Source organism: Balaenoptera musculus, chromosome 5 (genome assembly GCF_009873245.2).
Source record: "Balaenoptera musculus isolate JJ_BM4_2016_0621 chromosome 5, mBalMus1.pri.v3, whole genome shotgun sequence".
In the NCBI taxonomy this organism is placed as follows: domain Eukaryota; kingdom Metazoa; phylum Chordata; class Mammalia; order Artiodactyla; family Balaenopteridae; genus Balaenoptera; species Balaenoptera musculus.
In genome coordinates this window covers 41,793,187-41,931,301 of record NC_045789.1, presented here as the reverse complement: position 1 = coordinate 41,931,301, position 138,115 = coordinate 41,793,187, and the positions used below count along the sequence as shown (strand labels likewise).

Here is a 138,115-nt window from a genome sequence, read left to right as displayed (position 1 = left end):
TTGTATTGCTACACATTGGCCTCACCTGCTGGATTATAAACTCCGTGAAAGCAGAGACGGGGTTTGTCTTGTCTACTGCATTCATCGAAGCTCACAGCACCGTGCTTGGCACTTAGTCTGCATCCAATCAGTGTTGAGTAAGCAAATGACACCAAAACCCTTAGATTTTTCTGCTTAGATTGTACCACCAATAAAGTAATAAATAAAAATGGATTGTTTTGAAATTTATGTCTAATTTTCATAGATCTGTCTATTCTTAAGCAATTTAAAAGATTTTCCCCCGTGCTGCGTGGCTTGTGGGATCTTAGGTCCCCCAAAGTCCCTGACTAGAGATCGAACCCGGGTCCCGGCAGTGAAAGTGCTGGGTCCTAACCACTGGACCTCCAGAGAATTCCCATTAAAAGTTAAATGTATAGTTAATTGAGGAAGGTTACAGTTTGGAGATTTTGTGTGTATGTATCCACTACTTAGCAACTGTGCAATCTGAATCAGGTTTCTATCCTACAATTATACATAAGAAAAAAATTCATATATAATCACCAAGCTACCAGGGGATCATATGGCCACAGACATGAAGGTGGAAAAGCAGATGCCTGGGCTCCTTTTCTGCCTTTGTGCATGCAACCTACCCCACTCCACCCATGCCCCTGTTGTCATGGGGCAAATCACACCAATTTCTTTGGAATATTTGGGCTATTTTGAAAACTGATCATTGCAAGTTTTCTAAATAGTAAATCCTTGTGACATGGTGAGATGTGGGTCAGTGCGGTCCACATGTGAGTTACTAATATGGAAACCGGGAAAACATAAATGAGGAAGTGAAGAAAAGCGACTTGCATAAATGATGGCTGAGGTCAGATGAGTTCCCAGCTCCTGGATCTAAGCTGGTTTGATCCACTGTGCCAGATAAGAATATACAGGCACATAGAAGGGAGGCTATGTGGTAATATTAAAAGAACTTGTCATTTCAGAGACACTTTATAATTAGATACCTTATATTTTTATGACAAGTCCAGCTTACACACATCCTAGCTAGAGCCCTTTTACATGCATCTTAGGCCTGCAGCTTGGAAAGGTGTGGAAGGTTGGGCCAGTTTTTCAACTTCCCAGAGCCTCAGCTTCCTCATTTGGAAACTGGGTGTAATAATACATATTTCACAGTGCTTCTTTTAAGACTCAATTAACCTAATATATGTAACACATCTAGCTCCATATGCAGTATGAAGTACATGTTCAACAGATGATTTATTATTATTACTCATTTAATCTTCACGATAATCTTATAGAGTTGGACCCAGCTTTCTGATTCTAAGTCCAGAGGTTTTCCACTATTATCTCCCAGATTTAGTGACTCACAAATTATGTGACGATAATGATTTAGAAATAAAAACCTTTAAATGAACTAGGACCAGTGCATGCGAATCATTTAATAATTATGACGTAACATCATTTCCATGTGGCCTTGGATTGACTTTCAGTAGTGGCATTGGGTTAAAAGCCAAAAGGGACTCACAGAAAGTTTACCAGGTCAACGACTACAAACACTTGTAAGACAACAGCTGACTGCAGGGCGTCTTCAGAAAATAATAATCTTTTCACTTGTCTGTCTAGAAAATTAAGATTTTCCTAATGTAGAAATCCCTTAGTGATGGCAATCTCTCAGGCATTTGTGGCTCCCTCCAGACTGTGTAAATAGTACACAGATAATATGTTGTTTTCAGTTATTGGGTTAAGACTTACTAAAGTTTTACTTTTAATTTTTCGATGATCAAGGGGAAACTAAAAGCAAATATATGCTAGAGACTGGAAAGAAGGAAGTTAACATGTACTGAGTGTGTGTTATTCTTCAAGGTGCTTTCACATATTTGTTTATTCATCTAATCATTCAAAAATGTATTGGGTGCCTATCATATGTCAAGCACTGGGTTGGGCAGCAGGAAGTAGCAAGCAGGAGGGGTCCCTGCACTCTGCAGCTCTCAGTCTCCCTGGGGAGGCAGATGGTATTAAAACATAAAAATCACACAGAAGTGAAATTGCAAGTGTGACAGATGTTTCAAAGATGATCATGGTGCTTTACATGCGTATGTTGGAAGATTTGAATTTGTGTGGGTGGGAGAGTTCCAATGGAGATAAAACAAGTCGAGAGCTGAAAGATTAGTAAACAACTTGGCAAAGTTGGGGGTTGGGAAGCATTCAGGGCCAAGGGGATGGCATGTGCAAGGGTGAGGGAGCCAGGAAGGAAGAGGCTAAGAGAAGTCTAGGGGAGCTGGACAGAGAGAGCGAGGGGACTGGCATTGCAGGGTCTTGCAATATCCTTGCAGCGATGGGGTTGAAGCACTGGAAGGGCTTCAAGCTTTCAGCAGGCAGAGAGGGGATGTGATATGATCAGATTTATATTTCATTTTATTTTTTTATTTAAAAAAATTTTTTGGCCACGTTGAGTCTTCGTTGCTGCGTGTGGGCTTTCTCTAGTTGTGGCGAGTGGGGGCTACTCTTCATTGCGGTGCGCGGGCTTCTCATTGCGGTGGCTTGTCTTGTTGCGGAGCACGGGCTCTAGGCGCACGGGTTTCAGTAGCTGTGGCACGTGGGTTCAGTAGTTGTGGCTCGCTGGCTCCAGAGCGCAGGCTCAGTAGTTGTGGCGCTCGGGCTTAGTTGCTCGGTAGCATGTGGGATCTTCCCGGGCCAGGGCTTGAACCCGTGTCCCCTGCATTGGCAGGTGGATTCCCAACCACTGCACCACCAGGGAAGTCCCAGATTTATATTTTAAAAAGCAAACTATAGATGTTCTGTTTCCTCTCTTGTGTGGATGTCTGTTCATAGAACATGGATGTGCATTTCTCTATAGCTCTAGACTGGGTTCCCAGTTTTTTTCTATTAAGTTTATGTCTATGTATACCTTATAAATATGTATTTCACTCTGTGTCTGTAGGAAAGTAGGTACTTGGGGCCCGGAAGTGAGCCTGGGGGTGTCAGAGAAAGCAGGAAGTGTCCCTAGAATAAGGACTTATAAGTCCCAGTGTTCACACACAGTAACCAGCTAGGTTACTGTGGTGTAGGCTGAAGGATTATTCAAAGATCCCCAGAGGAAAGCTGACAGCCCAATTTTGGTCACCTGTCACTGGGATGGTGAAGGCCCTGGAAGACCCTGTTAATTATACTTATGCCAAAAAAAAGCACAATAAAGTGAGTTAAGTGGACATTATTTATTATTATCTCCGGGTTCTATAAAGAGCATAAACAATACAAACATGGGCAAAGAAGGAAATTTCCAGCAAATGCATTGGAAATAAGTAAGTGGTTGGGGAGATAGGGAGGAGGTGTCCTACCCCAATACTATATGTACAATAGACTCTCTACTATGTTCTTGACTTGGGTCCAGGCATCAGGTAGTTTGGGGCCCTCTCAAGAAATAAGTGCTATGAAGCGGGTTGAAAGTATTTCCTGCTTTGTTGACTCCAGATAAACAGTTAATAAGGAAGGTGGCCTGTGTAGGAAACTGTTCTTGAGATGGAACTGATTTCGTGCTGGTGACTTAGGCATTGTAATGATTACTGTTTGCATCCAGATTGTGGCCAAAGTGAATGTTGGAATGCTCAATGAGCTGGGCGGGCAATGGCTTCTACAACTTTCATTGAATAGTTGGTTCGGGCATGATTGTGCAATTATTTGAATACTGCATTAGATTTTGCCATTATTTCATAAAAAGAATAGAAAATGGAAAATACTATTGCTGAGAAGCATGCATCTTAGTAATTTACTTCATTTGCAACCAGGTGGGAAATCGTTAGGTGTGCTGATAGAGACAAATCTTTTTTTTTTTTTGCATTTTTTTAAATTGAAGTATAGTTGATTTATAATGTTGTGTTAATTACTGATGTACAGCAAAGTGATTCAGTAATGCATATATATTTATATATTTTCTTTTTTTAATATATTCTTTTCCATTATGGTTTATCAAAGGATATTGGATATAGTTCTCTGTGCTATACAGCAGGACCTTGTTGTTTTTCCATTCTGTATATAAAAGCTTACATCTGCTCACCCCACCCTCCTACTCCATCCCTCCCCCAACCCCCTCCCCTTTGGCAACTACCAGTCTGTTCCCTATGTCCGCAATTCTCTTTCTGTTTCACATATAGGTTCATTTCTGTCATATTTTAGATTCCACATATGAGTGATATTATATGGTATTTGTCTTTCTCTTTCTGACTTACTTCACTTAGCATGGTAATCTCTAGTTTCATCCATGTTGCTACAAATGGTATTATTTTGTTCTTTTTTATGGCTGAGTAGTATTCCATTGTGTATATGTACCACATCTTCTTTATCCATGCATCTGTTGATGGACATTTGAGTTGTTTCTATGTCTTGGCTATTGTGAATAGTGCTGCTATGAACATAGGGGTGCATGTATCTTTTTGAATTATAGTTTTGTCTGGGTATATGCCCAGGAGTGGGATTGCTGGATCATATGGTAACTCTATTTCTAGTTTTCTGAGGAATCCCCACACTGTCCTCCACAGGGGCTGTACCTAGAGACAGATTTTTATCCTCAATCTGAAGCTCTTCAGACATACTCAGGCCAAATGTGCATTCAGTTCTGAAGGAAAAATTTATATTAAAGACTCTATTCAAAAATGCTAGAAATAACCTGATTCCAATCCCAACTCAAACAAATAAACTTTGTTTTAAAACATGTATGAAGCCATTAGGGAAACACAGACTGGATATTTAATGATACGAGACAAGTTATTGTTAATTTTTTTTAAGGTGGGATAATGGCATTGTGGCTGTTTTTCAAGAATCTTTATGCTTTAGAGATATACACTGAAGGTGTTTATGGGTACAGCGATATGATGTTTGGGATTTGCTTCGAAATAAACTCAGCAGGAGGAGGGAAGTGGGTTTGGGTATGGATGAAACAAGATTGATGGGACTTCCCTGGTGGTTCAGTGGGTAAGACTCTGCACTCCCAATACAGGGGGCCCGGAGTCAGGGATCTAGATCCCGCATGCATGCCACAACTAAGAGTTCGCATGTTGCAACTATGAACCTGCGTGCCACAACTAAGACCCAGCACAGGCAAAATAAATAAATAAATAAATATTTAAAAAAATAAGATAAAGTCAAGGACAAAGAATAAAATAAAAAAGATTGACTGTGAGTGAACAATTATTGCCGCCGGGTGATGGGTATGTGATTTTATTTTCTAAATATGGAAGTAACAGTATTTCCCAAACCACATATCCTTCTGTAATTTGACCTATCCAACCTCCCATAGAAAGGTGGGGAAATATGTTTCTTCCCTTTGAAAATCAGGCAGGCTTATAATGACTTTGATCAATATGGCATAAGAGGAATGACACAAGGTGACTTCTAAGGCTAGGTCATAAAAGCCACATGGCTCCCACCTGATTCCCTTGGTACACTTGCTCTCCAGACACTCCCTCTCAGGATGCTCCATCTGGGAACCCAGTTGCCATATTATGAGGAGACAAGTCAAATGGAGAGGCCATGTACAGATGCTCCAGTCGACAACCTCACCTAAGTTCAGCCTTGAAGTCACCCCAGCACCGGGACGGATCTGTGAGTGAAGAAACCTCCAGATGATTCCAGCCCTGGTGATTCAAATCACACCAACCATTCTGTTCTTTTCACTTGAGGCCCCAGACATTGTGAAGCAGAAATAAGCCATCTCTGCTGTGTGCTGTCCAAATTCCTGACCTTTAGAATCCATGAACATGGTAAAATGGTTCTTGATTTATACCGTAAAAGTTGGGGTTATGCAGCAACAGAGAAATGAAACAGAGGGGCATTTTGCTCTTTAGCTTTTGTATATATTTGAAATTGTCCATAATAAAAAGTTTTGAAAAGGTTTGTATGGACATTAAAAAAAGATTGCTAGAAATACACCATCAGGTTGTCTAAAAGGTGAGATGCGGGACTTCCCTGGTGGTGCAGTGGTTAAGAATCTGCCTGCCAATGCAGGGGACACGGGTTCGAGCCCTGGTCCGGGAAGATCCTACATGCCGTGGAGCAACTAAGCCTGTGCGCCACAACTACTGAGCCTGCGCTCTAGAGCCCGCGAGCCACAACTACTGAAGCCCATGCGCCTAGAGCCCGTGCTCCCCAACAAAAGAAGCCACCGCAATGAGAAGCCCGTGCACCACAACGAAAAGTAGCCCCCGCTCGCCACAACTAGAGAAAGCCCGCGTGCAGCAACGAAGACCCAATGCATCCAAAAATAAATAAATAAATAAATAAATTTATTAAAAAATAAATAAATAAAATAAAAGGTGAGATGCAATGAAGGATTTTACAATGGTTTTAGCTCTCTGGGGACAGAATCCCCCTTATAGTACGGTAAACTTTCAGACTCCTTGATCATACACGTGCAGCCTGTGAGAAAGTCAGAGACTGTCTAGATGAGATTTCTTGTATTAAATTGAAGAGGAGAGCGTGTGGGGAGATAGTGGGAAGGGTAGACTCCTGTATACAGAGTGAAGGGTCAAATTAGAGTAAATTGCAGGCTCTAGGTAGATTTCTTTTTTTTTTTAAAGATTTTTTTTTTTTTGATGTGGACCATTTTTAAAGTCTTTATTGAATTTGTTACAATATTGCTTCTGTTTTTATGTTTTGGCTTTTTGGCCGCGAGGCATGTGGGATCTTAGTTCCTCCACCAGGGATCAAACCCGCACCCTCTGCCCTGGAAGGTGAAGTCAACCACTAGACCGCCTGGGAAATCCCAAGCTTCTAGGTAGATTTCTAAATTTTATGTGTAGAGAAGCTGTCTAAGCCCTTATTTCTTCTTCATGAATATTGAGATTGTGAAGTAAAATTCATATTTTATGGCAAGACAAGAAAAATTTAAATATAAAAAATTTTCTCTGCCCTTTGCCCTCTTCTCTCCCCGCACTGTGCACTGTGTATCTGCATCATGCAGTGAGCAAGCCTCTCCCGAAGGCAGAAATACCTGCTCAACCATAAAAAGGCAACATTCTCCCAGCGCCAATAAGACAACACCTTAAAAGACGACATTCCTTCTTGATCTTGTAAGGGGCCACGATGACGCTTAGATCTGGATTGTGTGAACTGTCAATAATACGTCATTTGATGTACAGCCCTTGCTCTCAAAAAACGGATATAACTCTGCCTTGACTTCTAATGGGCGGAACAGTTCTCGGAGCTTTCTGAGATGTTCTTCCTGAGTTATAATCCTCAAATTTGGCTCAAATAAAATGTTCCATTTCTTTCTTAGATCGACTGCTTAATTTTTCATCGACAGGATTATGGACAATCTTTTCTTTTCCTTCATAGTTGACTAAATTCCCAGGAGTCCTGCACAATAGGCTGATCAGCTAAGTTAAAGACCTTTGCACCTCCCTTTCCTTCTCTTTGTTACCTGTGCTTTTCGAGGGAGAATGTGTTGTCTTTTTCCAAAATGGATATAGCCTAATTTTATTTCTATTTATAAAGTGAATTCATGTTCTTTAAAAAATTAGTATGTTTAGAAGCAACCCAAATGTCTATTAGTGAATAAATATGTAAACAAATGTGATATATACATACAATAAAATGTTATTGTCTTAAAAAGGAAGGAAATCCTGTCACATGCTATAACATAGATGAACCTAAGTGATATTATGCTATGTAAAATAAGCCAATCACACACAAAAAAACCAAATATTCTATAATTCCACTTATATGAGGTTCCTAAATTAGTCAGATTCATAGGAACAGGAAGTAGAATGGTGGTTGCCAGTGGCTGGGGGCTAGGGGGAACGGGGAGTTTCTGTTTAATGGGTATAGAGTTTCAGATTTGCAAGCTGTAAAATATCTAGAGATCTGGTTCACAGCAATGTGAATATACTTAGCACTACTGGACTGTACACTTGAAGAGGCTGAAATGCTGAATTGTATGTTATGTGTTTTTTACCACAATGAAATGTTTCAAATTAGTATATAAAGAAAAGGAATAAAGAAAATAAATATCTTCATAATCTTATAACCTAGAAATAATTGGCATTAATAGACATGTATCCTTCCATACATTTTCCCTATGGATATACACACACACACACACACATTTTTTTAAATTAAATATGGGATCACACCATACCCATTTAACAATAAAGAAGATAACTTTTCATTCAATAGATATGTTTCCATGCTCCATTTCAGTGGTTGCAGAGTTTTCTGCCATACTAGATGTGTGGCAGAATAAAACTTTGGCAGTGGTACTCAAAGTTTTTGCTCGTAGGAACCCTTTACACAATTATAAGTTATTGGGGCCTCCCTGCCACGTCTGCCACCCTCTCCCTCCTATGTGGGCTTAGCTGTATCTCCCGTAGAACAATGAAGGGCTACCAAGTTTGCTAAGACTCCCAGGCACATTCTTTGGACTTCTGTGATAGTCTTCAAAATGTTTTGCCACCGACTTTTACAAGAAGCTGTTTTTTTAAAAGCCCTTCCCTTTGTGGATTGCTTTGTCTGAAGATAACTCAGGGTGACCACGGCTAAGCACTTTAGTCTCAGAAGGCAGCTATCCAAGAGTGTTTTTGTGCGTGTCTATCTGTTTAGACTTAGGAAACTAGCCACAAATGTTGGTCTCAATTAACAAATTCTCTTTGGACAAAATTGAAAATCTGACCCAGGTTATTCAGTATCTAGTGCCCAAAATGCAGCATCCGGGAGCAGAGTTTCACACTTGGAACTCTGGTCTGAAGTACCAGGTGGAGGCCTCTGCATGCAGCATCCTATGAGCAAGTGAAACTAGATGAAGCGCAAAGGAAAACAAACAAACAAACAAAAGATCTAAGGGAACCAGAGGCTGGAGATGTGGAGTAATTGTCCCAGCTCTCAAGGTGATAGAGTGAGAACCAGAACAGAAGTGTTTCTATTCCCTGCCTCATGCTCTTCTGGGTACTGTCAGAGCCTAAGAGCTGGACTTAGAAGAGACAGCAGTTCAAATCCTGGTAACACCACTTCCAAGCTGGGAGACTGGTCTTGGTGCTCTGGCCTGGTGGCAGGACTGAGCCTCTGAGGTGGGAGAGCCGAGTTCAGCACATTGGTCCACCAGAGACCTCCCAGCCCCTCATGATATCAATCGGCAAGAGCTCTCCCAGAGACCTCCAACTCAATGCTAAGACCCAGCTCACTCAACGACCAGCAAGCTCCAGTGCTGGACTCCCCATGCCAAGCAACTAGCAAGACAGGAACACAAACCCACCCACTACCAGAGAGACTGCCTAAAATCATAATAAGTTCACAGACACCCCAAAACACACCACCAGATGCGGTCCTGCCCACCAGAAAGACAAGATCCAGCCTCATCCACCAGAACACAGGCACCAGTCCCCTCCACCAGGAAGCCTACACAACCCACTGAACCAACCTTACGCACTGGGGGCAGACACCAAAAAAAATGGGAACTATGAATCTGCAGCCTGTGAAAAGGAGACCCCAAACACAGTAAGTTAAGCAAAATAAGAAGACAGAGAAATACATAGCAGATGATGGAGCAAGGTAAAAACACACCAGACCAAACAAATGAAGAGGAAATACGCAGTCTACCTGAAAAAGCATTCAGAGTAATGATAGTAAAGATGATCCAAAATCTTGGAAATAGAATGGAGAAAATGCAAGAAACGTTTAACAAGGACGTTTAAGAACTAAAGAGCAAACAAACAGTGATGAACAACACAATAAATGAAATTAAAAATTCTCTAGAAGGAATCAATAGCAGAATAACTGATGCAGAAGAATGGATAAGTGACCTGGAAGATAAAATTGTGGAAATAACTACCGCAGAGCAGAATAAAGAAAAAAGAATGAAAAGAATTGAGGACAGTCTCAGAGACCTCTGGGACAACATTAAACGCACCAACATTTGAATTATAGGGGTCCCACAAGAAGAGAAAAAGAAAGGAACTGAGAAAATATTTGAAGAGATTATAGTTGAAAAATTCCCTAATATGGAAAAGGAAATAGTCAATCAAGTCCAGGAAGTGCAGAGAGTCCCATACAGGATAAATCCAAGGAGAAACACACCAAGACACATATTAATCAAACTATCAAAAATTAAATTCAAAGAAAAAATATTAAAAGCAGCAAGGGAAAAGCAACAAATAACATACAAGGGAATCGGCATAAGGTTAACAGCTGATCTTTCAGCAGAAACATTGCAAGCCAGAAGGGAGTGGCAGGATATATTTAAAGTGATGAAAGGGAAAAACCTAAAACCAAGATTACTCTACCCAGCAAGCATCTCATTCAGATTCAACGGAGAAATTAAAACTTTTACCGACAAGCAAATCTAAGAGAATTCAGCACCACCAAACCAGTTTTACAACAAATGCTAAAGGAAATTCTCTAGGCAGGAAACACAAGAGAAGGAAAAGGCCTACAATAACAAACCCAAAACAATTAAGAAAATGGTAATGGGAACATACATATCGATAATTACCTTAAATGTAAATGGATTAAATGCTCCAACCAAAAGACATAGACTAGCTGAATAGATAAAAAAACACGACCCATATGTATGCTGTCTACAAGAAACCCACTTCAGACCTAGGGACACATACAGATTGAAAGTAGGGGGATGAAAAAAGATATTCCATGCAAATGGAAATCAAAAGAAAGCTGGAGTAGCAATTCTCATATCAGACAAAATAGACTTTAAAATAAAGACTATTACAAGAAACAAAGAAGGACACTACATAATGGTCAAGGGATCAATCCAAGAAGAAGATATAACAATTATAAATATATATGCACCCAACACAGGAGCACGTCAATACATAAGGCAAATGCTAACAGCCATAAAAGGGGAAATTGACAGTAACACAATCATAGTAGGGGACTTTAACACCCCACTTTCACCAATGGACGGATCATCTAAAATGAAGATAAATAAGGAAACACAAGCTTTAAATGATACATTAAATAAGATGGACTTAATTGATATTTATAGGACATTCCATCCAAAAACAACAGAATACACTTTCTTCTCAAGTGCTCATGGAACATTCTCCAGAATAGAACATATCTTGGGTCACAAATCAAGCCTTGGTAAATTTAAGAAAATTGAAATCACATCAACTATATTTTCTGACCACAACGTTATGAGACTAGATATCAATTACAGGAAAAAAACTGTAAAAAATACAAACACATGGAGGCTAAACAATACGCTACTTAATAACCAAGAGATCACTGCAGAAATCAAAGAGGAAACCAAAAAATACCTAGAAACAAATGACAATGAAAACACGACCACCCAAAATCTATGGGATGCAGAAAAAGCAGTTCTAAGAGGGAAATTTATAGCCATACAATGCTACCTCAAGGAACAAGAAACATCTGAAGTAAACAACCTAACTTTACACCTAAAGCAATCAGAGAAAGAAGAACAAAGAAACCCCCCAAAGTTAGCAGAAGGAAAGAAATCATAAAGATTAGATGAGAAATAAATGAAAAAGAGATGAAGGAAACCATAGCAAAGATCAATAAAACTAAAAGCTGGTTCTTTGAAAAGATAAACAAAACTGATAAACCATTAACCAGACTCATCAAGAAAAAGAGGGAGAGGACTCAGATCAATAGAATTAGAAATGAAAAAGGAGAAGTAACAACTGACACTGCAGAAATACAAAGGATCATGAGAGATTACTACAAGCAACTGTATGCCAATAAAATGGACAACCTGGAAGAAATGGACACATTCTTAGAAAAGCACAACCTTCAGAGACTGAACCAGGAAGAAATAGAAAATATAAACAGACCAATCACAAGCACTGAAATTGAAACTGTGTTTAAAAATCTTCCAACAAACAAAAGCCCTGGACCAGATGGCTTCACAGGCGAATTCTATCAAACATTTAGAGAGGAGCGAACACCTATCCTTCTCAAACTCTTCCAAAATATAGCAGATGGAGAACACTCCCAAACTCGATCTATGAGGCCACCATCACCCTGATACCAAAACCAGACAAAGATGTCACAAAGAAAGAAAACTACAGGCCAATATCACTGATGAACATAGATGCAAAAATCCTCAACAAAATACTAGCAAACAGAAGCCAACAGCACATTAAAAGGATCGTACACCATGATCAAGTGGGGTTTATCCCAGGAATGCAAGGATTCTTCAATATATGCAAATCAATCAATGTGAAACACCATATTAACAAATTGAAGGAGAAAAACCATATCATCATCTCAATAGATGCAGAAAAAGCTTTTGACAAAATTCAACACCAATTTATGATAAAAACCCTCCAGAAAGTAGGCATAGAGGGAACCTACCTCAACATAATAAAGGCCATATATGACAAACCCACAGCCAACATCGTTCTCAGTGGTGAAAAACTGAAACCATTTCCTCTAAGATCAGGAACAAGACAAGGTTGCCCTCTGTCACCACTATTATTCAACATAGTTTTGGAAGTTTTAGCCACAGCAATCAGAGAAGAAAAATAGATAAAAGGAATCCAAATAGGAAAAGAAGTAAAACTGACACTGTTTGCAGATGACATGATACTATACATAGAGAATCCTAAAGATGCTACCAGAAAACTACTAGAGCTAATCAATGAATTTGGTAAAGTAGCAGGATACAAAATTAATGCACAGAAATCTCTTGCATTCCTATACACTAATGATGAAAAATCTGAAAGACAAATTAAGGAAACACTCCCATTTACCATTGCAACAAAAAGAATAAAATACTTAGAAATAAACCTACCTAAGGAGACAAAAGACCTGTATGCAGAAAAGTGTAAGACACTGATGAAAGAAATTAAAGATGATACAAACAGATGGAGAGATATACTATGTTCTTGGATTGGAAGAATAAACATTGTGAAAAGGACTATACTACCCAAAGCAATCTACAGATTCAATGCAATCCCTATTAAACTACCAATGGTATTTTTCACAGAACTAGAACAAAAAATGTCACAATTTGTATGGAAACACAAAAGACCCCAAATAGCCAAAGCATCTTGAGAAAGAAAAACGGAGCTGAGGAATCAGGCTCCCTGACTTCAGACTATTCTACAAAGCTACAGTAATCAAGGCAGTATGGTATGGGCACAAAAACAGAAATATAGATCAATAGAACAGGATAGAAAGCCCAGGGATAACCCCACGCACATATGATCACCTTATTTTTGACAAAGGAGGCAAGAATGTATAATGGAGAAAAGACAGCCTCTTCAATAAGTGGTGCTGAGAAAACTGGACAGCTACATGTAAAAGAATGAATTTAGAACACTCCTTAACACCATACACAAAAATAAACTCAAAATGGATTAAAGACCTAAATGTAAGGCCAGACATTATAAAACTCTTAGAGAAAAACAAAGGCAGAACACTCTATGACATAAATCACAGCAAGATCCTTTTTGACCCACCTCCTAGAGAAATGGAAATAAAAACAAAAATAAACAAATGGGACCTAATTAAACTTAAAAGCTTTTGCACAGGAAAGGAAACCATAAACAAGACCAAAAGACAACCCTCAGAATGGGAGAAAATATTTGCAAATGAAGCAACTGACAAAGGATTAATCTCCAAAGTATACAAGCAGCTCATGCAGCTCAATATCAAAAAAACAAACAACGCAATCCAAAAATGGGCAGAAGACCTAAATAGACATTTCTCCAAAGAAGATATACAGATTGTCAGCAAACACATGACAAGATGCTCAACATCACTAATCATTAGAGAAATGCAAATCAAAACTACAATGAGGTATCACCTCACACTTGTCAGGATGGCCACCATCAAAAAAATCTATAGACAATAAGTGCTGGAGAGGATGTGGAGAAAAGGGAACTCTCTTGCACTGTTGGTGGGAATGTAAATTGATACAGCCACTATGGAGAACAGTATGGAGGTTCCTTAGAAAACTAAAAATATAGCTACTATACGACCCAGCAATCCCACTACTGGGCATATACCCTGAGAAAACCATAATTCAAAAAGAGTCATGTACCACAATGTTCATTGCAGCACTATTTACAATAGCCAGGACATGGAAGCAACCTAAGTGACCACTGACAGATGAATGGATAAAGAAGATGGGGCACATATATACAATGGAATATTACTCAGCCATAGAAAGAAACAAAATTGAATTATTTGTAGTGAGGTGGATGGACCTGGAGTCTGTCATACAGAGTGAAGTAAGTCAGAAAGAGAAAAACAAATACCGTATGCTAACACATATATATGGACTCTAAAAGAAAAAGAAAAAGAAAAAAATGGTTCTGAAGAACCTAGGGGCAGGACAGGAATAAAGACACAGACGTAGAGAATGGACTTGAGGACACAGGGAGGCGGAAGGGTAAGCTGGGAAGAAGTGAGAGAGTGGCATGGACATATATACACGACCAAATGTAAAATAGATAGCTAGTGGGAAGCAGCCGCATAGCACAGAGAGATCAGCTCGGTGCTTTGTGACCACCTAGAGGGGTGGGATAGGGAGGGTAGGAGGGAGACACAAGAGGGAGGGGATATGGGGATATATGTATACATATAGCTGATTCACTTTGTTATACAGCAGAAACTAACACAAGAGTGTAAAGCAATTATACTTCAATAAAGATATTAAAAAAAATTATTAGGATCCCAAATATTTTTTTTGTAGTTATATCTGTGATATATGATGTACTAGATATTAAAACTGAGAAAGTTAAAATATCTATTCATTTAAAAATACTGTAATAAACACATTTTAAATTAATATAAATAACATTATTGTGAAAAATAACTATATTTTCTAAAATGACAATTAGTGAGAAAGGTGGCATTGTTTTACATTTCTGCAAATCCCTTTCATGTCTGGCTTAATAGAAGATGCTGGATTCTCATGTCAACTTCTGCAGTCAATCTGTTAGCATATCACATATGTAGCTTCTGGAAAACTGCACTGTTCTCTCATGAGAGAATGAAAATGAAAAGAGCAAATAACATTTTAGTATTATTATGAAAAGTGCTTTGATCTCACAGACCCCCTGCATGGGTGTCTGAGACCCTTTATGGACTGTGGACTACATTTTAAGAACAGTCTTTTTATACAATAGATATTACCATATGTCCTATTCAAAAATTTTTTGAAAATTTCAGCTTTATTTAAGTACCATTGGCAAAATTTTAAGACACTTAAAGTGTACATGTGGACTGCCCTGGTGGCACAGTGTTAAAGAATCCACCTGCCAATGCAGCGGACACGGGTTTAAGCCCTGGTCCGGGAAGATCCCACATGCCGCGGAGCAACTAAGCCCATGCGCCACAACTACTGATCCTGTGCTCTAGAGCTCGCAAGCCACAACTACTGAGTCCCTGCGTGCCACAACTATTGAAGCCTGCATGCCTAGAGCCTGTGCTCTGCAACAAAGAGAAGCCTCCGCTATGAGAAGCCCGCGCACTGCAATGAAGAGTAACCCCCGGCTCACCGCAACTAGAGAAAGCCCGCGCACAACAACAAAGACCCAACAAAGCCAAAACAATAAATAAATAAATAAATAAATACATGTATAAATAAATCATATTAAAAAAAAAATAAAGTGTACATCATGGGAATTCCCTGGTGGTCCAGTGGTTAGGATCCCGCGCTTTCACTGCCGAGGGTGCGGGTTCAATCCCTGGTTGGGGAACTAAAATCCCACAAGCTGCGCAGCATGGCCAAAAGTAAATAAAGTGTACATCATAGTGATTTGATATATGTATGCACTGTGAAAGGATTTCCCACTCTAGTTAATTAATACATCTATCACCTCGGGTATTTATTTTGTGTGTGTGTGAGAGAAAACATTTTATTTCCACTCTCTAAGCAAATTTCAAGTATACACTACAGTGTTATCAACTATAGTCACCACGTTTTACATTAGATCCTCAGACTTTACTCATCTTATAGTTTAAAGTTTGTACCCTTTTACCACCCTCTATATGTTTTGTTTTGTTTTTTCTTTCTAGTCTTCCCTTTAGAACAAGTAGCCAGCCAGGCTCATTGCCCCATGGTAGGGATGTGACAAGGTAAAAAAAAAAAAAAAGAAAGAGAAAAAGCTTTCATTTCTAAAAGCCTATGCCTAAATCCTCTAAGGAGATTATATGATGTGCATGAGAGGTAACGTGTCACCGTAGTGCAGCTGCCCAACCTTGTACTTGTTTTGACATACACAGGAAACTACAGCATTTGTAGGGCACTCTAGGGAAAGCTAGTGCTTTGGAGGAAATCTATATACACTTGGCAAAAAATCATTCCATTTTGTATATTATATAATTATGATAAGAAAAATAAAATACAGAGCATATGCTTCTTAAATATTTGATTTGTACACAACTTCCAAATACTGTTTCTTCCATTTTCTTAACAAAAGACTTGAGCTTGATTCCATGAACAAAACTTTTTAACATCCAATGTTGTGCTTGAAATGGCTGGCCACCATCTTGATCAAAAGCTTTAAATGATGATCTCTTCAAATTCTTCAGAAAAACTTTACTCACACAGTATATAATAAACAAAAAAAAATTTTTTTACTAGTTATAATTCTATTACAAGAATCTTACAGCAATTCCTTTTCTTTCACGACAAAGATAATGTTGAAATTTCCTGTGATAAAGTGAATAGATTTTTAGATATAATTTAACTTTTCATAGTAAGTATTTAAAAATACTGATGAAGCTGTAATTGGCAGAAAGGGCTTGCTGATGACCAAGAGGCAGATGGGCCAGTAGACGTTCCAGCTGACACTAGAGTAGATGGATGCCTGGAACCTCAGTCCCACCCGTCACCTGCCTGCTCCCTCCAAATACCACACCTTGGCACTGTGCAAGCATCCCCAAACTCAGAATAATCCTACAGAAGAGGGAAAATTCTTTTTTAAATTTTTCTTTTCCATTATGGTTTATTACAAGATTTTGAATATAGTTCCCTCTGCTAGACAGTAGGACCTTGTTGTTTATCCATTCTATATATAATAGTCTGCATCTGCTGACCCCAGACTCCCTCCCCATCGCCCCACCCCACCCTGCCAGTCTGTTTCCCGTGTCTGTGAGTCTGTTTCTGTTTTGTAGATATGTTCATTCATGTCATATTTTAGATTCCATGGATAAGTGATATCATATGGTATTTGTCTTTCTCTTTCTGACTTGCTTTGCTTAGTATGATGATCTCTAGGTCCATCCATGTAGCTGCAAATGGCATTATTTCATTCTTTTTATGGCTGAGTAATATTCTGCTGTACCATATCTTTTTTTAAAAATGCCATTTATTCTATGAGTATTATTTTTTTGTTTTGTTTTTTGGCCACGTGGCATGTGGGATCTTAGTTCCCTACCAGGGATCAAACCCACACCCCCTGCATTGGAAGCACGAGTCTTAACCACTGGACCACTAGGGATGTCCCACCACATCTTTATCCATTCATCTGTCAATGGACATTTAGGTTGCTTCCACATCTCGGCTGTTGTAAATAGTGCTGCTATGAACATAGGGGTGCATGTATCTTTTTGAATTATAGCCTTGTTTGGATATGTGCGCAGGAGTGGGATTGCTGGATCATATGGTAACTCTATTTTTAGTTTTTCGAGGAACCTCCATACTGTTCTCCATAGCCGCTGCACCAATTTACATTCCCACCAACAGTGTAGGAGGATTCCCTTTTCTCCACGCCTGAAGAAGGAAAATTCTTAATTGACTGAGATTGTGTCTACCCCTCCTATAGAATGGGCTCAAAATAAAAATTAAGTTGTCATAGAAAATGTGTTTAAAGTTTGTTTTTTTTTTAAGGTGGAACTCTATTCTCTCGTGTTCTTTTTTTTTCTTTTTTAATCTTTATTGGGGTATAATTGCTTTACAATGTTGTGTTATTTTCTGATGTACAACAAAGTGAATCAGCTATATGTATACATATATCCCCATATCCCCTCCCTCTTGAGCCTCCCTCCCACCCTCCCTATCCCACCCCTCTAGGTCATCACAAAGCATTGAGCTGATCTCCCTGTGCTATGCAGCAGCTTCCCGCTAGCTATCTATTTTACATTTGGTAGTGTATATATGTCAGTACTATGTTTAAAGTTTTATACTTCAGGCACACCTCAATTTGTGCTCTGAGATTCATTTCTGTCACAGTAATTATTTAGGGTATTTCCAAGCGTTTTGTTATGATAAACAACACTTTGGGAAACTTCTTTCCACATACATTTTTTTCAGCTAAGATATGATTATTTCCTTAGATTAAGTTGCTGAAACAGACTTGCTGGGTCTAAGGTTTGTGGTATCTATCTATCACCCATCATCTATTTATACTCTGTTTTTTTTATCTTTAAAAAATGTCCTTGATATATGTTGGTAAAATAACCTTAAAAGTTGAATAAATTGATCATTCGGGTTTTTTTCCATCATTTTGTTATAAAAGCTGCAAATATACAGAAAAGTTGAAAGAATCATACAGTGAACACTCATAGCCACCACCTAAATTCTACAATTAACATTTTGCTATGTTTGTTCTATCATGTGCCTATCCATCTAACCATCCCTCTATCCCATCCATCAATCCATCTTATTTTTTTCACTGAGGTACAATTCTCATATTATAAATTCACCCTTTTAAAGTGTACAATTCAGTGGTTTTTAATATATTCACAATGTTGTGCAACCATCATCACTGTCTAATTCCAGAATATTTTCATCACCCTTAAAAGAAATCTTATACCCATGAAGCAGTCACTCTATGTTGCTATCTACTTCCTGTCTCTATGGATTTGCCTATTCTGGACATTTCATACAAAAGGAATCATACAACCTGTGGCCTTTTGAGACTGGCTCCTTTCACTTAGCACAGTGTTTTCAAGGTTCTTCCATGTTGTTGCATGACTCAGTATGTTGTTCTTTTTTTTTTTTAATTTAATTTAATTTTTTTAATTTATCTATTTATTTGGCTGCGCTGGGTCTTAGTTGCAGCATGCGGGATCTTTTTTTTTTTTTTTAACTTTTTTTCGGTTTATTTATTTATTTATTTAATTTATTTATTTATGGCTGTGTTGGGTCTTCGTTTCTGTGCGAGGGCTTTCCCTAGTTGCGGCAAGCGGGGGCCACTCTTCATCGCGGTGCGCGGCCTCTCACTATCGCTGCCTCTCTTGTTGCGGAGCACAGGCTCCAGACGCGCAGGCTCAGTAGTTGTGGTGCACGGGCCTAGTTGCTCCGCGGCATGTGGGATCTTCCCAGACCAGGGCTCGAACGCGTGTCCCCTGCATTGGCAGGCAGACTCTCAACCACTGTGCCACCGGGGAAGCCCCAGTATGTTGTTCTTTTTATGGCTGAATGATATTCCATTGTATGGATATATACCACCTGTATTTATCCGTTTATTGGTTGACAGACATTTATGTTTTTTCCATTTTTGGCTATTACGTATAATGCTCCTGTGAACATTCATGTACAAGTTTTTGTGTGGACATTTGTTTTCAATTCTCTTGAGTATTTACCTTAGGAGTGGAATTGCTGAGTCATATGATAACTCTGTGTTTAATATTTTGAAGAATGTTTTTCCATGGTGACTGTACCATATTACATTCCCAACAGCAATACATGAGGGTTCTAATTTTTCCACATACTTGCAAATACTTGTTATTGACTGCCTTTTTTTTTTATTATACTTATCCTAGGAGGTGTGAAGTGATATTTTACTGTGGTTTTCATTTGCATTTCCCTATTGAAAAATGCTGCTGAACATCTTTTCATGTTCTTATTAGGCACTTGTATATTTTCTTTGAAGAAAAGTCTACATAAATTCTTTGTCCATCATCTTATTTTTTTGATATTGCAATGTAAGCTGCAGATAGTATACTTTAAAGACTTCAACATGCATATTATTACCTATAGTTCAATATTTGTTTATGGCTCTTTCATTTTTAGGAAAAATTTACATACAGTATGTTAAAAACAACAGTCCCCAAATGGAGTCATTTAGGCTAAACCCCATGTCACTAAACCGAGATAGATATAGTTTCAACATCTCCCAGAAATGGAATCTTCAACCAGTCAATCAGGAATCACTTGATCAGCACTAGTTAGGTAATCGGCCTGTTAGACCCCTGCCATCCCCTAAAGAAAAGTGATCTTGCAGTAACCAACCTGCTTTTATGCATAGTATAACTTCCTTGCTCCCGCTCCCTTCTGCCTATAAAAGTCTTTCATTTTGTACAGCTCCTCAGAGCTCCTTTCTGTCTGCTAGATTGGATGCTGCCTGATTCATGAATCATTGAATAAAGCCAATAAGATCTTTAAAATTTACTCAGTTGAATTTTGTTTTTTAACAAGTGAAATGCACTAATTCTAAGTGTAACATTTGATGAGTTTTGACAATGCGTGAACCCAAATCTCTATCACTCCAGAAAGTTCCTTCAAACTCTTCCCCTGTAAATCCCTTCTCCCATCCCCAAAGGCAATCACTGTTCTGACTATATTCATCAAATATTGGTTTAGCCTGCTCTAGAACTAAAAAAAAAACCAACAAATCACTAGAATCATACATTACATACTCTTGTGTAATACTCCTTTCACTCAGCATAATGTTTTTTAAATTAATTCAGGTTGTTGTATGTATCAGAATTTATTCATTTTTTTTTCTAAGCAGTTTCTATTGTATGAATATACCACAGCTTGTTTATCCATTTTTCTATTGATGGGCATTTTAGGTTGTTGCCAATTTTGGGCTATTATGAGTAAGGCTGCTTAGGACATTCTTATCTTAGTATTTTTGTGGACATATATTTGCATTTCTCTAGGGTAAATAGCCAGGAGTGGAATTGTTGGGTCATAGGGTCATTATGAAACTGCCAAAACTTTTTTCCCAAGTGACTGTACCATTTCACACTCCGTTAAACAATGTTTGGGAGTCCTGGTTGTTCCATGCCCTCACCAACATTTAGTGCTGTCACTTTAAAAAACTGTACCCATTATATGCCCATACAGGGCGTATAATCCTATCTCATTGTGGTTTCTATTTTCATTTCTCTGATGACTAATGATGTTATTTATGTGCTTATTTGCCATTTGAACAGCTTCCTTTATGAAATGATTGCCCAAAAGTTTGTTAACTGTATAGCATTTTAATATATGTAAGGGTTGTATGCCCTTCAAGGTAGTAAAATTTTAAAAAGAACACAGAATTCTGAGAATTCAGACACATGTATCTGAAGAGCCAAGGAAATGCAAAATGCATTTGGCATGAGGGGCCCATCTAGGTGGGATGTCAGAGTTCTGTAGATTGATTTAAGAATAAGGTCCTGATAGAACTCACACCCAGGGAAGTGGGCTAAGTGACTAGAGTGCCATTATGACTTCATAGACTCTGGGCACTTTTGCCTTTATGGAAAAAAGATATTAAAATTTGTATTTTACCACTGCATTGGAATAAAGATTAATATAATCCACACTTGATTTGGTATTATATATTCATTATTGTTATGCTAATATTTTTCTTCTGATTTTAAAAGAAATTAAAATTAGAATATATTTGTGGGCACCAAAAATATTGTAGGTCCTAGACACTGTGCCACTCAGCTTAATGGAAAAGTCAGCCCTGTTGTTCATCACCCCTTCCTTAAATTATGGCATAAAACACCATAGTGATTAGAGATGGGAACTCAGTCTACGCTGGGATTGTAAGAAAAGCTGGTCAGGTTGCAACTTCTGGTTGTTCTGCAACCTCTCAAGCATCTGAGAAGATAATTCCCTAAGAGTGTAGAATGACATCATCTTTTCCTTGGTGGGTAAGCATCTCTCAAGCTCAGAAAGCATTAAGTATAGGAGTTTAGGAAAATCACACTTATACATGAATATCTTTGGGTTAAAGAAATTGTACATATTTGACATTTAAATGTTTAAGGGAATTTGGCCTCTTTTCTTAATATTTTAGCTTTGTAACTCCCAGTTAAATGTATAACTGAGCAACTGATTTAGCTCCTGATTTTAAGTTGAGGTGTTATATAAATTTAATTTATTAGATTTTAACTCACCTAAGAACATAGGAAGGTTTTGTTTGTTTAAACAGTACGTGAAAGGTAAATCAAATATGTTAAAAGTATAAATATAGTTGGAAATATTTAAGGGAATCTACTCACTTTAAAAATCCATCTTTAAGGTGAGTGTTAAAATTGTCTAGAAATATAAAGAGAATTATATGTTTTAAAAAACTGTGACTTCTTGTGTGGTGAATTGGGAGATTGGGATTGACATATATACACTAATATGTATAAAATGGATAACTAATAAGAACCTGCTGTATAAAAAAATAAATAAAATTCTAAAATTCAAAAAAATACTATGACTTCTTAAAAGCTTAGGAAATAATCAGGTTTTACATAAATGAGATACTAATTTTTAAAATGAAAATATCTTTCTGTGCACAGAAACTACTCATGAGGACATTAAAAAAAAAACGTGTTGACAATATATATTGCCGCAGTGGAGGAAACTTGCTTTAGATGAGTGGTGAGGAGAACGGGTTGTATAAAGAGGGGATGCCAGGAACACAGTGAGAATAAGAGCCTGCTTCTCTTATCCAGATCTCAGACTTGTCATTCTGGGGGCTTAGCCCTAAGCTCAAACATGTATCTATGAAGGCATATGTGCTAGATAATGACACCCCAATATCAAAGCCTCGTATCAATCAATTTGTTATGGTCACCCTCCCACAAAACACACTTTAAATCTTTCCATCAGTACCCGAGCTCTCAAATATGACTTCCACCTTGGCCCAGACTCTCTGCTTTTGCGTTATTTATCTAGCTATTTATTCCACCCAGATTCTTCTTTGTACTCCCTGGGTGCAAATTAGAGCTTTTGGAAGCAGCCTCAAAATTTTCAGTCACTAGGGTCCTATTTACCCTCACTTCTCAGCATAATAATTCCTCAAATGGTGCCCTGGTGGCCTGAATAAATGGAGGCCCCTTCCAAATGGCCTAATTTGCATCCTGAGCATGATTTAGCCACCCAGCAACATCTAGGATTCTGTTTCTATTTATCTCATTAGTTAACTTTCTAGTTACTTTGATAACTATTCTCAGAGTAGCCATATCATACTGCTTGGATAAGAGAAATATTAAAGCCACAGAGCTAATGTGGGTTATTTTAAGTTGCCGTATGTGCATACACATTCATATGCAAAGAGTATCATTTTTTAAATGTGGAGCATGATATTTCTATATGCAGGCAGTTTAAGAGTTACATCAATTCCACATTAAAGCTACAAAGTCCTTGTTCCCTGGGACATTGTCATGTACATACGACAGTGTGTTTACCTACTCTCCATCCTCCAAGAGCTGCTCCTCCCACCCATCCACAGCGTTGATTCTGTGCAGTAAATTTGTCCTGTGTGATGGCCACTCTTACCCACCACAGTTGATTGACCAAGGATGGGAATGCAAACTAAACGTGGTCATTCTGGGGAATTAAGTGTCTGCTGGTCTGCAGACGAGAGGTCCTATGAACGAGGTTCTGAAGCTATGGCTGTGGGGCAACCATCCTGCACCACACATCTGTAGAGACCAAGGACTCTGTCTGCAGAGTGAGAGAGAGCGAGAGAGCGAGAGAGAGGCAGAAGTGCTGAGCAAAGCAAAGGTAGATACGCGCTAGGCAGCATGGGAGAGACATAGAGCAGCTGTCTGATAGCTTTCTAGCTCCTGGTTACGTCCCTTATGAACCTGAGGGCACATCCCGTCCTTGGAGTCTGTAAAGTGACCCTGCATTTTATAATAAATCACCCCCCATTCACCCTACATTACTCTGCTTGGGTTTCTCTTACTTGTAACTCAAAGAACTTTGACTAAGAAATAAAGGCCACTTACTGGGACTATCCTGGTGGCACAGTGGTTGAGTCTGCCTGCCAACGCAGGCGACACAGGTTCGATCCCACATGCCGCGGAGCAACTAAGCCCGTGCGCCACAGCTACTGAGCCTGTGCTCTAGAGCCTGTGCTCCGCAATGAGAAGCCACCGCAAAGAGAAGCCCGCGCACCACAGCGAAGAGTAGCCCCCACTCGCCGCAACCAAGACCCAACGCAGCCAAAAATAAATAAATTAATTAATTAAAAGAAAAGAAAGAAAAGTCACTTACTAAATAGTAGTCACAGAATCTGAATATCATTTTAAAATTAACTTATTTGGTTAATGCAATCTTAAATGAAAGAGGTGTCACGGTTTCAACAGTTTAATTAGGTTCTACTGTGTTAGGATTTCCATTCTCAGCTTAAAGCAAATAAAGTGCACAGTAAGTTCAACCTAAAATACCAACCTAAAACATGCATGGAAATAAGCACATCGTCATTTTCCCTTGATTTTCTCAGAAACTTTTACTTTTCAGAGGAGATGTGTGAATTCTGTAATACACCCTGTTCAACAGCTCAGTTCAGATCTTTAACAGACATTTGATGAGCATATAATAGATTGTGCCAATATTGGGGATACAAGATGAATAAGAATGGTCTTTTGCTTCTAGAGGAGTGTCCAACACAGAGGGAATGTCAATAAATATAAGTTCCCCTCCTTCCCCTTCTCTGCTGTCGGCTCCATGGGGAGGTGGGGCGTGGATCAGCTCCAGCCAGCCTTGGAGTCTGACCTAGCAGAAAAGCACTGAGCAGGACACTGGGTTTCAGGCTGGGCTTTACCAAAACCAACACAGCTCTGTGACACCTTCTCCTAAGCCAGTTTTCCTGTTCATTTTCACAACTGTAAATGGGCAAAGGGAGACTGAGAAAGGGGCCCACGTGGGTAGATCACTCAAGATTCAGTTGTGGAAAACAGACGCTGCTCCATGTATACTATGCAGAAAGGGATTTCTAAAAAGGTAATTAAGCACTTACAAAATTGCTGCAGGGGCTATAAGAGAGGACTCCAGGATGGGCTTCTGCGATGAGTCTCAAAAGCATGCTGCAGAATTGGCCCACCAGGGAATCAGAGGCTGAAGCAGGACCCATTGACTTCAAGGACACACTTCCACTGCCTTGATCCATGACCACCTGCCTCAGGACACCTAGGAAGCTAATGATGGACACCAGACCCAGGCTGTAGAAAACCCCAGGGCAGTACTTGGCAGAGAAAGTCAGCTACATAGCAGGAAGGTGGCCTGCACTGCACTTCCACCTTCAAAATAACCACCACAGGGCTTCCCTGGTGGTGCAGTGGTTGAGAGTCTGCCTGCCAATGCAGGGGACACGGGTTCGAGCCCTGGTCTGGGAAGATCCCACATGCCACAGAGCAACTAAGGCTGTGAGCCACAACTACTGAGCCTGCGCGTCTGGAGCCTGTGCTCTGCAACAAGAGAGGCCGCGACAGTGAGAGGCCTGCTCACCGCGATGAAGAGTGGCCCCCACTTGCCGCAACTAGAGAAAGCCCTCGCACAGAAACGAAGACCCAACACAGCCAAAGATAAATAAATAAATAAAATTTAAAAAAAAAATAACCACCACAACAAAGATGATAATAGAGCTAACATTTATTGATACTATGTGCCAGACTAAGCAGTTTATAGGATTTAATTCACTAGTTCTCATAACAAACCTAGAGGTAGATGCTATTATTTCTATTTTACAGACAAGGAAGCTGAGGCAGAGAGAGTAAGCATCTCCAGGTCACGCAGGTAGTAGTAGCAGTAGAGGTGGGCATGCATTTTATGGTATAACCTCTTTCATGTCTAGGACCCTAGTTGCAAAGAAGTCTAGGAAGCAAAGTGTGGTTTTTGTTTCCCCACCTCTGGAGCTTTCATGATCACACTGTAAGGGAGTCAGGCTATGCTGCGTGGATGTCCACGACATCCATCCCGGTGAGGCAGCTGCAGACCCAGGGCTGAACATGGTAAAAATGCTGCAGCAACAGTAATTCAGTGCAAATAGATTCAATGCACCTAATCTCTTTGTCATCTGTTACCCTAAGATTAGCTCACCACAAAACCCTATCAAAGCAATACACACAGTTTCTAGATTGTATCTGACATGCATTCCTGTTTGAATAAGGCTTAAATTAGTGTGTTGCTTGTGTTTATTTCATTGATACAAAATTACAGCCTAAATTTTGGTGTTTCAGATTTACTCATTTTTTTGGCAAAATATGAAGTGTTTTTCTTTAAAAACCAGCAGACCAACTCCGAATAATGATTACAAGCTCATTGGGTGTCAACAATTCCCCTTTATTTTTCAGAACCAAAGTCAAAAGTCATCTCTTTTGTGAGGATTTCCATTCTGGTTTTGCATACTTTTATTAATTGTATTATTTTCTGTAAAATATCTGTACATGTATGCATTAGTTTGCTAGGGCTGTTGTAAAAAAGTACAACAGACTGGGTGGCTTAAACAACAGAAATTTATTTTCTCACTATTCTGGAGGCTAGAAGCCCAAGATCAAGGTGTTGACAGTGATGGTTTCTATTGAGGCCTCTCTCCTTGGCTTGTAGACGGCTGGCTGTCTTCTTCCTGTGTCTTCAGGTGGTCTTCCCTCTGTATGTCTGTGTCCTAATCTCCTCTTCTTATAAAGACACCATTCATGTTGGATTAAGGTCCATCCTAATGGCCTCATTTTACCTTAATTACCTCTTTAAAGACTCTCTCCAAATACAGTCATATTCTGAGAGGGAGTTAGGGTTTCAACATTTGAGTTTAGCGGGACACAATTCAGTCCATAACAAATCCTTTGCCAACTAAACTATTCTGCTCTCAGCATTTTTCATACCAAATACATTTTTTTCCAAATCTAATTTTATTTTTCCATGTAAGGGATAAGAAATTTTATGTAGTCAAATATGCCCATTTTCCTCCAATTCTTCAATTACAGTTTCTTATTTTTTTGTTCTGTTTATTTATATAACTTTTTTTTTTTTTTTTAATTTTTTTTTTTTTTTTTTTTTAATGCTATTCTTGTCTGCTTACATTCTTTTTATTTATGTATGTATGTATGGCTGTGTTGGGTCTTCGTTTCTGTGCGAGGGCTTTCTCCAGTTGTGGCGAGTGGGGGCCACTCTTCATCACGGTGCGCGGGCCTCTCACCATCGCGGCCTCTCGTTGCCGAGCACAGGCTCCAGACGCGCAGGCTCAGTAATTGTGGCTCACGGGCCGAGTTGCTCCGCGGCATGTGGGATCTTCCCAGACCAGGGCTCGAACCCGCGTCCCCTGCATTGGCAGGCAGACTCTCAACCACTGCGTCACCAGGGAAGCCCTATTTATATAACTTTAAAGTATCTTGAGCTTATTCAAGTGAGAACTTAGTTGTTATTCCTCTAAATTTTTAACTAATTATCCCACCATCACCTTCTGAATATGCCTTCCTTTACTCATATGAGTAATAATAACTAAATAAATAATAATAACAAATGAATGGTAAAATAAATAATAAATAAAGTTGTATTTTTATGTAACTCTGTTGTTTTGCACCCAAGACCTGTATATAGGTTCAGACCTTCACCAGAACAAATGGCAGAATATTTCTTTGTGTTTTCAGTCGGCACATCCCTCGGTCTATCTGGAGGCAGCTGAGGATGGTCACTTGCAAATGGCCCTACTTCCCCCCTTGCTCTGGTCTCCTCTGCTGCCCCCCGGGGTCCAGACTCCACCTCGCTTCACTTCTAGCTGCTGGGGTTGGTGGAACCATTTGCTCTTGGCATCTGAGACAGGTAGGATCGATTTTTTTCTCTTTGTCCTGGAGGGTGATGGATCCTTACAACCTTCAGAGATCTGATGGGTACGGATGCCTGAAATAGCCGTTCTGTTGAGTCCAACAGGGAGTTGATCAGAGAAATGCAGTGTGATTTCTGGGCAGGGCTGAGCCCATTTGAGGTTGGTGATCATGAATTTATAGTGGAAATCAGCAACTCCACCGTGTGCCTCTCTTCAGTGGGGACTGGAGAGCTTTGAATTCTTTTGTGTGGGGATTGAAAATGAGCGGAGTGGAGAGGTTGAAATCGGAGGAGAGATGGAGACAGTGGACAAGACAGAAAATACTTCACCCTCTTTGAGGAGGGAGGAGAGGAAAGGGATTGTGCGTGTACATGCGTGTACGTGTGTGTGTGTGTGTGTGTGTTGGGCAGGGGGCATGTGCAGAAACTGAGGGAGTCCCTGCCTGACATGTCATGGTGCCCTCCTTCTGACAGGGGCAGCGGAAATGGGAGGATACCTCTCTCCCATCCCTTTGCAACCAGGGACAGGTCATATGTTCCAGGCTCCCTCCATCTGATGCTGACCTGGGACTTTGAATCTGGAACAAGCAGCTGTTCTTTGCAACTGCAGTGATGTTCTGCTGAGATGGCAGCAGTGCCTGGTGTCACAGTGTCTCTCCCAACTGGCGCGGCTAAAAGATGCTTTTATATACTTCCTTTTTTGATCCCCAGAGCTGCGTTGGTTCCAGCTAATTTTCCAAGTCTGGTCCTCAGGCCTCAAGCCAATATCGTAATCCCCCATTATCCTTCTGTTATAATAGTCAGTGTCAGTTTCTGTCACCTGCAACCAAGAGCCCTGACTGTTGCTTGGGGATGGGCTTTGGAACTAAGCACAAGTTTTCATCTCAGCCCTGGTACTAGCTTTGCAGCCTCGAGCAAGACACTTAAGCATTCTAAGCCCCAATTTCTCTCATTTTGTAAAATAAGAATACGTATCTTACAGAGTTGTTGTTAGATCCAATGAAACAATAAGTGTAAAATAGCCTCAAAAATACCTACATTTTGGTAAGACCTTGATGAAGAACAGTTGTTTTTTCACAAAGTGCTTTTATGTATGTAATCTCACATGACCTTCATACAAGGCAGGGTAGAAATCCCCATTTCACAGATTTGGAAACTGAGTTTCAGAGGGGCAAGGTGACACCCTCGAGCTCACACAAGGAGTGAGTGAATCTGAGGTTTGAGTCTAGGTTTTCTGATTCGTGGCCCAGCTGTCTAAGAGCCCTGGCTGCAGGCTTGTAGATGGATAGGAGAGTTTCATTGGGTGTTCACAGAAACCTTTGGGCAAAGGTAATTTGGGGGCAGGAATTTGGAACTTAGGACTAGCAAGAGGCATTGTAATCCTACAATTATAGTGAACGGGGGAGAGTGAGGTCTATCCGGTGTGCACCAGCTCAGAGGGTAAAGAGGCACAAACAGAAGGTATGGAGTAGCGTGCAGAGAAAAGAATCGGCGTCTTTACAAAGCCTGAGAATAAATAAATAAGACCATGGGACTGCTTGACAGAATCAGGCATTTCAAAGAGGTCAAACAGAATGAGGACGGAGAACAGGCCATTGAACGCAGCTACAGAGACGTCACTGGTGTCCAAAGACTCCTCAATGTTCCCTAGTTTACTTATCAGACTTATCTATATCATCAGATCAAAAAACGTTTTTTAAATTGAAGTATAGGTGATTTACAATGTTTCCAGTGTACAGCAAAGTGATTCAGTTATCCATGTATATTTACATATTCTTTTTAAATGGACATTTTAAAGCATTTGTTTCATTCACAAAAGTAGACAGAAATAAATAGAATAACATCAGCGACATCTTTCATTAAATATACTGTATTATGGTTTTCACTAATTACCATTAAACTTCTAAATAGTAATGTTCCCAGAAATGGAAGAATATAATAATAATAATTTCTGGGCTTCCCTGGTGGCACAGTGGTTGAGAATCTGCCTGCTAATGCAGGGGACACGGGTTCGAGCCCTGGTCTGGGAAGATCCCACATGCCGCAGAGCAACTAGGACCCTGAGCCACAACTACTGAGCCTGCGCGTCTGGAGCCTGTGCTCTGCAACAAGAGAGGCCGCGACAGTGAGAGACCCATGCACCGCGATGAAGAGTGGCCCCCGCTTGCCGCAACTAGAGAAAGCCCTCGCAAAGAAATGAAGACCCAACATAGCCCAAAATAAAAATTAAAAAAAAAAAAGCCATCTCAGAGCTGTGACTATTTAAAAAAAATAAATAAATAAATAATAATAATAATAATTTCTAAAATCACTCCATTTGCTGATTTTCAGTACATTTTTCTATTGATCCCTGGAAAAAAAATGAATAGCTTTTCTGATACATGTAAGGGCACAATGAAAACATTTTAAAAAGCCAGCTACACAGGTAATGTAAATCTATCTCCTAATATCTAGAAATAGGAAGTATATAATACCAGTGAGCAGTTTGGATTTTTTTTTGCAAGGTTCAGGAATACAAATGAGCACCGAGCCTGACAGGTTCACTCAGCTCTAAAGTCATAAGTTAAAGACTGAGCACAGTATTTGCAATTGACTTTGGAGGTCAATCCACACAGACAAGCAAGAGGATGTTAAAAAAAACCTTCTCTGGTGCTTCGCATTGTCTCCTCTATATCTTCTGGGGATAATAATGACACTGGTTTCTCTTTATCACTATGAAAAAGACATTATTTGGAGAATATAGTGTTGTTCTATATTCTTTTGCTAGTTTTTGAAAATCTATTTTCAAATATATTTTAATATAAAATATAAATATATTTTTACAAGAATGTATTACTCCCATGTTTGCGTCATCAAAATTTATGATCTTTGGGCTTTGTTTAAGGCCAAAAGAGACACTGGCTACTTTGACAGCCTTAAAACAGACTCGAGGAAAGCTATCAACATCGCGGCCTTTGAGACCAAACACAGCAACCTAACTTCATCGTTTTCCTCAATACAGTTCAAGCAGCCATCACTGTTAGGCCTGGTAGAATTTGGCTGTTTGGCTTCAATCCTACTTTCCCCAGCACCTCCAAAGGGCCTGGCTTTCAGGGCTGTGCCAGATGGTTTTCTTGTACTGTTTACCGTGCCACTTCTGCTCCCATGGGGGCCTCAGAGCTTCCTGGCAGTGGCAAGACTGCGACACTGGCCCATCCTGCCAGCACTGCAGGCCTGAGCAAAAAGGCGAGGTAACGCAGGCTCTTTTGTGAATTTGAGGGTAAATATTATACACACTCGGAAAGAACAGAGAGGACTTCCCTGGTGGCACAGTGGTTAAGAATCCGCCTGCCAATGCAGGGGACACGGGTTCGAGCCCTGGTCCGGGAAGATCCCACATGCCGCAGAGCAGCAAAGCCCGTGCGCCACAACTACTGAGCCTGCGCTCTAGAGCCCGCGCACCACAAGGAAGAGAAGACCCCGCTCGCCGCAACTAGAGAAAGCCCGCACGCAGCAACAAAGACGCAGTGCAGCCAAAAATAAATAAATAAATAAATTTTGAAAGAATAGGGATGGAGAAAAAGAAGAAAAGCCAAGGAAGGTTTAGTGTCTAAATGTGATTTTATTGTGTGTGTGAGTTATCAATTTACTGCCCATCAGCTCGAACGCTACAGTTATCTGCGCTGTGATAATGGGCTAGACCCTTGCATCACCTCTCGTTTGCAGAGTGCGCATTGTTAGGCTTTGTCAAGAGAAGGCACTTGGGAGGACACGCACGAGGGAGGGGCTGCTCCTGGTTCTGGTTCCTCCATTTTATTTCCCCCAGTTACACACATTTGCTCACTCAGACAGAAGCTGCCCGGACTGCAAAAGGCTCCCTGCGGTGGAGATGGCTGCGGGACCCAGATCCGCTTTGCCGTCAGGTGCGCCCGTCCCCCCCCGGTTGCTGGCAGCGGAGGCTGGTAACACCCCACACTTGCTGCCTTCGCCAGAGCGTTGCCCTCGGCCACATAGGGCTGCCTCAGCCCGCCCAGGAGGCCCTGCTATCCTCTCACCTGCCCCTGAGCTGTCCAGTGACTGGCTGATGAAGGAGGGTACAAACGGCCTCGAAACGACTAATTCTGTGTTGCAACCTGTGCTCCCGAGCTGCTCTGTGGGATTAGACGGAGCTAGGCTCCAGTGGAGACCGCATGCTTGCCTCGCTTTGTGCCCCTCTCCTGCCCGGCTCCCCTCACTCCGCTTCTCCTGAGAGCGCTCCCCCCATAAAGCAGTTGAACGTGAACTCGCAACTGAGGTTCTGCTTCTGGAGAACCCAACAAAAGACCCACCTCCAGAGGGAGGTCAGCCCGATACCATTCACAGCCTGCGAGAGCTGAACAGGATGGAGGCTCCCTGAGGGCAGGATCATTCCAAAGAGGAAACTGAGAGAAGACAGACGTGGGATCCCAGCTCTGCTCCTTATGACAAACTCAGCGGGGGGAAGAGTGAGCAAGGGGTGGAGAAGGCAGGAGCATTCAGGAATGTTAGGATTTCAGTGCTCCCTCCTTCCACGGGAAGAGGAGACCAGGTGTGAGGAAGAAGCATCAATACCAACGTCATCAAACTATTATTTGTTATTATTATTATTTTTGGCCTCGCCAGGCGGTTTGCGGGATTTTAATTCCCTGACCAGGGATTGAACCCCAGCGTGGCATCGAAAGCGCCGCGCCCTAACTGCTGGACCGCCAGGAAATTCCCAGACTATTATTTTTTAAATGCTACACTGTTGTATTGTTTCCTAGGGCTGCTGTAACTAAGTACCCCAGACTGCATGGCTTAAACCAACAGAAATTTATTCTCTCACAATTCTGGAGGCTAGAAGTCGGAACTCAAGGTGTAGCAGGGCAGTCCTTGGATTTCAGACGCGTCACTCCAATCTCTGCCTCCGTCACAGCGTTCTCCCCCTGTGTCTTCACATAGTCTTCTTATGAGGACATCAGTGATACTGGACTTAGGGCCCAGCCTTCTCCACTATGACCTCGTCTTAACTAGTTACTTCTGCAATAACCTATTTCCAGATGAGGTCACATTCTGAGGTACTGTGGTTAGGACTTAGCATATCTTTTTGGAGGACACAACTCAACCCATAACAACTGTATAGGTCAAATAAGATGCACATGAGGGCCAGATTCAGCCAGAAGGCTGTCAGCCAGCTGACAGGTACAGGTGTTCCTCCTCCGTGTTACTACAGCACCTGCCTGTGTGTGCAGGGTACCCATCTCTAGCACAGCACCTGGTACATTGTACAATAATCTTCACTCTGCTTTGATTTCCTCTTACACTGCAATGCCTTGAAGGCAGGAAGAATTTATTATTTGCATCCTCAGCGCCAGTATGAAACCTGCCACATAGGATTCACTCACCAAATATTTGTTGAATAGAAGAAGAATGGTTCTAAGACCCTCAAATATTACAGTTTGGCTCAGATCATTGGGCCCATTACTTAACTTCTCTTAGCCTCTAGTTTGCTATTTTGTAAAATGGGATTAATCAAATCCAACCCCGTAGAACTTCTGTGAGTGAAGAACCCAGCCCAGTGCCATGATTCAGAAAGTGTTGGCATACATCCTTTTGCTGCTTTTCCATTTCTGAAGGTGTGGGGACCCACTCAGAATGCTCAGAGTTGTTCTAAAGATCATTTTAGGCTGAAGACATTTGAGATTCAACAGATGCAGAAAGGAGCCTTCACCAAGCTTCCCTTTATCTGACTAAAAGTAGAAACTTCTGAGAAATGAGGCTGCCCTAAAATCTCTCTTTGGCTGCATAAACAAACATTAGCACAAACTTTCTTATCTCCCATTTGATTTTTCTCCTAAAAATCCATTTGTCTGTCCTAAAGAAATATATTTGTTCTTCCCATAGAAGCTGTTAGATATACAAGCCTCTAACTTTAACCACTTAACTAGCCAGCTGCTTCTTTTATTGGCTTCTGTGTGTATACCAATAAACCTTTTTTCTCCTGTTAATCTTTTGTCAGTTTAATTCACAAGCCCCAGGCACTAAACTTAAGAGGGTAGTGAAAAAAAACTTTTTCCTTCCCTATAAAGGCTTTGGAAAAGAGCTGTTTTTTCATTTGTGGCTGTGTGGCTTGACTATGTATAAATGCAAACATCCCAGCATATTATCTTAACAAGGATGGATGATTCTGCCAAAAAAGATGTGCTCATTATTACTCTCATCAGCTTCTAGCAACTGGTGGATCATGTCTGTTTTCTTTTTTAACATCTTTATGGGAGTATAATTGCTCTTTACAATGGTGTGTTAGTTTCTACTTTATAACAAAGTTAATCAGCTATACATATACGTATACCCCCATATCTCCTCCCTCTTGCGTCTCCCTCCCAGCCTCCCTATCCCACCCCTCTAGGTGGTCACAAAGCACTGAGCTGATCTCCCTGTGCTATGCGGCTGCTTCCCACTAGCTATCTATTTTACATTTGGTAGTGTATATATGTCCATGCCACTCTCTCACTTCGTCCCAGCTTACTCTTCCCCCTCCCCATGTCCTCAAGTCCATTCTCTACGTCTGCATCTTTATTCCTGTCCTGCCCCTAGGTTTTTCAGAACCATTTTTTTTTTCTTTTTCTTTTTCTTTTAGATTCCATATATATGTGTTAGCATACGGTATTTGTTTTTCCCTTTCTGACTTACTTCACTCTGTATGACACACTCTAGGTCCATCCACCTCACTACAAATACCTCCATTTCATTTCTTTTTATGGCTGAGTAATATTCCATTGTATATATGTGCCACATCTTCTTTATCCATTCATCTGTCGATGGACACTTAGGTTGCTTCCATCTCCTGGCTATTGTAGAGAGCTGCAATGAACATTGTGTACATGACTCTTTTTGAATTATGGTTTTCTCAGGGTATGAGCCCAGTAGTGGGATCGCTGGGTCGTATGGTAGTTCTATTTTTAGTTTTTTAAGGAAACTCCATACTGTTCTCCATAATGGCTGTATCAATTTACATTCCCACCAACAGTGCAAGAGGGTTCCCTTTTCTCCACACCCTCTCCAGCATTTATTGTTTGTAGATTTTTTGATGATGGGCTGGATCATGTCTGAACCACAGATGTCCACAGTGACACCTCTCTCCCTTACACAGGACTAATCGGCAGCACATTCATTAACAGTGTTAAAATGTAGATGCTTGCAAGGGAAAAAGAAAAGAATACATACCAGCATGAGTTATTTCTGGATGAGACCATTTTAAAATTTCCTTTTTTGGGCTTTATTTTCTAAATTTTCAGCAATGAATATTAGTATTATAATTTAAAAAAGCTATTTTCTCCACTATAAATATTATTTAAAAAACAAAAGTAAGTGATCGGGACTTCCCTGGTGGGCCAGTGGTTAAGACTCCATGATTCCACTGTAGGGGGCACGGGTTCGATCCCTGGTCAGGGAACTAAGATCCCACATGCTTTGTGATGCGGCCAAAAAAAAAAAAAAAAATAATAATAGTAAAATTTTAAAAATAAATAAATAAATAAAAACAAAAATGATGATTAAACATGTAAGATAGGCAATGTCCTCTAGATCACTCTTGTTTGCTGGTTTTTTGTTGTTGTTTTGTTTTGTTTTTGTTTTACCTTCTATCCAGATTTGACATTGTTTTTTAAGCATTTACTGCATATTCAGCACTTCTCACTCTTTGGATGGTTACATTAGTAGTAGAAGGTAAAGTCATTTCCTCTGGGATTTTGCAGTCTATGCAGAGGTTCAACATTTGCCTCCCAAATCTGGAACTAGAGTTCATTTTACTTTATTTTTGTTTTTTTTTTTTGCAAAAAAATACGCCAGCTAATCACTACTTCTTTCTAGAGCTCAGCTATGGGAATTATTTTTATTAAGTATAGCTCCTATTAATAAAGGAAAGGAGAAAATTTAAAAAGAAATGAATAGAATGATTTCTTGGAAAGGAATATGAAACAGTAAAACTTCCTTTTGAAACAAAGGTGATTGTAAGACCACATATAAGTTATTTGAAAACAATACTAACACTATAATTCGGTTAAGGACAGCTTATAAGAACATTTAAACAACAGAGAACTTAATCTTGAATTGAATCAAGATGAAAAGAAAATCACAATGAATTGGTGTGAAATATCCTTATTAGAAAACCACGGAGAAATGTGTACATCCACATGTCTGAGTTTTAAAGAGTTTGCCCTTTAATCTCACTAATCAATTGGCATCTGTTGGGGAAATATAATTAAAAACAAAATCTCTTCACAGCCCAGAAAATCCCTCTACAAAGAAAGAAAGAAAACAATTGTTATTATTGAATAAGCATCAACCGGAATGCGATTCACATGTCAGGCCATCTGCTAAGAGATGGTAGAGACAGAAAGCCACCTCACACTCAGAGCAGAGAGGGTGCAGCCCATGGCGTTAGGTTGGTTTTGCAATTTGCAGTCGGGGACAGCTGACGTTAGGCCCACCTCCTCCTGGGAAAGTGGGAGATGGGGTGATGTCTTCCTTGATGCAACTTTCTTAGGTATGGCTCCCAGGTTCTTGGGAAATACTCCCGAGTTGTGAGACCAAGAAGAGGCTTATCTAGCCATTAAAAAGATTTACATACAGAGCAAGAAATTTTTAAAGAAAAGGGAAAAGTAGGGGGGTCTTTCCAGCAAGAATTAAGCCTCTTATTTGCCCTCACACATACTATGGGGTAATTTACCAACTCAATTTGCGTCCAATAACGAGCAAAAATAAATAAATAAATAATTCAGTAATTCAGGTCTATAGTTTTTCCTTTTTTGGCAAAACAGCAGAAATATACTCTTTTCTGATTGCCCAGACCAGGGTTTTTAAAGTGTGGCACTATTAACATTTGGGGGGCCAGATAATTTTTTGTGGTAGGAACTGTCCTGTGCACTCTAGAATGTTTAGCAGCACCTGTGGCCTCTACCCACCAGATGCCAGTAGGACATCCCCTCCCCCCAACCTATGACAACTAAAAATGTCTCCAGACAGTGGCAAATGTCCCAGGTGGCGTGGGGATGAGAACCATCCTCCATTGGAAAGTCCTGGCCTAGACAAATTATCAAGACACACAGCCCAATTGTTGAGCCCAGACTGGGCTGGGATGCCAATAAGCCTTCTACTGTCACTCCATGGGCCACACCTGTCTGATGCATGTTGCCGTAATGGTTGCTGTGGGCTGACCACTGCAATTCTTAGAGGAACTTGGAGTCAGTCCTCTTAGTGGAAGACATCTCTGACCAGCCCAGAGTCAGCCTCTTTTTTTTTTTTTTTTAAAGTAACAACACCTTAATTATCTTTCTCAGTTAGTCCAGGGAGGGGGGTTATGACCCAAACCATTGTAGCTTTAGGGGTTGTCTTGTATCCAAGGCCTAGTCAATTGCTCATCTTTTTAGCCACCATGAAAAAGTGTGAAAGAGGAATTCTTTTTCTTAGCTGTGAGGGTGAGCCTGACTGAGAATGGAAGCAATTCAGGGGGAAGCAGAATTAAGATAAAAGGAGACAGTATCCTGGGGAGAAAATTTGAGTTCTGGATCTAGCCATGCCTGAAGCCATCTTCTGAATTGTTTGTTCATATGAGCCATCAAAACTCTGGTTGGGGATTCAGCAAGCAAGTGGCACACAGCACTCACAGACTCTCCATGCTTTGCTCTTTTCCCAAATGAATCAGGGAGGTGGAGGTGGAAGAGCTTGGGGTCTTAACATCCTCTTCTAATCTACCTCAGAAGTGTGCTTCTACCTCTGCTCTGAAGTTCCTCTCCTAATCACTTTTGTTATAGTTATTTATACGGATGGCTTCTCTCTGCTACTAAGCTACATGTTTCCTAAGGACCAGATCCTATCAGATTCACCTTTACATCCTCTGCAGCACACAGCTGCCCCTCAATAGAAAGTACAGATGGTGGAAAGCAACTTGAGCAGGTACCAAACTCTGTGATCGACATGTATCTTAAATTGATGCCCTTCTGGTTTCCACAGTAAGATTAGAGGGAAATTTTCAGCAGTGTTCAGATTCCGGAAGCTGGGCCTGTTTATTCCCCCTAAGCCCTCTGGACTCCATCTTTCCTTTCTCTGTCTGTCTTCCTTCCTCATAGTTATGGACAGACACAATGGCCAAATAGCTCAGTTGTCACTTTCTTTGCCAGCCAGTGCATGTTTCTTTGCATTGGAGAGACCTCCACGATGCCCCCAGCGGCCACATGCATGAAAACTATCAATATAATTTTATGTTGGTTTATCAGCAACACCAAATTGACGTGCTTAAATAAAATACCCAAATAACACTTGGAAGCCTCTTAACTCACAATATGGATGTGACAAGTGGCCCCAGAAAAAAGGAGTAGAGCTCATTCTTTTCCAAACAATTTGAGTTACCTACAGAACTGTTACCAACCAGGGTTCTTGGCCTTTCCCAGTCAATAGAAGTTGATAAGAGGCCGGACAAGACATTCAGGCGAGGTTTTAGTGGGGCCCCTGCTGCAGCAGGGGGGAGCAAGAACAAACAACAGGTTCCCTTGCTTGCTCGCTCCCTGGGGGAGGGGTGAGGCAAGCTAGTTCCTTATATGGGGTGAGGGCAGGGGTGTGTCCAGGGGTCAGGCCAGAGGGGTGGCTTAGGTGTTTCGCCCACCCCTTAGGTGGTGTTGTGTGCAGGGGCATGCGCAGTACCTTGCTTTCACTCCCAACACCCTGTTTTTGCTCCAGGCTCTTCAAAAGCGGCAGTTGTGTTTCTTGGTCTCTTTGCATCATTTGGGTCCAGAATTTGGCACGCACGCAGTTACTTTTAGTCCCATACAGTTTCTTTGTATTTTGTTGCTCAAGGAGAGGTGTGTCCAGGTGCAAGCACTGCAGCACTGCAGCAAAGGGTCCCAGGTCCCAGCCTGTCTCAGAACAATTTCCCTACAGTTCCAGCCAGAGACCAGTCAGGGCACCTGTTTCCAGGAGGAGAATTCAAGCTTCTCATTCAACAGAGATCACTGAAGTTCACTGTGGAGGAGCAGAAGTCTGGGATGGGATGCCTTGATCTTAGCCTGCTTGGCGGCCTGCCTCAGCTATAGGAACCCAGTCGACCACTGTGTATGAATGAAACCACTAGCCATTATGAATCAGGAACGTGCCAAGTGTGCATTTGGAATAAATAATGGGAAAGACGCTTTCTCTCTGCTGGATTGACAAGAAAGAGGTTTCGGCAGCATCTGCTAGAACCTGCTCATTTCGCAGGAAAAGATAACAAAGAGGTCACCTCACAAGTCGGCCTCCACCGGAAGTACGCGCTGCCCTTGGTAAGAGAAGGGCAGACACAGCCACAGCTGAGCTTCTTGCTCTGCATGTGGGACCATTTGGTGAGGCAGGACATCACGCTCACCTTTCTCTATGTGTGGATTCATGTCCTCCTTTTGTGCTTCTCTCAAGAACTTTCAGCTTCTCCTGCGAGAACACAGGTTCCTCCAGTGACCGTCTTGGCAAAGGCGAGTCTTTCTGGCAGCAGGGTCATTAACGATAGTAGGTGCCGGCGTAAATCTAGGAAGCCAGGGCACAGGGGAAGGCGGTGACCCAATTACTGACAGCTGTTAGAGCCTCGTTTCTCTGCATTTTAGTTTCCCCAGCAGAGTGGCACAGACACCACCATCATTAACATTTAATTTTGATTTAGTACGTCTGCACGGGCTGGAACAACTAAAGTGCAGCCTGTTGCCTGTAAAAGTTCAAGCCCCCTTGAGGTCATTCTGGACCGCACCTGCTCAAACCCAAGTGGTGGGTAGACAAAGCTTTTCAAGGTCGCTCCAGTTTCTGAAGGCTTCCTCCTGCTGCAGGAGTCCTGAAAGGTGAACTTAAGAGCTATGTGAAGAGCTGGAATAACTCGTGCAAACCCCCTTCCTACTCCCCTGTGATCACGCTGAGAAAAAGAACCAGGAACTAATATTAAAGACCAAGGTCTAGGTTTCATAACGTAGATTGAAGGAAACCAAATATCACTCTTAGTGATGGCATGTTTTAAAGTGAGCTAAGTGGTGCATGTGGAACAAACCTTGGAAAGTGACAAAGATTCTCTTCTTGACCAGACTTTAAATGGGCTCATCTGAGCCCTCTTTTTGACCAGGCCTCAACTCTGGCCTAGAAAAACTGCAGACTCCCAGCACAAATGATTCCGTTCCCCCCCCCTCCCTGCCCAGTCCCAAGCCCCCACTAAAAGATTTGAACAAACACTAACATAGCTCCTAACAGCTCAAGGCTGCACCCCTAGGATGACCCTACTCCCCCCTTAAACTGTCTGCCTGAGAAAACTGCCAGGAGGATTACTGTTTGTTCCAGCCCAAACCTGGTAATAGACAGATAGGCCCCTGCACGGCCCCCATTCCCGTTTAGAAGGCTCTGGGGGGCTTGCTCTGACTTACACCACTACCTCCTGTCATAGAGATACTAGAAGCTTGCTTCTCCTCTGGATAAGCACCAATCAATAAACCCAGTCTCTGCTGGAGGGCCCACTCTTTCCCCTCCTGCTCCCCCGTTCTCCCTTGAAAACACCCATCACCTCTGCACTTAGTGCTGAATAAATTCCATCCTTACCACTTGAGCTAGTGTCCAGCTTACATTTGACAAAGCTCAGATCTACATTTTCTATCTGTCCTCGGCAGCAAGGACTAGACAGACAGAACACAGTACTAACAAGGCCAAGGTTATGAACTTGATCTCCATATGGCTCTGTCCATATTGTGGTCACATGTTTCCACCTCTGTCAGGTGTTTCACCAGGGCCTTTCATTGATCACAAGGTGAACCAGATGAGCACGTAGAGATGGCTCAGCACACATCATTTGCTGCTGCTTTTCTGGTTCCTCATTACTGCTTTAAGAGTGCAAATATACAGATGGTGCTTGCAGCCTTCATTCTGTATAGCTCGGCCAGAAGAGAACCTTCCTGTTGTCGCTCATGTTCTCCCCTCTCCCACCCGCCCTTCTCCCTCTGTCTCAGACATTCCCATCACCTCCCACTTCTGTCTCTAGTGCCTATAAGCATTTATCTTTTGTACACTGTGCTTCATGATGTAACCATCCGTGGCTCATGGTTCATGCATTTATGCTTTACTGCTCCTAAAAGCAACAAAAACCATATATTCCCTCTTGTTTTCCACCAGCATCTAGCATCAGGCTAAGCACATCAAAACTATTCACTAAAATGCATGTAAATATTTTCATTGAGCTTTCAGATGACTTTGACAAATTTCAGCAAAATGATGTTGAATTCCTTCATCATTTCTAGGATGGGCAGTAGACTCTCAAAGTGCTTACACATTTATAAAGAAGTAAACTAGTGTTATTGTACTTCACATAGAGTGAGTAGTCTTGTCTGTAGATTTTTTCCAATTTTATGTGTGATCATACAGTAATACTATATTTTACTACAAAGGAGGATCATTTAGCATGCAGCATTATAATAGCTAGTTCTTCATACTTACATTGCTGTTAGCCTACATTTTCCTAGTTTTATACATATCTCTTTATCATGATAACATACTTTTATGCCCCGTTGAAGACAGAAAACAAGGTCTGGGGAAATATCATAGACTAGATGGCTCATAAAACTCCTCAGAAGTTAGGAATTCAAACCTCCAATCTCTGTGGTAATTGGATCTTTTTTGTTGTCATTTTGTTTTAGTCAACTAGGGATAGGACTTTTTTACTTAAGTTGTTGAAGGGATAAATAAAAAGAAATCTTTTTACTGGAGAAAATGCAATTAATAAAAATGGTTGGGGTACTTCCCTGGTGGTGTAGTAGTTAAGAATCCACCTGGCAATGCAGGGGACACAGGTTCGAGCCCTGGTCCGGGAGGATCCCACATGCTGCGGAGCAACTAAGCCCGTGCGCCACAACTACTGAGCCTGTGCTCTAGAGCCCACGAGCCACAACTACTGAGCCTGAGCTCTAGAGCCTTCGTGCCACAACTACTGAAGCCCGCACACCTAGAGCCCGTGCTCTGCAACAAGAGAAGCCACCACGATGAGAAGCCCGTGCACCGCAATAAAGAGTAGCCCCTGCTCGCCGCAACTAGAGAAAGCCTGCACACAGCACCGAAGACCCAACGCAGCCAAAAATAAATAACAAATACATTTATTAAAAAAAAATGTAGGCATTCACCACAGTTAATTTCTATAGTTTTCAGGAACACAAAATAATCCTGTCAATGGACCTAACACATTTAACTGAGACTGCTCATACGCTAAGATCCAGAAGGGGTCCTGCAGAATGGTAGCTCCCCAATTGTGTTCCAGGCTATTTTCAGATGTGTTCGTTTCCTACTGCTGCTGTAACAAAGCACCACACATGTAGTGGTTAAAAACAACACAAATTTATGTTACAGTTCTGGAGATCAGAAGTCTCAAAGGGTCTCAACGGGCTAACAGCTGGTGTCAGCAGAGCTGTGTTCCTTTCTGGAGACTCTAGGAGAGACTCTGTTCCCTTGCCTTTCTCAGCTTCTAGAGGCTGCCTGCATGCCTTGGCTTGTGGCCCCTTCCATCAGTGTATTAACTTGTGCTGCCAGGTTCACATGTTTTAGTGCAGCCCTTAGACTAAAGCTTCTACTGCCCTCTCCGTGCATATGGATCATTTTGGGGAGGTTTAATCATCTAATACATTTGGTTCAGCTGGAGCAAAATCACTCATTTCCTCTAGAGTGGTAGTTTTAATTCTAATAGCAAAATTTTTATACATTACAAACATCCTGAAAGAGATGTATGTAATTCTCCTGAAAGAGAATTATCACATCTTTAAGTTTTACTCCAAGTGACGACATATCACTTGGGTAACCACTTACTGAAGAAAAGGATCAAAAGACTATTTCAAAAATGAAAAATGAAGCATGCTAATTCATCACATCAAATTTGTATTTTTAATCGCTTCACAGGATTTTAGGCAGGAGGAGGGGCTATTATACAGATATATGCTGTCTGCCATCTTGATCAACTCCTTTCCAAACACACATAGGGTAGCTTGTAATGCAAATAAACACAATCAAAGAAAGAATCATCAGCGTGACCTAGGTGTGACCTAGGCTCTGTCTCTTATTAATGGAGTGATCCTGGGCAAGCCACACTTTCTTCATTTGTAACATAGGGTAAAAAACAACATGTACCTCAGATGGCTGTAAGGAAAACAGTATGGAATTAAAAAGCTGTAGTGATTCTTGTGTGGGAAGGTTCTTACAAATGGAAGCAGAAAGCCAAGGAGAGTCTTACGTTAGTCCTTCCTGAAAGGACTGAAAAAATATCAGTTTTGATATTTGTTGAGAGGATAGCTGGGTTTGAAACGCTTAAACTTGACCAAAAATTTGATGTACCCAATAGAAAAAAAAAAAAAATTCTTTTTTTTTTTTTTTTGGTGGTGGTTATTTAAGCTTATAATGCAAATCCAAAGAAGCTAGGACATTATCAAGATCTTGGTGAAGTTAAACATTCTAGAAATGGGCAAGCTTGCTCATAGCTTGAAAAAAATACAAAAAGGAAAATTTTTTTCCTTTTTTTCCTTCTTCCTGAACTTGCTGAAATTTTAATGTCTTGAAGCTTGATTAACAAAGGAACTGTGGGTACACTCCTTGATGCTTCAGTGCAGTCAGATGATACCATCAAAAAGTCCACATTCAAATCTTTTCATTTACCTAGAATTTAACTTGGTTTAGGAACATAGGCAGAGATTCAGCTTCATATTTTCCTAAAACATGAGGTAGCCAGTTTGAATTCCATTCACTGAGTTATCCATCTTTTCCATTGTGACTCAAGTGTCACCTGTATTAGCTACTGATTTCTCTGCCTTCCACCCCACCCCTCCAGCTTCTGAAAAAACTAACACAAAACAAAAACTCTACACCCTGGCCACAGAGGTGGGCAAAGGACCAATTAGACCAATGAGAATCCCTCCCAGCAACTTCTCTACCTGGAATGGCAGCAGAGAGGTCATTTTGCTTTGATCTTGAAGCCGTTGAGTCAGTCAGTCTAGAGTTGCCCGACAAAGCAGAGGTGGCAAGTCCTGAGGTGCTGAGTCTCCAGCTCCAGTTGCTCCAAGGCCAGTTCTATTGCTGCTATGGTTTGAGAATGTGGCTGCTAAATTTTCTTTTTTGTTTAAGCTAGATATACCTGGGTTTCTATCAATCAAAACTGAAAAACCATGTTTATTATATATTAAGTTCTTAAATGTCTTTGAATCTATTTTTACTCTCCACTCTGTTCCCACTAATCTACTTTTCTCTTCTTCTCTAGAGCTGAACTGTTTCAATTTCTTTACATTTTAATATCTTTCAGGGCTAATCTCCCATCATTGCCCTTGGTTACAGCCTTTCAGTTGGACTGACCTAGAGAGACACTGATTGGGGGAGGCGGAGATGGTCCCAGACTGCAGGTACAGGTTTTCTAGTTTCCGTAAAGGTACCCCTCCAACTTGCCATCTCGAATCTTAAATTAATAAATTGGGATTATTAATCAGTCTCTTATAAATTGGTTAGCAAGAATCAGGGCTCACTTAGAGACTTGCTCACTTGAGCAAACTAACAATACTGGGGTTTCTAGATTTTAAAACACCGAAGGCTTGACTATGGACCTCTGGGGCACACCTCAGTAGCTGCACCCAAGCAGCCAATACGTGGGCCAGCTGCTCTTTTACAGTCTTTTTAGCTGCAATAAATGGAACATGTGCAGTACAGCCCAGGATTCTACCAGGACATTAGGATGCCATACTGTGCCTCATATGGAGGGGTGAGGTGTGACAATGTGATGTAATGCTAGGGACAAAATCAAGCAAGGTGAAAGGGACACTCAGGAAGGACAAAATGGGAAAAATTCTACCAAGACAATACTGTATATTGGTTAAGTGCAGAGACTTTAGACTGGGATTGGCTGGGTCTGAATCCCTGCTCTGCCACTAGCAGTACTGACCTTGGGCAAGTTACTCTAATTTTATCAGCACCACTTTTCCAACAGCATTTGCTCACTTTGTGTCTTTGTGTCACATTTTGGTAATTCTAACAATATTTCAAACTTTTTCATTATTATTATATTTGTTATGATGATCTGTGATCAGTGATCTTTGATGTTACTACTGCAAAAAGATTACAACTCACTAAAGGCTCAGATGACGGTTAGCATTTTTTAGCAATAAAGTATTTTTTATTAAGGTATATATATTGTTTTATTTTAGACATAATGCTATTGCAGACCTAACAGACTACAGTATAGTGTAAACATAACTTTATATGCATGGGAAAACCAAAAAATTCATGTGACTTGCTTTACTGCAATAATTGCTTTTTTGTGGTGGTCTGGAACCGAACCCACAATATTTCTGAGGTGTGCTCATATTATAATGGTCTACAATGTTAAGGAACAAGAACTTAGACTGTGGATCTATTTGCAAAGTTTCCAATGGATGTCTCTCAGACAGGTGAGGAAAATTTTAACTAAACCAGTTCAGTACTTATAAATATTGTTATTACTTTTTTTCTAGTTTAACCAGTCATCTACATTTGAACTATTAATCTGAAAAGGGAGGGGGGAGAGGCAATATATAAGTCGTGTTTAAAGATAATCTTTAAATTATCAATGAGTAGAATTCTTTTTTCACAGAGGTTCTTACTTTGTACAATAAACTGGGGTAGGTGCTGTGTGGATACAAACATGGTAACAAAGGTCTTGGCCCTCCAGGAGATTTCAAACTAGTCACATTAAAAAAGACATGGGCGGGGCTCCCCTGGTGGCGCAGTGGTTGAGAATCTGCCTGTCAATGCAGGGGACACGGGTTCGAGCCCTGGTCTGGGAAGATCCCAAGTGCCGCGGAGCAACTGGGCCCGTGAGCCACAACTACTGAGCCTGCGTGTCTGGAGCCTGTGCTCCGCAACAAGAGAGGCCGCGATAGTGAGAGGCCCGCGCACCGTGATGAAGAGTGGCCCCTGCTCGCTGCAACTGGAGAAAGCCCTCACACAGAAACGAAGACCTAACACAGCCATAAATAAATAAATAAATAAATTAATTAAAAAAAAAAAAGACATGGGCATAAATGAGGGACTCACAATACTTATAGGAGGGTAAGAACCCATGTATAGGGTGGGGAGGAGGTTGAACTTGGACAGTTTCTTAGAGGAGATAGTATTCGAGCATTCTTAGTTGAAACTTGAAGTATTTAGTACATTTTAAAGATAATTTCCCATGTATGGGGAATAGCATAAGGCAGTTAGGAAAGAGAGGGTTTGGAAATCCCAGGGAAAATTCTGGGATTTCAAATAGTCCAGTTTGATGAAAGAAATGGGTAAGAGGATAATGAAAGATCGGCTAAAAGGGTAGGCTGGGGATATGTTGAGAAAGTTGGATTTCATTTTGTGGTAGACACCAGATTTTTGAGCAGAGAAATAATGCACAATTATGTATGCAATTATGGGTGACAGGAATATTCAAACATCATCCACAGTTCTTAATATATAATTAAAATATATTTTTTTCACTCATAAATTACAGGGAATCTTTAATAAAACATATGTACAATAAATAATTATACTTAAAAATGTTCATCTGACAGTTTCATGCCTTTTCAACAGAAGAGGCCACAATACCAGGGAAATCAGAAGGCAGTCTCAATAACTCTTCTACTTCTTCTTGCAAAGCCTCTGCTTTCTCATGCAACAGCAACTACAATAAAAAATCAAGACATGAGGCATAAACACCAATTTCTAGAGAACTGCTAACATTTTACCACCATCTGTTCGACACCTGAATCCTTACATACCAGCAAACTAGACATTAAAACTAATAATGAGATCGAAAAAATGGCCACTTAAGAACAAGTGTTTACAATTAATGAAGCTGAGACATTTAGTTAAAGCCATTTTAGCTGATCACTGCATTTGGTATACCAAAAATAAGGGAGCTTTAATACTCTCAAAGATTTGTTTTATTGAAGACTCAGCCACTTAAAAATTAACTTTTAATCTATAAAATTTAAGACAATTTTGCAAAAATTTAATTACTTCTTGAAAATGTTATCCTTTATATATGGATTTTAACTATTCCTCAAAATTTAGTATGCTAGCTTTTAAAAGCTTATCAGTGTTTCAAAGAAAAGTTTTATTCAAGCTTCTAAAATTAACATGGTTAATTTCAAAAGAAGCATAATGAGCAAAGAAAGTATTTCTAAACCCAGCACATAGTAGATGTCAATGAATATTTGCTGAATAACGATTTCTCCCCTTTCTTTAAAAAAGCCAGAAATAAAATATTCGTATTTGTTGCATCTGGGTTTTGAGTATATTGGTGTGAAATATTTGCACTATTTCTCTTATAACATTTTTATAATAAAAAGGTCAGCAAAATCACACAGAGGAAAAAAACCACTCTCTACCAATTTGATATAAAGCATAACATTATTTAGCACTATATAAAGGAGTCTAAAATGTAATTAGGATGTATATGTGTAACTGACACTGTGCTGTACAGCAGAAATGAACACATTGTAAATCAACTACACTCCAATAAAAATTAATTTAAAAAAAGAAATTTCAAATATAAAAAAAAATAAAGCAATGAAGTAAAGAAAAAAAAATGTAATTAGGTAAGCTTTCCAGTAACTGAGGTAATGGTGACCATGCAAAATGAATCTACCAACACATCCTGTAAGCACTCTACAGATCACCAAGAACAATAAGTAAACCATACAAAACTCACATGTCAACATTACTAGAATACAGAGACCACCACCAACATCAAATGACTTGAAGTGTTCTGTTCACCCCTTAGAGGCCAACTAGAAACCTCTGTTACTAATTCTTTTTTTTTTTTAAATTTATTTTATTTTTATTTTTGGCTGTGTTGGGTCTTCATTGCTGACTAATTCTTTATATTAAGCTTTCCTGTTCAAATTACTGTGTGGTTTCTGTTCCTCATGATTAGACCCTGACAGATACAACCAGAAAGTAAGAAAGTACACCAATAATGATGGGGACAGGCCAAAAAGACACAGGAGCCAGTTTGCAGGGGCTCTTCCTGGCCAACTCTGAGACCATTTGACTACCAAAATAAGTATGAACCCATCGTTCACTCTGATATAAATAAATGAATTAAAAGATAAATGAGGAAGGAATAGCTTTTCCTCATAGTAAAATGCCAATAAAAAATATAGAGGGAATAATAGAGTTAGAAAATCACCACTTGACAAACATCACAGAAATAACTGAGGCAAAAATTATCAATGAATGCTGAAAAAAGCGTGTGAAAGTTTAATGAAGAATAGGATATCTACATAGTCTCAAAGTATCCACTCCAAAAATACTAATAAAAAGGGAAAAATAATAACTTTACAGTGGAAAAGCTTGCCAGCTGACACTTCCTTAACCAAATGATCAAAGTCATTATCAGTAATGTGATAAAGTGACATCCTGTGGCTCCTGATGTACTAAGGCCACACAGCTTTTTTGTGGCATTCCTGCAAAAACCTGTTTAACCTCAATATAATCCTAACTGGTTTCCTTACTTCCATTCTTGCTCCCCTATTTTCAACCTCTAACCCACTCTTCTACTCAAAATCCTGCAAGGAATATCCATTTTACTCTTTCAAGCTTACTGGAAAAGCAGAAGGGATGGTGGGAAGGAGAGCGTGTACCTCAGTCCATAAGATGGAAGCCATATATTAAGAGTGGCTGAGTAATGGGACAGGGCAAGTATGGGTCCTTGGACACACAACTGATTCCTCATATCAGCTGTGAACTGTTTGTGTTTGAACTAATAAACCTTTAACATTTAAAGTCACTTATTTTGGCCATCGTTACCACAGCTCCCTTTGTATCCTTAATAACATATAGTGTAACTCTATAGTCCTGCTCTACTACTTACTGACTAGCTGTGTTTCCTTGGGTAAATCAATTTCTTTAAATCTTACTTATTTATTTTATTTATTTATTTATTTATTTATTTTTGGTTGCGCTGGGTCTTCGTTGCTGTGCGCGGGCTTTCTCTAGTTGCTGCGAGCGGGGGCTACTCTTCGTTGTGGTGCGCAGGCTTCTCATTGCAGTGGCTTCTCTTGTTGCCAAGCACGGGCACTAGGTGCACGGGCTTCAGTAGTTGTGGCTCGCGGGCTCAGCAGCTGTGGCTCGTGGGCTCTAGAGTGCAGGCTCAGTAGTTGTGGCACACTGGCTTAGATGCTCCGCGGCATGTGGGATCTTCCCGAACCAGGGCTCGAACCTGTGTCCCCTGCATTGGCAGGCAGATTCTCAACCACTGTGCCACCAGGGAAGCCCCAATCTCATTTATTTATTTATTCAAATATTTGTTAAATATCTACTATAGGCTGAATACCGTGCTAGGTGCTACAGAAATGGAAATAATTATAACTTCATCCTTATCAACCCAAAGAACTCCTAATCTAATGGAACAAGTTTTAGTGTCTTCATTTGTAAATTGAATGTGACACCAACTCTGTCCACCTCAGAGGACTGTTGTAAAGATCAATCAAAGCAATACAAACAATGTGAGCACCATTCAAAAAAGTAAGATGGAAATTTACTTTTCAGCCAGTTCTGATCTATATATGACAATAGTATAACAGTGAAGTTAAAAAAACAAAAAACTATGTGATTTCAGACCACAAGGATAGAACTATAGTTGAGATCAAGAAGGAAATAACCCCAAACTGTTGTGTAATGGATTTACCCACATGGAGCAGGAGGGTAATGACAAAGTGGATTGCGTCTAGCAAAGGGTAACCAGGATAGTGAATAGCCTAAAACTAGGTTATTTACTACAGGTGAAAGAAACAGAAAAGAGAAGCCCTTGGAGGCAAGAAGAGCCGTTTTCAAGTATGTGAAAAGCTAGCAAATGAACAAAGCAACAGCCTAGTTCCACAGGGCAGTACTCTACGAGGCCATGGTAGACATTTTAAGACAGCCTCATTATATTGGGATGCTCTTTGTAACACTAGGGGTCCAAAAAGAGAACTACTTAATTTTTGAGGTTGTAGGTTCCTTGTCAGTGAAGGTGTTTAAAGGTGAAAAGACCAGATGTCAGAGATGCTGACGAAAGGACTTCTGTGTCAAGAGTAGCAGGAGGCAGAGTTCAGCGAGTTCCAGAGTTCCTCGTACTTCAATGAACTCTTGAAAGCGTCTTTATTTTTTAGGAGATTCTTTTCCTCCTTTTAGCAAGCCTTGTTATCATAACACGTGTACTATTTTTACCCACATACTGTGAGTATAAACTTTTGCATATATAGTTAAATGTTTTTGCTTTTATGTCTAAAGTATAAGGAGATTACACTACAAAATATCATAAAGATTGGGCTTCCCTGGTGGCGCAGTCGTTAAGAATCTGCCTGCCAATGCAGGGGACACGGGTTCGAGCCCTGGTCCAGGAAGATCCCACATGCCACAGAGCAACTAAATCCGTGCACCACAACTACTGAAGCCCACACGCCTAGAGCCCGTGCTCTGCAACAAGAGAAGCCACCGCAATGAGAAGCCCGTGCACCGCAACGAAGAGTAGCCCCCGCTCGCTGCAACTAGAGAAAGCCCATGTGCAGCAACGAAGACCCAACACAGCCAAAAATTAATTAATTAAAAAATATATATATATCATAAAGATTAAAAAATAGTTTGTTTGCTTACCTTGGCTGATGAAACAATTTGCTTGGCCTGGCGTCTTGATAAATGATCAATTGTTTTTATCAGCACTTCAGGATTTGCATTAGCTAAGTGCATTAGACTTTTATAACCTGCATTGTATAACTGTCTTGCTCGACCCTGAAAAGTATTACAAAAATCATTATGATCAGAATTTGGGATTAGGAAAAAATAATTAAGTGTCTTACTGAAGGGAAAAAAATGCACTTGCAGAGACAGGAATAAACTAAGATAATAAATATGAAGAGATAACACATCAGAATCCTGAGGAATTTTAAAAGAGGCATTTGGGTGGTTCCAATCTGACTGCAAGATAGCTAGTTTTCTGTGCAGCTTAAGTGAGCTGATATGTGCTGCAATCAGAAATAAGAAACCCATTAGGGCACTTAGGCTAGGGGCATCCCCAATCAAATGTTTTAGTCCAGTATCCCTAAAATGTTCTTACCATCTACTCAGGGGACCTCTGAGGTAGGGGTGTGGGGGGTGTGTGTCTGCATTCCCAAACAGAACTCCTCTGATTTAAGAACTGAATAACGGAGGATAAACTGAAATCAAGGGTTGGTCAAAAATAGAAAACTAAGAAACCAGCTGAGGATACTTTCTCCTCACTCCCTTAGAAAATGTAAATGACCCTCACTGCCACCAAGTCACCACCACCTTCAACAAGCACTGTCTAAACTGACAGAAGGTGATTCTTCACTGGAGTAGAGGAAGGAAGGGATGTTAAGAATGACACACATACTTGGGGAGAGTCACCCCTATCCCTACTGTTACTTTTTCTCACAAATGTGATTTTTCATCAGAAATTCTTCCAGATTAACAGGGATTTCTGGGAGACCATGGCAGCAATTAATTAAAAAAAAAGATTCCCATGATAAATGAACAATAAGGCTATTGTCACTTACCCTGTGTGACATGACAGTAAAACCTGATTTTTCTGTTAGTTGAAATCATCTCAGGTGGGAAACTGGGAAGCTACTAACCTCTAAAACTCCAGTCACTTCCATGAGAGGGATCAGCTCTGCCTTTACACAGTAAGTCAACTTCTTGGTAAGTTCTACCAAAAGGGCTCTATAAACCCAGAACTCCTCAAGTTCCTGCAGAACACAAAGAAATATGCAGAATTTAAATCTGGTGAGTTATTTCAAAATCTAGTTTGCATCGTAGGGGGCTCAGAGAGGACTCTCCCTTCTGTAAATTCTGGAAGTTGGGTTAAGCCAGAGATGACCAATGACTCCAAGCAAAATTATTCCAAGGAAACATGGCAGAGACTGAGGAATGTGATGGAATGGTTTTACGATGAGGAAAAAGATTGAAAAGTGAAAAATAAACAACTATACCCCAATTAAAAAAAAAAAAAAGAAAAAGAAGTCAATAAGAAGAGTTCTATTCATTTTTATCAGAACATCAGCAAGTGATTGCATCGTTTTTCTTTCCCAAATGATTGAAAACAATTCCTACCTCTGGAGATTTATCCTGAAGACAAAATACTGAATACGGCAGGATTCAAATACAAGATGATGCTCAGTGCAGCAGCATTTAAAATAGTATTAGAAACCATGAGCTGGCAATTCTTAAAGCTGGGTGGGTAAATGGGTATTCATTACATTATCTTGTCTTTTTAAATATATGGTTGAAATTTTCTGTAATAGTAGTTTGGTGTTGTTTTTTTTTTTTAAGTTTCCTTTCTAACCTTTGGGTATCACTGTGAGCATTTGTGATGCATGGAACAACATTAGCTAGCTACTTTGTGACCACTAGGAAAGTAGTCAATGCACTAGTACGGCAGCAAAAAAAGAAGAAAAGAAAACCTTGAATAGAACTACTGAATCAATCAATCCCAAACTGCCTTAGCTCTGGCTTTCTTGCTACATAAGATAATCATTTTTCCTTATTGTTTAGATTTCTATGGAATTTTTCTGTTACTTGCAGTTAAAAGTATCTTAACTAATATGATTGGTGTACTATTTTATTCCACTTACATAACTTTTTTTGTTATTGTTGTTTTTTGTTTTTATTTATTTATTTAATTTATTTTTGGCTGCATTGGGTCTTTGTTGCTACATGTGGGTTTTCTCTAGTTGCAGTGAGCGGGGGCTACTCTTCGCTGTAGTGCGCGGGTTTCTCACTGTGGTGGCTTCTATTGTTGCGGAGCACGGGCTCTAGGCGCATGGGCTTCAGTAGTTGCAGCATGCAGGCTCAGTAGTTGTGGCTTGCGAGCTCTAGAGCACAGGCTCAGTAGTTGTGGTGCACAGGCTTAGTTGCTCCACGGCATGTGGGATCCTCCCAGACCAGGGATCGAACCCGTGTCCCCTGCATTGGCAGGCAGATTCTCAACCACTGAGCCACCAGGGAAGTCCTACATAACTTTTTATAAAGAAAAAAATGCTTTAAAATATTGAAAATACATTCATGAGAGTTGTCGGGTAGACTGACCCTAGGATCAACCATCAAATTATAGTTGCTTTTGAAGTTCAACCTATAGATTCTTTCACTTGAACAATTCTGTAAGGCTCACATCCTTATAGTTCTAAGTAAAACAAAGGGATAGAATTATCAGGGAACACCTTTTTAAATATGAAGAACAAACACAGTAAACTTAAGAAAATACATTTTAAAGGCCAGCTTCTCCTTATTATCCATAATTTTTGTGTACTGATAAGCTACCATGTAATTAGGGAATATAAGCTAAAATTTAAAAATCAGCATAAATAAAAGGTATTTAGAAAGGTAAATTTGCTAAAATAATTATCATTCAATCCAAAGCCAAGTAGTTTTTGGATTATTTACTCCATTAGCGTATATGATAGAACTAATTGCCATATACGCACACAGAATATGGAGGCTTAAGATAGGGCAAATGAAGTAGATTTTAAGTTTAAAAGTAGAATTCATTGTGGAAAAAAGTTTAAAAAAAATAAGTACAGAAATAAATATTACTATGCCACCAAAAAATAATAAATTTCAATGCAGCAAAAATGGTTTATCTTATAAACTCATCAAAAAACTGTCTGGGTAGAAAACTCTGGTAAGCTTTGTTGTGTTATTTAAGGAAATTCTGAAAGCTTCTTTTAGTAAAGTCTTAAACAAATTGATCTCAAATGCATAAGGCCAAAATTAAGTTTTCTTCTTGATTTATTTTATAAAATATACACTTGATGTAGAAACTAAAGTAGCTGCCTGACACTGAAAGCAAAAATGGGAAATTACTGTGGTAATCAAAAGAACATGGTACTGAGTAGTCAGGTATCTGCTGGATATTGGTAACATACCAATCAAACACTTTATACAGTTACCACTCAGGAGAAAGACACTCACACAGAATCTACATCAATGGAGAAAAGTTATTGTAAGAGTTGATTCCAGGGCCTTCCCTGGTGGTCCAGTGGTTGGGAATCCACCTTTGTCTAATCCACCTTAGATAATGCAGGCAACGCAGGTTTGATCCCTGATTGAAGAACTAAGATCCCACATGCCACGGGGCAACTAAGCCTGCATGCCGCAACTACTGAGCCCGCACACCAGAACTAGAGAGAAGTCTGTGTGCCACAACAAAGAGCCCATGTACTGCAATCAAAGATCCCTCATGGAGCAACTAAGACCCAACGCAACCAAAAATAAAGAATGAAAGAAAAGAGAAAACAACAACAACAAAAAGAAAGAGTAAAAAAAAAAGAGTTGATTCCAAATACTTGAAACTATTAATGATAGTTCTAAAAGTAGGGATAACTAAGGACTTTCTACTTGTTCATTATACGTTTTAGTTGATTCTGTCATTCTGTAATACCTTTATTACATGCCTGTATATAGTATTTTTTTAAGTGGATAAAAACAAAGATATATTTTAAACAAATTTTGAGTGCTTTGTAATAACAGAAGAAACGAGAACATACTAACTGGTTTTTGAGTTTAGTAACAGTTAAAACAGAAGATGCACACAGCATATATCATCTATTTAGTGGAATTACCTCACAGAAATGTAACACACAAGAGGAGAATGCGGCAGCTCCAGAGAGAAGGTTTTGTATATATCCTCGAGGCATATTGAATTTTTCAGACACACTCCAAATGTTGGTCTCTTTGAGCAAGGTATAAAGGACAAAAGACAGGTATAGTCTGTTGACAATATTCTTGTCCACCTTCTAGAAAGACACAAGTAAGTTTATGTACTGGACCTGCTAAAAAATGTACTTTACATTCAAAATGGACAAAAGGTAAAGCAAATGAAGTTGTTCCACAGGACAGCAAGGATAGAATGGTTCCACAGAAATAAATCTAAGTTCTAACAAATGTACTTTAGATTAGTTCAAATTACCATTTTTCCAAGTGTAAAAAAAGAGATATGCCAAATTGTTTCCAATTTAAAGTTCCTTCCGTAGGGAGTGTAGTGAGTTGAATTGTTCCCCCAAAAAGATATGCTCAAGTCTTAACCCCTGGTACCTTTGAATGTGACCTTGTTTGGAAATAGGATCTCTGCAGATGTAATTAGTTATGGATCTGGAGATGAAATCATCCTGGATGTACAGGGGGCCCTTAAGGGCCCATTGTTCAATGACTGTCATCCCTTACGAGAGAGACGACACAGAATGACACAGAGAAGGCAATGTGAAAATGGAGGCAGACTTTGGAGGGATGCATCTACAAGGATTGCCTGCGACCACCAAAAGCTAGGAGAGAGGCAAGATGGTTTCTTCCTCAGAGCCTCCAGAAGGAACAGCTCTGCCAGCATCTTGATTTCAGATCTCTGGCCTCCTGAACTGTGCCAGAATAAATTTCTGTTGTTTTAAGACACCTGGTTTGTGCTAATTTGTTATGGTAGCCTTAAGAAAGAACACAGGAAGGAAAGGAGTTGGGGAAACCTTTACATTTACTGTAGTATTTATAGGTGGTATATATATGTGTGACTGTGATTATAAATTAGACAAACGCATTTGTTTAGATAAATATGTTAATAAGTTTACAAAGTAAATACTAGATTCTATGATTTCTACATGGTCATGATAAATAATTAATGTTTCCAAAGTTAAAACACTGAAAGAAAAATGCTTCCTGTAGTTGACTATTTCTATTCTGTATATGTGCTTTTGCCTGTGGTGCCTAGTGATTATTTTCTGGGTAAAGCATTAAGCATTAAGCTAACTCAGAAACTGAGTAACTCATGCTTAAAATCAGAGGAAGAAAAAGATGAATTTTAAAGAGAAAAAGTGGGTTTAAAATATAAAATTATATCCTTTACTATAGTAAAAGAATGTTTACGATGAGAACTTAGGGTGGCACATCGAAGGATATAAGAATTACAGATTCTGCATGTTGTACTGGATCACCCTTTTAAAAAGCATTAAGCTGAAAAAGCATGATAGCTGAAAAACAAGTAGGAAAAGATTACCTTTTAATTTCCCAATTTTAGTGCATCTTCATTATCAACTATAAATTGAGTCAATGTAGATTTTGCTTAGAATGTATTTTCAAAGCCAAGAAAAATGATACAATTATATTACATGGCAAGATAAGCCACATTATGCCAATTTCAAGATTTTTACAAAAAATGTTTAAAGGTCTTTTTCAACGTGAAGACTTCAATTAGATTTTAAGTAAACATCATGTTCTGCAGAAGTTTTTTAAAAAGATACTTCTAAAGCACTGAACTAGTAACTAACCCATTTGTAATTAAGACAAATCCATGCCCATACTATTTAAAATATTTACTTATCAATTGAACAAACATTTATTGACTATATTTCATAAAATGTAACAAAAATAAATTTTGATTCAAGTTTTAAAAGATACATTATTCTAATAAGGTTTTATAAATGTTTATTATTTGGTAATGAGTTCCAAACTAATATGATTTTGTTTTTATTTTATATTTTAGAGTTTGATACAAAAGGCTTGTTTTAAGAAATATCTTTATTCAACATTTTGAAGGCCTAAACAACAGTCATTTCTGAGGTAAAAGACCCAATCTAAATATTGACAACATGAATACTGAAGTGTTATATATTTATAATTTTATGATACATCAATACAGGGGACAGCTGCACCATTCAATTCAAATGTAAGTAAACACCGCCTTCCATTTTTCAAAATGAAATCAGTAAAATCTATATAAATTTAAAAGATATAGGGGAAATGGTAGGCAAGATAATTAGGTTTCAAGGAAGATTAGATTACCAAAGAAAATGAAAAATGAAAAAAAGTGTATTATGAGGTGGAAGATTATATGAACTTAAGGATTTTGAATGCATGTTTGCCACAGAATTATTTCCACTTCTCTTAAGGTTAGTGTGTGCATTCAACGCTTGCTTCATGTTTGTTGACTAAACTTTAAAACACAAAAATATATCACACAAGAGTATTGCCTTTTCCACTTCAACCTTCTAAAATGCTTTATGTACTTCAAGTACATTGGGAGTTCTTTGGGACAACAGCAACAACAAAAACAAAAATCCCAAACTCGTCCTATCTTAGAATCCCTGTTACCAAGTAGAATGCTTAATAAAAAGTTTCTAGAAGATTTTTTTCTCCCTTGAATTGAACTTATTTCAGGATTCCATAATACTGTGAAAACATTTTACAAATATTTTACAATTTATATAATTTAAGCCATAATAAGTAGCCTAAGAAAAATAGATAAATAAGGTTTACCTTTTCCTATGATAAAGACTTACATGTGCATGACTATTTTAGAAATACAAAGGTACACAAAAAAAGGGCCATCACACCACCCAGAAATAAATACTGTTTAAAAAAAACCCCTAAACTTCTGGTCCTTAGATGTTTTAAATAGTAAAATGGGAATTATATTAAAGAGAAAAAAACTGAACCAAAAGGATCAAGTCAACAAAGGAGATGACACAACAGCATTAATTTTGTTTTATGAACTTAGTTATTTAGGAAGGAAAAAAAGACTAGGTTACCTTCCTGATGGCTTGACCTGATGCTTTCTTCCCGATAAAGTTCTCAGAGACTCCAACCAGAACAGCCACATTTTGTTCCGCTGGGCTGAGCTGGCTAAACTACAGAGAAAAAGAGTATAAATATATAGAAAAATTAAATTGTAACTTTAAAAAGTCTGCCATTAACCAAATCCAGTATTTAGTCATATCACACTTTAATTATTATAAAAGATATGAAAAAACCCACATATTTTGTTTACAAATATTGCAAGCTTAAAAGATATAGTATTAAAATATTTGGGTTAGCCAAAAAGTTCGTTCGGGTTTTCCCGTTAAGCTGTTATGGAAAAACCCGAACGAACTTCTGGGCCAACCCAATATAACAAACTTTAGTAGAATGACTTAAAGACATGGCCACAAATACTGTGACCATGGACTATGGGCTCATGTTTAATATGGGAGATGTCTGTGGGAAGCGAGAAGAGGGAAAGCTTTTGAAAGTAACCGCATTGTATAATACCACTTAGAAAAACTTAGAGTAACAATTTAAAAATACGACATTAAAAAGAAAGTTAATTTCCTGCAATTAAAAGCTGCATATTGCTTCTGCCTAATATGTGTTCATGCATCTAGCCTGTTCACAGTAAGATCATAACAGACTGTACTCTACCACTCGGTTTTGTAACAAGTATGGCCAGTTCCACCTTGCTACTGTTGATAAAGATGATATTCCTTCTCAGGTATTAACATCACCGGGTTTGGTGTGACATGATGTGACATCACGTGTGACTGTAATAGAGCTTTCATGTAATTAAACTATCAGTCATCAGGGATGGCTTTCATGGTTTTCTTTATATTCCAGGCATTATAAAATGTAGTGGTCACCAAATCACAAGAGTAAACTACCTTTGGGGAAATGGGACCAGGATGACCTTTTTTTCTTTTCTGCACCTTTCTTTATTTTTTTGACAATGAACATGTTTATATTTAACAGAAAATATTTAAGTGAAACAAACAGAAAATGTTATTGCCATATTACTACTTTAAAAACTTGAAGACAAAGGGCCCAATTTCAAATATATTTTAATACAGAAAAAAGTGAATAATCACTTGACAAAAATCATATCCTGATTCATTATTGTAGCCTGTATTGCAGAATCTTATCGTCTCACCTGCCTGAAGTATATCATCCAATCAGGGTTACACTGAGAAGCCATATCATAGGGAGTTGTTAGGTAAATTAGATGAAGAAGGCTTTCAAGCACAAGTCCTTCAAGACCTTTCTTCAAGTCTCTGTAGAGACTGTCACAATAAGCCAAATCTATAGTTCCTAAAAGAAAGACACGAATAGTTCATATTTCATAATCACCAAAGGGGGAAAGAGTTGACTTTAAAGAAAGTCTAGTTTAGAAGTTAACTACAAAAGTCTTTAAAATCTCTTACTATGTAACTTAACACAACTATTTTGGAGGTCATTTTGATAGTATCCATCAACATTTAATAAGTACATACCTTCTGACCCAACTACTCTATTCTTGGGAATCTAACCCAGAGAAACATTTCCACACATATCCAAAAATACATGAACAGAGATGCCCAAGCAGCCTTGTTTATAATGGAGAAAAATCAGGAACAGTGTAAATATCCATCAATAGGGGAGTGGTGAAATAAATTATGGTATCCATACTATGGATGACTATTGTACTAAAAGAAAAATGAGGTAGATTTAAAGGGATTAACATGTGAAGATGCTCATGCTATTTTATAAGTGAGAAAAGCAAGCTCTGTGTGTGTGTGTGTGTATATATATATATACACACACACACATATATACACGTACACACAAAAATATTTGGAAGGATATATGTATCAAATTGCTATGAAATTTACAGATAATGTCTGCAAAAATATATACCAAATTGTTATTCTTGGTAAGATATTATGATTTTATGATTGCTGAGGGAGGGGAGCATGAAGGAGGGATGACCACCTTTTTCTCTATATACCTCTACAGTATTCTAAATTACTTGTTTCAAAACACTTTTCAACTTTTTAAAGTTGAAGTAGTCCAACAGTTTGTAAGATAAGATTAATATTATTAATATGAAATTACAAATCCAACTTAACATTACATAATAATTTCTATTTTTTCCAATGCATTTCCTCAGATTAGTAATGAGATTTAGGTAAACTCTTACCCTTAAAAGAAGCTCGTCCCAACTTTGTAATGTGAAAACTATATTGGAACTCTTCTTCAGACCCATGAATAGTGTCTTTTTGTAGAAGTCCTTTTTCTGTCAAAATAGTATCTTTTTGTAGGAGTCCTTTTTCTGTCAAGTATCTAAGTGATTCGACAGTTATTTCCCAGAGACTTCTTTCTTTCAACAAAATCTTCTGCTGAACACCAAAAAATGTACCACTCATAAAGTGATATATGTCACCAAGATTTGTTGCAATCTGAAACAATTCAGGACATCATTAGACCATCTTCCCTAATTCAAGGCAACATTCTGAATGAATAATTAATCAAGATGATGACTCATTTCCATACTGCAAATCTATTTAAATAAAAAACTATTATAAAATCTACATAGTTGCATAAAGGTAATTTTATAACAACATTTTAAAATCACAAGAAAAAAACAGTTTAAGGGAGAAGACAGTTATCATATTCATACTGAAAACATCTACACATTTCTCATTCAAAAACCCCTTAGGTTTTTGAATAATTTTTCACAATACCTCCAAAGCTGTGCTCTCTGTTTACTCCTCAATTATCACTAATTCCCACTCAGCCTCCTTCAGAAATCCTTCCTCCACCCCTTTCCAGCCACATGTGAAAACATTCTTTAGCTTTAAAAATTGTATTAAAAAAAAAAACAAACATGGAAAACAAAACTGAAAGCCTCCACTAAAACAGGATCAGGCAATACTTTCCCTGACATATTACCTAAAAATAGATAACAGTTTTTTACTGCTTTTTGTCTCTATCATTCCCATCTCCTTTTCCTGTTCTTTTGCTGCCTTTTTTTCTCCCCACTTACTCACTATTTAAAACTTATAATGGCAATCATAAGTAATACTTAACTCACCACTTGGTATTCAGATGTAGAGCTGTCTCTGAATTAGAATAATTTATATTAGCCAATTTCAATGAAATCAGCAAGTTATACTAAAATATAGTCAATCAATAAGCATATTTCTCTCTCTCACAACTCTGATGATATTGCAACTGGAAAACTTAACTAGTAGTTTCATATTAAACCATTATAAGCGATAACAGAAAATAATACGGAGCACAGACCATTTCCTACTGTTTCTCCTTTTAATAAAAATCATTCTTAATATAGTATTCATTCAGGCCAAATTGTACTTTTAAGATACTCACTTTGTAGATTATCAACATACTTAGTTTCTATATTGTTTTTTGGTTGGCCGATTACAGTTAACCATGGGAGTAAACAAATAAACAAAACCCTTTACTTTATCCTTCTGGCTACCAACAGGTTATCTTTCTAGCCCTCTGTGAAAACTTTTAGACATAGTGGTTTAAACCCACTGGTATAGCCTCTGCTTCTGGCTTCTCAAAGCTGGGTTCTTCACTGTTGCCCCAACCTTCAAGTTCAGCCATGACCAACTCCGAAGTCAACCCATTCATTAATTAAAGTGTTTACCAAGTGCCAACCACATGCCAGGCACTGTGCTAGCCACGGGGATTCAGTGATAAATGAGAATAAATGTGGATCCTGCTGTCACAGGGCTTATATTCCACTGGGGTAAACTTACTAGCCAAATAATGGCACTAACAAGAATACAACTACAGACTGATAGGCGCTATTAAAGGAAAGAAATGTGTTTCTACAAAGCATACAACAGACTGACTGGACTCAGTGGCAAAGGAAGGCTTCCCCGAGGAAGTGGTGGTGAAGTGAAAGTCTGACCGTTAAGTGGGAGTGGGTGAGGGTGAAACTGGAGATGGGGAGGTAAGAAGGGCGAGTCCCAGGCTTACGGAACACTGCAGTAGGAGCAAGTACAGAATGTTTGAGAAATGTCATAGAAGGCCAGCATGTCTGGAGTACAGAGTATGCGAAGGCTGTGAGAGATGAGGACGAAGAGACAGGCAGAGACCAGATCTACCACAGTAGGACCATGATAGGGAACTTGGGCTCAATCCTAACAGCAACGGGAACAACCAGCGACAAAGTTTAAGCAGAAGGGGGTGACACATTCGGATTTCACATTTTGCGAAGATCAGTCTATTGAAGAATTACTTGGAGGGGATGTGGGAAGGCAGGGCAGACAGAGTGAATGCAAAGAGACCAGCTGGGAGACCATTACAGTGATCCAGGCAAGACCGCAGTAGCATGCACCACAGTGTGCAAGCAGCCTACGTAACCTGCCTTTTTGCCCTGGATTCTTTTTTTGTGAAAGCACAGTTATATTACTTTATTCAAAGGTATGCAAAGATCAGCGATAAAACATATAAAGTGTCTAGCAGAGCGTCTGAAACATAGTTGTGAGAAACAATAATTGGAGGCTCCCTGTATCCCATGGCCCAACAACTGTTATGATCTCTTATTAAGTCCTGGAGTTTCCATCTCTTCCACCAAACCCTGGACCTAGTCTCTCCAGGGATGCCCACCTCTACCTCCTGCCTCCTGACCTCACACTTCCCTTCTTGCCTCTCACCCCTATCCCACCTGGTTGTTCCTGTCCAGAGGACTTGACTTCTGCTTCAGTTCTAACTCTAAAGATTTTCCCACTTCTCCACCTGGTCTGTAATTCCGGCCTCCTTCCACAGCTATAGCCCTGTTGTGAAGCCCTACCTCAAGGAGTAGGAGGAACCCGGATGGCCTGTCCTCCTCAGGACGGGGCCCAGTAGCCTCCTATGGGCAGGCTTGAAACAACAGCTGCCTATAGGCTAATCTCCTGAGCCGACTCTGCCTGGACTTCTTGCTGCTGTACTTCAATTGTTAAAACAGAATATAACGGTTGCATTGCCAGGCCCATAAAACCAGACCTTTGTGGCCAAGTCAGTTCCCCCAGGATTCCTGTACCTGAGTGCACTGAGTCCCAATTCCCTCCTAATTCCATTGCCTTTTGTGGAGTCCTCACTCATGACATACATATATTTGTCAGATGTATAAATATTCTCCCCTTGCCTTTTCATTTGTTAAGCAGGGTCTTTTGAAGAGAATTTTAAAATTATGATGAAGCCTATTAAATTGATTTTTTTCTTTCATGGTTTATGGCTTTTGTTTCCCACGTAAGAAATCTTTGCCTACCCCAAGGTAGGCTTATCTAAAACCTCTATCTCCTTCAATACCCAGCATTAATTCCTTTTCTTTCTTGTAGTCTTTCACTCTTGTAAATGGCCAGGGGATAGTGCAATATTACACCATTCATCTGCAAGGTAATCAAAATTTGTCTCATGATATCTTTTATTTGTCAATTAAATTTTGGATTTTCACTTAAACCATTCAGGTTGCTGAAGAGAGACTGCATGATAGATTAAGAACATTGGTTTTATAGTTAGAGAAAGCTGAATTCAAACCCTGGCTTTGCCACTTTGGGGCTGAGTGATTTGGGCACAAAGTTAAAATTTACTTAAGGATAACCCTAAAAAAGAGGTTTAGCTCAAGAGATATCCTAAAAACGGGAGCTAATTTCTAATCTTAGGAAAAAAAGAGTGTTTTCCCATTATGCCCCACCCAACTTTTTTTTTTTTTTTTTTAAATTTTCTGCCTGATAAAGGCTATATTGATCTGACAAATGTTTATGGCCACAGGACTACAATGAACCTTATTCTTAACAATGGCAGAGATGCTGGATTATCCCACATCAGGACCCATGTCTTTAGAGCTCCTTCTATCCTCCATAGTATCCACCAAAGTTTCTTACTTGTAATGGATGCCCAGTTATGATTTGTTGATTTTTCACATTCTTCAGGATTAAAAATGCACATATAAATCCAGACTCAGATTTATCATGTCACAGACTGTTCTTTTCCACATTAGATTAGAAGTTAACATTTTTTTCATACTTTGTAGTTTTCAAAACTTTTTAACTTCCACTATCTCAGGTAATAGCAATAAGATATAAAAATATTAAAAAATACCTTCAAACCAATCAAAGAGAGAAACAAAGTTTGGATTCCCTTGGTGAATTCTTGAACAAGTTGGCTATAACAGTTTTCCAATGGTCTGCTTATTAACTCCAATACCTACAAGAGTTAAAGCGTTATTATAAAAAATAAATTTATGTTTTGCGTTATTATAAAAAATAAATGGTGTTCCATATAAATTTTATATTTTGCATAGATTGTGTGGAGGCTGGGGGAGATAAAAAACATAAAGACAAAAAAATAAGAATTTAGCAGGTGTTCTCATGAAAATGGAAGAAGATAAATAAGGAAAATACTTTTCATGGTTTGCCTGAAATACAAAAGTATTTGAACTACTCTTTCTAATTCTTAATCATGGGGGAGAAGGAAACATTATTTAAAGGAATATTAATAATTAATTTTTAAAAGACAGTCTCATAAAAGGGCTAGACCAAAGTCCAAGAAAAGACAACAAAATGACCAACCATCCACCAGATTATTACCTGTTGCTTGTCTTTTTCTTGCAATATAAGGATACTCTCCCCAGTAGAATCTATTCCAGCACGGCCAGCCCTGCCAATCATCTGTTTATATTGATTCCTCTTTAAAAATTCTTTAGCAACATAGGGGGCTCTTAAAATAACTCTATGGAATTGATAAAATTAATTAAAAGTGGCACTCCATCTATAGCAATAGCATCTATTTTTTAAAGTTTTCATTATATTTATGTGATATTAAATTTAGTAACATATTAACTCAAAAAAATAGGCAACTACTGTTTACCAAGAATCTATGATGTCCTAGGCTCTTTATGTACATTATTTGTAATCTTACAAAACTCTTGGTGATAATATTCTTACTTATTTACAAAGGAGCTAACTAAAGCATATATACATGTTAAGTCGTTTAGCGAAAGTCACAAAATTAGTAATTACCAGAACCATAACTTGAACTTAAGTCTGCTTAGCTGTAAAACTTACGGTCAATCCACTAGAGCAATAATCTCAAAATAGTTTTGATTTGATACTCCATAAATGAAAAATCTGACCATGGACCATCAACATATGCATATTCATTTATGAGCTTACAATACTGTCAACATAAAATTGTAGATTGCAACTGATTTTGACCTACAAACATGGTGATTTCAATCCTGTTCACATATACAGAAGTTTGTAGCCAGCTTTCCTATTCAAAGGTGAGAGAAAACCTGTCATTTACCTAAAACAATCAGCCTACCTCTTTATTTATAAATCTCAATGGACAGCCAAGATTACCAAATACATGAAGAAAACTAATGACATAAAAGAAAAACAATGAGAACATACAGAAAAAATGTCTGACAGAAGCAGATAATACGCAGAACAGAAAAGAACTTTAAAAAATTCTAATTAGTATCCACAGAAAATTCTAAAGGGTATTGTATTCATACTATGAGAGCAGACGGTTATAAAGAAAGGACAATAAAAGAGAGTTCTTAGAAATTAAAAAAAATTAATTAATTTAAACAATAGAACAACTGAATAATGAATGAAACATAGTTAATGGAATACAGTTAAAAACTGACTTTGTTATATAGAAAGTAAAGGTGAAGAAATCACATAGCTCATATAGATTGAAAAATGTGTAAGAAAAATTAAGAGATGAAAGCTCAATTTAAGAGGTTTCAACTGTCTAACTGAAGTTACAAAAGCAGAGAACAGAGATAACAGAAGAAAAGAAATAATAAAATAACTGAAAAAAAATTACTCTAAGAGGAAGAAAGGCGTAAAACTTTAGATTGAAAGCATGTACCAAAGGGCTAAGCCCTATGAATAAGTAGTAGCTAAACTGGGAGAGTTAGGATTGCAGAATTAGATTTCTCAGTTTCTTGAGTTTCAAACCTCGGCTTTGAAACTCATTTGTTGGCCGTGAAGTTGGGTAAGTTACTTCATTATTCAGTGCCTCAGTCTTCCCTTCTATAAAATGTGGATAATAAAATACAACCTTCCTCACAGAGCTGTTGTGAGGATCTATTAAGTCAATGCATGTAAAGCTGTTATGACATGAGTGAGGGCATGTAATAGCTGTAATTATTATTATACACTACGACGAAATGTTAAGGTTAAAGAGAAAAGTCTAAAAGCTTCTGGAAAGGGAAAAACAGCAAGCCTATGCAAAAACAAAAATGACCAACACTCGCTCCTCAAAGACATGGAAGAGTACTACAAGGGCCCCAAAGAAAAAAAACTGAACCTAGAATTCTGTTCCTAGCAAGGTGTTCAAGTGTGAGGCTAAAATAAAGACATCTTCAGCTACGCAAAGATTCAAAAATTTTTACTCCCAATGCAGCATTTAAAAAATAATTACCCAAGGATGGCAAAATAAAAAATGGATCATAGAAGGAAGATGTGAGGCACAAGAGGCAGTGGTAGGCAAAAAACAAACAAACAAAAAAGGATAATTTACAGGTAAGTTTAAATAACTATTGATTGTAAGATGAAAGAAAATTTAAAATCTAGAACTAAAATTCCAGGTAACTGCAACAATACATGAGGCGGTGTAGAAAAATACACAAATGCTAAGACTCTTGTTATGTTCAGCATATGTTATGCTGTTATGTTATGATACATATATGTATCAATATAGTTATTGATTAATTCTAAAATGACAGAAAAACACAGTTGCGTTTTTTAACAGTTTTACAACTGTTAAAAAATTTAAGAGTAACCATTGAAATAAGAGAAAGAGGATACATAACTTCCTCTTTTATTTCAACAACTGTCTGAAAAACCAGAAAACTTAACCAGTGACAGAGTTTGAAAATAAAAGAATAGAAAAAAATATACTTGGCAAAAAATGTAGTCCCAGTATTCAAAATAAAATCACTAAATGAGGAAAACAAGGATGTATTCTATTCACAAAAGGTATAATTCAGCAATAAGGTATTTGCAGTAAACCTTTATATACCTAGTTTTGAAATACAAAGCAAGAACTTTTAAAAATGTAAAAAGGAGAAGTTGACAACTCCATAATTTCAGTGGGAGACTCTGAAATTGACAAATCAAAGAATCACAAAGAAAAAGGAGGAGCTGATGACTAATAACTGTTACATATTGAGCTATAGGAAGCTACATACCCGGGCTTCCCTGGTGGCGCAGTGGTTGAGAGTCTGCCTGCCAATGCAGGGGACACGGGTTCGAGCCCTGGTCTGGGAGGATCCCACATGCCACGGAGCAACTAGGCCCGTGAACCACAACTGCTGAGCCTGCGCGTCTGGAGCCTGTGCTCCGCAACAAGACAGGCCGCGACAGCGAGAGGCCCGCACACCGCAATGAAGAGTGGCCTCTGCTCGCCGCAATTAGAGAAAGCCCTCACACAGAAACGAAGACCCAACACAGCCAAAAATAAATAAATAAATTAATTAATTAATTAAAAAAAAAAAAAGAAACTACACACCCAACAGAAAATACATATTTTTTTAAATCTCATGGATGATTTATAAAAACTGACCATTTATTTGTAAAAGTGTCACAAATGACAAAGAGTGGAAATCAATTATACTGGTAATAACCAAAAAGATAATCAAGGATCTACTCTTTAAAAAAAGATACTAGACTCAAAAGTCTTTATGGATGAGTTCTCTAAAGTTTCAAGGAAATCTCTGTTAAATAAACTCTTTCAGATCATAAACAATGGTCAAAAGCTTGCCAACTGTTTCTACACAACCAGGATAATAAACCATAACATCAAAACCAGATAGGGAGAGTAACAAAGAAAGAAGGAATTCTAACAGCAAGAAATCTACTAGTGTTATTTTTCATTAAAATATTAAAGTAAATAAACCAAACAATCAACTGAGCAAATGCTGAAAAAAACATTTGATAAATTCTCACCCACTCCTGAGAAAGAATAAAACAACAAAAAAACTGTTGGCAAGCTAGGAACTGGAAAGTTTTGAGACCGGCCAACAATGACTTATAGCTTACCTCCGAGCTGGTAGGTTAACACCTGCTGCTAGGGTGGATGTGCAGGTAAAAAGGCAGAGAACTCCTGCGGAGTAGGCCTCCTCCAAGAGCTTCCTTTCATCACTCGTTAAACCACTATGGTGATAAGCAACTCCAAATGGGATGGTGTGCTTTAAAACAGGACACAGGTTGCCACTGCTGATATTCTTCAAGTTCTTAATCACCTCATGTTTTTCTTTCTCTTTGTGTTTCAGATATTCCCTGGGAAAAAGATGTTAGACATGAACCCTTGATCTTATAGTGACAAAGTACCTAAAATTTTAATTTCAGTAGGTGCATGTAAACATTCTTTTTTTAAAAGAACATATTACTTCTATTGATATAAATACATAGAATGTTCTTAGAATTTTGATTTGACTTCATTAGCTATTAGGCAGTTTCTCTGAACCTCTTGTGGATCACAGAGCCCTGTGAAAATCTGCTTAAAACTAAGGAAAAAAATATTCACATAAACACAACACTTTGCATATAATTTCAAGGATTCATGAACTTCCTGAAGTTCAATCCTGTACCTCCTATGAATCCATGAACTCCAGGTTTAGACCCCTGCTCTAGATGTTACAATTATTTTTTCACAAGAACATACATCTTTAGTGAAGATGATTTGTTTTAAGTCATAAATTTTCTTCTCTGAAGATGAAAACATATATTATTAAATCATATGAATTATATGTAAAACACTGTCTAAACTCTAGCATTTTAGAAGCCTCAGTAATATCCTCCAATGTCTCCTTACCTAGAAGCACCTATTATTTTAAATTCCCTTCTAGAAAAGAAAAAAAGGAAAGAAAGACTAAGTACAACTAACTACTAACTGACTACAAAGCAACAACTTCTGAATACCAGTAGCAAACAAATATAATCCAAGATATAAATATAATACACACAGCTCTATGTTGTTTTAGCATGCTTCATGGAAAGCATAGAGAGCTCTGGCTGGTGCTAACTGCACAAGGACAGTAATTTCACACGAAGCTGGGAAATGGGAGGCCAGGAGACAATGAAGAATTGGGAAGAAAGTGGTCAAGAGTCATCAGTGCAAGAACTAGAAGTAGCCGCTGAGTAGGGAGCAGAGACTTTATGTTATACGTTCCAGCCAGTGTTTGAGGTCCTGAAAGGGACAAATCCTTCTCAAGGAATTAAGACTTATGGATAATCACCCCATAATTTTAGAGAAGGGAGACATTATTTGTAACTGACCAGATAAGACATAATTACATGGACAAGGGTTTTGTGGGAGAAGTTGAGATATGAGCTGGGCCTTGAAGAACAGGTGTTAGAGAGGCAGCAATGAGGGGGCAGGAAAGTGCAGTGTTGGCAGAGGGTAAAGCACGATTGTAGGCATGGAAATGGGAAGTTCAAGAATAAACAAAGAAGACAAGTAGTTCAGTCTGGATGAAGTGCAGGGTGGATAAAGAAAGGAAGAAATAAGGACAGAAAAGTAAGTTGAGTCATTATCTTAGCGTGAATTCTAGGCTAAGAAGCACTGTGGTATCATTTTCAGGGACATTTTTAGGGAAAGTGGTATGACCAGAGCTCTGGCAGTTGTCAGTAAATAGTGTTTAAAAGACATCCTTAACTTAGAAGTCAAAGGTGGTAATAGCTATAAAAAAGATAATTTTCCTTGAGATTGAGACAATCACTTGGGAAAAAATCTGCTTCAGTCTTTGCACTTAGACATACAAACATATTCTAGGTGATTTTACTATACCTGCTTCACATGAAATTTATGATTAGAAGGCAAATCATTAAGACATAGGCTGATATTCCAGGACTCTCATGAAATTATGTTTTAAGGACAATACTGAGATCAGAAACCATTTAGCCCCAGATTTTACTTCATCTACATGTAAACTACAGAATAATATAAAAAAGTATGCTCTAAACATGACATTTTAGTCAACAGCCACCAAAAAAGGGGGCTAAGCTATACTCAGAACATTCACCTTATGAAAGCAGCAAGTAATATGGAAAATGTATTTTAGAGGACGTTTTCCTTCAGAAAGAGTTTAAGAAAGTATCAAGGGTCCATAATAATTCATTAACTAAAGGTTCTGGAGAACCAAATTTTTAAGTAATTCAATATTAAACATCAACATTTATGACCCAAATAAACTGTTATCACCAAAAAGCAAAATAAGTCAAGGATATAACTTGACTAATAATAAACCTCACATCTCCCAGTCAAAAGTTTGTCTCTAAATTTCCCCATCACTTAGTCAGTGCTACACTACCTTATTCTAAGAAAACAACTGATTTACTGAGAACATCTCAATGATAATTTAATCTCCTTAGGTTTTTATAATCTACATCATCACTGTAAAGGCAGACTCTGTTACTGAAATGGGAAACTCCTGAACTTTACCCCGAACATCTGCATCTCTGTGCTAGTCAATGAATTTAACTCTATATTAGATCAATCCATGATGACAGCAGGATTGGGAGGGGAGGCGGAGGATGGCTAGATTAGAATCCATAGTACTGGTCTGTGAACAGTGATATAGCACTGGCTCAGGGGCCAAAAAGAAGTCTGAAAAATATGATAAAACTACACATGGGACAAAAAGGTACAGAAAAACTAAACTGTTCATACTAAAGTTCATTTTATACTTATCTCTACGACATAACAGAACATTAAAATTTTATAGTATAAAATTACAAACTAACACATTTCTTAATTATTTAGGAAATTCAATTCAAATGTCCCCACAACCTAAGTGTGAAGTTTACTAAGAAAACAAAGGCAACAGTACTTAATTAAAAAGAAAGTTAAGCTGAAGATATGATTCATCCATGCAGTGATCAGTGATTTGTCCTCTGATCATGTAGGCCAGCGGTTGACCTTGGCTGCATGTTGGACTCTGCCTGGGAGCTTTACAAAATAATGGTGCCTGGGTCCCACTCCCATATATTCTGATTTGTCTTGGATGTAGCTTGGGCACTGAAATTTTAAAAAGGCCCCAAGACGATTCACTGTGCAGCCAAGCCATTATATTAGTCAGCATTCTCTAACATGTAGAATTTTTCTCTGGCCATTTCACATATGTGAATTTCACAGTGCAATTTTCTTCAAGGTCAGGGCCTTTAGAATCTATTATAACAACTTAGTATAATGTTCTGCAAGAAGTAATTAGTGCATGTTGAATAAACAGAACATACAGCATGTAAATCATAATAAAAATAAAACAGAATATTTTTAAAAGAGTAACATACTTGCTTAAAATTTTGCATATCATTGCTGCTACGTTTTCACAGTTCTTCTTAGTGGGACAAAAAACTAAGCAGGAATAATTGGGAATAACTTCTGTCACCAATGCTACCAAGTGATCAGGATCCATCTTTTTCAGAGTATCAGAATACTGCACAACAAGATTTAGGAACAAGGTAGTTAGCAACCGTGAAAGCCTTTCATTTTACCAGTGTAAAAGGTAAGTAAAAAGGTACGCTTTGAAAGGTAAGTAAACCAACCATAGGTTTGAACTTCTCATTTAAAATATGATCATTTAAAAGAAAAGATACAACCTATATTAAACAGCAAAATGTTAAGTCCCACTTTTCTCTTGGGTTATTAGGGTTTCGTTAGGTGTATTTAGTTTTAAATAAAGGAAGTGAAAATAGTTAATGTTATTAATAACCCCACTGCACGCCCATCTCCACTGAAGCAGAAAAAGTCCACAGAGAGAAACACAGATTGATCCTAATAATAGTCAAAGAACTGCATAAATAAGCTAAACCTCCTGCTTTTACTAACAGTTTTCAAAAACACAGATTCAATCATACTACAGGACATATTTTCAGAAATAAAAAATGTATTTATCAAGCAGATGCAAAGAACTCAAAGAACGTGAAGAAAAATGTAAAGTTTTTAAAATCTCCTCACTTCCTTCGACTTTACTGAAAACTAATTAAGATACAGATTTAGAATAATATACCTTTACAGAATTCTAAAACTGTTGTAAAATCCCTTTCTTCCCCTTTTAATGTTCTTCACATAAATCACAGAACATTAACATAGTATACATTAACATTTTCATACACCAGTATCTGAGCTATACAGCCCACAAATATTTCTTCTTGTTTTGCTGTTGTTGCTGAATGAATAAACATTTATGAGAGAGGTCTCCAAACTTTCTTGGTTCCTGGAGCCCCAAGGTCAAAAGAAATAACTAACAGTTCTGATTGTTAGGTAGTTATGTCCAAACAACTTAATAAGTATGTATTTCCTCACAAATTAGTAGCCATCTAAATAAATAATACACATCAATTGAATAAAAAATTTTTTTATTTCATTCTTAAATAGCCATCAGAGCCCACTAACAGGATGTGCACACACTGGGCCCTGCAGTCTTTCAAACCTTAGAAATCCTCATTTCCTGTCCCACATTGATTTTCACATGGTATTTGCTAACAGTAAGTGCAAAAACAACCCCCAACTTCACAAAGGTACAATAGCGTAGAAAGGAATGTAGTGTGATCTAATGTTGACATTGGAAACTGCCTATCTTGAACCACACCACACTGTTTGTGTGGTGTCCAAGAGTTGTCAAGCATCAGTTGTTTCTCTGAAACAACTAAACTACCCCATGGTACCCATGCAACTCTTTTGTGGTGCCCCAGGGAAGCTGGGCACAAAGTCTGGGAACCTCACCTTCAGGGATTATCAAGGTTACCTTATAGTTAAGGAGACGTGAAAAAGTCATGCCATTCTCAGCTTTGCTGTCAACCTCATATATTGCGTCCTTTATTTTCAGATACTCTTTTAATTCAACCTCGAATTAAAAGGACATTTACAATTAATATCATATGTAAATTCCTTTTTCCAGAGTATCAAATTTTGTAAAATGTTGTAAAAAGGAAAGATATACAAAAATTTTAGCTTTTCTAAGGTATGTAGAATGCTTCAACTTAAAAGTTATTTCTTTCCCATCTAAGTTTATTTTTCCCTTTAAATCAAAACAGGGATTAATATCCTTGAAGAAATACTTATGAATTGAATAGCCACATATCTAAAAGAAAATCAGATACCTGTATGTGTCACAAGAGGAAGTATAAATGAGTCAAGTGTTCACACTCTATCTTTTATTAAGGAGTTATTTGTGGTATTCCTCAAGATTTAAAGATGCATTAGTCATCAGTTTTAATCTAAAAATGACCAAATTATTAATTTAACCATTTGTAGACAAAAAAAGTTTGTAAATACAGCTCATTGAATTTTTAAAAGAACAGCATCTACTTTGACAATTAAGGTCAGAAAATATCTCTTGAAAATTCTCATATTTGGTGTAAATGTAAAAACACTAAATTTCAAATTAAAATTTGGTGATTCTAAAAAAATTATTTTCTGAAAACCTATTTAGACACAGAAACTACAGACAGAGTATATGTACATTATAAGTTACTTTCGAATAACTATGAACTACATTTATTTACTTTCTTCAAGTCTTTTAGGAATGCTGTTATTGGAGAGTTTAAATTTAAAACCATGTGAAGTCTTAACTTATTTAGAAAAAGCACTAAAACTACCAAAGCATAAATATTTGAAAATATTTTAACTTTTAAGATAAATTTTTTTATGTGCCAATAACTTGAAACATGAATCACTAAATTCTCACTGAATGAAAAAATTTACCTTACAGAATATAAAGTAGAAAAGCAGAATGGGTCTGAAAAATTTCATTCAATAAATATTCATTGGGCTTCCCTGGTGGCGCAGTGGTTGAGAATCTGCCTGCCAATGCAGGGGACACGGGTTCGAGCCCTGGTCTGGGAAGATCCCACATGCCACGGAGCAACTAGGCCCGTGAGCCACAACTACTGAGCCTGCGCGTCTGGAGCCTGTGCTCCGCAACAAGAGAGGCCGCGACAGTGAGAGGCCCGCGCACCGCAATGAAGAGTGGCCCCCGCTCGCCACAACTGGAGAAAGCCCTCGCACAGAAACGAAGACCCAACACAGCCATAAATAAATAAATAAATAAAATTAAAAAAAAAATAAAAATAAAAAAAAAATAAATATTCATTGAAGGCCCATGGGTCAGGCACTGTTCCAGGTGTTACCCATACAGTACTGACCCAAGCCAAGATCCCTGACCTCTACACACAAACTTGCTACCATTCAGCCATGGTGAGTGGCATTATGTTCCTTCACTACTCTTAGAATTTTTATACAGTACATTTGCTACTATTCTTTCTAAATAGAAGATGATACATAACAAACCAAACCTTAGGTACATACTGGTCTAAACTGACTCGTGTAATATTCTGCTTGCAGGAACTCTTGTAGGTCTTCAACATTGTTTAATGTCGCACTCATACCAATAATTTGAGTTGTTTCTAAAAAAAAAAACAAACCCAAAGTATTGAGGAAAATGTGTTACTTAGTATATCATAACAGTAATTTTAGCAAACTTTTAGTGTTCTTATTCTTCCTGAGTGATTTGAGAAAGAGGGGGCAGGTAAGAAAAATACCAACACAGTTGACCCTTCAACAACACGAGGGTTAGGGGTACCAACCTGCTTCGCAGTCGAAAATCCATGTAAAACTTATAGTCGGTCCTCCATATCCTCAGTTCTACATCCCTGGATTCAACCAACCACAGATCATGTGGTACTGTAGTACTTACTATTGAAAAAAATCCACATATAAGTGGACCCATGCAGTTCAAACCTGTGTTGTTCAACGGTCAACTGTATAATACCAGAGTATTAATCTGGCAGATGATATTACTCAGAAGAGAGGTATAAGCTGGTAACACAGATTGGGAGCCATCAAACACAAGAAGCCCCTGAAGTCATGAGTATGGATGAGAATTAGCAAAAATTGTATGAAGCAAGAAACAAGAGAAGAGCCTAAGGTGAATCTATGGTAACACCAATGTACATGATGAATACGCTTAGAAAGCAGTGTCACAAAGGAGAACAAAAGGAGAAACTAAAGAGACTCCTTTCATTCATATCTATTAAGTGTAAGGCATTGGTGACAGAAGGACAAATAAGTATACAGCAGTAGCAAAGACGTGTCCATTATGTGCAGGTACTATGCTAGATGCTGTACAAAGACTGTGAGGAAGGTTCTATTACTATCATCCATTTTTGATGCATAAGGAAAAAGAGGCACAGTTACTATAACTTGCCCAAGGTCACAGACAAAGTTAAAAGTGAGCCAGGATTTGAATCCAGCTCCAGAGTCTGCCCTTAGCCATTATGCTATGCTATCTCTCAATGCTAACACATGATCAGTCTTACAGACAGATAGTAGGGAAACCAAGACAGAATGATGTTTCAGCATCCAAAGGAAAAATGAATGATAAATAATCAAATGCTGAAGAGAAATTAAGACAAGGACAGTCAGTGTACACTGGATTTGACAAGTAGATGATCATTTTTCCCCTCTTCCTCTGCTTTATATTTTTCCATAGAATTTGTCACCATCTGACACACTGTATGTTTTCTTGTTTATCTGCTTATTATCTGTTCACTTTCACTAAAATATAGGTTTGATAAAGGCAGGGCCTGATGCACAGGGGGTACTCAATAAATATTTTTTTAATAAATGATTATAAAGTGCTACAACCTGACTAAATACCACTGTTATCAAAATTTTAAGAATAATTCTTAAGATTTGACCTTTATGATTAATAATTTTCCGTATATAAACTATTACAATATATAACAACTAATAAGCTATTGCAATAGTATATCAAAAAATAATAGAGAAGATATTTAGAATATTTCATATACATTTAAAGACTATCTGATGTTGTAAAATAGCTCCTTAAAGTGACTATTCATATACAATGTTTTCTTGGTATGATGATAATACTGATGGTGGCAACAGCAGCAAACCCTTATTGTGCTACGTGCTAGGCATGGCTGAATGCGTCCGTTACATGTGTTAACTCATGTAATCCTCACAACAATCCCATCTGGTTGGTACCATTATTATCCCCATTTTACAGATGAAGAAAGAGAGGTTGAGTCACATGCCTAAGTACACATAGCTAGTAAGTGGAGGATACTACTGATAGGGGACATCCTCAAATGTTAACTTCATTTATCTTCACAGTTCTACTCACTCATCCATTCTTCCAACAAAAATTTATAAGCTTACTTTAGACATAAAAAACTAAGGCAGAAAGCTTAAGTACCTTACTCTAGGTTACATAATCTAGCTAGTGATAGAATTAAGTCTTTTATAGGTCTCTTGATTATAAATCAATTAGTGACCACATTTGAAAGAATACTTACTGCTAGTGTAGAGGATTTTTGCTAGAGTCATTTCCAGTATAGCCCCACGGCTTCCTTCACCAATCATGTGCAACTTTGAGATTTAAAAAAAAAAGGGAGAAAAGTAAATCTGCATAGAATACCTATATAAAACAAGCATACATTTGATGAAATGAAGAAGCAATCTTTGCTTTATAACTCAAGCATTTTCGTTATGGCAACTAGAGTACACATACTTTATTTCACTGGTATTTTAAGTTAATGAGGTTGTCCCGAGGACAACATTCTGGCATCTGGAATTCAGAAGTACTATTATAAAACTGAACATATATACATATATTCACTCTTCATGAAACACTTGACACAAAACTGAATTTAAGACTACCATGCATGGGGGCTTCCCTGGTGGCGCAGTGGTTAAGAATCCGCCTGCCAATGCAGGGGACGCAGGTTCGAGCCCTGGTCCGGGAAGATCCCACAGGCTGCGGAGCAACTATGCCTGTGCACCACAACTACTGAGCCTGCGCTCTAGAGCCCGCGAGCCACAACTACTGAGCCCACATGCCACAACTACTGAAACCCGTGCACCTAGAGCCCGTGCTCCACAACGAGAAGCCACAGAAATGAGAAGCCTGTCCACCACAACGAAGAGTAGCCCCTGCTCACCGCAACTAGAGAAAGCCCTCGCGCAGCAACGAAGACCCAATGTAGCCAAAAATAAATAAAATAGATACATTAAAGAAATAAAAAATGTTTTAAAAAAAAAAAGATTACCATGCATGAAACGTCTTCATCTGTGTTATCTATATATTAAAATAAATTACTTATTCTCATAAAGGTATTAAGCAGATCCACATAATAATAAATGTTAGTATAATAAAAATGTTGATAAATTAATAAATGGAGTAACCAACCTCATCTACAACAACCAGACCCAGACTGTTAATCCTTTCGGTTTCAATCAAGGAGTTCACCAGATTATGTCCTTTTTCAATAGTGGCAATATATAGTGATTTCTTTTCCCTTCTTTTAATTGGAGGAAATCTTCCTTTGCTTCCAGCATATTCTTCAACAAAGAAACCCAGTTCTATACCAAAAGTTGACAAACCTGAAATCTAGAATATTAGTTAAAATAAACAAAAAAAATCAGATAAGAATCCTAATTATTAAGTGTTCACAGGGATTTAAAAAATCTAAAATAGTGTTTAATACCAAACAATGGGAACAAGGTCACAGATAATACATACCTATATATATATAAGAAATGTCATAATTAATATATTAATCTTTGCAAATAAATGCCACTTTTAAACTAGTAAATATAAATTTTAAGTGTCTCCTCTGATGTTAAAAAAATCAAAATAACTCATTTATTTTGATAAAATAATTGGTTAGTTTCTCCTTGAAAAAGCAGGCTAAATATCAATACAACATGTAAAATGGAGTTTAATCCACAGGTTTAGAAAAAAATAAAACCCCTTCTGAAACAGGTAATTAGAAGAGATTTTCGGTTAAGTACTCCACACTGCATTTGCACATCCTAAAAATAATAATTCTCCATCATTAATAGAGATACCTTTTCTCAGTCAATAAAAAGTTGTTACATTTATGCTAGTTTTTATATCTGAATGTGGAAATTACATTAGCAAATACCACTTGTTAAAAAAAAAAAATCACACCTTTTCTTGAACAATTGCCACATATGGTAGGATCATTAAAACATCTTTTCGCCGGCAAAGCAGTTCTTGCAGCATTAAAATCTCAGCCACGAGGGTTTTTCCACCACTTGTTGGCAAGGAATATATTAAATTTTTTCTTTCTTGCACAGAATTCAATGTTAAGCAAGCATGCTGCCATTCTGTGGAATTGAAAAAAAAAAAAAAGCCTTATTTTCCCCTTCTACAATCTCAAAGTTTTCTAAGAAAAAATCAAATTCTACCCTGTGTAGCACCTTCTCATAGTGATAAAAAAAAAAAAGGCTTATTTTCCCCTTCTACAATCACAAGGTTTTCTAAGAAGAAAAAATCAAATCTTACCCTGTGTAGCATCTTCTCATAGTGATAAATGTAACTATATATCAATGTTAATCGTCAAAATCCCCAATGCATGGTGTGCATTCTAGTTCAGGCCTGGTCAGTGAGGTGGGCAACTAGCCCACCTATTTGCCAGCTGCAGGCTGAGGTCTAAGATTCCACAGGGCAGACAGCGCCCGCTGGACAAGAGATGTCACCTGGGACATCGGAGGGGCTAACGGGCACTTCAAGGATCTGTGTGAATTCTAAGGCCTTCCTCTTATGTTCTGCAAGGACACTGTGTAAGCTTCCCTTCCTCATTCACCCAAATACCATCTTAGAGAGAAACAGGGCGAGGAGGAATAAAATTTATGAGGTTTTACACAAACTAAGAAAGACTATTCAACCAGCTCTCACAGGGAGCTGAAGTTTGAATGGCCTGAATGCCACCTTAAACTGATTGATGAGACAGTTTAAACCATAAAAGACTAGGATTATTAACTAGGACATCCAGGATTTCTACAGCTTAGCAAGGTGGAATTTATGAAAAGGATCGCATCAGATCCAAAACAATGCGAAAACTAGTATAACTACTCTGTAGGAAAATTTGACAAGGTGGATCATCAAAAGTCTTCAAAATATGCATCATTTTTATCCCTAGAAAAATGGGCAAAAGATATGACATTTCACACCAGGGAGAAATGCAAATGGCTAATAAATACATGAAAAGATGCTCTATTGTTACCTATTAGTTTGGCAAAATAAACAAATAAAAAATGTTAAACAGCTACCAAAAAAAAAAGCCCCCCCACACATAAAATCCAGAGTTGACTAGAGTGGACACGAACAGGCATTTCTGTGTATGGTTGATGAAAGCATAAACTGCTACAATCTTTTTGGAAAGCAATCTAGCAGCGTCAAAAATAAAACTGCACACTGCCTTTGATCTAGCAGTATTGCTTGTAGAACTCTACACCTACAGAAATAAAAGCAAGGGTATATATATATATATAGGTTATGTGCAAGATGTTCACCATAGCATTGTTTATATATAACAAAGAGCCATCAAGGGGTAAAGACTGAATTATTGCACAATCATATGATGTAATTCTCAGCCTGAAATATTTGTAAACGACTATGTATTTTTACTTTAAAAGTATCTCAATATTTTACAGCACAGGAAAATATAGCCATTATGTTGTAATAACTTCATTTACTTATTTTTTTATCTTTTGGCTGTGCCGTGCTGCATGTGGGATCTTAGTTCCCCGACCAGGGATCGAACCTGTGCCCCCTGCAGTGGAAGCATGGAGTCTTAACTACTGGACTGCCAGGGAAGTCCCCTGTAATAACTTTAAATGGAGTATAATCTATAAAAATACTGAATCACTATGTTGTACACCTGAAACTAATATTGTAAATCAACTATGCTTAAATAAAAAATTTTCAAAAATATTTGAATTGAATATTTAATACTTAAATATTAAAATACTTCAGACTAGTATCACCCACTAGTTATCAAACTGCAGATGTCTGTGTGAAAATACAACTTGACCATATCCACATTTTATCCAACTCAGAGTTTTAAAGTATAAAATGACCAAAATAATGAATATTTAGGAATAACATCTATCTTCACACACTAAAAAAAAAAAAAAATTACATTAACTTAGTTCCCAACATTTCTATAAAACAAATTAAGCATAATTCTACACTTAAGAGGCAAAAATAACAGTATAAGGTTGAAGTTCTCTAGCTCAGTGGCTCTCAAACTTTCCACACATCAGAATAACCTGGAGGACTTACTAAAGCAGATTGCCAGGTCCCACCCCAAGGTTCTGATAAAGGAAGGCTAGGGTGGAGCCTGGGAATGTGCATTTCAACAAATTTCCAGGTGCTGCTGCTGCTGCAGTAGGAACTGCACTTTGAGAAGCACTGCTTTAGCTCAATGAAAAGTAGCACACATATTTATGCTTTAACTTGGTCATGCTTAAGCCAGATTAACAAATAAAAAGGGATTTTAAGAAGTTATTTACTGGGACTTCCCTGGTGGTCCTGTGGTTAAGAATACACCTTCCAATGAAGGGGACGCGGGTTCGATCCCTGGTCCAGGAACTAAGATTCCACATGCCGCAGGGCAAACTAGGCCCGCGTGCTGCAGCTAGAGAGAGGCCCGCACACCACAACGAAAGATTCCGCATGCTGCAACGAAGACCCTGCGTGCCGCAGCTTAAGACCCAATGCAGCCAAAAAAAAGTTATTTACTGAAGTTCTTACTTAGAAGCAATCAATATAATTACTGACAGTCATTACCAACGTCTAATTTGGCATGTCCTTGACACAGAACTGGAAAAACAACTATTATTATTATCCCTTTTTAACAGAGCAGGAACTAAGGCTCAGAGTGCAAAACCTGTGTTGGAGTGACACGGCCAGAATTCATAACTAGGCTGACAAACCCCAGCAGTTGAGAACCTACCAGAGTGTACCAGGCACAGTGCTAGTCACATAAGAAAAAGATGAGTTAGATAGAGCCCTGCCGTCAGGGTACTCATTCTGGCAGGAGATGCACATTAGACAAAAAACAAGGTGCTAAGAGAAAAGCAGAGGGAAGAAAGTTAACATCTACTTCAAGGGCAATATACACCTGTAGCTCTTAAACTGCAAACCTTGCAATTTAGAATTTGTTAGGCTCTTGTAGAGCCTTATATTAGACTTTGTTTCCTGTAGTCCTATTTCTCCAACCTGATCGTCTTCTCCTGAGATGAGAACTCATGTTTTCATGTCGTTCGTAAGATACTAACTTAGGAGTTTCAGAAATAATTATGAAGTAATTGGATGATAGGCTGCTTTTCAGGGATGGAAGCAAGTGTCCCTTCTGTCTAAAATGACATATTTGAAATATATGCAAGGACCCAGGATTTTTGAAAAACGTTACAAGACAAATGAATTATTAATACTATTTCTTTGCACTTAAATCCTAATGTTAGCTGTCCTTAAAAATGTTTAGTTTTAATCAAACTAAACAGTTCAGTCAGTTTTACAAATACTGACTTCTTTCACTCAAGACATATGAGTAGTCAATGGAATTTCAGCAACTAAGTTTTGGTAGTAAAGTTAAGAGCCAGCCAAGGAAGCATTAGCTAAGAAAACTGAGGAGCAGCTAGACAATCAGAGAAAAAAAACCAAGAGTGGAATGTCAGGAAGTCAAGAAATGGGTGTTTCAAGAAGAGTTTGGTCAATTTTGTCAGGTAAGCAACTGTCAAAGAAGGTAAGAACTAAAAGTATCACTGAGTTGCGACCCCCTAGTCATTATATCTTAAGTGACAGCACAGAACCCAGAGTTGGAGTGGACTGGCAATTATCTGAAGTGAGGAAAGGGAGGCAGCAAGGATAACACGTTGGAGAAGTGTGGCCACGAAGGGAAGGAAAGAAGTTCAATAGTAGCAGGATAGGGATGGAAGGCTCAGAGAGGACTGATGTTTCGATTTGTTTTAAGGGGAGAAATATGACCATGGAAGCATCAGTTTTCTTTTGATTTGCATCAATATTATGGTAATGATGGTAAATTATTTTCATTCCAGCAAAAAACATTACCATATAATTTTTCAATTCCCTTGAACTGAACATAAAGGTCTCTCACTTTGCTGGGTAATGAATAAAAAGGACCAAGGTCATCTAATGATGACTCAATTGTTTTCTTAGCAACATTAATTTCTTCAGATAGGAGAGTCTCTTTGAGCTGTTTAGTCCTAGAAAATACTGGTGTTTGGGCCTTGGCATTTCCAGTCATGGTATTTTTTAGATGATCTTTAAGACTTTTTCTCCTATTCGCATCTGAACTAGTTCTGACTTTAGAGGAGGATTCATCAGTTTGCTGTGGTTGCTCTACGTTATTAATGGGCAATTCCTTGTTCACAGTCTTGTGAGAGGATGAGTTCCAATCCCTCTTTTCAGTAGATGGATCACCCAAATCATTTGAAGAGTTATATAAATTTTCAAAGAATAAAACCTGTGAAGAAGGTATATCATACAAAACATCAGTTGCAGGTTCAATAGAGACCTCTTCATGCCCGCTCTGGTTCTTCGTGTGCTCATCTATTTTTAATTCAGTACAGTCGCCTACAGTAGTCATGCTGAGTGTGTTGTGTTTAATGCTTTCTGAACAAAGATCTTCAGTGGCATGGTCTGTAGCATGTTTCCTATGTTCAGGAAGTTGCAAATATTTTTGTTCCAGGTCATCAACTTGAGCTAAAAAAGAGTTTTCAGCAAAGCTATCATAGTCACCAAACAGGTCCTCTTCACTGTCAATATTCTGGAAAGAAAACAAAAAGATTTATGGTCAATTCTAGCTTCATTAAGAATAAAAGTTTCAGCTGAGGGCTCTATCAAGCATATAATTATATGGTCACTTATGGTTCACAGACCTAAATGTAAATCAGCCTATAAAATAGATACTATCAACCCATTTTACAGATCAAGAAATGGAGGCCCAGAGAGGTTAAGTGACTGGCATAAACTGTCCTCCTAGTGATGCTGGGATCCTAATTCTTAAGCTAGTGCTAAATCCTTAAAAATGGCAGCAAGACCAATAACCATCTACTGGAAGGGGAGAAGTTTCTGATAACCGCAGTACCGTTTCACCTCCGATACTCCAATCTGCAGAGACTGGCCTGTAATAAAATCATGCTTGTACCACTGGACACTCCAAGGAGATTGTTCTTAGAAATCTGGAATTGAAAGGGAGAGTCTGACTTGGTATGGTCTATAAACAGAAGAGATGTAATTTGGAGGTAGCAATACAGGGGAGTGATTAAGAACCCAAGATTTGGAGTAGGAAGTGTAGTTTCTTAACTTCTCAGGGCCAAATTTCTGTTGTAAAATCTAGATAACGTAAATAGTTTAACAAAGTACCCAGCACATAATAGGTCTGCAGTAAATGGTAGATTTTTAGTACAAGGAGCAGCAGAAACTTGGAAGTCTAGGTTTGCATCTCGGTCATGCCACTTACTTGCTGCGTGTACAACTTTTGTCTCGGGGTTTCATACCTATATAAAAATGGGGCTAACAGTGCGACACCTCACAGGTGAGGATTAACCGCGATAACAAAGACGAGGTAATCACGCGAAGGCTGGTAGATAATTGGTCAATTGTTTGCACCTGGGAAGGGAACTGCCAAACTTTTTGGAGTTCCAACCACGCCTTCTTCAGCTGGTCTCCCACGCCTCTTTCAGTGAGCATGCGCAGTGGGAGACCTGGCTTTGTATCCTCACCCCAAAGGTGGGAAATGGAACGTGGAACTCCGGGAAATTTGAGAGGTGACGGGGCTGTACCTCGACCGGCTGCACGTCCATGGTTTTTCGCCGCCGGCTCCCAGCCACCATCTCCTCGTCCTCCTCCTCCTTCTCCTCATCGCCGGGCTTAAGCTCGGCCGCGGTGGGAGCGGCAGAAACGCTCTCCAAGCTAGGACGGTTCCTTTTGCGGACCGACACCCGCCGGCGGATGCGGGAACAACCTTCATCCATGGCAGGGGCTGGGGGCCCTGCCCGAACGTCGTTCCGCGTGACCCAGCCGCCAAACCCCAGTGAAGGGGTGAGCGCAGCAACAGGGGGAGGGTAGCAACAGGCGGAAACTGCGCTCGCCTCTCCATCCACCTTTGAGAAGGATCACAAACCAGTTGTCGGGGCTTTGGGACCGGAAGCGGAGGCACAGACGCAGGAGCCCGCCCTCTCTTCGTCCAATCGTAAGTGTCCCAGCTTGCGGCGCGGCAAGAGGGAGAGGAGGAGAACGGGAAGGTACTGCGCAGGTGCATAGAAATCCCCACCTGCTCTTTCCTTGGATTCCCAGCGTTCGCCTTCGGAACCTTTGAACCGAGTACTTGGGCCAATAGGGGGAAGCATACCGGAAGTGACTTGTCCAGACGATTTGGAAAAAGGAAAGGAAGAGGAGGAGCAACGAACCATGGCAGCTCTGGTAGCCCTTTGCAGTGGGCTAGGAAGGAGAACGTTAACGCACTTCGTAACGGCTGCTGTCTGCCTCACAGATTCTGGGACTCATGCAGGTAAAGTCTCCATATCCTAGGCTCCTTTATAGCATTGCAGCCGTTTGGCTTAGCCCTAATTAGGTCGGTGGAGTCGTCACTGTTAGCTAAAGGACTCCGGTGTCTAGGCAGTTTTCTCCAAGGTAAATGGGAATCTGTAATGGCCCGTGACTAGTGTTTTAAAGCTGAAGAAGGCGTGAAATATCGCTCAGTACTTTTTTTTTTTAAAACGTACGAGGAGAGTTATGGGGTGATTCTTAAAAAGAGGCAGGGACTTGCCCAGGATCTTCGGGTAGACTTGGTAAGGAAGGAGCATTTTCAGTCACCTAGCAGCAATTTCCAGATGTCTGAGGGCCCAGATCTGGGCGAAATTGTGACATGGGCCCTGGAATCTATCATTTCTGTACTTTTATCTACTTTGTGCTTCTCTGTAAAGAATCTTTTCATTTTCCCTTTGGTATGACAATGCCTTTCAGTTTGCATTAAAATCTGTCTCTACCCATGGAGAGAAGGGAATATAAATTTCCGGAACAGATGGGAGGTTGTATGGGTGGGGATATATATGCCCTTTTCCCAAAGCCCCAGAAAGCACATTTATCCTAAGTCTAACTCTGCCTCAGATCTGAAGACTTTTAAGCTTCATTTAACCTTGTTAGTATAATGAATATAAAACCTTTCTTTTCTGTTATGTCCCTTAATTCATCTCGCTTCCACAGAAGCAAAATCTTTCCTTAGCTGCTCAGCTAACAAAAATAATTAGTTCGTTGCTGTTTGTTTAATTGCAGTGCTGTGGAGAAGAAGTTGTTCACAATATAAACAGGTAACCAGCAATGAGCACCTGGTAAGAATTTTTTTCTTACTTTTAATAAGGCATTTGCAAATACGACCAAGTTCTTATGTCTTTGCTATTTGAATAGAGTTCAGCTGAAGGACAAAAAACAATTAAGATGATAATCATTAGTCTGAGTTGGAAAATTATAATTTATTGAGTAGTTACTTAAGTGAACTTTGAAGTAAGAGAATCCCTATATTCCTAGCAAGAAGCATGGCTTCTGTAACACCATATTTTGCTTCCTAGATATGTGCTTTGGGAATTTAAGAAGGTCGTTTTGGTGCATGCAGTAATTGCAGAAAACCTAACAAAGGGATTGTACAAAGTTTACATATACCTTGGCTCTCTTCATTTCATATTCAATTCTGTCTTCCTCCTATTCATCACTTTGGCTGGGTGGCGGCTGCTTTAATAAATGTGGGATCAAAATTAAAGTTTTATACCAGGACATTAAGTACAGTCTCTTCTAAACTGTAGATGTATTTTTATGGGTTTCAAGTACTATCATTGGACTTGGGCAGTATAGGTTTTCTTGCTACATGCAAAGATAATTTGACACTAATCAGACCATATAAAGCACTTTGCACAGTGTAGAGAAGGAACACAGTCATTACAGGTAATGAATGTAAACTGGATTAAGAACATTTGAGGAGTTGGAAAAAAAACAGAAGAACCCCTCTGGTCCCTCTGAGCGTCCATCTCGGTCATCTAATTCACACCATAGTCAAGAGAGTAAAGGAAATTACTAGAGCTCCTCTTTAGGTCATTAAACCCACTAAGACTAATGAAAGCTATGGGCTCTCCCAGAAAAAGGCACACAGTCCCATTTATTTGAAATTTTGCATACAACTACAGCGGTTCAGGGACTTCATAGCCATTTCTACATTAAGAATCTGTATACTGGAGACACCTAAACTGATTTTAGGAGGGAGGCCTTGTGATAGAAGCATTAGAGGCAGTAGCGAAAAAAGAAAAACAAAGGCTGACACAAACTTACAAAACAGTCTGGGGCCATAAAATTGTAGTCAAAGAACCTGATAGTGTTACACTAAGCCTTGTCTTTTTTAATTTTATTTATTATTTTTGGCTGCGTTGGCTTTTTTTTTGTTGTTGCGCGCAGGCTTTCTCTAGTTGCTGCAAGCGGGGTCTACTCTTTGTTGCGGTGTGCGGGCTTCTCATTGCGGTGGCTTCTCTTGTTGCGGAGCACGGGCTGTAGGCACGTGGGCTTCAGTAGTTGTGGCACACGGGCTCAGTAGTTGTGGCTCGCAGGTTCTAGAGTGCAGGTTCAGTAGTTGTGGCGCACAGGCTTAGTTGCTCCGCGGCATGTGGGATCTTTCCTGGACCAGGGCTCGAACCCGTGTCCCCTGCATTGGCAGGCGGATTCTTAACCACTGCGCCACCAGGGAAGTCCTGCATTGTCTTTTTACAAGAAAAATAGTGATAAAACATCTAGAGAAATATGGGGATGGATTTAGGGATTATAATTTAAGAATTGCATATGGTATCTGTTGTACTTAAGTTTTTCTTGATTTAAATCTGAGAATTTTTAGTCATCTACAGTCTGGACAAAGCATTTGAGGAGAGAATCATTTATCGAAGATTTGAATTTTTTTCCCCCTCCCATAAGTCCTTTTTCCTCCAAAGATTGTATTTTATCCCAGAATCCTCCTCCATGACTTAATTCCTCCTTAGCCAAACTTAAACAAGACATTTGCACAGAATATGTTTGAGTACACTGAAACCTTTAAAATGGTGAATCTTTTTCTGAAATACTCGATTTTTCCTTTACAAGCCTAGCTGTTGTATTCTCTTTCACAGTAAGAAAGGTACAACTAATCCCTTGGAGAGATTTAAACGTGGTAACCTAAGATTTTAAGTTTTTTCGATTCAAAGTTAACACAAACTATATTACCATATTTTTTTTCCTTTATCCTAGCCTGTTCCAATGGAAAATCCTTATAAGGAGCCTCTGAAAAAATGTATCTTGTGTGGAAAACGTGTAGATTATAAGAATGTACAGGTGAGCTCTGGTTTTACTTCACTATGACACTTGATTTTGGGATTTTGGCTTCTTTATTAATACAATAGAGAAGCAAGTCAGTTTTTATAACAGGCTTTGTGTAGGGTGACTGTTTTAGCAACTTCATAATTTCAGATCTTGTTATACTTCTAGGTATTGATACAAGGCATCTCTGTTTTATTCAAATAAGAGCCCCCTGGCTGTCCCTCATTTACTCTTAATTCAGCTTAGCATTCCTCTTTTTTCTTTGCCCAAAATGTCTTTACAGTAGCTCGCTGTGGCAGTGATTCTCAGTTGGTGGAGTTCAGTAGTTTGGGAAAAGCTCCTCTGGTGAAGTTGATCTCTGTACCTCACCACCAATATCACTATTTCAAATGTAATTTTATCTGTTGTCGAGCACTCGGCAAATTAAAAGTGGCAAATTTAGGGGAGAGAAGGGTGCTGGAGCTAAGTATACTGACAGTAGTATAAAGTGATAGCTGCCTTGGTGGGAGAAAACCCAAGGAATTTTAAAATGCAACGTATTAGGATTATGCATAGTGCCTAGAATGATGCCTGGTACATATAAAGTGCTAAAGAATTTAAATTAATAAAACATAAATAACAGCAAACGGCCTGATGTACCTGTGCATCTTGAAGACCTCATTGTAGTCTGATATTATGTGATAGCCCGTCATGATAGATGAAATATTTTGTACCTTGTTATGAAAGCAACAGTATTTGAGAAAAGTTATCTGTGGAAAAGTCAAGAAAACAGCTTTAGCACTGAAAGAATATGCTCATTAATCTGTTGTATAGACTTTTTTGACACACTGGATAAGAGATTTCAACTCTTTAGTGATTACTTTAGTTATTTTAAAAGATGACCTATTAATAGAATGAACATAATTGTGTTTTTATTCATATTTTTGAAGTTTGTCTGAAATGTATTAATAAACCTTTACATAACTTGAAGGTGTGGAATAAGGTTTTTTTTTAAAATTTACCATTCAAGATTGAATAACAAGTGTATTAATGTAAATTTTTTTCCTTTTCAAATATAACTCAAAACAGCTTTTATCCCAGTTTATTTCTCCATTTACTGGATGCATTTATGGAAGGCACATAACAGGTATTTTGTTTTCTATATATTATAGCAACTTAAATGTAGGTAAGACTTATATAAAGCTACTTCTGTTATTTAAGGAAACTGGCAGATTTTCAAATCTACAAATTACTATGCTACAAATTACTATGACACCAGATACTATGGGTAGTTTGAGAAAGCCTCTTCTTAGGCCAAAGACATGCAATTATTTTGCATGTCTTCTTATACTCAGTTAACTATAGGCTGACAACATGTAGAAAACTTGGGCTTAAAAAAATTGCTTTGCTGTTCGGGAGTATACTATAATCATCCCCAGGCTATTATTTAAACCAGGGGCCTATTGCCTATAGGCCAAATCGGATCTGCCACTTGTTTTTGTAAATAGCTTAGTTTCCATAGTGTCTGAGCTACAAGCAGAATTGAGTAATGATGCCAGAGACTGTATGGCCCACAAAGCCTAAGATAGTTACTATCTGGCTCTTTACAGGTTTTCCAGTCCTTCCATGACATAGACAGTTGTTATGCATTTTGATTACCGGCATTTTTTTACGAATAAGAAAGCAATTTCTTTTATAGGTCTTTGTGGGAAGAAACAAAAAGAAATCACAAAAGCAATTAAGAGAGCTCAAATAATGGGTAAGAGCATCTGAAAAACTGAATTATGCTAACCAAAATTTTGCTCATTATCTTTCGTGACGAACTTTCATTATCTCTTTACAGGGTTTATGCCAGTTACACACAAGGATCCTGCATATCTCAAAGACCCTAAAGTTTGTAACATCAAATACAGGGAGTAAATTCTATAAAGTTATCATCAATAAATTTATTTTACAGTTGTGTGGTGGTAATACTGGCTCAAACTGTAAGATTTAATAACCTTTCAGTAGAGAACTGATAAGCTAAATCTTATCAAACTATAAAGTATTATGTTTTTAATTCTTAATAATTTGAAATTATATGAGGAAAAAGTGTTTCAGGAGTGAAGTTTCCTCTCCATATCAGAATGTTCATTAAGTAAATCAGATTATTTAGAAGGTTAATACTTGTTACATTTTACATACATATGAATTAAAAAAAGGTACTGTGGGATTTTCACTTATATCTGGCCCCCAAATAGCTCATACAGCATACCACTGATAATGAGATGTTAAACATGGAAGGGATGACTTGTATTGGAATTTTACTTTAGGCCCAGATTCTGTGTTGTAAATCGTATTGTAGGGATATGGGTGCAGGAAAGTGGAATGCTTATATGATGTACAAATCCCACATGACAGGGTGTGGATTTGAAATTGCTAAGGAAGATTTTCTAACAAGTAAGTAATTATGCCTGGCTAGGACTATGGGTCTTCCCTCTGTAGAGATGTTACGTGGGGATGAACAGTGGTGCTGTCACAGGACCTAACATTTACTCCTGGGCTAGTCTATCATGAACTGGTAGTGTCCGTAAATAAACCGATCCATAGGCAATCTGTTGTATCATCTTCTCTTACTCCAGTGATACAAACTGATGGCCAAAAGATGGAGAATAACTGAGAAAAAATGTCCTACAAGGATTCTTTTCCTCCTTTTCATTGAGTACCCTGAAAGTTGGGACATCAAACTTAATTATTTTAAAATTAGGGTTCAGACTGAACCCCATTTCCTCTCCTGCCCTGTGCTTCTTATGTAACTAGTAAAGCAATCCCAACAGCAACTCATTATTTGCACAAATCATCCCTGGTATTATGTGGGCTTCATAAACACCCCATGGTAACTAATGCATGTTAACACATAGATAAAAGATGATAGTTTTTGACACTAGCTATGAATTTGCTCTATCATTTAGGAGATAAGTGATGGAAGAGCAGTGGTCAACATGTGGGTTCAGCATTTCACCCAGTGAGTAAAGCATGAAGGCTTCATGTGATGTGTATGCTTCATGGGAAATTCTGTTATGGAAAGGGCAAACAGAAATAACAAACAGTAAAAGCTCTCTTAACCAAGCTCCACTTAACCAACTCCCTGGATTAAACAGGGGCTTTACATCCTCCTTAAAAATCACATGGAAGCCCATGACTCTTAACCTGCTGAGTTCTACATTACCAAGAGTCAGCTATTTTGTTCCCAGACCTTATCAGTTATATTTTTGTAGTGATGAATACGAGCATTAAAAAGAAAGTTACAGTTGCAGTGAAAACCAAGTAAATGCTCTGAGAAGACTTGATAAAGATAACTAGCTTTTTTAAAAAAATAGTTGTCAAATTAGGTGTGGTTAGGACAAATAAGATTGGGAATGGAAAATGAAAAAACCTAGTAGCATTTTATACTTAGATTGCTTTGCAAATTTCTTTAAAGAAACTAAAATTGGGAATTATATGGGGTAAGTAATGGGTTTGATTTACATAGGAACTCCAATACATTCGTAAAAAAGTTCCTGGCCCTACAACAGTTTGACAAATGAATGTACACTTCTGCTTTATGTTAAAGTGAAATCTCTGATAGACACCTTATTTATGTATCATTTGAGTCCCACTTAACTGGCCTTTTCACCTAACTAACCAACTGCTGATCCCAAACATATTGCATTACCAGGCTTTGTTCTGTACTCAGATTCTGAACTGACTCAATTTAAAGTACTTCATAAAATAAATGGACTAGAACTTACCTATGTGTTACTGCAAAGAGCTGAACATAGTAAAAACAATAGGCATGTTTGGCTTTACCCTTCATCTGATGAAAAATCTCCTTTCGGCCTAAAAGAATCAAAAGGTAGGAGACTGTGGATATTCACCAGAACCCTTCATTTTCTCAATCTCTTCATCTGTTTCTGGGCTGCTCACTGTGGATGCTTTTTCTTGGTTACTGCTATCAGTATCTGTTTTATATGGTGTGTTCTGTATCTCTAACAGCCGTGACTTCTTGAATTGCCATCCACCATCTGCACCTGAAGCCTTACGCTTAATCATTTGCAGCGCACTACCAGCTGGACTAGCTTCAGGAATGTCAGTATATTCCACCATTAGGGTCAGGTTGTCTACCACATTGAGATGGTGGTTGGTATTACAACTACTTTTAGAAATATGTCCATTTTTCAAGGAGATAACACACGAATGAAGAAATTCACAATTGGGAAAAAAGGTCTGTAAAGCTTGACAAAGAAAAATGTTCTCCTGAGGGTCTTTCTGGACATTCTTCTCTCCTAAAGAAACAAACAAATATTTCAACATACAGTATTTATACTACAAAGCTTTTATAGTTATCTATTTGTTAGTAAAGTCAGAGACTTTAAAGAATCATATCAAATTATCTAAATTAAGAGAAATGATAATCCCAAATTTATATGCCACAATATCCTCAGAGAAAATTAAAGTTGTTACATTTTTTAACATCAAGGTAGTATAGCTATAGTAGTGCCACGTTCTTTGTTCAGTGGGATTTAAGAGTATTAATGGAGGTTATTTTTAATCCTAAGGTGAACAAATTGATCAGTTAGTGCAACCAGCTCATCCGTAATTCCAATCAGTGAGAATTTTTCTTCAAAGCACAGAAAGTAGTGATATGTGAACTTTTTACTTACGTGTTGCTTGAATCTGTGCTTGCTTTCTTTTTTGAATTTCTCGTTTTAATCTGTTTACATCCTTTAGTAGTTTCTCTACTGCTCTCTCACTATGTTCTACTTTATTGCATATACTCTGGAAAATAATTTAAGAGCATAGATAAAGTTCCAAATTGTATACTACAATCTAGGTTCACAAATAATAATAAAATCCTTCATGGTATATAACATCAAATATTTTCCTTTATAAAAATTTTATTTTATTTTGCTCTTTTCCGGAGGAACTCACCAACAAGCATTTGTATGGTGCTTCATAGGTTACAAAATGCTTTCCAGATCTATTAACTTCCTATTTATACAAAGTTTTCTCATTCAAGTTATTTCCTAGATAATACACAGAAATAAAAAACAAAAATATTTAACTGCTTCAAAACAAAAAATACTGTACTATTTTGAGATGCATACTTATTGCAAACGTTTAAGAAACTGCCAATAACAAAGTGACTTTCACTATTATAAAAGAAAACTAAAGAAAACTACTGAAGATTTTAATTCCTGTAAAACTACTTTTGAAAAGCAGAATGGCCTTATGTGTCATCAGTTTTTAAGTACTAATAACCTTTGACTCAGTGATTTCATTTTGGGAATATATCTTGAATCAGTAACAAAAATTTATATAAGATGATGTTTCTTAGAATAGTGTCAAATCAAAAGTAACTAATTTCCAATTATAATGTAATGGGTTGTTAGAGCCAGTTTTAGTGGATACTTCATGGCACGTCTGCCCAGCCTATTTCTCATGAACTTGTTCATCCTGCCATAAGAGTTCACCAGTAACCCTTTCACCAACTTTCACCCTAGCTGACCCAAGCAGAGATAATTACAATAGCCAATTGGCAAATCCTACTCTCTTGAATAGAAGAGATTAAATGCAGAAGCTATAGGTTAGCTCTTTGGTCAGCCAGCGGGTGAATAAACAGCAAGATCTGTAGATACTATGAAGGAAACCAACAGGCAGACACAAAGGGAGAGAGTTAGTTTTTTTGTTTGTTTTTTGGCCACTCCGTGCGGCTTGTGGGATCTCAGATCCCTGACCGGGGATTGAACCCTGGCCATGGCAGTGAAAGCGCCGAATCCTAACCACTAGACCACCAGGGATCTCCCAGGAGAGAAAGTTCTGATGGCATTCAAGCTCCTGGTTCCAATTCCTTCCTAGAGCTCAGTGGCCTTCTGCCCACAGTTCCTCTCACGTACCTCGACATTCCCTAATTTAGCCCAAGTAGGTACTTTCTTCTTTAAGTTAATTTATTTATTTTTGGCTGCGCTGGGACTTCATTACTGCGTGCAGGCTTTCTCTAGTTGCGGCAAGCAGGGGCTACTCTTCGTTGCGGTGTGCGAGCTTCTCATTGCGGTTGCTTCTCTTGTTGCGGAGCACGGGCTGTAGGCGCGCAGGCTTCAGTAGTTGTGACACGCAGGCTAACTAGTTGTGGCTCGTGGGCTCTAGAGCGCAGGCTCAGTAGTTGTGGTACACGGGCTTATTTGGTCTGCGGCATGTGGGATCTTCCTGGACCAGGACTCGAACCCGTGTCCCCTGCACTGGCAGTCAGATTCTTAACCACTGTGCCACCAGGAAAGTCCCCAAGTTGGTACTTTTCACATTAGAGTTCTAATATACTGCTCTAAGAAATATACTGCCATTAAAAAGAACTAAAATATGGAAAATGTTTAATGGTACATCAAATAAAAATCATGACACAAATTTCTATGTCCCCATCACTGTCAACAATGTAAAAGCACGTATACATTAGGGGGAAACTGGAGAAAATCGCAAAGTGCAAAGAGTTAAGTTACAATGGTAGGATTCTGGATGTTTTCCTATTTTCTAAAATTCCTGTATTATATTAAAAAACAATGTGCAATATTATCAGTGTGTACAATGCATTAATCCCATTTCTCTTAGTGTGCTATATTGGTGAGTATGGTGGCCATGGAATACACTACTCAGATCTCCATTTGCAGGAAGCAGAGTTGACTGACAGTTCCAGGTGCCATCTTTTTGGGTCCACTACTGTGCTTGTGCTTAGGTCATGCTTCCCCTAGGTAGCTCTTAGCCACCGACTGAGCACAGTGGGGATATCAGTATAAGTCTATTCCTGTAGGATGCCTTTGCTCAAAGACTCTCCATCAGCCTGGCTGAAATTTTTCAGGCCTTGCAGTCTAAAGCTCTTCCTACCCAATCATTCTCCTTTCCCTGTCTCCTTCCTCAGGTGTCAAACTTACATTGCCAAGTCTCCCTGCCACTCTTGCTCCCTCCCCTCAAGGGACCTGAATGGACACAATGAGGTAGAACTTAGTACTGTGGTAGACTTTTTTGTTCCCAAATATTTGCTCCCTTTTTTATCCTGTAAAAGGGTTATGTATCCCTGCCTATTGCCATGACATCCTCTGGCCAATGAAATGTGAGTGGAAGTGACAGGCCAGCTCTGAGCAGAAGTTCTAAGAGCTGTTGTGAATTTCCACCAGCTTTCTTGCTCTTTTCCCTTTGTCATGAGAAGAGCATGTCCCACAGATGGGCTGGATCCTAGAATGAACATGACATTTAGAACAGGAGCAGAGCTGCAGCCAAGATACAATGTGAGTGAGACAAAACTTTTGTTTTTGTAGCCCCCAAGATGGAGGCCTTTGTTACTGAAGCTAAACTAATACAAAAATTTATGTCTAATCAACTGTCAGGTTATCCCTAAACATATATTCAGTGAGCAATGTGATATGAACTCTATAGCTGATCTTTAAATGTTTTAACTTACCTTTAATTCCTCTTGTAAAGAAGCATACAGTTCATTTATCTTATGTACCTCCTTTAAAGATCCATCTTCTTTAAAAAATTCAGAGCTGTAAAATATTACCATTTCCTCAGGCAAATGTACAGAACTCATTTTAATGATACAATGAAAAATTTATTCGTAGTTGAGGAACAATAGATGATTCTTTTTACTGGCTTTGTAGGGACCGTAATTTTGTCAACCTACTTATTTACAGAATAAGTAAAACCAACCAGAAAACCTAGTTATCTATCTTTACCTCAGCAAACTTTTTAGCCTCCTAAGTACTATTTCCAGGACTCAAAAAAGAGGTTAAGTGAAAACAGATAAAGATTGAAGGGGGGGTGGGTTCTTTCTTGGCAATAGGATCAGTCAATTATTTTACTGAGTTTAAGTCATCATTGACTGAAAGAGGCAACGTTATTTTATATACCACGAAGAAAAAAGAAAATTCTAAGGCATGTTTTGTAAAAATCCCAATTTGAGATAAATGTAAAACTGTGTCTTAGTATCAATGAAATGTGGTATTCAATTTCTGTAAGACACTGTTAAGCACTGTGGGAACACAAAAATAAATAAAATCTAGTCCATTATTCTCATAAAGTTTACACTTAGTAAGTATCCTGTAGTACCAGTGTTGTTATTTCTGACATTAATTATTCCCTTATTGCCCACAAAAAAGTTATAGCTCAGCAGTCTACAGTGTTAAGTCTTGGCTAAAGCCTCATTTTTTGTCTTTATTTCATATCCAATCTAATTTCTTGCCTTTAATCTGAACTGCTGCCTTAGAAAATTATTATTTTGAGGCTAGCTCTTTATTCTTAGAATAAATATGTTAAAATATGTAGGCTATACAACAATGCCCCTCTCTTCTGTATTTTATAAATGGACAGGTGCTAGAAGGAAATACTGAGAAATTAAAAGTCTGGTTTACTTGAGTAATGTGGTCATTAGTCAGTTTTCCTTTCATTTTTATTCTCGTGTAATAAAATTAACTTCAAAAAATGAATAGGAGTTAAGTTTAGTGGGGAAGCAGTTGAGGGATCTCACCTGTGTGTTTTTACTGCTCGACTAAAACCAGTGGACAGACAGGAATCAGATACAGTTTTATAACCCAGTTGTTCAGACATGCCCAAATTGGCCACCACTAAAGGTATCCTATGAAAAAGTCTGAAGAAATAAAATTTTTAAAAATAAATTTAAAATAAAGTGAAAGATTAGCATCTACTTATTAGTATATAGACTACCTTTCCCCTACAAGATTAAAAAAACAAAACCCCATTCCTTACTACTTATCCATGACAGAATTTACTGACTTGAGGCAAATAGCTTTTAAAATGTGTGAAATGTGCATAGTGTAAGATAACTGTGTGAAAAAATACTTTAATGGTTATTTTATCACCACATGTAAAAATAAAGGCAGTATTGTTGCGATTCATCCCATCTTCCGTGAATGATAAAACTACTCTTCCTTGGTACTCTTTTAACTTCATTCTCATACTCCATGAAAATGTTGTCTATATAACCTGCGGGGAGTCCTATTAACTCATTTTGGTGGATCATCAAGAACCACCCTGCTTCCTGGCAGAGGTTAGAGAAATGCTCGGGCACGCAGGCTTCAGTTCTACATTATATTCCTTAGCAACCAACACCTAAAGCATGCATGTTTTTTCCACCTTATGGTAAATAAGAGCAAATCCTCAGTGCCAGAAACACAAGTCATCATTCCATACTGGGCTTCTAACTTCCTTATCTGACCTTCATTTTCCCATATAAAGAACCGATGGTAAGAAAGGCTAAAAAGGGTTATTGTGACAATCTAATGCAACAATATACGAAAATATTTGGTAAGCCATAAAAAGTACAATAAAAATATTGAGTACATTTTTCTGTTAGCTGAAAACAGCCAGTGACTGGCCAACATTTACCCTTTCTGAGGTTTATATAAGGCATGCTCCAGCCGATGAGTAGAGCAGCTTTCTGTTATTATACTCGGTGTTAATAACAGAAAAACAAGTTCCTGGCTTGAAAGATGCTGCTGTAAGTTTTTGTGAAGCAGTCTCTCTCTGAATGTCATGATCTGGTCTGAATGACGTCGGAATTTATACCAACCAACCACATCCTGAAAGAAAATATAGAAAAACATCAGGTGTATACCTTAATGGTTACAGTTATTATGTATCTTACTGTCATAATCAAGCAGTAAAACTGGCAACCTTAAAAATGGCTTTCTTGGGACTTCCCTGGTGGCGCAGTGGTTGGGAATCCGCCTGCCAATGCGGGGGACGGGTTCGAGCCCTGGTCCGGGAAGATCCCACATGCCACGGGGCAGCTAAGCCCGTGCGCCACAACTACTGAGCCTGCGCTCTAGAGCCCGGGAGCCACAACTACTGAGCCCACGTGCCACAAATACTGAAGCCCACGCACCTAGAGCCCATGCTCCTCAACAAGAGAAGCCACCGCAATGAGAAGCCCGCGCACCCTAACAAAGAGTAGCCCCCGCTCGCCTCAACTAGAGAAAGCCCATGCGCAGCAACGAAGACCCAAGGCAGCCAAAAATAAATTAATTAAAAAAAAATTTTTTTTAAATGGCTTTCTTAGTATTTACCAAGATTTGGGGCCTATATTAAAACGTACACTTAAGAATACACTTTACCTTTTATAAAGCATGCAAACTGACTTGCAGTTAAATTACTTTCCATTCAGTTACCAGGCTACAATTTTATTCAATATAGATTAAAGAAAATAAATTCTTAACTTCCTCTAGTTTCTCTTATGGCATTTACTGTCTTAACATTTTAACCCTTAGTCAAAATTTAAATGAAGAAAACACCAATGAAAACTAGTTAACTTCCTGTATGGATACTTGGTTTGCTAAGTAAGTAAACTGAACCCAATAGCTTTTAATTGAAATTTATATGGGAATGTTATCACCTACCCCACAGAGTTGGTTCCAAGATTAAGATCATATTAAAGGGTTTTGTAAACTATAACATGCTAAACAAATGTGTTGTTAGTATTATTTATTTATCTTTGGCTGCATTGGGTCTTCGTTGCTACGCGTGGGCTTTCTCTAGTTGCGGCGAGTGGGGGCTACCCTTCGTTAGGGTGTGCGGGCTTCTCACTGCAGTGGCTTCTCTTGTTGCGGAGCACGGGCTCTAGGCACGCGGGCTTCAGTAGTTGCAGCACACGGGCTCAGTAGTTGTGGTGCGCAGGCTCTAGAGCGCAGGCTCAGTAGTTGTGGCGCACGGGCTTAGCTGCCCTGTGGCATGTGGGATCTTCCCGGGCCAGGGCTCGAACCCGTGTCCCCTGCATTGGCAGGCAGATTCTTAACCACTGCGCCACCAGGGAGTCCCTCAAAAAGTTTTAAGAGGAAAAAAGAACCAAGAAAAAATGTATTTGGAAAAAAAAAAATCTATTTTGATCATTCAGCAAGTTTTAACTGAACACCAAGTGGGCTACAGAGGATCCAAATTAGGTGCTGTATAGGAAATCATCCCTGCACTAGGAAAAATAGCAACTTGTAGCTAAGTAAAAGAACAGCAATGGATTAAGTCCTAGAGTACGTGGTACTGGGAAGGGGTATGGTTAGAATGTAGAAGATGATGAGATCAGTGTAAATCAGAATAGTCAAGAGGATGAGAACAAGATGAAGATTTTTAATGACTAGCTTTGCTTTCAGGGAAACCCCTTTGAATTTCTGGAAAGAACAAGCCTTTCCTCACCTGCTTTACATAGGACATTGTGAAGACAAATGCTGCTTAAAAGTTCTGTCAAAGTATTACATGTTTTTATGAGCTGAAAATAATACATATAATACAAAAAAAAGAAAGGTAAATCAGGGAATACCTTTTTGACACTTGATAATATTTTCTTCAGCGCTTGCTCATTTACTTCACCAGAAGAATTATAAAAGCTGTAAAAGCCAAAATTAAAGGCATTTCAAATAAGCTAAAAATATGAATGATTTTATTAGCACTTTTAATTGTAGTTACTCCTAGCCCAACTACCCAACCAAAATCCATATACTTACTTGCCTGTTAGATGAAGTTCTAAATTAAATAGGAGAGAAAGTTCTCAAATTAACAGACTTAAAGTGGTAGAAATATGCGGTCCATAAGCAATGAAAAAGGAAAAGGAGTGGAGGAACTTTAAAGGATAAGTTTGCGTACCACATTTTTTTTTAACCTAAAACAAAACAAACTCTCCATTAAATACAGGTATTTGTAAGTTCACATAGCTAGTTCACAATTTACTCATTAAAACTTTTTTTTTACAATTATGATACATACAAAAGAATGTAATGTGAGTAATGAAGCAGCACAATAACAAAAAGACAATTTATTCATTGCTAATTCCAAAAGCTATTCTTTTCTTTTATAAATTTATTTATTTTATGATTTTATTTATTTATTGTTTCTGGCTGCGTTGAGTCTTCATTGCTGCACGCGGTCTTTCTCTAGTTGCGGCGAGTGGGGGCTACTCTTTGTTGCAGTGCGCGGGCTTCTCATTGCGGTGGCTTTTCTTGTTGTGCAGCATGGGCTCTAGGTGCGTGGGCTTCAGTAGTTGTGGCTTGTGGGCTCTAGAGCGCAGGCTCAGTAGTTGTGGCTCATGGGCTCTAGAGCGCAGGCTCAGTAGTTGTGGCTCATGGGCTTAGCTGCTTCATGGCATGTGGGATCTTCCCGGACCAGGGCTCGAACCCGTGTCCCCTGCACTGGCAGGCGGATTCTCAACCACTGCGCCACCAGGGAAGCCCTCCAAAAGCTATTATTAAATTAAGAGAAGTGCTTTAGGAGTTGGTTGTTTTTTGTTTTGGGGGGTTGGGGGGTGGAGGATAGGTATTGGTTTAGTTTAGTGACCTCTGTTCTGTAGTTGGAATGTCAAAGATTTAGGGAGAATAGAAAAATAATTCTAAAAGATTCTAAAGCATTTACTTTCAGCTTTCTTTCCCCTCCAGGGATTGCAAATAATATTCTCCTCTTTTTAACATTCATCAAGATCAACAATATTCTTTTCTATGATGAAATATCTATTATGCAAAATCTTTGACAAATACTATTCATTGTAATAGGTTTTTACTGGTAATTCTAATCTACACACTGAAAAAGTTTAGTTACATAAAACTGGAGAAAACATATCCTAATAGGCAATATATTTTTTCCTTTTAACTTACAAAGTGTTCCACCTACCAAAGGGGGATAATTCAGCTCATCGAACAGATCCTTCCATCTTACCTATTTATTCCAACATGAAAAATCTAAATACAAGAGTTTATTCCTGTGTTTCCTTAGGATGGTCCACTCCTGAGCTCCTCAAACTGGGACATAATGCAATACACCAGGGTGTATAAAACAACAAGATAAAAGTGTACATCTTCTGTGCAAGCACTGATTTTTATGTAAAGCTTCTGGGAAGGGGGGCAGTTTGTTTTTTTTTTTTTGTAGAAATAGATATACTGTACAGTAGAATTCATGTTAAACTGTGCAATTTTTTTAAAGTGACTAAGTTTTAGGCTTCAATGGGCTGTTTTCCAGATTCCCCCTAGATTTCTGAGATAAGGGAAACAGTGTATTTCAGTGGAAAACTTTGCAAACAATGTATCAGAGCAGGATTGACAAACTTTTTCTATAAACGGCTAGATAGTAAATATCTTAGGCTTTGCTGGACAGTCTCTGTTACATATTCCTCCATTGTTCTTTTTTTTTTTTTTAACTCTTAAAAAATATATTAACTATTCATAGAGGTCCATATAAAAACAGGCCATGGGGCTGTACTCTGCCACCCTCTGTATCAGAAACATAAAACTGGTTATTAAAGCTTATCCAGCTCGGACTCCATGAAGTATGGTATCAGAAGACTTTGTTTTTAACATATTCCATCTACATCATTTAAAACAGTTGCCCCCAACCTTTGTGGCACCATGGACGGGTTTCGTGGAAGACAGTTTTTCCACGGATGGGGGTGGGGGGTGACGGTTCAGGTGGTAACGCGAGCGACGGGGAGCGGCAGATGAAGCTCTGTTCACTCACCCGCCGCTCACCGGTACCAGTCCAGGGCCCAGGGGTTGGGGACCCCTGATTTAAAACAAGAAAGAAACAGCATAGTATTATGCTGTTGGATTAGAGCTCAAGAATCCGGATTCTTCTAGTTTTGCCCTACCACTAACCAATTCTGCCCCCCATCCCCTAATTTTGTAAAGCTAAAAGGCTGAGGGACTTCCCTAGTGGTGCAGTGGTTAAGAATCCACCTGCCAGTGCAGGGGACACAGGTTCGATCCCTGGTCCGGGAAGATCCCACATGCTGCGGAGCAGCTAAGCCCGTGCACCACAACTACTGAGCCTGCGCTCTAGAGCCCGCGAGCCACAGCTACTGAAGCCCGCGTGCCACAACTACTGAGCCCGCGTGCCACAACTACTGAGCCTGTGCACCACAACTACTGAAGCCCACACACCCTAGAGGCCGCTCACCACAACTACCGAGCCCGTGTGCCACAACTACTGAAGCCCGCGTGCCTAGAGCCTGTGCTCCGCAACAAGAGAAGCTGCCGCAGTGAGAAGCCCACGCACTACAATGAAGAGTAGACCCCACTCGCCACAACTAGAGAAAGCCCATGTGCAGCAACGAAGACCCAGCGCAGCCAATAAATAAGTAAATAAATACGTAAATACATAAATAAATAAAAGGCCTAGGTATGGGTTTCTCATCACTGGATCAGATGGCTTCCTCGGCTCTAAGACTCTATTAATTTGGTCTAATTATTTAAGGTAGTTTCCAGAAGGTATTGAATTACCTTTTTTTTTTTTACTTTCCCTCCTTAATCCATTGCTGGCCCAGAGTCCCTCAAGAAAGTACTTTTTATGAGTCTCCATCAAGAATCCCTCATTCAACAGATATTTTTTATACGCACTGTCTATTAGGCAATATAGGAGCTATGCCCCTTTCTGGTATAGCAGTTTAAGACCACACTAAGCCTTCTGTCACACCTACCAATGGTGTTTCTCACCTTAACACTATGTTCCATGGCAACTCTTACACAACCTTAGAAATGGTACATACAGTGTGACTGTAAGACAGTAATGCTGATTTTTCATGTATGGTTTATATAAATCATAAAGCTATTTCACCAAAACTACACCATGTTGTTTATGGTTACAGTTGTTTGCTTTATGAAACATCATTGATTTATGTACTTTTCTATGTAAATACCTCAATAAAAAGTTTTTAACAATATCATAGCCTATCAGGGCTAAGAGTAGTACTACTATCTGTAGGACTATGAGTACAAGTTTCCACCCTGGAAAAGTAATAGGAAGCGGGTTAGATAAAGAACCTAACCAGTTAATAGACAAAAGGTAACATTAAAAAATATAAGTGAAGAAACAGATGATAAAGTAAACTGGAATAAAAAGAAAAAAGGGCTGCTGTTGATGTATGAGAATGTGTTGCTGAGTTTATAATATGCGATGAGGTGACTGGGTGGGAGAAGGAAAAGCAATCCTCAAGGTAAACTGGTACCTGGGAGAGGCAGTGAAGACCAGCTAAAGGAAGCAGATAAATACAGAGAAAGAACTGTTAGGGTTGAAATGAACAGGTGAATTTTCAGGTACTTAAAAAAAGTCTTTTCATTTTAATCTGTACCACCAGGTATAACTAAGATACTTTGTTAGTTTCAAAAATTCACTTGCAGAGAATAATTTTCACAATGGATCATTCACTTGCTCTTACTACTCACCTAAAAAGCTGATAGCATGGAATGTATTTCTGAATGTCTGGAAAAAAAGAATTTTTAGTTATGATTACATTAAGTATCATTTGAATAACATATATTGAGCACTTCATGCCAGGATGTACTTTACCATTATCTCGTTTATTCCTCACAACAAACCTATGAGACAGATGTTATCACTCCTTCCACTTTAAAGATGAGGTAACAGGCAGAGAGATGAAGTGGCTCACCCAAGCCAGTGGTGGAGCCAAAATTCAAACCCAGAGCCTCACTCATAACTACTGATAGAATGCTATACTCCTTCTAAATAGGTTTAGTAATGGCCACACAAAAGATTAAGTCACAGTTGCTATAGTCACTGAGTTCTGAAATGGTTATGCTGTAATTTTACCCAACTGATAAAAAACAGCTGCTAAAGGAATTATCTTTTGTTATTCCAACTGGTTCTTTCATAAAGGATATGTCAATGTTAATTGTAGACTAAAGAAAAAAAGTCCAACATCTCTGAAGAGGTGAGTTTTATTCTCCTGTCAATAAAAATAATACATCTAAAGACATCTAACTTCTGGTTGCTGCAGGTGCTGTGCAAACATTGAATTCTGTCACAAGACATCATTACAAATCATGAAAGTATCAAGATGAATATGATGTTTCCTCTATCATCCCAAACTTTCAGATCCCTCAAGATTCAGTAGGGAACAGTGAAAGGAGACATTCACATATGATCACACAGAAAGTCATCAAGACAATACAAATTCTTCTAGGCATCCCATCTTTATGTGTCCCTGTGTCAACAATCAAATTTTGTCAGACAGCATTTACAGGATCACTGTAGCAGTAATCACCTATTTCAGATAATTCCTGTGACTATGATGTTCTCTTCCTTGGGGAGATCCTACCCAGACTACTAGCAATTTCATTTGTCACCTAAATCAAAGACATCAGTTTGATTATGGAGAATTTGTGAATCTTCATCTAGGTGAGGAATCCCAACATCAAACTGCTGTTGAAGAATCTTTTCAAGTAAACATCTGAAGGATGCAGACATCTTTGCATCTTTGTACATGCAAAGGCCATCTTTAAGGAGAAAACTACATGAAGTCACCATTTCAATAACTTGATATGTATATAAAGTTATTGATATTATACTATTATATATATATACTATTATAAAAGTAATTGAGGCTATTAAAAAAATTGGAAAAGTGATCATCCTCTTCAGATATTTTTCTTCTAGCAAATATATGTTACCCTCAGATAAATCCCTCTGAACAGAAACAGTCTTTAACTGATAACCGGCCAAACATAACCTGGTGTAGATAAGGCACAGTATAATAAAATGATGAAAATCTCATTAACCAAAGCAATGTAGTAATCTGTAGATCTTGCCACCTGTTTTAAAGTAATCCAACATTTTAAAATAATTTAAGCAAATACTTAAGTGCAACTACAGCACTTGCCAGATACCTTGAAGCTTAGCACTGCTCCTAGCACAGTGGAGTTGCTCGATAAATGGTTGCTTATTTAAACTCCTAAAATATGTCAGATACTTTGGGCAGCACACCAATTACAATTAGGGAAAAAAGACTTACTAAGGGCTTGCTTTTAAAGCTCATGTGTGAGCATAAAGAAAAACATTAAGAAAATAAAATTACAAACAATATAAACGTGTAACACATGACAAAAGGCCAATTTCCTTAAGTTATGATATAGCATTACAAATCAATAAGAAAAAGCAAAATAGCCTAGCAGAAATATAGTCAAAGCATGGAACAGGCCTGTTCTTTTCAAATGAAAAGGTCTCCCCAAAAGTCAAACACATAAACACTTAACCTCATTTGTAATTTAAAAATGCAAATTAGAAAGGGGGAGGGGCAAGATGGGGCAGGGGATTAAAAGGTACAAACTACTATACATAAAATAAATAAGCTACAAGGATATATTGTACAGCACAGGGAATATAGTCAATATTTTATACCTTTAAATGAAGTATAATCTATAAAAATATTGAATCACTATGTTGTATACTTGAAACTAATATAATACTGTAAATCAACTATACTTCAAAAAAAAGAAATGCAAATTAAAATGGTTTTTTTTTTTTACTTACCAAGTTGGCAAAGATTAAAAGATGTGATAATACCTAATGGTGATAAGGGTAGGGGGGCCCTGGCACTTTCACATATTGTAGAGGCGTCTAAGATGACATGACTCTTCCAAAAGGTAATGGCCTACCTCTAGGAATTTTGCTTTCAGATATACTCAAAGGCACAAAGATATATGCACCATAAAATGTGCACTGTTACATTGTTTTGTATTAATAAAAAAATAAAAAGTCATCCATAGCTGGTTAAGTACATTATGGTACATTCATACAATGGGAATACGAAGACATCAGAAAGAATGACAAACTATACACATTCATACTACTCTGCACTAATGATATCTTGGAGATATTTATCCATGTATATAGTATGATCCCACTTATGAATATAAAAATACACATATATTTATATGTGTGTATTATGTGTAGTATTAATGAGTGAAAAAACACTCATGAAACCAAGTCATTGCCACAGAGGTGACTTTAATGAGTGAGTTTAAATTTATATGTTTACTTTATACATATATCCTAAATTTACATATATACTTCCATTTTTACCTTTTTAAAGTAGCAAACAAAAAGTACAGTATGAGTATAAACTGATATAATCTTTCTGGAAAGCAATTTGCTAATACAGATCAAGAACCTTAAAAATGTTCATACCCTTTGACATGGTAACACCATTTCCAGAAATCTACCTATAATAGGTGTAGAATATTTATGTACCAAGATGTTCCCTGTAGTATAATTTATGATAATGAAAAACTGGAAACAACTCTGATTATAATTTATTTATTTGAAGGACAGCTAAAATCACATACAGTCATAAGAGTAAGACCATAGAGAATAAAATGCAGTTATAAGAAATAATATTTAGAGGATTATTTACTATGAGAAAATGATGACACCAAATTTTTTATAAAGTATACCACCAATTTTGTTAAAAAAAATATATATATATGCTTAGGAAAAAAGTGCATATGTTAGAGAATCAGAAAACTCCCTATGTATTTTAAAGCTCCATTTCCCTTTTTTTCTGAAAGAACAGCTGCCACCAGCTGCAGTTGCTTCACCACCCACTTCTCAAACCCTCTGCAGTCTAGCTTTTTCCCCATTACACTTCCGAAATTATGTAAGGTTTCCAATTATTTAATCACTGAGTTTTTTCAGTTCTCATCTTCCAGCTTTTCTGCAGCATTTTACATTTCTGTTGAACCTGTTTTATCTTTTTTCTTGGTCTTGCTTATTGGTTCTTACTTTTGCTGGATCATCTTTCTGCCACTCACATATACACAGGAGCTATTTCATCCTTCTTTCCCCACGGTAATCTTAATCTGCTTCCTATGTCTCATATTGTTTCTTGCTTTAGACTAGGGCATAGCCATAACTTTAACTGAGAAATGAGTGCAATATATTCCTTTAAAATTTGATTTCTGGGACTTCCCTGGTGCCGCAGTGGTGAAGAATCCGTCTGCCAATGCAGGGGACATGGGTTCGAGCCCTGGTCCGGGAAGATCCCACATGCCGCAGAGCAACTAAGCCTGCGAGCCACAACTACTGAAGCTGGCGTGCCTAGAGCCCGTGCTCCACAACAAGAGAAGCCACCGCAATGAGAGGCCCATGCACACCAACGAAGAGTAGCCCCCACTGGCTGCAACTAGAGAAAGCCCACACGCAGCAACAAAGACCCAATGCAGCCACGAAGACCCAATGCAGCCAAAAATAAATAAACAAACAAACAAATAAATAAATAAAATTAAAAATTTGATTTAAAAAATTCATACCTATTTCTGGTGCTTTTGTTTGTTTGTTTGTTTTAGTTTTTGGCCGCACCACGCGGCATGTGGGATCCTTAGTTCCCCGACCAGGGATGGAACCTGCACCCCCTTAAGTGGAAGCGCAGAGTCTTAACCGCTGGACCACCAGGGAAGTCCTGATATCTACTGCTTAATAATTTAAAAAGTAATTTATACTGACCCCTTTCAGCATAAACTATCAAAAGAGAAGACACAGAAATAAGTGACTCACCAATTGTATAAATAACTTCAACATCATCCATTTGAGAATCAGTTATGCTGTTCTTCGCTTCACCTTTCACTTCCCCAAGGAGAAAACCTTCCTATGAGGATAAAAATAAGCAGTATATGGAATACACTGATAGAATTACCAATTTCAGTCACTTAACTAACCAGTATTTCCCAAGAATTTTACAACACGTACAAGCGTGTGTTACCAGCTGGAGCACACACAAAAGAAAGGCTAGGTGCATTCCAGTTTACCTGGGCAACATAACCAGGTTAAAAAACACGAGTAGAAGAGATTGTAAATACCACTGTGACTTTAGCACTCTTGGAAGCATAAAAGGCTTAAAGGCAGAAATGAGAACACAATGTTCAAGGAACAAGGAGTAGAGCAGTTAGCCTGAGAATAGAAGCCTCCCATCTGTAAGGAAATCTTAGGTAGCTATGAACAGCACCAATAATGGACCATCCTGAATGACTGGCCAAGGAGTCTGGATTAATGGCACATGCTTCTGGGAGTCAGTGGAGGCTTCTGAGCTATGAAATGACACAGGATGGGCTTTTAGATTAAGAACGTGCACAATATCAAAGACCTGTAATTCAATATTAGAGTCTGCTGTATAAAAGAGGAGCTGTGAGCCCTGGTTCTTTTTAAAATGCAGGCATTTTGCCACAATAGCGGTGATCTCTTTGAGTTCCAGAGAATTCAATTATTTCTCTTGGCACATTTAGAAACCCAATGAGCTTGACAATGAATTTTTTATCGTCTTTATAACTTCTTTAGTTAAAAATGTTTTTTTTTTCATTAAAAGAAGAACACAAAAGCAATGTTTCCACAATGTGAGTCTTTGCTGGAATCAAAGGGGAACAATCCAGAACTCTACTCTCTAGCGTTCTACACAAACCCCTGGAAAAGAGACAATGCGAGTACAGCTCTCCATCAAACCGCCTTTTAAGGACTTCAGGAAAAAGATCAAAGGAAGAGTCCGCTCTAACACTATGGTACTTTGCAAGTGCTAATCCTTTAAGCTACAGAGGACTTATAGTCCCACTCTGGTTATGTTTACACTAAGGTATTCCAAAGTAATTTCTACAGCCACACACATTTTAAATCATCATACATCTGCTCTTTGCTAGGTGTTAATCTAGAAGCGTATTTAAAATTGCATACATGAAAAGACAGCAATCCCAACCTTATTAGGACTGCGCCAAAAAACTATTTTGGATAAGGCAAGCCTTTATTATAAAATGAAGGGCACAAAATTTAGCAGAAATCACTAGGTTTTGTTCAGTATGATATTCTCTAAACCCTATTAGCAAGTTACTAAGCACTTACTCTAGGACACTACTTCTCAGATTCAAAAGTTTTACAGTGTTTTTAAATTTCATACAAATGAAAGTTTTTAAAAATAGGTACTGTATTTTTTTAAAAAAACTACTTCACTACTTAACTTCATCTAGAGGTTCTGAACCTAGGCAAAAGTGTGAAATAAGCATTTAAATATCTAATATTTCAGGATAAATTTAAATGTTTAAATTACAACCGAAAGCATCCGAGAAGGAACTAGCTCAGACCTTACAACTTAATAAATTTGATACCAATGCAAACAAAAGTCAGCTATCCAATATACGAAATTAATCTTCTTCATCTACTAAGATTCCCCCCAAAATAGCCACTGGATGCATCATTTCTCATTCCTTTACAAGCCTTCCATTTCAACAAACGTGCACAGTAGCTGCTCTGCAGGGGAAAATTGAGTTGTCTGCGAAAACCACTGTGGGTAGTTAGGAGAAAGTTAACCGGCAACCTTCCCAGCGAGCGGTAGCGGGAGAGCGCGATGTGAACCTTCTATTCCTTCACAACCAAGCTGAACCAGAAAAGGGGGACTACTGAAAGAGAGAAATGCGGGCGTGCGGGACACTGCGGGCGGGGCGCGGAAATAAACACTGGTTGCGAGAGGGAGGGCTAACCCTGGAAAAGGCTCACCGCCCGGAGGCACCTCCGGGGCCGCCCGGGAGCGGGAGAAGGCAGCCCCGACTGCACAGAGCCGGCGCGGCGGCGTCGGGAGCCCGCAGGCGGGACCCGGGCAGCGACGGCCGGGACGGCGCCCGCGCGCACGCGCGCGGGTCCTTTTCCGAGGCGACGCCAGATCCCGCCCCGGTTCTCGGCTCACCGTGTCCGAGTCGGTGTTGAGGTGCTGGAAGGCGAGGGCGCCCAGCACAAAGCCAGAGAGCACCGCCGACGTGCTCTCGCCCTCCATGTTTCCGCCGCCGCCCTGCTCGAGCGGACAGGGCTCGGGCGGGCCGCAACAGGCCGGGTCCTCGGCGGCGCGGCGGCGAGGCGGGGCCGAGCGAGGAGGCGGGATCTGCGCCGGCGCAGTGGCCGCGGCGCGCTCCCCCGAGGGGCGGGGGGGAAAGTCCCTGGGGCTCTCTGGTGAGGCGCTGGCGGCGAGGCGGCTCTGAGAAGAGCCCCTGGTCCGTCCCTCGCGGTGTTGGGCACCTCTGCCCAGCGCCAGGCCACGGACAGCGCTTTGGTGGCTACTGAGGGACCCTGGCATATGTGCAAAACTGTAATAAATGAACACTTCTGACAGAATAGAGGCATTGCCTAGTGGCATAATATCACAATGGAAGTGCCACGTTTGGGGTTTTCAGAGTGTCAGATGCTGCCCGTTACCCATTGAAACTTCTGGAATACTAACGACCGTTTCAGAGAATGTCTTTTCTGGATCTCTCCAGCGATGTCCCGTCCCATGCAGTGGGGAGGAGGGGAACGGGTTTCTTTGAGAGTTTGCTTGCTTTTAGAAAATTAATGACTCAGTTCAAAGAATATACAGACTTTTTAACATTGTTCTGACAATTTAATGATAGGTATAAACGTACTGTGATGGATCATTTGATATAAACGTAAGGGGAGTAGGAAGACCAGGGCTTGCCAATTTTCCACACACTATATGTATAGCTATGGTTTTTAAATGAAAGCCAGCAAAATATCAGACTGAATTGAATTGATATTGCATATTTCTGGGTTTTGTTGTGTGACAGCCATATTGGACTAACACACTGAAGACGTGTAGAATTAAAGATTATGTGTTTATTCCCTAAAATTGTTTCGTGCTGTCGTTTCAGCATAATCACTGTTAATATGAAGAGATTTTCACGTAATTTGTGTTTTATGGATAGTAATGATCTAAAGGATTAAAAAATAAAAAACGTTAGTCCAAGAGAGTGGAAGTAAACCCTCACATGTAAGGTCAAAAGATTTTTGACATGGTTGCCAAGACAATTCACTGGGGAAGGACAGGCTATTCAGCAAATGCAAAAGAATGAAGTTAGATCCTTAACTTATGCCATATATAACAATCAGCTCAAAATGGATAAAAGAGCTAAATGTAAGACCTAAAACGATAACATTCTTAGAAGAAAACATTGGGGAAAACTTCATGACACTGGATTTGGCAATGATTGCTTGCACGTGACACCAAAGGCAAAGACAAAGGAAAAAATAGACAAATTTTACTTCATCAAATTAAAAACTTTTGTCCATCACAGGACACTATCAAGAGAGTGAAAAGGCAACCTACAGAATGGGAGAAATATTTGCAAACCATATATCTGATAAGGAATTAATATCCAAAATATATATAAAGAGCTACAACTCAATGACAACAGAAAAAAAAAACCCAGTGTACCCTGATGCTTTTGTAAATATGTTCCTATAAAAGGGTTTCATCTTCAGGAAATTCATGGAAAAGACTCTGACAAGTACAGGTTTCTGGTGACTGACTGTACTGCTGAACTGAATGAATAAGCATTTTCAGAACTCTAATGAAAAACTGATGAGCTCATAAAAGTGCTAACAAAAGATCAAGATGAAAAAAAAAATTAATTACATCGGACTGAGTGAACTGATGAGGATGAGTATAATTTTTGTGACTTTCTGTTTGAATTAAAAAAAGAAAAAATCCCACAAGGACTCAGAGGCAAAGAATATACAAATCAATTTTCACTGCAAAGTAAAGGAGCTGTTACAGTGGAGGATTACTGGACTGAATGTCAATATTATGACATAGTATGAGTGTGTTTCATGTTTGGTAATTGCAATCATTGTTGCTTTTGTTGTGGTCATCCAGGTACAATGCTTGGTGTCAGTCTATTTATCTCTTGTAAAAATAAAATACAGTGGGTGTGTGAAAAAAAGAAAAAAAAAAAAAGAAAGTTATGGGATCAACTTCCAGGTCATGCTCTTAAAAGAAAAGGGGATATCTCTCCTTCTCTCTCCCCCTCTGCCTGCTGGTGAGAATGCTGGGCCATGTGGATAAAAACAGAGCAATAAAGTTGAAGGAGGCCTTGAAAAAAAAAAAAAATGAGCAAACATCTTGAATAGACATTTCTGTAAAGAAGCTATACAGAAGGCCAATAAGTACATGAAAAGATACCAATACTTAACATCACTAATCATTAGGGAAATGCAATCAAACCGTAATGGCATACCACTTCACACCCATTAGGATAGCAATGGTATAATAAAAAATATATTTGGTCTCTGTTCCTGCATCCAGGAACAGAGTTCCTAAAACCCTTAGTGTCTCCAGAGTGATAATAGTGTCTTCTGTATGCTAACTGTTGGGGAGGGAGGGTGGTAGACTAGATAGCTTAAGGATGGGAGCTAGTTTCCAGAAAGACCAAGCCTTGATCAGAGGATTGAAACTTTTAGCCCCACTCCTGACCTCTTAGGTGAGAGGGGCTGGAGACTGAGTTTAAATTGTTGCCGAAATCTCGGCTTCTCTGTGTACCGATGCCGAACAGAAATACGGAGACAGAGGTTTTGGAGGAAGAGAGAGTTGGCTTTATTTTTCTGCCAGGCAGAAGGGAAGACACAGCAGGCTAGAGCCTCAAGAACTGTGCCCCGCACCTTAGGGAATTGGAGAAGATTTTTGTATGTGGGGCTGGCAGTCCAGGGTATATGATAAGGATCAAAGTAGTGAAGGTCTTGCTTTCTTCTTCTTCCTGCGTTACTTCAGAACAGTTGCAGCGGCTTCAGGCAGCCGGGTAATTGACAATTGGGTCCGTTTGTCTCTGGGTTATAAAGGCCTGCGACCTTTTTTTCTGAAATGCAAATGCTACAAGGGGTGATTTGCTACAAGGGAGTGCAGGATGTAATTCACATAGTGTTAAAGAGTAATAAGTTAGTTTTGTGAAGTACAAATCTAGTTACAGACACTACAGGTTAGTAACAGTTAAAAAAACCAACAAACCTAGGAGTGATTAACTCTTTCAGGCCAGGGTATGTTTCTTCTCTAACCTGTTCACTGTTCCCTTTATTTTCCTTGTTCTCAGGGGAGGGAAAACTTCATTTCTATTTTTGCTGCAACAAAATCACTAATGGCCAGTGATTTAATCAACCGTGCCTAAGTAATGAAACCTCCATTAAAACCCCTAAAGAATGGGGTTCCAGATTAAAGACTTGAATGTAAGACCTGAAACCATTAAATTCATAGAAGAAAACATAAACAGTGCACTCTTTGACATCAGTCTTAGCTATATTTTTCTAGATGGTCTCCTTAGGCAAGGGAAACAAAAGCAAAAATAAACAAATGGGACTACATCAAACTAAAAAGTTCTGCACAGCAAAGGAAACCATCAACAAAATGAAAAGACAACCTATCAAATGGGAAAAAAATATTTGCAAATGATATATCTAATAAGGGGTTAATATCCAAAATATATAAAGAACTCACACAACTCAACAACAAAAAAACCCGAACCACCCAATTAAAAAATGGACAAAGGAGCTAAATAGAAAAATTTCCAAAGAAGACATACAGACAGCTAACAGGCACATGATTAATTATTAGGGAAATGCAAATCAAAACCACAATGAGATATCACCTCACACCTGTTAGAATGTCTATTATCAAAAATGCAAGAAATGGGGACTTCCCTTGTGGCGCAGTGGTTAAGAATACGCCTGCCAGTGCAGGGGACACAGGTTTGAGCCCTGGTCCGGGAAGATCCCACATGCTACAGAGCAACTAAGCGCGTGCACCACAACTACAGAGCCTGCGCGTCTGGAGCCTGTGCTCCGCAACAAGAGAAGCCCGCACACCTCAACGAAGAGTAGCCCCCACTCGCCACAACTAGAGAAAGACCGTACGCAGCAATGAAGACCCAACGCAGGCAAAAACAAAACAAAACAAAACAAAACAAAACAAAATGCAAGAAATGGAATTCCCTGGCGGTCCAGTGGTTAGGACTCCCTGCTTCCACTGCAGGGGACACAGGTTTGATCCCTGGTCAGGGAACTAAGATCCTGCATACTGCCATGACACAGCCAAATAAATAAATAAGATGTTGAATCAAAATCTGTGGACAAGAGCAACCTGAACTGAATAATTACAATTGACTAAATAAAAGAGGGTTTTTATCCTTTACTTTGAAAAAAAAATGGCAAGAAATAACAAGCATTGGTGAGGATGTAGAGAAAAGGGAACCCTTATACATTGTTGGTGGAAATATAAATTGGTGCAGCCTCTGTGGGAAACAGTATGGTGATCCCTCAAAAAAACTAGGAATAGAACTACCATATGATTCAGCTATTCCACTTCTGGGTATTTATCGAAAGAATACAAAAACACAAATTCAAAAAGGTATATGAACCCCTACGTCCATCGTGGCATTATTTACAATAGCCAAGATATGGAAACAACCTAAGTGCCCATCAATGGATGAATGGATAAAGAAGATGTTACATATATATTTATATATATATATATATATATATATATATATATATATATATATATATATATATATATATACACACACACACACACACACAATGGGATACTACTCATAAAAAAGATGAAATCTTGCCGTTTTTGACAACATGGATGGACCTATGCTAAGTAAAGTAAGTCAGACAGAGAAATATAAATACTGTATGATTGCATTCATATGTAGAATATAAAAAACAAAGTAAATGAACAAACCAAAAGAAACAAATACATATATCCAGAGAACAGAATAGTGGTTATCAGAGGAGAAAGGGCTGGGGGACGGTGAAATGAGTAAAGGGGATCAACTATATGGTGATGGAGAGAAAATAAATTTTTGGTGGTGAGCATGATGTAGGGTATATAGAATTAGAAATATAATGTTGTACACATGAAACTTATATAATGTTGTAAACCAATGTTACATCAACAAAAAATATTTTAAAAAGTGATTTAATCAATACTAAAGGATAATACAGTCATAGCTAAACTAGATAATAAGAAATCTATAGGTGATAATTGTTGAAGCTGGGTGATGAGTCCATGAAGGTTTATTTTACTATTCTATTTTTGTATAGAAATTTTCTATAATCCAAAATAAAAAAAGAGAAACCTCTCCCCAAAAAGATGTGGGAATAATGGAATATTACTCAGCCATGGAAAAATAGGATTCTATGAGAAAAATCAAGGAACTGTCCGAAAAGCCTTATCAAATTCGCTGTCTCAGCTTCCCCTCATGGTCTTATATAGGCTAATAAAAACATTAAATTAGTTAACAAGAAAATGGGGAAAGGCAGAGGGAAGATTCAAGGGACTCTCTCAGTAAGGTGGAAATCTTTAGGTGGTTAATAAGAAATGGGATGAACGAAGTGTACATTGATAGGGTTGAGAAAAGGAGCTTGGGTGGACCAAATGGACCCCCTGTTGGTTTTGCAATATTAAAATGCACCAAACGGGCTTCCCTGGTGGTGCAGTGGTGAAGAATCCGCCTGCCAATGCAGGGGACACGGGTTCCAGCCCTGGTCCGGGAAGATCCCACATGCCGCGGAGCAACTAAGCCCGTGTGCCACAACTACTGAGCCTGCGCGTCTGGAGCTTGTGCTCCGCAACAAGAGAGGCCGCGAGAGTGAGAGGCCCGCGCACCGCGATGAAGAGTGGCCCCCACTTGCCACAACTAGAGAAAGCCCGCGCACAGCAACAAAGACCCAACGCAGCCAAAAATAAAAATAAATAAATAAACTTAAAAATAATAAAATAAAATGCACCAAACAAGTCTGCTCTATTTACCCCAGTTTGGAAGAATTTTTTAAAAGCTGGAAAGCAAAGAATACAATGAGAAACCTGACCTGGCATGACCTGGGGCAATAGTCAGGCATACAAATCAAGATGAAGTTTGACTAAACGGGGCCCCTTGACTGAGGACCCAAAATCTAACGCACAGGAGGAGGTAAAATGGGTCTGGGGATGAGGAAGTCTCTGAGATATCTTGACACAGGAGCCTCATGCACTGTGGCACCAACACCACTTGGTGAAGCCCTAACATGGGCTGCAATTAGATTGAGAGAACACTGTATAGAAACGGAAGAGTTGATATCTTTTTCTTTATATCTTATTGACTTAGAAGTACTTATATATTAAAGGTATTGACCTTATGTCTGTCAAATATTGAAAGTGTTTTTTTTTCCCAGATGGCTTTTAAATTTTACACGCATTTAAGGTAAATTACTTTTAATGCAGAAGCCTTAGAATTTTGTATTTAAAGCTTTTATTCATGCCCTTAATCTTTCTAATGTATCGTGTTTAGGAAGACTTCCCTGTCTTATGATTAGTAACAATTATTCTTAAATTAGCAGGGGACATGGGTTCTAGCCCTGGTCCGGGAAGATCCCACATGCTGTGGAGCAACTAAGCCCGTGAGCCACAACTACTGAGCCTGCGCTCTAGAGCCCATGAGCCACAACTACTGAGCCTGTGCTCTAGAGCCCGTGAGCCACAACTACTGAGCCTGTGCTCTAGAGCCCGTGAGCCACAACTACTAAGCCCTCGAGCCACAACTACTGAAGCCCACGCGCCTAGAGCCCGTGCTCTGCAGCAAGAGAAGCCACTGCAATGAGAAGCCTGCGCACCGCAACTAAGAGTAGCCCCTGCTTGCCACAACTAGAGAAAGCCTGCGCGCGGCAACGGAGACCCAAAGCAGCCAAAAATAAATAAATAAAATTAAAAAAAAAAAAGAGGCAATTACTAACTAAGACTAATGCCATTTGCGGAATGGAACCCTAACAGAGATCATTTACCAAAAGTCTAAACACCGGATCCATACAAACAATAGAATTGCTTTAAAAATTTTTTTAATGGTAATTTGTTTCTTTCTTCACCAAAAGGAACTAGTACTCCTTAGAGAAAAGGCTGATTTTGAAAGCTGGAGCAAGAGAAAATACAAGATGAGCCTGAAATATTTATTTGGTGTCGGAAAATAAAGATGGACTCAAAAAATGAGGTAAACGTGTCAACCTGACATAGGAGTCAGGTGGAAAGGGCTGATACTGACCAAATCTGAGGCAAAATGTCAAAATAAATAACAATAGTAATAAATTATGTCCCATTGAATAAAATAAGAATCTTTGAGTCCATAGTGATACAAATGAGTGGATGAATAAATAAATGGGGTAAAAGAAAGCTCTTCCTTACAGTTGAATACCAACTAATAAATGTAGAAGGAATCACAAAATTAGAAAATCCCTTTTGGCAACTCTCATCATCATCATCATAATTGATACAGGCAACAGGTACTAAAACTAAAGGGTAAAGTTTGAGTAACAGCTTATTTATGTAGTGTCCAAGTATTTCCACCAAAGATATTTATGAATGACAGGAGGAAAAGTAACTTTACAAACACCACCTTTATCAAATAATGAAATAATGAAAGTTAACATCACCAGTAAAGAGGCAAATCAACATCAGATGCCTCCTGGTATGAAGCTCTGAGAAGACAACATCAGTTCAGCCATATTCTTGCTAAAAGTGAATTTTCTCATGAGGAATCACCAAAGTCAAATTGAAAAACATTTTATAAACTAACTGACCTGTACTCTTTATAAATGTCAATGGCATGAAACACAAAGGCTGAGAAAATGTTCTAGATTAAAGAAAACCAGGGGACTTCCCTGGTGGGCAGTTAAGAATCAGCCTGCCAATGCAGGGGACATAGGTTCGATCCCTGGTCTGGGAAAATCCCACATGCCGCGGAGCAACTAAGCCTGTGCGCTACAACTGAGCCTGCGCTCTACAGCCCACGAGCCACAACTACTGAGCCCACACGCCACAACTACTGAAGCCCGCACACCTAGAGCCCGTGCTCCACAACGAGAGAAGCCACTGCAATGAGAAGCCCGCACACCACAACGAAGAGTAGCCCCCGCTCGCAGCAACTAGAGAAAGCCCACACGCAGCAACGAAGACCCAATGCAGCCATAAATAAATTTATAAAAAATAAAAAAATAAAGAAAACCAAAGAAACAGGTAACCAAATGCTGCAAGGAATAACCCAAAATGACAGGGACAAATTGGTTCAATTGGTGAAAAGAATTTTACCAGATTTTATTCTGCCTTCTCTATAATTAACATATGATAACTCAGGAAAACCTGAGTAATAGAACAACTCTGAAATCTCCACTTCAAGAACTATTTTTAAAACTTACGAATAGATTTCCTCCAGTTACCCAAGTTGCTTAGCTTTGAATACGTTTGAATAATAGTTTGTAAATTTTCTGGCCTGAAATTTTCAGACTGAAACTTTCCCTGCCATGTTCGAAATTTTGCTTAAAAAAAAAAAGCATGGATTTTATTTTTCCAATCTGGGGATTCCTTTAATACATTCTATTAATTAAAAAAAAACACCTCATTTTACAGGTGAAATACTTAAAGAACTATACAAGATACTTTCATGAATCAGAGATGTCATTATCCATGTCATTCTGAGTCCCCAAACTCAGAAGATAAGGTGAGATAATCTATTATAAACTCCAAATAGTTTAAAATTTCTAGGAAGCATAATCTCCCTTCAGCCCAAGTTTTACCCCAACATAATGATAATACAATCTTTACCTCAAAATCCCCATAAAGTCCCACCATATGAAATTCTTATAGGAAGGCTCATAAAGCTTGGCATGACTCCTACTATGATTGATTCCTCCTACAACATTCCAATCTTACCAAGTATTTTCAGAGTATCATTTCCACAGTAGATGTCCAACAGGTACAAGATATGTTTCCAAAAAGAACATTATCAGACATACCCTTCCTTGATGTACCACCAGGAGACAAAAGAAAACACACTAAGAGAAGTCAGCCTTAGAACATACTAGAAAAGAACATTTTAGATCCTAATTATGTTTCCGAGCACCAATGCATACTCTTGTGGGAATATGCTTCCCAGCTGTATTAGTTTGCTAGGGCTACCATAACAAAATACCACAGACTGTGGGGCTTAAACAACAGAAATTATTTCCGGTTCTGGAGGCTAGCAGTCCAAGATCAAGGTACCAGCAGGATTTTTTTTTTTCTGAGGTCTCTATCCTTAGCTTCCAGGTGGAGGCCTTCTTGCTGTGTCTTCTCATGGTCCTTTTTCAGTGCACAAACATCTATCGAGTATCCAAACTTCCTCTTCTTTTTTTAAAAAAAATTTTTTTAAAATTTATTTATTTATTATTTATTTATTTTTGGCTGTGTTGGGTCTTCATTGCTGAGCACGGGCTTTCTCTAGTTGCAGCGAGTGGGGGCTACTCTTCATTGCAGTGCGCGGGCTTCTCATTGTGGTGGCTTCTCTTGTTGCGGAGCATGGGCTCTAGGCCCGTGGGTTTCAGTAGTTGTGGCGCGTGGGCTCAGCAGTTGTGGCTTGTGGGCTCTAGAGCGTGGGCTCTAGAGCACAGGCTCAGTAGTTGTGGCACACGGGCTTAGTTGCTCCGCAGCATGTGGGATCTTCCCAGACTAGGGCTCGAACCCGTGTCCCTTAGCATTGGCAGGCGGATTCTTAATCACTGCACCACCAGGGAAGTCCAAACTTTCTCTTCTTGTAAGGACATCAGTCATTTAGATTAGGGCCCACCCTAATGAACTCATTTTAACTTAATTATCTCTTTAAAGACCCTACCTCCAAATAAGGTCACAGTTTGAGGTACTGTTCTTTAGGGCTTCAACATAAGCATTTGGGGGTACACAATTCACTCCATACCACCAGCCTGATGCAGTTAGAGCCCCAGATATCTAGTTCACTGGAAATCTGATCCTGACGCTCATTAAATGGTCTCTATAAACAGATGACTTCCAAAAGTAGAAAGCTTTCCCCTGTAAAAAATTAGTAAACAGAAACCTCAATTAAATAAAGTTGGGAGACCAGAAGGGGGAGCTCTCACACCCTGTGACGGCAGCAGAACTCAGCAAGAAGAAAGACCATTCTTTCCTGGCAAGGACTCAGCAAATGAAAAGCCACGGATGCTTTGTTTACTATCGTCCTCCCAATTTCCATTTCCTCTCTATAAAAGTGTGCTCCTTCCCTTGTTGTTTTGGAACTTGCATGTGGCTTGCCATGGCTGCAGACCCCCGAATTGTATTTCTCTGCCGATCCCAAATAAACCCATCTTTGCTGGAGAAATACCTGGCAGTCTATTTGTTTCAGGTCTACATGCCAAACATTTTATGTATCAAGAAGATGGCATCGGATATTGTTAAAGATAAACAAAGTTGGATATTAGTTAAAGTGGTAAAAAAAGATTTTATTTAGTAACTACTACCATAGGAGAAAGAGCTGAGCTCCACTCCAATTTGTGCAGAGGTGACTGGGCATTTTCAAGGAAGAATGAGGGAATAGGAAGGGGGAGTGAGTGGAGGCTTAAGCAGAGGCAGGGAGGTGAAAAATTACCAGAAAAGAGTAAGAGGGTTGGTCAATGTAAATATGATTAGACCTAAACCGTCTGTGCCTGCTAATTGGCATTTCTTCTAGGCTTCTACCCTTCCAAAGAGACTAGGAGACAGAGACCCTGTCCCACCCGATGATTACATTTCAAAGGAATGGTTTTCAGGTCCTTGAGAAAGACACTCTTGGATTGTAGGAAATACAAATACATCTAAAGGGACAAAGGAAGGATTTATAATTGTAAGCCCTTTTTAGTAAATGTTCTAAGAAAGGGAAGTCAGGGGCCTATCATACGGTATTGGCTGGAACAAACAGCAAATTCTTTTGGCAGTCTTCAGCTTTTCAAGACAGAAGTTCAAGGGGCGGCAGGGTCATCCCAGGGACATGACCTTAATCTGCTAGAAGCCATTTAGTTTGGTCAAGTCTCTTAGTGCATGGGTTTGGATGGAGTCTTTTGTGCCAAGAGTTTTTGCAGTTCTCAGTATAAACATCTTTCTCCCACAACCTTTGGATCAAGATCTATGATCTGACGATGGACTTTAAAATCCCTAAATATGATTTTCAAACAATCAAAGTGACTGCAAATCTTTCTAAGGATTGGACTTTCCAACCATTGGACTTTGCAACTATTGGATTAACTGACCCTGGAACCCTCTGGAATATTATCAGCTGCAACATATCTACATGGTCAAGTGTGCTCTAGGCCTCCAATAATTAGCTGCTATTACTATCATCTTCCAGAGCCTTAAAGAAACCCAAGAGACATCAAGAATAGAAAAAGACAAGGGACTAATAATGGAAGCTGTTATCTATTTTCTCACCAAGTCATATAGAAACCATTATGTGATTTATTTAATACAATTCAGGGCATTTGTCCTCCACAATCAGACCAACAAAATTCAGACAGCAACTGATACTTTAAGCTGTACATTTTTGTCTCCTGAATGAGAGAATCCCTGGGAGAGTTCTTCCTGTGATTTACCTCATCAAAATGCAACTTGTAATTTAGACATGATGCTGGTGAACAAGATTTACTGTTTCAGCAGCCAAGGTTTCTCTTAGCTCCAGGAAGCTACCTTGTCCAAGGACCTGCCCTTTCTAGCGTGGCTGACATCTAACTGATCGTGCAGGGGTACAAAGGCCTGGCCATTTTGGCCCAATGAGGGACAACTCTTGTGGGTCATATGTGCCCCAGAGCTTCCTATGGATTTGGTTTGGCTGAGGCTTTGCCAGGCTTGCATGACGGTTGGATTTCGCTTTCTGCCTAATCCTATTCCCCCACACCACTCCCCAGCCTCCCAGGTGTTGGTGTTACTGAACCAAACTTGAGTCCCCTTACCTGACATGCAGTAAAGTTAATCTACTGACACTGGCTTATGGTGAAAGGAAGGTGCAGCATTTTTTGCAGGGCACCGAGCAGGGATAATGGAAAGCCAGTGTTCAAAAGACCCAAGCTCCCCAATGGCTTTTAGGAAAGATTTTTTTTTAATTTATTTGTTTATTTTTGACTGTGTTGGGTCTTAGTTGCGGCACGTGGGATCTTTCCTTGTGGAGTGCAGGCTTCTCTCTAGTTGTGGCGTGAGGGCTCAGTAGTTGCGGTGCACGGGCTTAGTTGCCCTGTGGCACGTGGGATCTTAGTTCCCCTACGAGGGATCGAACCCGCGTCCCCTGCATTGGAAGGCGGATTCTTAACCACTGGACCACCAGGGAAGTCCCAGGAAAGGATTTTTAAAGGAAACAATTTTTAAAGGATTTTTAGGGGTGAGGGTCACAGGGTATCTGATCAGCTTGTGGGCATTCTTCTGATTAATTTGTGGTGAAGTAACAGGGTGATGTTTTGGGAATCTTAACCATTAGTCTTCTGCTTTCAACCGGTCTGTGGTCTACGTGCTTGTGGTCAGCTTGTCGTCACCATCCTCCACAGGGTGGGGGGTCTTAGTTTCTGCAGAACAACTCAAAGATATGCCTCAGATTATTATCTCTGTCCCTTCAGGAGGGACTAGGAGTCCTGTGACTCTGCTTTATGACTGAACTGTTGTTTCTTGACTGCTTTTCCTTTGTTTCTGTATTTCCTTGCTTCTCTAATTATTAACTGCTTGAGAGCAGTCTTTGGAACTTGGGGAAGTCCTAGGAGGCTAAAAGTTTTCTACAAACAAGAAGTGGGGCACATGGAGGGGCTTTTGTACCCAAGAAGGCCCTGCAGGGTCCTGCTCGGTTTCGTTGGTCCCTAATAAATGCCTTACAGGCAAAATTCCATCTCAGCCGTGGCTTTCAAAGAACACAACATGCACCAGTGGTCAGTTGTACTTTCCAAATATTCAAAATAAACCCATCAGTTGCTCATATTTTATTAAGATGATAAATTACCAGGGGAGGTCTAAGACGCTGCATGTCACTGGTTTGTGCAAGGATGTTTGACCTGACTACAAGTTCTTGAACAAAAATCTGTGATACATAATTTAACCCTGACTATGATCCAAATTGGCTAGTCCTAGGCTGGCTAAAGAATTGGATATAAAAATAGGTTCAGAATATTTCTTATGATATTGATGATTGTCACTGCACTTTTTGCCTTTCTTCATTGTCTGACATTCAGGCACTTAATGTTGCTATGAAGTCGTTATCCCAAGGCAATTCCAACTAAAAATACTGTGTCAAAAAAGCAGCCCTGGGACTTCCCTGGTGGTCCAGTGGTTAAGAATCTGCCTTCCAATGCAGGGGACGTGGGTTATATCCCTGGTCGGGGAACTAAGATCTCACATGCCGCGGGGCAACTAAGCCCGCGCACCGCAACTACTGAGCACGTGAGCCACAACTAGAACCTGTGTGCCGCAACTACAGAGCCCACACACTCTGGAGTCCGCTTGCCACAGCTACTGAGCCTGCGCCACAACGAAGAGCCCGCGCACCGTGAAGAAGATCCCACGGGCCGCAACTAAGACTGACGCAGCCAAAAATAAAATAAGTAAATAAATATTAAAAAAAAAAAAAAAAAGCAGCCCTTATGGACAACTTGGTTCCTTTAGGAGCCGACATTGACCAAAAGGGTGGAACTGAGAATTTCTGGTGAGGAAAGGGGTATAATCCTGGTTTAACAAAGATAGAGGTGCCAACAGAAGAACAAAGGCAGACATTACACACTACAGATAAAAGCTCTCATGACTTTTCAGAGCAATCGTTCTCCAAACGTGATTCCTGGAGTAGCAGCATCTGGGAAGCTGTTAGATATGCAAATTCTCCAGCCCCACCCCAAATCTAAGAAATCAGAAATTCAGGTGGTGGAGCACAGCACACAGTGTCTCAACAGCCTCTCCAAGCGCCTGCCCTAACATTTGAGAGCTGCTATTCAAGACAATCTGCAAGTAACTGAAATTGTTTTCCCTCAGGACTCAGTCAGCATGCCCCAGAGTGGACTCCTAGACAGGCCCTCAAGGATGCTTTCCAGTCAATCAGATGACTTAAGTAAAAAAAATAGGCCCACTATTCTTAGACTATCTTTTTTCCTCCCATCTTGTCTCCTCCTTTATATATTCTTTTTTTTTTTTTTTTTTAAGATTTATTGATTGATTGATTGCTATGTTGGGTCCTCGTTTCTGTGCTAGGGCTTTCTCTAGTTGCGGCAAGCGGGGGCCACTCTTCATCGCGGTGCGCGGGCCTCTCACTATTGCGGCCTCTCTTGTTGTGGAGCACAGACTCCAGACGCGCAAGCTCAGTAGTTGTGGCTCACGGGCCTAGTTGCTCCGCGGCATGTGGGATCTTCCCAGACCAGGGCTTGAACCCGTGTCCCCTGCATCAGCAGGCAGATTCTTAACCTCTGCGCCACCAGGGAAGCCCTATATATTCTCTTTTTACCTTTGTTTAATTGTAACCAAGAGTAAACTCCTAATATGCTACCTAAGTGGAAGGTCTCTGAATTAGTCCCAAGAAAAGCCAGTTATTTCTTAATTATTCTGAAAGTACCATTTTGTGTCTGAGAGAGCTAAACTGGGATTGCCAGGCTGATGATATAATCTGGACCAGCATGCAAACTCCCAGTGGTGAGTTTAGTGTAATTGACACCTGGAGCAAGTATGTTGTTTTTTGTAACATTCCTTCCTCTATACAACAAAATTATTTTCACTAATAATCACAAAATGAGGTAAATAATGATAAAGTCCAGAAAACAATTGCAAACGTTGAAACTTTTAAAAAAATTGAACTGTATGTATAATTATGCCAGGAAAAATAAGTAAATAAACATCAAATTAATAATAAAATAAAGATTAGAGTACAGAAAAAGACAAAATAGTAGATTAATACTTTTTAATTCCATTGATGTATTTTTTTTTTTTTGAAATGGGAGAAACTCATATCTACACATTGGTCTATGTAATAATCAATAGTAATATTACAGTTTTTCCACCAGGGACATAAGTAATGAGGTATAGTCTCATTCTGTTTGGAATTCCTATGAAAGCCAGGGATTTATGTTCACTACAATATAACAATTTTAGGAATAATGTAAGTTATTGACCTAGTAGTCAAATAAAGCCAGAACAAAGAATCACAATAAAAATGGGGAGACACTTTAGCTGTGTTATTAGAATCATGTTAGTTATAGGTTTGATGCTTCAGAGGCATGTGCTTGCTTGCTTAAATTGGGATCCAATAGTATTCATCTCTGTTAAATATCTGTGGCATTTTAAATAGATGAGTTAATGAAAACTCAAATCATTTCAAGGAAAGACGGCATTTTTTACCTTTCTATTTGCATTTTTAGACATCTATTTTTCTCTTAAAAAGGATCATAGCAGGAATATGGAAAGCAATGATTGCACTCGTGGCATCAAATTTTGAACAAATATGCATACAAATAAATGAGCATCATAAAGGAAAACATAAGTTATCTTAACAGCATAGCATTATTTATATAGTTTCTTCAAAATGAACGGAGTGTGTGATGGCCATGGATGTGCTCCAATCAGGTCTCCTTCAAGAGAACCCACTGCGAGAGCACAGTTGGTGGAAAGCCTCCACCTGCAGCCCCTGTGGATTCTGTGGCCATCCTGCCCCCACCCCCCATCCTGGCTGCTTCCAATCAATCCATGAGATGTTGGAGGAACTAATGCAGGCTCATTCTTACGAGATTCCAGAGTCCTTCAACAGGGGATTGTGGCTCAAGGACTCCCCATCAGCCTGGTGGAGATTTTCTTAGCTTGCCCTGCAGCCTGAGACCCCCCCTCCACTGTCTTCCTTCCTTCCGTTCCTCTTTCCCAGGTGTCAGAGAGCTGGCGTTCTGAAGCCTCTGCCCGCTTACTCTCACTTTCTCCCCATTTATCTTTCACAGGCATTTTCCCCAATGTGTCTCTTGCACATTTAATCCTATCTTTGTGTCTGCTTCTCAGCAGAAGGACCCACATGGACAGAGTACCTGTGTTTTCATACACCTGTGAAGGTTTTTCTGAGCCATAAAGATCACACCTTCAAATCTGTGCCAATTTAAAAAATAATCTCCAATCACTGATCCAACATGAATATTCATGCTGATCATTTTACAGGTCAAAACAAAATCATTCTCGGGTTTTTTTTCCCCAGCTTTATTGAAGTACAATTAAAAAATAAAATTATATAAATTTAAGGTGTACAACGTGATGATTTCACATATATATATATAGTGAAATGATTACCACAATAAAGTTAGTTAACACGTCCATTGCCTCACATAGTTGTCATTTTGTGTGTGTGGGGTGAGAACATTTAAGGTTTTCTCTCCTAGCAATTTCAAGTATACAATACAGTATTATTAACTATAGTTACCTTATTGTACATTAGATCCCCACACCTTTTGACAAACATCTCCCCATTTTCTCCACCCCTCAACACTTGAAAACCACCATTCTACTCTCTGTTTCTCTGAGTTCAACTTTTTTAGATTCTACATATAAGATTCTTCATATAAGATCATACGGTATTTGTCTTTCTCTGGAACGAACCGTAAATCTTTTGGCAGCCTTGAACTTTTTTATATAGTAACTCAGTAGGGGCCTGGATGGCCTCAGGGAGTGGGCTTAGGCTGCTAGAAGCCGTGTAAAAGTTTGGTGGAGTTTCCTACTGCAGGGGTTTGAATGGAGTGTTCAGGCAGAGTTTTCTCAGTTCTCAAAGGTTTTAGTCAATCAAGTCCTTATTTCCTAGAGATGCAATGTTGTAAATTGGAATTTCATTCCTGGGAACCCGTTTCATACTACAAATATATCAGAACTGAGGAAGAGATGAAGTAGGGAGAAAACAAATGCAAATCTTTGCTTTTATCAACATGAATTAACTAAATACAATATATGATTCATAACCACAGAAAATGTTTTGAAGCACTTACGAGTGAGGTGTACTGCTAATAGGTTCCCACATCAGTGGCTCTCAAATCACTTAAGAATCACCTAAGATTTATATTTATTGTCAAAAGAATGCCATGTAAAGAGACGGATATGCACACAGGGAGAATGCCCTGTGAACATGAAGGCAGGAATGGGGTGATGCGAATACAGGCCAAATAATGTCAGATTGCAGGCAAACCACTGTTACAGGAATGGGGACCCCTTCTAGGGCCCGAGAGTGGGCTCTTGTCTAACGCTCAGAAATAAATTGTCCGAGGAGACACGCGTGCTGACAAAGCAAGAGACTTTATTGGGAAGGGGCACCCAGGCGGAGAGCAGCAGGGTAAGGGAACCCAGGAGAACTGCTCTGCCACGTGGCTCGCAGTATCAGGTATTATGGAAATGGGATTAGTTTCCGGGTTGTCTCTGGCCAATCATTCTGAGTCACGGTCCTTCCTGGTGGTGCACACGTGGCTCAGCCAACGTGGATTCCAGCGGGGAGGCTTCTGGGAAGTTGGTAGGACCTATGGACTGGCGTCTCCTCTCTCCTTTTGGCCTTTTCCGAATTCTTCTGGCTGGTGGCAGCTTGTTAGCTCCACGTTCCTTACCAGGACCTCCTGTTCTAAGAGAACTCACTCAAGTGGTTACTATCGGGCCTGGCCCGGGAGGGCAGTTTCCGCCAGCGTTTCCCCTAACACCACCAGAAGCCGGGAAAGGGGCACAGGACAGAGTCTCCTTCCTGGCTCTCAGAAGGAACCAGCCGTGCCCTGCTGAGTTTGCACTTTTAGCCTCCAGAACTGTGAGACAGTGAGTTTCTGTTATCTAAGCCAACTGGTTTGAGGTAATTTGTTAAGGCAGTCCTAGCATATTAATTCATTTCCTAAAGCAGAAGATTATTCTGCTGTTTAAAAGCCTCACTGTGTAATACACCTAATCTTCTACCACCCTAAACCACAACCTCTTCTCCACTCTCCACCAAGATCATGCTCTTTCTCTATAACATTTTATTTTCTTATATCCCTGCTTTAGTCTGTTCAGGCTGCTGTAACAAAAATACAATAAACTAGGTAGTTTATTAACAACGTTTATTTCTCACAGTTCTGGAGGCTGGGAAGTCCAAGATTATAGCGCCAGCAGATTTGGTGTCTGATGAGGGCTTCTTCTCACTGTACCCTCCCATGGCAGAAGAGATGTGTTGGCTTTCTGGGGTCTCTTTTGTAAGGACACTAATCTCAGTCTTGGGGGCTCTGCTCTCCTGACTCAATCAGCTCCCAAGGACCCCAACTCTAATACCATCACCTGGGGGTTAGGACTAAAACTATGAGTGGTGGGGGGACACACACACAAACATTCAGACCACAGCAATCCCTTTCATGTCTTCTCTCTTTCCTATACATCTACATTCCACCTATTGGCGTTCTAGTTTCTCGATTGTAGAAAGTTATTTTTGCTCCTATAGATTTTTTTTTATCAATATCAACCATTTTTCTAAAATGTGAGCGTCATACAAATAGAGATTATCTCTCCCCCAAACTCCCACTTTATTTTCAATCCCTAGAATAGGCCCAGATCAAAGTTGACACTAAATAAATATTTGTGGAATGAACACATTTTGCTTCTTAATTATTGACTGTTGGGCTAGTTAGGTGTTTCTTGGATTTTTTTCTTCCTTCAGTAAGATTCGAAGTTCTTGGAGGGCAAGAATCTTGCCTTATACTTTCCTTGTATTCATGAATTCACTCCTAATGAATACCTGCTTTAAATCAGGTACCCTGCTAGCTACTGACGGTACATTGAATAATAAAATACATATGGTGTCTGCTCCAATGGAATTTATAATCTAGCTGGAGACAGAAACATTATAGACATAATCTCTTATATGATGACATAATTACAACACTTTGATCAACACTTTGTAGGAAAAATATAGAAAGCTAGAAGCAAGGATAGCTAAGGTACCTACTCCCCCTAGTGTTGGGATCAGGAAAAGTCTTCTCAAGGACCTAAAAGTTTGGAAGGAAAGGGGCCAGGGAAAGAAGCAGTGCCCAGGCAAAGGAACATCAGGGGTGTGGAAGTCCTGACCAAAACTTGGGGAAAGGGTTACTTGAGTTGAGAGAGAAAACTAATATATATTTTGGAATCTTATTTTGACTCAACTGTGAAATGCTTCTTTATTCTGGGAAATCACCTGAATGAACCCTTTGATTACACAAATGTAAAGCAAATACTTACCCTTTGCTTTTAGGAGAGAACTGAAAGAAAAACAAGGATGTAGATGTTTTAGACAGAAGTCTTAATCAGTGCTTGGACTCTAAATAGTTGTAGATAATTGAATCATTACTGCATACTGAGGCTCATCTGCTTCTGTGGTGAGAAACGTTTCTTGATTTTATTTATACCTAGAGTTGATGGTTACAGCAAAGGGGGCTTACCCTTGAGGAGGTGGGTGTGGGCTTATTCAAGAATTGCTTGCAGGAGATCCAGAGCTTTTGTCCCAGGGCCAAAGAGCCAGAGACTTCACCTTATGCTAAAGGAGACAGTAATGGGGAAGAGGCCTGGACTTGGTACAACCTAATCTGTGCTGGAATGATGATACCTTACACACGACTCTAAGACTGCATAATCCCAAATATGCTGATGACTGCTTTCAAAATGACTGCTCCAATAGCAGAGTGGAGAACGGATCGGGAGGGGCAAAAGTGGATTCATTCTCGGTTATTCTGTATTTATGGACCTTGATAGTTAATTTCTTCGCATGCACTGGACTATTTTATTCCTCCTCAAACTTCCAAGATTTATCATACTATCTGGCATATACATAGTATGCCCTCCATATTTGCTTATTGAATGAATGGACTTTTTCATTAGGAAATTATTTTAAAGGTCATTATGTAGAGTATGGAGTAAGGCATCCTCAGATCACCAGAATTTGGAAATAAGAACATCCTTTGAGAATGAAAATAATGTATATATATATACTTCTTTGCTCATCATTTTTTTTCTTGATTTCTTATTCTCCCTGTTTTCCAAAAATGATTTGAGGGGATGAATGAAACCATGCATAGTGAGCCATTGGCAGTGGGGAAAAAAAAAAGAAAAATCAGAAAAAAAGAAAAAAAAAAAACCAGTCAATGTGTTGCCAAAGAGATGTGGGGAACATCCAGGAAGGTGACTAGAGTAAACGTCCTAGAAGAATGACCAGAAAATGACTAATGTGAAAGGTACCTGTGACCTCACTGACTATTTAGAAACCTGTTTAAAGAAGGAAGGCAGGGAGTCCAGGTGAAATCAGGAAAAGAAAAGAAAAGATACCAGAGAGGCTGACTTGGGTGTCATCACGTAGCTATCATGTAGCTTGACCAGAGGGGGAACTGGATGGTGGTCACTCATCTTTCAGCCCCACAGCAGTGATTCTGCTTCAGGTTTCTCTTGGCCCTGGATGAAAAAACTTTCTACACTATACTGCTCTCTTGCTCTCTTTTCTTTTGATTGTGAGTTTGGCCTTCCATCCCTTTGACACAGTGAAGGAAGAGGCACTATATTTTGAAACTGTTCTGGCTACTAGAAAAAAATATATAGGATCGTACATGGCACTTGGCATTCTGATTTGTACCTCAGTTTCCTGTGAATCTGATTATTATGAACTGGCCACAAAAGCCCGACCAAATCAAGCTTTTGACTTTAAAACCGAAGTCCATTTTAGCTATCTCAAAAGGAGATGATCACACTAAGGTCGTGGTGGGTCCCCATTTTTGATATTCTGTCTCATCCTCTCTAAGCCCATCGGAGTGCTAGGGGAAGAGCCTGCGTCCTCAGGGTAGCTCATTCCCAGACTCTCTTGCAGAATCTCTGCTGTGGAGTCATTGGCGTGGCTTTGGCTTTCGGAGGGCTGGGGAGACTGGGTCATGGTATTTTCCAGGTAGGAGTCACGGAAAAAATGCCCCCCAGATGCACTTTTGTAAAGGCAGATCAATAGGATAATCTAAGAGGCTGAAGCTTCAATCAAAAGTAAGCAAGCCGATGTTCTCTTTAACTCATTCAAAACACATGTGTAGGTGAACCATCTGCTTTTTAAGGTCTTTAGTGACAGACTCATAGGCTGGGCTTTCCCTGGTTCCAAAGAATACTTCCTCTGGTTTTAAGTTCATCAGATTCAGAATCATATCACCATCTTCTTGGGGTACTCAAACCAGAGAATTCTCAGATCTCTAACATGTTTGTTTAGGCTAATTTAAGAAATATTGAATAAAAGAGTGGATGGCGGACTTCCCTGGTGGTGCAGTGGTTAAGAATCCACCTGCCAGTGCAGAGGACACAGGTTCGATCCCTGGTCCCAGAAGATCCCGCACGCTGCGGAGCAACTAAGCCCGTGCACCACAACTACTGAGCCCACATGCCACAGCTACTGAAACCCGCATGCCTAGGGCCCATGCTCTGCAAGGAGAAGCCACCGTAATGAGAAGCCCGCGCACCACAACAAAGAGTAGCCCCCGCTCACCGCAACTAGAGAAAGCCCGCGCACAGCAAAGAAGACCCAACGCTGCCAAAAATAAATACGTAAATAAATTAATTAAAAATAAAAATGGATGGCCACTACTTACTCACAGAGGACTTATGGACCCCTGAGAATATGTCTGTGTCCCCCGTGGGTTCCAGGGACTCCATTTTGAGAAGCACTGGGGAGATGATGGCCTTCACCTGATTGTTTACTCATGGACAAAGTTGGGTTACCAGTTTTCTTTGCATTTAGGTTGAAGTTCTGCCCAATATGTTGTTAGTCTTTTAACGAGAGCAATACATGACAGACTAAAATGTAAATAAAACAAAAACGTTTTGGTTTGTTAAAATAACAATAAGAATTGTGGAGATTATTGAAGCCTAGAAATCAATCAGGAAGTGCTTGGCACCATTATCTCTATCAAGCTTTGCTCAACTAAACTCTGGTTTGATAAGGGTGGTGTTTTTCCTCAGGACTCCAGGGAGGGGACAAATAAAGAGTAATGGGTGAAGCATTATAAATAATCGGACTGTGTTATAACAGTCATCATGGTAGTTGAAAAGATTTTATTTTTAACAGAGGCCAGAGTGCATTGAAGCTATTAATTAGTCAGCAGGTTGTTTTCTTTTTTATTGTCGTTGTCAGCCAGTTACTCTCTGCTCAAAATGCAGAGGTGAACTTTAGCACTATATATTACAGGGTGGTGACAGCAATCCATTAATTAAAGGAAACTTTCCTGATTTGAAAAGGTTTTAACTTACGAACATGCAGAATGGAAGACTCCAAGATTAATTGTGGGATAAAATTGACTGTTTAACTACTAACCTACTTATTTTTATTCTGCCTTAGTGAAGGGAAAGTATGTTCCTGAATAATATTTAAAATACTAGTTTCCATTTATTACCACTTGCCCAAATATATAATTCAGAGCTGCATTTGGTCTTTAAAATTCTTTATTTTTAAAAGTTTTAAAAATTTTCCCTGAAATGTGAATACTTTAAGGAAAGAGACAGAAAATCAATCTCTATGACAAGTTTTCCAGTCATGAATGAATTTCGGTGAGGGATTGATTATACCATTAGAGAATTATACATCATGAAACCATGCCTGGAATCACCAAACAAGCAAGACCTATGTACATGCATATATGTGTGTGCATGTGTGTGTGCATGTAGATACGGTGCAATACTTTACCCACTCTCTCTAGAGAGTAGCTAGATAAAGTATCAGCATCTGAGCAAAATGTTGTTATTATCCAGAAAATTCAAATATAAAGTCAATTTAAAAAATCTGTTAAAGGTTTTAGTGGTTATTATAATAATGTAATGATTCTTACAAAATTGGAGAGATATTTTGGGAAGATTGATAAGTTATGGATACTACGGGGGATAAAAGTGATTACAACTGTCTGAGGAAGAAGACCCTCCCTAAGTGAACCATTTCTTAATGGAAAATTTTGCCAACATTCTTATTATCCTCCACTTTTATTTTCCTTTGTTATCATCTCTCTCCCCTTCCCCAGAGGTGCCAAATTCTATGGTGGGGTCTTCTGTCTTAATATTGTTCTGGAGACACAGCGCACTTGGCCATCAAACTCCTTCTTTAATCTTTCTAACAAAAAATAAAATAAGAAAGAAAGGAAGAAGGAAGAGAAAAGAAAAAAAATAATGAAATCTAAATAATGATGAATACTGAAATCTAAATAATGGAATCTAAAGCTTTGGTGGTGATGGGGTAATAGAATTCCTGGTGGAAGAAATTCTGACTAATCAGGACTAGCTGAAATTTATCTATATTCAAATTCAAATAACTACTGAAAGAAGCTGGGCAGGTAATGAAAATGAGGAAGTAGGCTGGGGTTAAGAAAAATTTTGGTAAGTACTTAAGTAAAAAGTACATGTCATTTTCTCCTTAAGTCCACTCTACTATAAGAAATACATCAACGCCATGGTGATGACAAAAGACCACGAGGGGGATGGACATAGAGTACACAGGAGAGGTTATGTCCTATAGGAATGGGAGCTCAGTGCTGCCTGATTCTAAGAGAATCCAGAAATTCTAATCTTAGTGTGAATAGTTTAATATGTGGACAATCAATTCAAATTTTCTAAAAAACATCATATGGATCATTGTAAAGGCCCTCTGGTTTCTGACTGCTGATTTACATATAACCAGTGAATAAATGGATTGGGAAGAGGAGAGCCTGGGCTTTCTTGTCAGAGACTTTTCCGCCAATGTACATAATCCTTGAAGCTACACTCTTGCCCTTTTGGGGCATTCTGTTCAATTTAGCAAGTGTGCATTGAGTATATCACTATATCATAACGGTATGCCCTGGGATGAAAAATTTTCATCATTGGTTCTTACTTTGGAGACTTGATCTGAACCTTTGTAGGTTCAGATATCACGTCCTATCATAGTGGTTCCCAATCAGACTGTAGATTAGAATTCAGACAGTCACATCCTGGATCCAAGAATTAGGTTCTAAGCCCATCCATAAAGAAAAAGTTGGGTATGTCAAAATTATCCTTGAAAAGTTCCCTGGGAATGCTCCATCATGGAGACCGATAGACTCTATCACCGTGTCAGTTTTTCCTTCAGTATTGGAATAGGTTCATTGTTTCCTGTACTGAGCATAGATGAACTAGTTGCTTGACTTTCAGGGCTAAGCTCTTAAAAATATGCACTCTAGCATTAAACACCAGAATCACAGTCAGTGGAGGAAATGTTCACACTCTGAGAGACCTCCCAGGAACTGAGACCTTCAGAAGGAAAAGCAGATTCATGTTCCTCATCTCAACATGCTGCCTACTATTCAATTTTGGCTCTTTTCATTATTTTAGTCATAAAATTTAATTCAAATAAATTAAATGAGACATAAAGTACGGCATGAGGTATTAGGCAGCTTCACTGTAAGTAATGTGCCTCCATGCACTGTTATGTTTTTGTTGGAGAAATACTTTTATGTAGGTCAGTAGTTCTCAAAGGATAGCTCAGGGACTCCAGAAGTCCTTGAAGCCCTTTCAGGGGGTGCATGAAGTCACAACTGCGTTTATAGTAATATTTAGAGGTTATTTTCCTTTTTCACTCTTATTTTCTCACACGTGTGATTGACGGTCTTTTTGATGTGTACACCTGGCCAGGCTCCTCAGATACTTAATCAAACACTAATCAAGGTGCTGCTGTGACATTATTTTGTATAAGTGATTAAAGTACATAGTTGACTTTAAGTAGGGGAGATAATCCTAGATAACCTGGGTGGGTCTGGTTAAAGAACAGAATCTTAAGAATGAGTTTTCTGGAGTTCATTTTCTAATTTAACTAGACTTAAAGACACTAATGCCTCTATTTTCAGTGCTAGAGAGGGCACTGGTAGTCCATTTCATAATATGTAAGAGATACCCAAAATATGGCCATTGGATACTTCTAATCAATAGCAGGAGAAGGCAAAGTTCTGGGTGACCATATATTAGCTATTTTAGAACATTTTAGTCAAACTGAGGAATATAATGAAATTGGCTAGTTGCTCCTAACTGCCCTCCAGCAGGGAAAAGAAAAAGGCTTCAAATTCTCAGGTTGAACTTTACATAATGGTCTGAAAGCTTCTATATCTGCCCAGAAGGAAATCCTTATCTCCTATAGCTATGGGCCAAGATTTCTGAAAACCAAACCTAGAGACTCATCCTTCAGTGGCTGAACTACAACACAAAAGTGAGGGCATTGATTGGGAAGAAACAGGATCCTGAAAATTGGCATGGGGACATCTATGGGCAGATCTTGATGAAGGTAGGAACACTGAACTCCTCCCCTAAATTCTGCTGAGTCATCTTTGCCAGTAGAAGCAGCTTTCTACCTCTGTCCAAAGAACCTGTAATGGCCTCCCCTGAAGTACCTGCCTTGCAAGACACTGATGATCCTCCACAGGACCTGACTCTGTCACTCTTTGCTTCTAGAACTGTAATTAAACTCAAGTCCCGGCAGGCCCTGAAAGGTGAGGTACAAAGTATGAGGTACCTCCATGAGAAGGTGAGCTATGCTCCAAAAGAACTGCATGATTTTTCCAGTTTATACAGGCAGAAATCTAGGGAATATGCGTGGGAATGGATATTAAGGGTGTGAGAGCATGGTGGAAGGAATAGAAAGTTGGATCAGGTGGAATTTATTGAGGTAGACCCACTAAGCAGAAATTCTAGATTTCGTGTTTTAGCTCAAGGGGTTAATTTGATTTGTTATTGAAACATGGATTGTTTGATTTGTTACTGAAACATGGATCCATAAGTGGTCTACACTGAATAAGTTCAAATGCCAGAATTGTGTTGGTATACTGTAGAGGAAGCATCCAAAGGCTTAGGGAGATGGAATGTTAGAGTGGATTTATCATGTAAGACCTGATCATTCACTCTGGGAAGGTCGAAAGACATACCTTTTACCTCAACTGTGAGAAACATTTTTGTGAGAGGAGCCCCAGAATCTTTGAAGAGCTCTGTGGTTGCTCTTCTCTGTAGGTCAGAATTTACAGTGGGAACTGCTACCATTCAACTAGTGTCCCTAAATGCAACGAGGATAACAGGACTCCAAGAAGCCAGGTGCCAAGTGGCTGTATTTAATTACCAAAGACAAAGTGAGTACGATTGTAATGGGCAGCAGAGTCCAAGTATATAGTAATCAGAATAGTCTGACTCAAAGAAACCTGTGGCGTTGAATAACTGATCAAAAGAAATAGATGGCAATCAACTAAATTCTCAGTTGTATAAGTGGAAAAGTTCTAGGTTAGTCAACAGATGTCTAACTCAAATCCCAAAACAGTCACAATCTCTTGATTAATTCCCGAACTTTAGCCAGTTTACAGACCCAGAACCACTTGAAAGAAGGGGGGGGGGGGCGGGTCCCCTGGAAGACTGCCAAAGTTTTATACTGTTATTCTGTTTCCCAGTCTTCCACAAAGGGACCTAAGGCCATTTATGAGGGTGAATGCTCTTTGAAGAAAGGGAAATAATCAGACTTTTCAGGGATTACTGGACACTATTTCTGAAGTGACACTAACTCCTAGAGACCCAAAATGTCACTCTGGTCTATCAGTGAAAATAGGAGCTTGTGGATGTCAGGTGAACAATGGGGTTTTAGCTCAGGTGCCTCTAACACTGGGCCCAATGAATTCCCGAATCCACCCTGTGGCTATTTCCCCAGTTCTGGGATGCATAATTGGAATAGACAGACTCAGTAAGTGGCAGGATCCCCATGTTGGATCCCAAACTTGTGGAGTGAGAGATTTGGATGAGAGGTCAGGAGAGCGGTGTGCAAAGGGCAGGGTGTGGGAGGATGAGAGTGGGGGTGGGGCACTGTGATGTGATCAAGCGCCCAGAGAAGAAGAAGCTCTGCAGAAACCAGGGGAAGGTGAGAAAGGTTTTGCTGGAATGTCAGGGAGTTAAAGTTGGAGTGCTTTAAGATCCAGCCTAAGATATTCGATATATTTGGACTTTAATTTGTGACCATTAGGGAGTCACTGCTGGCTTTGAACAATAGTGTGGCATGAAGTAAAACTCTGTGCAGGTGGAAGGGGCAGAATAGTGGGAAGGAGGGCTTCCCTGGTGGCACAGTGGTTGAGAATCTGCCTGCTAATGCAGGGGACACGGGTTCAAGCCCTGGTCTGGGAAGATCCCACATGCCACGGAGCAACTGGGCCCGTGAGCCACAACTACTGAGCCTGTGCGTCTGGAGCCTGTGCTCCGCAACAGGAGGGGCCGCGATAGTGAGAGGCCCGCGCACCGCGATGAAGAGTGGCCCCCGCTTGCCACAACTAGAGAAAGCCCTCGCACAGAAACAAAGACCCAACACAGCCAAAAATATGTAAATAAATTAATTAATAAAAAATGTCTCTTTGCCTTTAAAAAAAAAAATTAAAAAAAAAAAAAGAATAGTGGGAAGGAGCTACAGATAAATGACACAGTTCCTGGTATTAAGCAGTTTACAGTGGGATGATGAAGCAAATACACAAATCAAGGTGGGGTATGATGAAGGCCCAAGAAAGGTGTGAAATGAGAGAAAAGAGGGGTCTCACACAGAGACTGCAGACAAGAAATGCAAGACTTGCCTGTTCAAAAAATGCTTCAGCAATCTGCTACATCCCCAGATTTCTCCTTTGCCAGCATGGATTCCTCCCTCTTAAATTAAATCAATATCTGCCATTTGGCTCCAACTATGACATCTTATTTGCCATAGGCACCTATTCATGAGCGTATTGACATTTGCTCAAAGCTTTCTAGCCTAAACTCCTCTGTTCACAATTGCTCACAATTGCTGTCAAAGCAGGGGTATGGAAAAAGATGCAGATAATACAACAAGTCCTTAGGTAAGCAGGAGCTCTTCAGAATCAATTCTTCTTGTGTTGGCTCCTGGAGACTTACCTGGACTCCCACGGTCTTTTCTTGTTTATTTATTTAGTTAGTTGGTTTTATTCATGAAGTAACTAACAATGTTGTGTTAGTTTCAGGTGTAGAGCAAAGTGATTCAGTAATATATATATATTTTTCATATTCTATTTTCATATTCTTTTTTGTTATAGGTTATTACAAGACATTGAATATAGTTCCCTGTGGTATACAGTAGGTCCTTGTTGTTTATCTATTTTATATACAGTAGTGTGTATCTGTTAATCCCAAACTCCTAATATATCCCTCCTCCCACCTTTCCCCTTTGGTAACTGTATGTTTGTTTTTCCCATGGCCTTTTGTCATCAGTTAAAGATAAAACTCCCCTCTTGTCCGAACTCTAAGGGCTTGCTACTCAAGGTGTGTCTGTACATCAACAACATCAGCATCACCTGGGAGCTCCTAGAAATGCAGATTCTCAGGCCCCATCCCAGCCCTAGGAAGAATCTTCAATCCCAGGAGCCCCAGGGATTCCTACCCACTTTAAAGTTTGAGAAGCTCTGGACTACTTGCTAATCCCTCTTCTTCATTCTCCTATACAACTTCATTTGGCCTCAGATGTTGACAAGGGGTCATGCATGGACTTGACAGTTTTATCAAAAGTCTAATATTTTAAGACTGGAAGGGATCTTAGAAGTTATGTAAGAATAAGGGAACCATGTGATTTTTCACTCAAACCAGGACATTTTTGAGAGTGAAAGGAAACATCATTAAAATATATATGCCAGGGACTTCTCTGGTGGCTCAGTGGTTAAGAATCCACCTGCTAATGCAGGAGACATGGGTTCAATCCCTGGTCCTGGAAGATCCCACATGCCGTGGAGCATCTAAGCCCGGGCACCACAACTACTGAGCCTGTGCCCTAGAGCCCGTGAGCCACAACTGCTGAGCCTGCGAGTCACAACTACTGAGCCTGTGTGCCACAACTACTGAAGCCCATGCGCCTAGAGCCCGTGCTCCGCAACAAGAGAAGCCACTGCCATGAGAAGCCCGCACACCGCAACAAAGAGTAGCCCCCGCTCACTGCAACTAGAGAAAAGCCCGTGCACAGCAACAAAGACCCAATGTAGCGGGAAAAAAAAAAAAAAAAAAAATATATATATATATATATATATATATATATGCCAGGACAACAGGTGAAAAACAGGATTGTCTCGAACAACCTCATTATTGAGTACTATCAGCTAAAGCTTAAATGTATAATCTCAAGTCCCAATAACAACCTCTCCAGGTAGGTGTTATTATCCCCAGGTTACAGATATGGTAAGAGTAGGGGGTTGAACTGTAGCCTCCCAAAAGATATGCCCAAATCCTAACCTGAGAATGTGACCTCATTTGGAAAAGAAAGTTCTTTGCAGATTAAGTATAATTAAGTGAAGAATCTCAAGATGAAATTGCCCTGCATTAGAATGGGCCCTAAATCCAGGGTGACAAGTGTCTTCATAAGAGATAAGAAGAAAAGGCCATGTGAAGACTGAGGCAGGGAGCATGCTGCCACAAGCCAAGCAACACGGGTAGCTACCCAAGAAGCTGTAAGAAGCAAGGACAGATTCGCCCCTAGAACCTTTGGAGGGAGCTTGGCCCTGTAGGCACCTCCATTTCAGACTTCTGGATTCTAGAACTGAAAGAATCAATTTGTGTTGTTTAAAGTCACTAAGTTTGTGGTAATTTGTTATGGCAGCCCTAGGAAACTAATACAGTGAAGGGAGTTGTAAGTGCAGGAAGGGAGGGGGATCCTTCCAAGGTTTAAATGAAAGAGCCTTAAGGTGTGCAAGGAAAGGGGAGAGGTGAGGTGAGTGAAAGGGAGCCTGGGGACCACCCACCATTACTTCTTCCCTCTCCCTCCCTCATCATTGCAAAGATGAACCTATCTTGGCTCTCCTGTGTTTTAGGTGAGATAAAGAAGGAGAGCTTGGGCTTCTCTGGTGGCGCAGTGGTTGAGGGTCCGCCCGCCAATGCGGGGGACACGGGTTCGAGCCCTGGTCTGGGAAGATCCCACATGCCAAGGAGCAACTAGGCCTGTGCACCACGGCTGTTGAGCCTGCGCTCTAGAGTCTGAAAGCCGCAACTACTGAAGCCCACATGCCGCAACTACTGAGGCCCGAGTGGCTGGAGCCCGTGCTCTGCGGCGGGGGAGGCCACCGCAGTGAGAGGCCTGCACACGGCAATGAGGAGTGGCCCCTGCTCCCCGCAACTAGAGAAAGCCCATGTGCAACAACGAAGACCCAACGCAGCCAAAAAAAAAAAAAAAGCTGGAGAGCTTTTGCACCAAGCTGCCTTCGATGTCTGCACAGTGCTCTGTCCTTAACAGAGCAGTTTCAAACTCATAATCACATTTGACCCTAAAAAGAATCCATTCTACTGATGAGAAAGTTGAAGCACAGAAGACTAAATGAAT

At 39.2% G+C, this 138,115-nt stretch overlaps 3 protein-coding genes and 1 pseudogene across 11 annotated transcripts; 2 read left to right on the top strand and 2 right to left on the bottom strand.

Annotated features, from left to right (window-relative positions):
- Positions 1-45,789: 45,789 nt before the first annotated feature.
- Positions 45,790-83,121, bottom strand: HELQ (helicase, POLQ like). Of its 3 annotated transcripts, none has more exons than XM_036852564.1 (18): positions 82,898-83,121; positions 81,162-81,879; positions 77,232-77,410; positions 76,467-76,667; positions 75,574-75,646; positions 73,562-73,659; positions 72,000-72,098; positions 70,543-70,688; positions 67,291-67,530; positions 63,826-63,967; positions 63,338-63,442; positions 59,418-59,676; positions 58,392-58,549; positions 57,241-57,339; positions 54,292-54,465; positions 51,307-51,420; positions 50,309-50,443; positions 45,790-46,349 (listed from the first exon to the last, which is right to left on the bottom strand). In XM_036852564.1, the coding sequence occupies exons 1-18, from the start codon at positions 83,087-83,089 to the stop codon at positions 46,242-46,244; spliced, it is 3,240 nt and encodes a 1,079-aa protein (XP_036708459.1). In that variant the 5' UTR covers positions 83,090-83,121; the 3' UTR covers positions 45,790-46,241. The 3 variants fall into 3 exon arrangements, with proteins under 3 accessions (XP_036708459.1, XP_036708460.1, XP_036708461.1); XM_036852565.1 differs by having other exon boundaries at positions 54,292-54,462; XM_036852566.1 differs by lacking the exons at positions 76,467-76,667; positions 77,232-77,410 and having other exon boundaries at positions 81,208-81,879.
- Positions 83,122-83,175: 54 nt separating this feature from the next.
- Positions 83,176-88,387, top strand: MRPS18C (mitochondrial ribosomal protein S18C). 5 transcript variants are annotated; one of them, XM_036852572.1, is made up of 6 exons: positions 83,325-83,625; positions 84,390-84,445; positions 86,373-86,456; positions 87,510-87,567; positions 88,120-88,179; positions 88,264-88,387. In XM_036852572.1, exons 1-6 carry the CDS (start codon positions 83,526-83,528, stop codon positions 88,338-88,340), a joined length of 435 nt encoding a protein of 144 aa, XP_036708467.1. In that variant the 5' UTR covers positions 83,325-83,525; the 3' UTR covers positions 88,341-88,387. The 5 variants fall into 5 exon arrangements, 4 of the variants coding, with proteins under 4 accessions (XP_036708466.1, XP_036708465.1, XP_036708467.1 ...); XM_036852571.1 differs by lacking the exon at positions 88,264-88,387 and adding an exon at positions 83,176-83,307 and having other exon boundaries at positions 83,412-83,625; positions 87,510-88,254; XR_005019955.1 differs by having other exon boundaries at positions 83,320-83,625; positions 87,510-88,179; positions 88,264-88,352.
- Positions 85,820-108,089, bottom strand: ABRAXAS1 (abraxas 1, BRCA1 A complex subunit). 3 transcript variants are annotated; one of them, XR_005019954.1, is made up of 10 exons: positions 107,929-108,089; positions 105,762-105,852; positions 101,636-101,672; positions 97,753-97,819; positions 95,832-96,025; positions 94,954-95,073; positions 93,889-93,973; positions 91,103-91,217; positions 90,191-90,724; positions 85,820-85,855 (listed from the first exon to the last, which is right to left on the bottom strand). XR_005019954.1 is itself a non-coding variant. In XM_036852568.1 (9 exons), exons 1-9 carry the CDS (start codon positions 108,013-108,015, stop codon positions 90,288-90,290), a joined length of 1,233 nt encoding a protein of 410 aa, XP_036708463.1. In that variant the 5' UTR covers positions 108,016-108,089; the 3' UTR covers positions 88,352-90,287. The 3 variants fall into 3 exon arrangements, 2 of the variants coding, with proteins under 2 accessions (XP_036708463.1, XP_036708464.1); XM_036852568.1 differs by lacking the exon at positions 85,820-85,855 and having other exon boundaries at positions 88,352-90,724; XM_036852569.1 differs by lacking the exons at positions 85,820-85,855; positions 101,636-101,672; positions 107,929-108,089 and having other exon boundaries at positions 88,352-90,724; positions 105,762-105,849.
- LOC118895841 lies at positions 101,826-102,685 on the top strand (annotated as a pseudogene).
- Positions 108,090-138,115: the final 30,026 nt, after the last annotated feature.

What these genes read in the sequence shown, in the direction of transcription:
- ABRAXAS1 (XM_036852568.1), bottom strand. Translation starts at nt 108,015, where the DNA reads ATGGAGGGCGAGAGCACGTCGGCGGTGCTCTCTGGCTTTGTGCTGGGC. An exon ending in TCAACACCGACTCGGACACG is followed by an intron (nt 105,853 to 107,928) that starts GTGAGCCGAGAA and finishes TTATCCTCATAG; the next exon opens with GAAGGTTTTCTCCTTGGGGA. An exon ending in TATTATCAAGTGTCAAAAAG is followed by an intron (nt 96,026 to 97,752) that starts GTATTCCCTGAT and finishes ATTTTCTTTCAG; the next exon opens with GATGTGGTTGGTTGGTATAA.
- HELQ (XM_036852564.1), bottom strand. Translation starts at nt 83,089, where the DNA reads ATGGATGAAGGTTGTTCCCGCATCCGCCGGCGGGTGTCGGTCCGCAAA. An exon ending in TGGACGTGCAGCCGGTCGAG is followed by an intron (nt 81,880 to 82,897) that starts GTACAGCCCCGT and finishes TTTTCTTTCCAG; the next exon opens with AATATTGACAGTGAAGAGGA. An exon ending in AAGTGACTGGAGTTTTAGAG is followed by an intron (nt 50,444 to 51,306) that starts GTTAGTAGCTTC and finishes AATACTTTTCAG; the next exon opens with GGTCGAGCAAGACAGTTATA.
- MRPS18C (XM_036852571.1), top strand. Translation starts at nt 83,526, where the DNA reads ATGGCAGCTCTGGTAGCCCTTTGCAGTGGGCTAGGAAGGAGAACGTTA. An exon ending in AGATTCTGGGACTCATGCAG is followed by an intron (nt 83,626 to 84,389) that starts GTAAAGTCTCCA and finishes GTTTAATTGCAG; the next exon opens with TGCTGTGGAGAAGAAGTTGT. An exon ending in TAACCAGCAATGAGCACCTG is followed by an intron (nt 84,446 to 86,372) that starts GTAAGAATTTTT and finishes CCTTTATCCTAG; the next exon opens with CCTGTTCCAATGGAAAATCC.